The sequence below is a fragment of the Mercurialis annua genome, linkage group LG6 (assembly GCF_937616625.2).
Source record: "Mercurialis annua linkage group LG6, ddMerAnnu1.2, whole genome shotgun sequence".
Taxonomy (NCBI): domain Eukaryota; kingdom Viridiplantae; phylum Streptophyta; class Magnoliopsida; order Malpighiales; family Euphorbiaceae; genus Mercurialis; species Mercurialis annua.
This window is the reverse complement of record NC_065575.1, coordinates 39,394,240-39,530,343: the sequence shown is the minus strand read 5'-3', so window position 1 is coordinate 39,530,343 and position 136,104 is coordinate 39,394,240. Positions and strand designations below refer to the sequence as shown.

The window sequence follows — 136,104 nt, the reverse complement described above, 5'->3', positions numbered from 1 at the left end:
CTAATTTATTTTATAGAAAGATAAAATAACTATAAAAAGCACTTGAAACATAAGCATAATGTATTTTGCTTTTCTTTCTTCTACTAATTTTTGTTATACATTAATTTCATAATAACTAAGTTATAATATAATAATGACAAGTTTCACTAAGTTAATTACTTAATTAATGTTGTTGCTTAGCTTTTATTATAAAGGCAGTTAAGTTGTATCTTTCACTCTAAATGAGAATAATCTTTTCTTGCTTAAAATTCTAAGGAAATACATAGAATAGAACTAATAAATAAAAAGGTGATCGAAAAAGAAAATGTCCGGTAAAAAAACAAAAAACAGAACTAATAGAAATAGACAGCAGGGAAAATAATTAATATCTGGTGATAAAGAGACCAATTACTCTCCGCGTCCTTCTAATTTTATTCATATAGAATATGTTATAAAATTATGTTGAATTTAATTAATACTAAAAAATTTAACAAATTCACGAAAAATCTGTATCTAATACTGAAAAATTAAAAATGAGATTCTGTGTTTAGTTTGAGATACTAAGCCAGATGTGCATATAATTTTCCTGGTTTAAAAATGAGATATAAGTATAGAATAGCATATTTGGATTGGCTGTATCATTTAAAAATAGATATAAATATTATTTCGTTGACAGAACGACCGTATTTTTAGGTGTATATATATATATATCATTTATATAATAAATACTTTTGGACATCTAAAGAGAAATTGACTAAACAAGGAACGTGAAGAATAATGAACCGCCAATTGAGGTTTTGGTGTTTAGGCAAGAAATATGATCTCTATTCTCTGTTCTTTTACTAGGTTGCACAATCCTCAAGGTAGAGGTGGCCACGGTTCATAACCCGCCGGATCCGGTTCGGAACCGCCGGGTCACGGTTCAAGAAAAAGTGGAACCGGCCCGGAACCGCCTAAGAGACGGTTCCATGACAGTTCGGAACCGGACGGTTCCGGTTCCGGTTTAGGACGGTTTAAAAAAAATTAAAAATAAAAATAAAATTTAATTACTAAAAAATGTAATTTAACAATAAAATAACTCACGGAAATAATATTACAAGAAAATAAATTCTTTTTTCTTTTAAATTAAAATATTAATCAAAAATTTAACTAAAACAAATATAACATATATTTTATTGCAAAAGTAAATATATTATATGATAAAGATATAATATATATATTAAAAATATACAATATATATTTTTTATTAACGGGTTCGACCCTTGAACCGCCAGTTCCGATCCGGAACCGCCGGTGCACGGTTCAACAAATATGGAACCGGCCCGGAACCGCCTTTATATGGTTCCGGGCCGGTTTTAGTCCGGTTCCGGGTTTGACCGGTTCCAGGCCGGGTTTGACCGGGCCGATTCCGGGCCGGTTCACGGGCTGACCCGGCCCATGGCCACCTCTACCTCAAGGTTCACACCTAGAACTGAGATGGAGCATATTAATAGGCTAGTGGATTTTTTTGGTTATTTCCATTTATTATAATGAATAATTATTGGGCTACATGTTTATGGAATAAATTAAATTTTATTGATTTGTTGTATGAATAACGCGGTACAACAAATATAGCATAAATAAAATTTTACTATAATACAATGAGTTTCGGATTACTAGTTACATGTAAAAGTTCAAATTGTTATTCGACACATCAAAAATAGAACTATTGATTTTGGTACATTGTGCATACAAATGTTCATTAATTTTAAAGTAGGAGCAAACTGATAGATGAAGCTCCATTAATTCCAACAATTATATCATCTCTAACATATATGTTCATGCATGCAAAATGTTTATTGATCTTGAAGCATGAATAAATAAAAGTTTGATGATCAAATAATTTTTTAATCATTAGGTAAAAATCTTTCTCCCATAAACGCTCTCTCTTCCAAATTGTCAAAAAAGAAAAGAAAATTGATCATAATTTTTTTAATACCACATTAATAATTAATATAAAAAATTAAATCATTACGCGAGACTCCAATAATATTATTATTTACAGTACTAACTGCTATACAAAATACTATACTATCAAAAATCTATGGGCTCCCGAATGAAATACATCAATCAATTAGCAAAACAAATGAACTAATACTGATTTCAACATTGTTAATTTGATTCTTAAGTTAAAATCTGAGTTTTATATATATCTATCTTATGTATATTCTTTCTTCAATAAACTTTATAATCCATTGTATATATATTCTTAAATATATATAAAAAAAATTAAACATTATTTAAGCTATACCCAATTGTAATTATAATATATTTTTTCTTTTTTTAATTATAAAAAAAATTGTTTTTTTTTTCAAATATTTGAGACAGAAAAAGTGAGAATTTGATGCCCCTTCTATATTTTGTTCCCGAACTAAAATAGAAGGTTATAAGTAGAAGAAATGTGTTGATAAATTTGGTTTCATTCAAGTTCAACTATCTAACCTTTTGCTTAAAAGGGTTTGGCAGGATTCAGAAATTGGCACATGCATAAGAAAATAAATCTCAAGATTATAGTAGTGTTGATGACTATATATTTACATATATTTATATATGCTTTTATTAATTTCTAGAACTCCGTAATTAAATTAATAGTAAAATTTATAACAATGAAGTGGTATAATTAGCTCAATTTTAATGAAAGCAAACACCAGAAAATGGTTGATTTCAAATGGTAAGTGGCAATGCTTTCCAATATACGCAATTGTTTATTGTGGATATTAAGAAAATGATGGTTTGATGGGTTTTATTATTCTCCATTAATGGAAGAAATATTAATTGTCATTATTCTGTTAATGATATTGATAGAATTTGGAGCACATAATGGTTTTTATATAAATTGTTAACACTTATGAATTAAGATATTTAATTATCAAATAACTAAAACAGAGCATTTGATTGGTTGATATGATATTAATATTATTAACATATTAAATTATTTTATTTTAAGTATTAATATAACTAAAGTTTGATCTTTTTTTTAAAGTACTCTCTTCTGTCTTACAATAATAAACATATTCTTTTTGTTTATTTTAAAATATTAATTTGTCTCCAAATGCATAACCTAATAATAGTGATATTCTGTGATAGAACCAAGATTTTAATCAGGGGTCAAAATCTCAAATAAAAATATAAATACGTTAAATAAAAATCTATATTAAATAAAAGTGTTACATATTGAGTTGATATTTTATATATCTATATTCTAAAACTGAAGTGTAAATTTTACGGCTGAAAAGGTTCACATTTTAAATTATTGCTCACGAGACCCATTGTACAGTTCCCATGAGACATGACTTATACAACGATAAAATTGTCACGACCCAATTTCATGAATCGTGACCGGCGCTAGGGTATGGGTATGGTCGTACCAAAACCCGTAGCAAGCCTCGCGGATAATAATTAAACATACAACTTAGTTAACACAACTTAATTATATAAATAAAATGTTCGGCTAAAACCCGAGACTCAACGGCATGTCTTAAATATAATAATAATCCCAAAGTAAACATGCCAATAATAAATAATCGAATGTATCGACAATCCCAAGTGCAATATCGAATATAATATATAAACTAGTTCTACCGCGGTCTAAGAGTTCGAAAAAACAGTAACTAGTTTAAATAACATAAAAACCTCCGAGGAATCAAAAGAATCGGAGTGGACCAGCTTTCAAATCATAAACCTGGAAAATTTGGGAAAACAACGGGGTCAGATTTACTGAGATGAGTTCGCAATACTATTTACATTTATTAAGTTTAAAACCCTTAAATCAAAACATTTTTATACTAATATAATATGATTATGGAAAACAATATTGAAATGATCCCAGCGTAAGTATGTCATAGCATACCGATAAACCCAGAGTTGACGGGAACAAATCCTCGTCATATATATATATATACTAGCGTAAGCAAGACATTAGTCTGCCGTTTCCCAGAGTACTTACCGGTGCACACAGTCTCGATACAAGCCTATCGAGTAGCTCGTTTCAATTCAGTTCCATAATCCGTAAAAACAATTCACAAACATTTATAATATTAAAATACGATGCGGTACTAAATAAAGCGGTAAATAGCACTACAAACTCACTGCTTGCTTATCCACGTGAATCTTGACAAACAGCTAACACTGCGTAGACTCCGAAGCACGAGCAGTCGACGGGTCTAAAACAATATATAAGTTAAAAATCCAACCCTAACTCTAAGAATACTAGACACCACATAGGACTAGCACAATACCAAGTCTCACACAAGCATAGCCAAAACAGAATGGACAATTAATCACGTAATGACCCGAGTCAAAAACGAACCACATCGAGTAATGCATTAGTTAAAAAATAAATAAGCCAAGTCTATTGGGTTTCCGCTTTAAAATCCACTCCAGAAAATATTACTTAAATAATATTTAAATAATAACTTAAATCTTTATTTCCTCAAATATTGGGTTAGCCGAGTTACCAATAACTACCAAGCTATCTCTCATGTCGGGTGACCCAAGTCTAACCCGACCCAAAATATTTTATCAAAATATAAACCAGAGTTTATAATACTTAAATAATACTTTTTGATAAAATAATAATTACTACTTAAAATCGAAACTCAATAACTTGAAATAGAAGTAACCAATAGTTACCGGCAATTACTTAACTAAACTAAGTTAAGAAAATAAATTAAAAGATAATCTATAAATTAATTAATTTGGCACACTTAGCCAAAATTTCCAAAATAATAATTATCACCCGAGTAATTATAAAATTATAGGTTAAATAGTAAATATTTACTTTTCATTCATAATAATTAAAATAATTTAAATTATAAATAAAATTAACATTATTTTTAGATTTAAAATAATACTATCAAATTGCCAAATTATAAATCGAAACGAAATCCGAAAGTTAAGTCAAAAACAAATAGCGGTAGATAAAATGTGATTAATTGGTGATTAACTTAGAGAATTCAATTGATTAAAACAAAATAAATCAGTGACTAATTAACCCTTTAGCCATCACTTCCATTTCAAACAACCACTGCCACCAACATACAAATGAAAAATTGACAGGTTATCAAACTTATAACCAAAACAAATTTCCATGCTATAACATATAGAAATAGTTCATCACCATGCCAACCTCACTTTTGAAAATATTAATCCCGCCAACTATTTATCATGAAAACTAAAAATCATGAAATCACCTTAACGTTTTATTTCTCTAATAATGAACAAAACACATGCAGTCGCTACTCTTGAATAAAAAACAATGGCCAACATTTGAAAGAAGCTATATCGATAGAACAGTAAGCAAACAACCCATTAATGAATTAAATACAAAACCCGCCAAGAAGCCATAGACATAATCAAAAAAACATGAACAGCTATAACTCCAAAGCCATACCGCAATATGTTCGAACCCAATCACATGGATCATAAACAAAAGAAGGAACCCCATAAAAGTGATCATAACACTCCTTATTCTTAAGAAATGAATATCAGATGGTCGCTTCTTCAAAACCAAAAAAACGACATTAAGAAATAACACTAAAGCAATTTACTAAACAACAATCTTAATCAGTTTATAGCTTAAGAACATCATAATCAGCCCAAATAGAGAAAGAAAACAATCAGCAGAAAGGAACAAGTAACATCAACCAAAAGTAACAAAAGCGGTGAAACGACGGCGACTAGAACGGACAGAATAACGTACCAAATTCGATTCCGAAGCTTTGGGATTGTAGAGGATTGTGTCTACTACTGCTAAGACGAGACAGATCTCAATTTGATGCTAAAACGAAGAAGAACGAGTCAAGAACCAAAGTATCGATTAAAGAACAAAAACTGAGAATGATCAAATATCTTACCGAGATTTTCCAGAAAAAAATGGGTGAAGGATGAATGATTTTGGAGGGCTTTGATGATGTATGTGACGGCTAGGTTAAAAAAATGATAAGAATCAATTAGGGTTTAAAACACATGTAAAGTCTTATATAATTAAGGAAGGAAAAGGAATGTTGCAGCACGCAACAACTGAAGTAACCGGGTCACGATGACCAAACAATTCAGCTAGTTGAATCAAGTTTGGTTCAACCGCAACATGGTTGAATCAAAGTTTAGTTCAACCACAACTTGGTTGAACCACAACCCAAAAATCGATCCAAACCCAAGATCAAAAACAACCGGAATCGCAAATCCGCAAACGACCCCAAAAATTACCGGAAACTGGTTTTTAAAAAAACGGGATATTACATTCTCCCCAACTTATTTAAATTTCGTCCTCGAAATTACTACAAAACCACAAAAAAAAAACAAAAAAAAATTGGCAACAACGCGCACCAAACACCACTCCTAACACGCAAATTAAAAATTAACGAATCCCAAGAAGATAGAAAGAACACACAATCGCACTCTCGACAGATTTCTCGCGAATGATAACTTTCACAGCACTGCTCACATACTTCAAGTACTAACCAAACTTGAAAAAAAAAAACTAACTTTTGCTTAACACTACCGATAAAACCCACATTAGGAAAATTCCTAAGGAAAACAAAATCTCGCCAAACGAAAAACTTACCACAACGAAATCTGGGGAAATTCCAAACGAAACAAAACATAAATCAACCGAAAAAAATACGCCGAAACTATATAGGGTGTAACATTCTTCCCAACTTAGAGAAATTTGACCTCGAATCTAAAACTGAATTGAAATTCAAATAATCACCACACGCATACGCGAAAAATTCTAAATTCAACAATTTGGTACCTCAAACGTCTCTCCAAACACCACGTGTGAATGAATAAGAATTTATTCCCAACCGGAAATATAACCAACACGCTAACTAGGAAAATATTTTAAAATAACATGCTCAAGTTTCAAAGACTACCAAAGTAACACTACAATGTAGGAATAAATCTCAAAATTCACATCGTGATCTTACTAAGCGAAACTCCAATGCTACAAACCGAAACATACAGACACTCTCACTGGAAATAATCTTACATTCCTTAACGCCTACGCACTATATCACTTATTGTGGTCACAACACCAAACACCGCATATCAGAAAATACTTAACAACTATTCAAAATGTCATCGTGATCAAATACGCTCTCACAAAATAACGGTTGTAAACTAACACCATTAGAATCGTTTCGGTTCCACCAACTAAGATCAACTCGATAGTACCATCAACTTTTCGAACCCAGTCGTAAGAAGCACACCAATTTGTAAGGAATACATAATTTAAACTCCTGACAACAAAATTTTTCATTCTCAATTTTTTTATCGATCATTATAATCTCGAATCCTACAGAAGATCATATAAATCAAATCGCAATTTAATCAGATTATTGGTTATGCTCAAAACAATTTTCCTTAGAAAAACGCTTCTCGTAAAAATAATATATAATAACACCGCCCCCCTTTATTTTGAAATCACTAGTTTCTCAAGTTTAATTTCATTTTCAACCAAAGATAATTGACCTGTTGAAAAATCTTCTAGTTTTGTAAACGCATCAACATAATAATACACTTTCAATTTGAAATCACAACCGAACCTTACTTTCAAAATAAATTCACGATTTCATAAAATCGTTCATTTAAAAAAATCTTTAAAATCCACTTTTAGTCAAAACTAACAAAATTTCACTTCTTTCTCAAAAAATAAAATTTTGCAAATAAGAATCCCTTAGTTTACAGAATATTCCCTTACTGGTACCAAAACTTATTAAACAGAATTTGAATTTGTAAAAGTAAAATTCCTTTTAAATCTTTCAGTGTAAATGAACACGTAGAGCATAACCAATTTTCTTAAAGCTAAAATCCTCAAATTATATACTCTAAGCTGACACAATTCTTTAATCCGAAAATTTTTCCGCACTTACAACAACTAAACCTCGAGTGTAACTTTATAAGCATAGCTTCTATTTACAAAACACAGATACTCCAACAATATAAAACAATTCCTTACGATGCAATTCCTCCTAAATCACCACCGTCGTCACAGAGTATTTGTCTAGATACTAACCGGATAAAAATTTCAAAACCGTTTGAAATTTAACAACCTTTTAAACACTATTTTCAAAATATAACTCGCGAGTTTATAACAAAATATTTTTCTTGAAAAGTCTCACTGATAAAATTTATTTTACATAATTGTGCGCCAGGGTGATGACAGCTCTCATCCCCAAAGAGTTGCATTCAACCCTAATAATTTAATGTCGTGATGAATGTTCTAAATGCATGTATCAATTATTTATTTCTCTTTTAATTAGTGCTCATGCTCAATGCTCAATGCAGTTTTCTATTCGTGACATTTCAAAATGCATGCTCATGACATGTCTGGGCACAATTACGTGATAAAAACATTTCAATTACTTTAACAAGTTAACATTTGAAATCAATTTTCCCTCGAAAGATTTTCTAAACATTACACTCTGTGAGACGTGAAATCGACCATCTTGACATATTTGCCCATTTCCTTTATCCTAGTCCACCAATTTGAATGTCAAAAAAACGAAATAACCCAAAATCAACAACGAAACTAAAAATTTACCTAACAACAAGTTCCCCCTCAAAATTTTCCAAAGGCAACAAATAACACGACCGCCTTCACAGCTCCACTATCAGTTTCGGTGTTTCACCGATCTACCTAAAGAAAACACCAGTGTATTACTGCACTGATCTACCTCGATTCACAAATTCCATATCTAATTCTAGAATGCTAACAATCATAAATTTCGATACAGCAAATCGTCACAAACGAGCCCGACCTAGAAACGCATAACGTTCAAAATTCCACGCACGAGACAAACACTCACGAGAAGAATTATTCCACGGTACTGAGTAATATAACTCAAATCGCCTTTTTCTGACAAGGACAGATTTTGAAATCGAATGTGAAAACAAATCTTGAGAATCGCTCCTCAAATTTCCTGATAACAAAATTAATCACTTCGATTTCCAGGGTCAAACGCTAGATCCGGCTAATACAATTATAACATCAAAACTAATCGCAGGGTAAAAGAAAACGAAGGTTCAAATCGCACATCGATACCAATACCAAAATTAAGCCAAAGAAAACTAGCGAGAAGTATCCTCACGTGATACTTCACAAAATGAGGCAAACGAGCACAAAACTACCATGGCATAACTTAATGAGAGACACAAATATCGACTTAGTAATATAGGTCAATACTTGTTCACCCATCCGAAAAGCACTTAAGTATCTTGTAGTAAAATATTTACTCATTAGGGTAGCTAACCAATATAATTCCAAAAGATTAAGCATGCAACATTTTATATGGTCAACAAATTCTTACCGACATGGTGACAACTCAAAACAACCCGTAATTGATGAAAATTTAAATCATACAATAACATTTTCAACACATCAACTTCAATCAAAATAATAAAGATATTGGTTAAAAAGTACTTATCAAAATAAAATTTACAAAATAGTTTTCAAGTTCATGTCGAACCCCACAGTTTTAAAAATCATTTTCCGGAAAACCCTTTTTTTTTTATAAAACAATAGATATAATTGTTCCCAAACACCTCAATTTAAAATCATCGAGTTAGCCGAGTGATTACCACTTCCAAACTCAACTCCAAATTTGGGTGACCCAAGTCAAACCCATAATATCCATTTATAAAACGTATGCAACACATTTTCAAATCTGAAAAAAAAAAACGCCTTTTGAAAATAAATCTCAATATTTTCAAAATAGGTAGCTCGACGTTACCCAAAGTAATAACATCAACTCATCGCTCAAGTGGAAAAACAATTATTATTATTTTTTAACAATCTTTTCAAAAATACTGGCTTCAATCAAAATTAGTAAATCAAGCATAAGACCAACAACACTAAAGTGTTGACAAATCGAAATATGGTAAAATTACAAAATTATGTTAAATTATCAAATCGGTATCGCCTTTAAAAATTATTTCAAAACAATCATTTTGAAAACACCAAGCTAGACGTAACATTTTAATTTTTAAAATACAAGAATTTCATTTTATTTCAAAATAACAACCCTTTTTCAATCCTTAGTCAAATGTAAGACTTTAAAATAAACAGATTTCATTTTACTGACAAGATATTGAAAATAATATTTTAGGGTGTCGTGTCCAGACTAACCATTTGACCTTTTTGAGTCAAACACCAGTTAGGCAAAAATAATATCCTTAAGGTAATTTAAAACCAATAAGTGGCCAACAACGTAATTCACAAAATGTGAAAAAGATTTTTTTTTTTCCGGTCAAAAATCATTTAACCCAAAACAATGTCAAAGCCTAACAAATATAAATTTTTGAAATCGAAGTTCACGGCAATAACCAGAAGTACCGACAAAATATTTTAACATCAACAACATCCTTAAAGTATAACAGCCAAAATGTATTATCCAAATGAAAAGCAACATCACAAAGATAAGGCAATTTACATCATACCCAAGTATGACATAAAGAAAAATTACCAACATAAGATTTCCCGAGAAATCAAAAGAAATTAATTCATCCAAGTGAATTAACATCAATATAGTAAAATAGAAACATCAAATCAAAGCATAATTAATGACAGACTTGACGCAATCCTATCGGTATAGGCAGAAAGTTTTAAAATCAAAAGATGACGTTTCAATGACAAGACGTGAACCTAATTCCGCAGTAGTTCCTATGACTCTATAACAACTTAACAGAGTACACACATAGCAAGCAATGGCCTTGGTTTGAACCAAAGCTCTGATACCAACTTTGTCACGACCCAATTTCATGAATCGTGACCGGCGCTAGGGTATGGGTATGGTCGTACCAAAACCCGTAGCAAGCCTCGCGGATAATAATTAAACATACAACTTAGTTAACACAACTTAATTATATAAATAAAATGTTCGGCTAAAACCCGAGACTCAACGGCATGTCTTAAATATAATAATAATCCCAAAGTAAACATGCCAATAATAAATAATCGAATGTATCGACAATCCCAAGTGCAATATCGAATATAATATATAAACTAGTTCTACCGCGGTCTAAGAGTTCGAAAAAACAGTAACTAGTTTAAATAACATAAAAACCTCCGAGGAATCAAAAGAATCGGAGTGGACCAGCTTTCAAATCATAAACCTGGAAAATTTGGGAAAACAACGGGGTCAGATTTACTGAGATGAGTTCGCAATACTATTTACATTTATTAAGTTTAAAACCCTTAAATCAAAACATTTTTATACTAATATAATATGATTATGGAAAACAATATTGAAATGATCCCAGCGTAAGTATGTCATAGCATACCGATAAACCCAGAGTTGACGGGAACAAATCCTCGTCATATATATATATATATACTAGCGTAAGCAAGACATTAGTCTGCCGTTTCCCAGAGTACTTACCGGTGCACACAGTCTCGATACAAGCCTATCGAGTAGCTCGTTTCAATTCAGTTCCATAATCCGTAAAAACAATTCACAAACATTTATAATATTAAAATACGATGCGGTACTAAATAAAGCGGTAAATAGCACTACAAACTCACTGCTTGCTTATCCACGTGAATCTTGACAAACAGCTAACACTGCGTAGACTCCGAAGCACGAGCAGTCGACGGGTCTAAAACAATATATAAGTTAAAAATCCAACCCTAACTCTAAGAATACTAGACACCACATAGGACTAGCACAATACCAAGTCTCACACAAGCATAGCCAAAACAGAATGGACAATTAATCACGTAATGACCCGAGTCAAAAACGAACCACATCGAGTAATGCATTAGTTAAAAAATAAATAAGCCAAGTCTATTGGGTTTCCGCTTTAAAATCCACTCCAGAAAATATTACTTAAATAATATTTAAATAATAACTTAAATCTTTATTTCCTCAAATATTGGGTTAGCCGAGTTACCAATAACTACCAAGCTATCTCTCATGTCGGGTGACCCAAGTCTAACCCGACCCAAAATATTTTATCAAAATATAAACCAGAGTTTATAATACTTAAATAATACTTTTTGATAAAATAATAATTACTACTTAAAATCGAAACTCAATAACTTGAAATAGAAGTAACCAATAGTTACCGGCAATTACTTAACTAAACTAAGTTAAGAAAATAAATTAAAAGATAATCTATAAATTAATCAATTTGGCACACTTAGCCAAAATTTCCAAAATAATAATTATCACCCGAGTAATTATAAAATTATAGGTTAAATAGTAAATATTTACTTTTCATTCATAATAATTAAAATAATTTAAATTATAAATAAAATTAACATTATTTTTAGATTTAAAATAATACTATCAAATTGCCAAATTATAAATCGAAACGAAATCCGAAAGTTAAGTCAAAAACAAATAGCGGTAGATAAAATGTGATTAATTGGTGATTAACTTAGAGAATTCAATTGATTAAAACAAAATAAATCAGTGACTAATTAACCCTTTAGCCATCACTTCCATTTCAAACAACCACTGCCACCAACATACAAATGAAAAATTGACAGGTTATCAAACTTATAACCAAAACAAATTTCCATGCTATAACATATAGAAATAGTTCATCACCATGCCAACCTCACTTTTGAAAATATTAATCCCGCCAACTATTTATCATGAAAACTAAAAATCATGAAATCACCTTAACGTTTTATTTCTCTAATAATGAACAAAACACATGCAGTCGCTACTCTTGAATAAAAAACAATGGCCAACATTTGAAAGAAGCTATATCGATAGAACAGTAAGCAAACAACCCATTAATGAATTAAATACAAAACCCGCCAAGAAGCCATAGACATAATCAAAAAAACATGAACAGCTATAACTCCAAAGCCATACCGCAATATGTTCGAACCCAATCACATGGATCATAAACAAAAGAAGGAACCCCATAAAAGTGATCATAACACTCCTTATTCTTAAGAAATGAATATCAGATGGTCGCTTCTTCAAAACCAAAAAAACGACATTAAGAAATAACACTAAAGCAATTTACTAAACAACAATCTTAATCAGTTTATAGCTTAAGAACATCATAATCAGCCCAAATAGAGAAAGAAAACAATCAGCAGAAAGGAACAAGTAACATCAACCAAAAGTAACAAAAGCGGTGAAACGACGGCGACTAGAACGGACAGAATAACGTACCAAATTCGATTCCGAAGCTTTGGGATTGTAGAGGATTGTGTCTACTACTGCTAAGACGAGACAGATCTCAATTTGATGCTAAAACGAAGAAGAACGAGTCAAGAACCAAAGTATCGATTAAAGAACAAAAACTGAGAATGATCAAATATCTTACCGAGATTTTCCAGAAAAAAATGGGTGAAGGATGAATGATTTTGGAGGGCTTTGATGATGTATGTGACGGCTAGGTTAAAAAAATGATAAGAATCAATTAGGGTTTAAAACACATGTAAAGTCTTATATAATTAAGGAAGGAAAAGGAATGTTGCAGCACGCAACAACTGAAGTAACCGGGTCACGATGACCAAACAATTCAGCTAGTTGAATCAAGTTTGGTTCAACCGCAACATGGTTGAATCAAAGTTTAGTTCAACCACAACTTGGTTGAACCACAACCCAAAAATCGATCCAAACCCAAGATCAAAAACAACCGGAATCGCAAATCCGCAAACGACCCCAAAAATTACCGGAAACTGGTTTTTAAAAAAACGGGATATTACATTCTCCCCAACTTATTTAAATTTCGTCCTCGAAATTACTACAAAACCACAAAAAAAAAACAAAAAAAAATTGGCAACAACGCGCACCAAACACCACTCCTAACACGCAAATTAAAAATTAACGAATCCCAAGAAGATAGAAAGAACACACAATCGCACTCTCGACAGATTTCTCGCGAATGATAACTTTCACAGCACTGCTCACATACTTCAAGTACTAACCAAACTTGAAAAAAAAAAACTAACTTTTGCTTAACACTACCGATAAAACCCACATTAGGAAAATTCCTAAGGAAAACAAAATCTCGCCAAACGAAAAACTTACCACAACGAAATCTGGGGAAATTCCAAACGAAACAAAACATAAATCAACCGAAAAAAATACGCCGAAACTATATAGGGTGTAACATTCTTCCCAACTTAGAGAAATTTGACCTCGAATCTAAAACTGAATTGAAATTCAAATAATCACCACACGCATACGCGAAAAATTCTAAATTCAACAATTTGGTACCTCAAACGTCTCTCCAAACACCACGTGTGAATGAATAAGAATTTATTCCCAACCGGAAATATAACCAACACGCTAACTAGGAAAATATTTTAAAATAACATGCTCAAGTTTCAAAGACTACCAAAGTAACACTACAATGTAGGAATAAATCTCAAAATTCACATCGTGATCTTACTAAGCGAAACTCCAATGCTACAAACCGAAACATACAGACACTCTCACTGGAAATAATCTTACATTCCTTAACGCCTACGCACTATATCACTTATTGTGGTCACAACACCAAACACCGCATATCAGAAAATACTTAACAACTATTCAAAATGTCATCGTGATCAAATACGCTCTCACAAAATAACGGTTGTAAACTAACACCATTAGAATCGTTTCGGTTCCACCAACTAAGATCAACTCGATAGTACCATCAACTTTTCGAACCCAGTCGTAAGAAGCACACCAATTTGTAAGGAATACATAATTTAAACTCCTGACAACAAAATTTTTCATTCTCAATTTTTTTATCGATCATTATAATCTCGAATCCTACAGAAGATCATATAAATCAAATCGCAATTTAATCAGATTATTGGTTATGCTCAAAACAATTTTCCTTAGAAAAACGCTTCTCGTAAAAATAATATATAATAACACCGCCCCCCTTTATTTTGAAATCACTAGTTTCTCAAGTTTAATTTCATTTTCAACCAAAGATAATTGACCTGTTGAAAAATCTTCTAGTTTTGTAAACGCATCAACATAATAATACACTTTCAATTTGAAATCACAACCGAACCTTACTTTCAAAATAAATTCACGATTTCATAAAATCGTTCATTTAAAAAAATCTTTAAAATCCACTTTTAGTCAAAACTAACAAAATTTCACTTCTTTCTCAAAAAATAAAATTTTGCAAATAAGAATCCCTTAGTTTACAGAATATTCCCTTACTGGTACCAAAACTTATTAAACAGAATTTGAATTTGTAAAAGTAAAATTCCTTTTAAATCTTTCAGTGTAAATGAACACGTAGAGCATAACCAATTTTCTTAAAACTAAAATCCTCAAATTATATACTCTAAGCTGACACAATTCTTTAATCCGAAAATTTTTCCGCACTTACAACAACTAAACCTCGAGTGTAACTTTATAAGCATAGCTTCTATTTACAAAACACAGATACTCCAACAATATAAAACAATTCCTTACGATGCAATTCCTCCTAAATCACCACCGTCGTCACAGAGTATTTGTCTAGATACTAACCGGATAAAAATTTCAAAACCGTTTGAAATTTAACAACCTTTTAAACACTATTTTCAAAATATAACTCGCGAGTTTATAACAAAATATTTTTCTTGAAAAGTCTCACTGATAAAATTTATTTTACATAATTGTGCGCCAGGGTGATGACAGCTCTCATCCCCAAAGAGTTGCATTCAACCCTAATAATTTAATGTCGTGATGAATGTTCTAAATGCATGTATCAATTATTTATTTCTCTTTTAATTAGTGCTCATGCTCAATGCTCAATGCAGTTTTCTATTCGTGACATTTCAAAATGCATGCTCATGACATGTCTGGGCACAATTACGTGATAAAAACATTTCAATTACTTTAACAAGTTAACATTTGAAATCAATTTTCCCTCGAAAGATTTTCTAAACATTACACTCTGTGAGACGTGAAATCGACCATCTTGACATATTTGCCCATTTCCTTTATCCTAGTCCACCAATTTGAATGTCAAAAAAACGAAATAACCCAAAATCAACAACGAAACTAAAAATTTACCTAACAACAAGTTCCCCCTCAAAATTTTCCAAAGGCAACAAATAACACGACCGCCTTCACAGCTCCACTATCAGTTTCGGTGTTTCACCGATCTACCTAAAGAAAACACCAGTGTATTACTGCACTGATCTACCTCGATTCACAAATTCCATATCTAATTCTAGAATGCTAACAATCATAAATTTCGATACAGCAAATCGTCACAAACGAGCCCGACCTAGAAACGCATAACGTTCAAAATTCCACGCACGAGACAAACACTCACGAGAAGAATTATTCCACGGTACTGAGTAATATAACTCAAATCGCCTTTTTCTGACAAGGACAGATTTTGAAATCGAATGTGAAAACAAATCTTGAGAATCGCTCCTCAAATTTCCTGATAACAAAATTAATCACTTCGATTTCCAGGGTCAAACGCTAGATCCGGCTAATACAATTATAACATCAAAACTAATCGCAGGGTAAAAGAAAACGAAGGTTCAAATCGCACATCGATACCAATACCAAAATTAAGCCAAAGAAAACTAGCGAGAAGTATCCTCACGTGATACTTCACAAAATGAGGCAAACGAGCACAAAACTACCATGGCATAACTTAATGAGAGACACAAATATCGACTTAGTAATATAGGTCAATACTTGTTCACCCATCCGAAAAGCACTTAAGTATCTTGTAGTAAAATATTTACTCATTAGGGTAGCTAACCAATATAATTCCAAAAGATTAAGCATGCAACATTTTATATGGTCAACAAATTCTTACCGACATGGTGACAACTCAAAACAACCCGTAATTGATGAAAATTTAAATCATACAATAACATTTTCAACACATCAACTTCAATCAAAATAATAAAGATATTGGTTAAAAAGTACTTATCAAAATAAAATTTACAAAATAGTTTTCAAGTTCATGTCGAACCCCACAGTTTTAAAAATCATTTTCCGGAAAACCCTTTTTTTTTTTATAAAACAATAGATATAATTGTTCCCAAACACCTCAATTTAAAATCATCGAGTTAGCCGAGTGATTACCACTTCCAAACTCAACTCCAAATTTGGGTGACCCAAGTCAAACCCATAATATCCATTTATAAAACGTATGCAACACATTTTCAAATCTGAAAAAAAAAACGCCTTTTGAAAATAAATCTCAATATTTTCAAAATAGGTAGCTCGACGTTACCCAAAGTAATAACATCAACTCATCGCTCAAGTGGAAAAACAATTATTATTATTTTTTAACAATCTTTTCAAAAATACTGGCTTCAATCAAAATTAGTAAATCAAGCATAAGACCAACAACACTAAAGTGTTGACAAATCGAAATATGGTAAAATTACAAAATTATGTTAAATTATCAAATCGGTATCGCCTTTAAAAATTATTTCAAAACAATCATTTTGAAAACACCAAGCTAGACGTAACATTTTAATTTTTAAAATACAAGAATTTCATTTTATTTCAAAATAACAACCCTTTTTCAATCCTTAGTCAAATGTAAGACTTTAAAATAAACAGATTTCATTTTACTGACAAGATATTGAAAATAATATTTTAGGGTGTCGTGTCCAGACTAACCATTTGACCTTTTTGAGTCAAACACCAGTTAGGCAAAAATAATATCCTTAAGGTAATTTAAAACCAATAAGTGGCCAACAACGTAATTCACAAAATGTGAAAAAGATTTTTTTTTTTCCGGTCAAAAATCATTTAACCCAAAACAATGTCAAAGCCTAACAAATATAAATTTTTGAAATCGAAGTTCACGGCAATAACCAGAAGTACCGACAAAATATTTTAACATCAACAACATCCTTAAAGTATAACAGCCAAAATGTATTATCCAAATGAAAAGCAACATCACAAAGATAAGGCAATTTACATCATACCCAAGTATGACATAAAGAAAAATTACCAACATAAGATTTCCCGAGAAATCAAAAGAAATTAATTCATCCAAGTGAATTAACATCAATATAGTAAAATAGAAACATCAAATCAAAGCATAATTAATGACAGACTTGACGCAATCCTATCGGTATAGGCAGAAAGTTTTAAAATCAAAAGATGACGTTTCAATGACAAGACGTGAACCTAATTCCGCAGTAGTTCCTATGACTCTATAACAACTTAACAGAGTACACACATAGCAAGCAATGGCCTTGGTTTGAACCAAAGCTCTGATACCAACTTTGTCACGACCCAATTTCATGAATCGTGACCGGCGCTAGGGTATGGGTATGGTCGTACCAAAACCCGTAGCAAGCCTCGCGGATAATAATTAAACATACAACTTAGTTAACACAACTTAATTATATAAATAAAATGTTCGGCTAAAACCCGAGACTCAACGGCATGTCTTAAATATAATAATAATCCCAAAGTAAACATGCCAATAATAAATAATCGAATGTATCGACAATCCCAAGTGCAATATCGAATATAATATATAAACTAGTTCTACCGCGGTCTAAGAGTTCGAAAAAACAGTAACTAGTTTAAATAACATAAAAACCTCCGAGGAATCAAAAGAATCGGAGTGGACCAGCTTTCAAATCATAAACCTGGAAAATTTGGGAAAACAACGGGGTCAGATTTACTGAGATGAGTTCGCAATACTATTTACATTTATTAAGTTTAAAACCCTTAAATCAAAACATTTTTATACTAATATAATATGATTATGGAAAACAATATTGAAATGATCCCAGCGTAAGTATGTCATAGCATACCGATAAACCCAGAGTTGACGGGAACAAATCCTCGTCATATATATATATATACTAGCGTAAGCAAGACATTAGTCTGCCGTTTCCCAGAGTACTTACCGGTGCACACAGTCTCGATACAAGCCTATCGAGTAGCTCGTTTCAATTCAGTTCCATAATCCGTAAAAACAATTCACAAACATTTATAATATTAAAATACGATGCGGTACTAAATAAAGCGGTAAATAGCACTACAAACTCACTGCTTGCTTATCCACGTGAATCTTGACAAACAGCTAACACTGCGTAGACTCCGAAGCACGAGCAGTCGACGGGTCTAAAACAATATATAAGTTAAAAATCCAACCCTAACTCTAAGAATACTAGACACCACATAGGACTAGCACAATACCAAGTCTCACACAAGCATAGCCAAAACAGAATGGACAATTAATCACGTAATGACCCGAGTCAAAAACGAACCACATCGAGTAATGCATTAGTTAAAAAATAAATAAGCCAAGTCTATTGGGTTTCCGCTTTAAAATCCACTCCAGAAAATATTACTTAAATAATATTTAAATAATAACTTAAATCTTTATTTCCTCAAATATTGGGTTAGCCGAGTTACCAATAACTACCAAGCTATCTCTCATGTCGGGTGACCCAAGTCTAACCCGACCCAAAATATTTTATCAAAATATAAACCAGAGTTTATAATACTTAAATAATACTTTTTGATAAAATAATAATTACTACTTAAAATCGAAACTCAATAACTTGAAATAGAAGTAACCAATAGTTACCGGCAATTACTTAACTAAACTAAGTTAAGAAAATAAATTAAAAGATAATCTATAAATTAATCAATTTGGCACACTTAGCCAAAATTTCCAAAATAATAATTATCACCCGAGTAATTATAAAATTATAGGTTAAATAGTAAATATTTACTTTTCATTCATAATAATTAAAATAATTTAAATTATAAATAAAATTAACATTATTTTTAGATTTAAAATAATACTATCAAATTGCCAAATTATAAATCGAAACGAAATCCGAAAGTTAAGTCAAAAACAAATAGCGGTAGATAAAATGTGATTAATTGGTGATTAACTTAGAGAATTCAATTGATTAAAACAAAATAAATCAGTGACTAATTAACCCTTTAGCCATCACTTCCATTTCAAACAACCACTGCCACCAACATACAAATGAAAAATTGACAGGTTATCAAACTTATAACCAAAACAAATTTCCATGCTATAACATATAGAAATAGTTCATCACCATGCCAACCTCACTTTTGAAAATATTAATCCCGCCAACTATTTATCATGAAAACTAAAAATCATGAAATCACCTTAACGTTTTATTTCTCTAATAATGAACAAAACACATGCAGTCGCTACTCTTGAATAAAAAACAATGGCCAACATTTGAAAGAAGCTATATCGATAGAACAGTAAGCAAACAACCCATTAATGAATTAAATACAAAACCCGCCAAGAAGCCATAGACATAATCAAAAAAACATGAACAGCTATAACTCCAAAGCCATACCGCAATATGTTCGAACCCAATCACATGGATCATAAACAAAAGAAGGAACCCCATAAAAGTGATCATAACACTCCTTATTCTTAAGAAATGAATATCAGATGGTCGCTTCTTCAAAACCAAAAAAACGACATTAAGAAATAACACTAAAGCAATTTACTAAACAACAATCTTAATCAGTTTATAGCTTAAGAACATCATAATCAGCCCAAATAGAGAAAGAAAACAATCAGCAGAAAGGAACAAGTAACATCAACCAAAAGTAACAAAAGCGGTGAAACGACGGCGACTAGAACGGACAGAATAACGTACCAAATTCGATTCCGAAGCTTTGGGATTGTAGAGGATTGTGTCTACTACTGCTAAGACGAGACAGATCTCAATTTGATGCTAAAACGAAGAAGAACGAGTCAAGAACCAAAATATCGATTAAAGAACAAAAACTGAGAATGATCAAATATCTTACCGAGATTTTCCAGAAAAAAATGGGTGAAGGATGAATGATTTTGGAGGGCTTTGATGATGTATGTGACGGCTAGGTTAAAAAAATGATAAGAATCAATTAGGGTTTAAAACACATGTAAAGTCTTATATAATTAAGGAAGGAAAAGGAATGTTGCAGCACGCAACAACTGAAGTAACCGGGTCACGATGACCAAACAATTCAGCTAGTTGAATCAAGTTTGGTTCAACCGCAACATGGTTGAATCAAAGTTTAGTTCAACCACAACTTGGTTGAACCACAACCCAAAAATCGATCCAAACCCAAGATCAAAAACAACCGGAATCGCAAATCCGCAAACGACCCCAAAAATTACCGGAAACTGGTTGGATTTTTTTTTAAAAAAAAACGGGATATTACAAAAATTTTCTTTTTTTTGGGCGCAGCACAAGTACCAAGAGTGCATATATTTTTTTACACATTATTTACGATTATTTTCAAGTGGGGGGCTTTATTGTGTGCAATTTTTTTTTTCAATGTCTCATCAGAGACATATCTCTTCAGTGCTTACACCACAAGACCCCTCATCTATATATCTATATTCTAAAACTGAAGTGTAATGTCCTGTACATTGTACCGGACTTCACACTTCTTGTGGCTCGAAAGTTTCGCATTTTAGTTAATAGCTCATGAGATCCATTGTGCAGCCCCATGAGACATGGCTTATACAAAAATAAAATTTTCTTTTTTTGGGCGCAACACAAGCGCCAAGAGTGCATATATATTTCTTTACACATTATTTGCAATTCTTTTCAGGTGGAGGGCCTTATTGTGTGCAATTAATCTTTTTTAACTCTCATGTCTCATCAGCGACATATCTCTTCAATGCTTACACCACAAGACCCCTCATCTATATATCTATATTCTAAAATTAAAGTGCACGTCACACAACTTTGCGAACTGAGGTTGGTTTCTTTTGGCTATTTCATTATCTTCCCGCGCTGTTTCCATATTTAATAAACATATAAAGGAGAAATGAAACTGTACATTGTACTTTAACTTCACTTCTCCTTTATGTTCTTATATTTTTTCTTATTACTATATGATTTTTTTCTTGGCCTTTTGGTAATTTCCAACTAAAACCTATATAAATGTCTCTCTTTTTCGTACTTAATTATAGAAAAACTAATGCAAATTTACCATTTTTTACCATTTTATCTTTATATGACCATTGCCTTTATTATTTTATTTACGAAAAAGCCACAACTTTAATTTTTTTTGAAGGGTTCAATACTTGACATTTTTAAACGTTTTTCATATCTCCAACCATAACTTTTACTATAGTCAAATTTCTTATATACTCTTCGCATATCTTTCTTTATACATTTTTTATTCTCTATGTACGAAAGTTTTGGTGGCCTTTTTGAATAAAAATTAGAACACATCGACCTGCCTTTGCTAACGCTATTACAATGCAATCCATGCAAACAAAACTAAATTATACAATTTGAACGTTATAACTCTGCTAGAAGAAATGCAAACTTATTTTTTATAGTTTCAATAAAATTTTATATTATTTTAGTACTTAATGTTAATATTAATATACAAACCAATGTCAGTTATAATATTTTTAAGGGGTAATAATAAAATAAAATTCAAACTTTTACGGATCACTGCAAATTTCTTCAAAACTTTTAATTTTGTTATTATAGCTCAATATCGAAATTTTGTTGATTGTAACCAAACATTTTTTATTTAATTGTTCTAAATTTTACTTTATTTATAAATTAATTCTGTAATTAGCAAAATTAATCTTGCAAAATTTAACTTCTTATATTAAAAGAATAAAAAAGAATATTAAAATTTAATTATAAATTTTCTAAGTTTTTTGATGAATGAAGAAAAAAACGAATTTGAAGCAAAAATGATTAGAGGTATTGTATTGAGAAAATTAAATTAGAAAAAAAAGAATAAAATTGTCGACGAAATGTTGAGTTTTGGGTATTATTACAAAAAATAAAAGTTTTAGATAAAATTACAATAAAGTGCAAAGGTTTGAATTTAATTTATCATTAAACCTATTTTTGATTTATATTCAGTTTAGAATTAATATATTTGACAATTTCTTTATGTTGAGAAACCATTTATATTAAATTAAATTATTGGACATTTAATTAATTGATATAAAATTATATACCATACATGTAGCAATCAGAATATTTTTAAAATTAATTTTATTTAAAATTATTTTTTATAATTGTTTGATTATATTAAAAACTCATTTATATAAAACTACATTATAAAATTTACTGAAATAAAATTATATTGTCACCAGATTATTATAATTTTTAGTTTGACTTTAATAAAATTAACTTCATTGTTTTTTTATCTAACAAATTGACAAAATTTAAAATAATTAACGGCTATATATATAACGGTCATAAAACGGCTATATTTTTTTACTTTATATACTCACTTTGCTATATGTTTTTATTACATAATTTATTTAATTTCTTCTACAAAATTTTTATAGTCTTTTAAAAATAATTCAAAATAAAATCGGTTTTATTTTTAATTATTATAATTTTAATTTTATTTCTCATTAGTATGTTTAATTTGTTATCAAAAGAATTTTTTTTAGATTTTTTCGTATTTTGGGTTCTACCTTTATTAGCTTTCAATATTTTTAAATTACAGATTATAAATATGAAAATTAATAATACATTTTTATTTTTACTATATAATTAGCCCATTTATTACTTTATTTTCTTATTAAAGATTTCATTGCATTTGTCTAAACCACTTTCTGAGTTACAGTTGATTAGGATAAAATCAGTACTTTTTAAAAATTCATAAACAAAAAGGAACGATAATCGAGCTTGACTTCCATGATGGCGCAATTTCATCTATTTATAAATTTCAGAATTAGCAAGAAAGACACTTCAAGTCCAATTCCTTTGGAACTGTGATAGTTTTTCAACTGTAGTCGGCTTCTTCCAACAATATTTTAGAGAGTCTACCGATCTCTTCAACTTACTGGTGATGAATCTTCTTTGAATGTAGCATTTAGTTTGAAATACTTTTTAATATTGTAATGAAAATAATGTGAGTCAAACATTTGTGTTAGCAGAATGTGACAAATCTTTAATTGTAATTGTAATAATTTTATTAAAAAAATTGTGTTTTGAATATTTGAAAATTATGTAAATAATTATTATAGTGTTTGAGTTGTATGTAAATTAAAAAATAAATTCGCCCGAAGCAACGCGAAGACTTCGTACTAGTAATAAATATACATAAAAAGTAAAACATACAACGAGGATGGAAAAAGTCGCGAGATGAAAGTTGAATTTGTCGGGTTTTTTCTTTATTTAAAAAATATTGTAAAATCCCTTCATTATCGATCGAAGCAAATATCTCCTTCTCAATGTAGCATATCATCAAATAATCCAGTCACCCATCTCCATGTTGCTGCGTAAATATGATTTGGTAATGTTCATTGAGAAAAAGAAACTCACTCAATAGATAGTTGTAGCCACATGTAATATTAAAGTCGGCTCAATCAAACGATAACCAATAAAACCGCTAAATTTTATCAGTTTAAATCATTTTATAGTGTTTATTTAAAATGGGCTAAAGTATACTCATTTTACAGACTGAGGTTAAGTATTATGAATCTTTAACTATAAGGGTTATCAATACTTATTAGGTCTAATACCTTAAAAAAAACCGACCTTTTAACCCCTTTTCGATGCTATCCCGACGTTGAAGACTTGTCAATTTTACCCTGTTTCGCATTTTATCGTTTCAATTGTACCTTGAAATATTAAATTGGCGTCTTTTTCATTTGAAAAAAAAATTCCAAAACGTTCTCCATGTATAGCATATATATATATATTAATTGTACATGTTTAAAATTTATTTAAATTTAATTAAATTAATTAAGAATTGAAATTAGTTTTAATTTGATTATGGTTTTTAGTTAATTTTTTAAAATAAAGAATTTATTTGTACTTTTTTGAATGGAGATGAATTTAATTTTATCTTTAAAGATGGTTAATTGAATGGTTCATCATTTAAGTAAAAAAAATTGACAAAATTAAAAAATTGGAGTACAATTGAAACGATAAATTGTGAAATAGGGTAAAATTAACAAGTTTTAAACGCCAGATAAGATTGAAAAGGGAATATAAAGTTGGAGTTTTTTTTAAAGCATTAGGCTTACTTATTATTTTAGATAAATAGAATTTTTTAACAGAATTAATGGTCATGTTTTTTTTTTTTTTTTTTTATGACCTTATGAGCTCAAGTGAGACGGCAAATACCATTAAAAGCTAAATATTCTTTTTTTTTTGTCAAAGCTAAAAGAAAAAGTTAATATTTTTGAAGTCTAACCACAAGGACTAATTAATACCCTTTGCCAGTATTATATGTGTACATGATAATATTCTGAAACTTGATCATACATACCTAGTGTGTATTTAACTTTATATCTGTGAAACTCATTTTTCATGAATAAAAAAATTTAAAAACTACTCCTACTTGAGAATTTTATTTCCAAACTTTCTTTAAAAAAAACTTATCCCAAAATTAAAAATACCTCACGAGATCTCATCTTTTCATACAATAAATTACTTAGGTAAAGAAATGTTCATTTAATCAATTTATAAATATCTTTTTCTAAGATCTGAATTTATTAGGACACTAACCGACCCGCATCCACAAACACAGCTGATTATTAAAAGTGAAAAAAGTGAGACCAATTTGACATTAGCACCGGCAATTCAATGAAATCCAGCATTTGCATCTCATCTGCTTCCTACATAGTTTTTTTTTTTTTTGCCAGAGATAACAATATATAAATATGTATATAGAAGAATGGTCATCCCATGAAGGAAATGAGTCATTCTTTAAATAAATAAGAATAAGTGGACTTTGTAGCTACTATATGAGCCATCCAAATACACATCCATTTAACAAATTAACATAAACCAAAGTTTAAATAATTTGTTAAACAAACGGTAGAACGATAAAATAAACTGAAAATATTAAAAAAAACAAGAAAACATATCGTTAATATAAATGATATGACAATAGTAGTACCTTGTGAGTTTATTGCAATGTGTAGCGTAAATTGAACAACTATCCAGAAAATTTTTTCCAATATAGCATACCTGTTCATTTATTTTTAAAATTAAAAAAAAAAAGTTTAGTGTAATCATACCTGATGCTGGAGGAGTCTTCCCGAGTTATCTACTGAAAATAGGAGTTAGAGGGGCCGATTGGGAGGCCCCTCACATAGAATTGGTTTTTTAATTAATAATTAAGTAGTTATTTTAATTAATTTATTACATTTGTAAATTAAATAGTTATTCTACAAGTCTATTGTGAAAGATAGTGAGAAATATGGAAATAATAATCGTTTTTTGATTTTGGTATTTTATTTTTTATTCATCATCATTGTAATACTGCATTTCTTATTTTACTATAAATGAAAAATCTAAAGATAATACGACCAATTAATGTACAAATACACAAGTTCTACATGTTTTCTTTTAAAAAATTACATGTCTTACATTTGATTTTTTTTTTGTCAAACTTACCATTATATTGATTTGAGAAAATAGAAGTACATAATGTTTCTCAACAGTAGTTGCCGCATTTTACAAAATTTACTGAATAACTCCTAAAAAAGAGGATATAAGGACTTGTTAACCACTTTATGAGCCATCAAATTATACATTCACTTAATATGTGAAAATTTGCAAGAGATAAAAAACAATGATAAGTGAACGATATTATATCTGATCACATTTAAGCAATCACCTTCAATAATTATGTTAGTAAACCAAACGATATTATATCTGAAAACCAATAAATACTGCAATAAATAATAAATACAAATCTATAAATAATACTAACCACATAAACGGTCATTAAGACTGAATGTTGCTTTGAAATTGATCTTTATCTTCATTGATATACGTATAGCTTCACCTCACAAGGAGTACAATAACCTCAGAAAGAGTACTTTAACCTCACAAGGAGTACAATAACCTCACAAGGAGTACTTTAACCTCATAAAGAGTACAATAACATCATAAGGAATATTTTAACCTCAGAAGGAGTACAATAATCCCATAAGAAGTACATGAACCTCACGTCAAATCTATCTTTTTATTAATGCAAAATTTGCATATATTAACAATAAAATGAAGTTTTCATTAACAATCTACACCATTCAAAAATTCACTCATTTAAATAGATTGACCAAAAAGTCACCACCAATTAAAAATAAAAAAATGAAAAATAAAAACTTTTCAAGAAAAAAAGGTTGTTTATGTAGGTCGTTCTGAAAATATGTATCATTTTATGTCTTTTAATCCAAAATTGATTTCATTAGAAAATAATTGTTATACCTCTCTTTTTATTATTTGATCTAAGTTAAATTACATTTTCAGAAAAAATGCTTATAAAATATAACATGTAGTAATCAAAATCTTACTGAATTTATAAATTAAAATAAAAACTTAAACTTGGAGTAAAGATTGGTCAACCCATTTAAGCAAATTGATAAAATGTTTGAGTTGCAGACAAAAATCATGAAATTTTTCAGAAACCAAACAACTGTAATACCAACATATATAGAACACAGATCAACTAAAAATTAGGATTAGAGATTTTGAATGTTGTCTTTTCATTTAAATAAGTTTCATAAATATATAAGAGAGTAAGAAATCACCATTTAATGCAAATCAAGAAATTAACATATAATAACGTAAAAGAGAAAAGACAGATATTCAACAAAAAATTTGAATGAGAAATGACGTTGATGAAATGGAGTTAAAAATACTCATGTCTATTTGAAAACATTGCTGAAAAGAGGGAAGATAATAAATTGAAAAAGACATAGCAGTGTGCATGTTGACATTAAGGAGTGGAATTTGAAGGATGGCCATGCAATCCAAATATAATTTCATAAGTAAAATAGAAGAATCAGGTTTCCTTTTTGATTTAACATAGGTGTTAAAATTATTTATTTTGCAAACAATGATTTGTTTTAGGCCAAATTTTCACATCACAAATATAAGAACAGAGCAATAAAAGATGTATTATTAGAAATGCTTACTTGGAAACCATATATGATGGCCGATTGAGAAGGTTTCATGGATTGAAAAACAAAAATAGCCACTATCAACTCTATTCATATTTACCACCCCATGTCCATCTTCTTCTTCTCCATTTTGCCACACCCAACAAACACAATTGCAAATACTTAATAAAAATATCTTACGGCAAACGACTTCCAGGGGGCACCGATTCTGGCCGCCGTTCATTATCCATTGCCGCTCGCCAACAGTTTCATGCCATGACCAATCTTCTCCGGAACCAACTCCCCCGATACCAAATATCAAGTAAAATGAGAAATGAGAGAACGGTTTTTGACGGTTTCAAAAATTCAATGGCAGTAGGATATATGTTACTCCACTACCATTTTGAGTACTTACTCGGTGGGAATCTTCACCACCAACAAATTCAAAGCCTTGCTCAGAAAAGGCGAAAGAGGAGTGGGGCAATGCCGAAGCGGCTCGCCAAAAAAGAAATTAAGTATTTCAAAAACCCAAACATCTAATCGCATGCATGTCCCCGAAGATTACAGTTATATTTCCATAAAAGGTCCAAATCAAACCATTACCAAAGCGTGTTGAATTGTTAACGTGACTTATGTGGCATTGAAAAAGCCAATTTAATTAATCTATGTGGCACTTAAACTTACCATATATCTTCACTAAAACCATTTAACTCTTCTTCATTGCTTCCTACATGTTTATTAGGGTATATTTGACCACAAACATCAATTTTAGGCACAGTGTGAATAGTATCTAAGTATTGGGTTACTTTGTAAATCGTATATTTTTAGTTTTTTTTGTCAAAGGCTAGTCTTTAAATTGTTTGAAGGTTAAATGTGTGAATCTTAGCTTATTTCCAATTACACTGTAACATTATAAAATCGCCAATTTTATTTAAAAATACACTTTTCATTTTCAATTGTACCCAAAATTTGTAAATTAGACTCTTTCACTCGGAAAAAAAAATTCAAAAAAATCTTTTATGAATGACTTATTTAAACTCGTTTTTACTCAAAAAATATAAAATGAATGACTTATTTGAACTTTTTTAAATAAAAAAGAGGTCGATTTAATATTTATGGGTATAATTGAAAATAAAAGATGCAGGTTTGAACAAAATTGACGATTTTATAAAATCAGATATGATTAAAAAAGAGCTAAAAGATATATGTTTTTTCAAGACATTTTACCTTGTTTAACAAAAAGTGGGGGAAATTCTTACCTAGATCCGGTTCATGATTTTTTATGCGCGTATCTAATGAAGTGTTAGAGAAATGAAAAAAATAATAATGAGAAAAGAGAGATATTTGTGTTAGATTTTTCTAACACCTCGTTAGATAGGTGTATGAAAAATTCATATACTAGGTTTAGGTAAGAATTTCTCCAAAATATAATAGTTCAGTTGCTATAAAGTAGTTTATAGACGAGAACTCTAAAACTTGTTCGAGCAAAGGATCATTTTAGTGTATAAAGTTGTGCAAAAGTGTCGATTAATTCATATCTAGATATTTTAATCAATTAAAGATGATAGTCTCTTTTTAGATATATGGTGAAAAAATTATACAAATTGAATAAATTCACAAACCGAAATAATTTAATTTCATCTTTAATTGACTTAAAAATATAAAATATCTTAATTGACCTAAAATTAAAAAATATTGTCTGTAATTGGTTAAAGTTGCAATGACCCACATTGTTCAAACTCGGTCTCTATTTATTAAAAATATCATTTTATAGCTAAATATACGAATATACAATCCTCTCTATTTTTATTTTATATCTCTATTTTTATATTTATGAAATTCAAAAGTAAAATTTTATTTAAAGAAAATGAATGATGTGGACTAAAATGCATATGCACAAAGTGTATAGATGTAGTAATTCAGTGTATCTAATTTCTTTGCTTATTCTATGAAAATTCAATGCATAATTTAACATAGTTGCTTTAATTGAAAACCTCAACAATATTTCACAAGAAATTTCGACTCTTGAGGAAAGAAAATGCGAACGATAGAATATTTGTGGTCGTCATACAGGGATGGCAATGGGGCGGGGTGGGGGTGGGGAAGCTATCCCCATCCCCGTCCCCACTTCTATGGGGAATCCCCATCCCCGTCCCCATTTATTTGATGGGGTTTAATTCATCCCCATCCCCATATCCGTGGATTCTCCATCCCCATGGGGATCCCCACATCCCCGTCTAATTTTAATATAAATATTTAAATATTTTTATTATTTTCATGAAACATTTAAGAAAAAAATGAGCTGTTCAATATTAATAATAATAAAAAATTATAAATTAAATTATCCAAAAATTAATTAATCGTCTAAAATATTCAGCAATTTTAAATGTAAAAATAATATAATTAAAATAAAATAAAAAATCATTAAAAATCATTACTTAATATTCTGATAATTAAATAAAATTATTAAAAATTATGGCTAATATATTAAAAAGTGTAATAAATTATATAAAACAAAATCGGGTCCCTATGGGGACGGGGATGGGGATCCCCATGGAGTGGGGACTACACTCCCCGTCCCCTCCCCGTCCTCGTGGATGGGGAATAATCTTCACCCATCCCCGTACCCATGGGGATAATTGGTGGGGATTCCCCTTCCCATTAGGGGCGGGTCCCCATGGGGATCGGGGAATTCCCTCCCCATTGCCATCCCTATCGTCATATACATGTTAATTTTCCTTGCAAGTATGTTGAAATTGATGGACTTGCAAGTCTCTCACATTCTCCTTGTCCAATAGGAGCTGAATTATTAGTTGCTTCAGAATTTTGTATTTAAATTCCATAAAATCATTCAAAAATATTTAATTTTGTCAATTTTTTATTTATGATCGAATTTTTTAAAATTATTGATACCGGCCTAATTTTAATAAATATATTTTAATTGTAGCCAATTATTCCTTTTTTAAAAGTGAATTTTTTCAGTTTTTTTTATTTATGACCACATTTTTTAATTTTAAAAAATTGTAGTTTCATTTTAATAATTATATTTCAATTGAAAAATTATATGTTGGTTTGGTTACGATCGATAGAAATAGGGGTTAATTATATATAAATTCGCCATCTTTATATTCTTTTGTAATTTTATTACAACCTCTAAAGGTTGTCATTTTGGTCACAACCTTTAAATTGTTTTGCAATCATATCGCCATTTAAAAATTCAATAAGAGAACGATGTAGTGTGACAAATTATATGCAACAAATATTAATCATAATTTTTTCACCGATAATTTGGAGTATAATTTTTTGTTGCATTTTCCCCCACAACGGCAATGTAGTCCCAAGATTTTGAACTGAATAATTAAACTTAGCAACATGATCAATTATTTGTGGCATTTTACTTCTCACACTATATCATTCTCCAATTGTCACATCAGCTATAAGATGATAATATTATAAAAATTTAAAAGGCGATGCATGAAACTGACAATTTTTGATAGAATTGAACAATAATATAAAAAAGATGATTTTATATATAATTTATCCAAAAAATATATATATTGAAGTGTTAGCTTCTTTATTGATACTAGTCTCGCTTTACGTGTTTCACACGTGGCTCGTAGTGTGACTCGTCAAATAATGATTATAATTATATTTATTATAGATTACGGTAAATTATATTTATGTTTAAATAGTAATTCATTATTTATATAATTATTAATTATATTTAAGTATAAAATGTCAATTAATAATTAAAATAGTAATAATTAATAATTAATTATAATTATATGATTGTATTTTGTTTATAATCAATATTAAATTAGTTAGCGTTTTTATATTCTTTAATTTCATGTAAATAGAATTCTCTTTGTAAATTACCTTTTATTTAGTGTTCATCAACCGATCCTAATAAAATTGTAGGTGTTTTATATTTTATAGAATTTGTTTTCGTTGCAGTCAAATCTTATAATGTTGTAAATTTTTAGTTCTTAATTAATTTTTATATTAAATATAATTTTATAAATAAGTATTCAATTATAAGTAATTATTATAATGCTAATTACTTGTTGTGTAACAATTTGCATAAAAAGAAGTTATTTTTTTTAACTCCCACTTATATATTACACGGAAACTGCTACTTCAAAATATACTAATATTATAGACTTATAGTAGGACATTTGTTATAGACTTATAGTGGGACACCAAGTCATGAATTAATAGAGAGTTTACTTGTATTGTAGCTTTAACTATTAAGTTATGTTATAATCAAATGCAATTTTTTGATGAGAAAATTACATCAAATCACCAAAAATTCAAATTTTTATGTTAATGACCCAGTTTTTAATTTTTTTGCAAAAATCCCTCTTTTTTCCAATAAGTTTCTATCTCTACCTTTTAATAAGTGATTTTCCTATTTTATCCATGTAGTGTATTTTAACTATTGTACTTCTATTACACAGAGTTACTTACTTCTTTATTTGTTTAGGCGTGCCACCTACTCATGCATTAATAATGTGTCCCCACACTCTTATATAATCACCACTGCTTATTCAACTTCATTCCATATCCATCCAAATTTTTTTATTCAGACAAGCTTACTAACCTAATTAATCACCAATTTATAATATCAGGTCTATTATTTTTCACTTTTATGAAACATTTTCATAATAGATAAAATATATAACAATTATGTGTAATTAAATTTAGAGAAAACAACAAAAATGCCAAAAAATTGGGCTCCAATTACACTAATTGCCATTTAACTAATTTATTTTCTATTCATGCCACAAAACATCAAAATTTTACATCCATGCCATCCCAATAGGAAAAAGACACATAGTCCCTCTTTCTCTTTCCCACGTGATCCATTTTTCTTTCTCATGTGTTTCTCTTTCTCTCTTTCTCTCTTTCTCTCTCACTCCCTTGCCACGTGGTCCCCCTTTCTCATACACACACACACACCATATGTCTAAATAATTCATTTATATAATATAAATTTTAAAAACAATATTACTTTTAATTTTAAAAACTTAAATTTATTAAATTAAAAAAAAATACATAAATACACAAATAATACAATTTTTATAAATTATTTAATTTTTATGCCATGTGTAATTATATATTATGATGTATCTATTATGTATAAATATATATCATGATGTATCTATAAAGCACATTTTAAAAATGTATCTATCATGTATAAAATATGTGTCGAAAAATGTATAAATATAAAAATGAATCTATCGAATTAGTCGTTTGATTCAATTAAATCGATAAAAATTAAAGATAAAAATTAAAAAATTTAATTAATTCGGTTAATTAAACTCCAATTTAGTACATGTAATTCACTTTCTCGATCAAAAGATTTTGAAAAAGATAAATTAATCCACCTACGTGTCTTTTAATAATTTTTTTTGAATAATAAATTAATAATTATCTGATATACCTGAGATGTATCGAAAATGAATCAAATATGTATCGAAAATGATCAAATATGTATCGGAAATGTATCAAATATATATCGGAAATGTATCAAATATATATATATATATATATATATTAACAAGAAAAAATATTTTGAACGATCAAATATATATCAAATATGTATCGGAGATGCATCAAATATGTAACGGAAATGTATCGAGGATGTATCAAATATGTATCGGAAATATATGTTTCGGAAATGTATCAAATATGTATCAGAGTTGTATCAAATATATCTCCATCATTTTTGTAATTTTTTTTTTCTAATATCTTGAATATTTTTTAATTTTTTGACAGTATTTGTATAAATATTTTTCCGAATAGTTATAAAAAGCTTCTATTCAATAATAAATGGAAAAAAATATAATAAAAACATATAAAAAGTATAATTTTAAAGTTTTTTAATTTTTAAATTAATTGACATGTCTTCTCCAACCTCCAGCTACCTCCACCACAACCACCACCCAATATCATAACTAAATAGTTAAATTATACTCTATAATTGAAAATTTTAGCTCATTAAAATGAACAATTAACTTTATACACAAAAGCTAACATTAAGAAAAAATAATAATTTCAGAATACTTCACCATCTTCTCATTCTTCTCTTTTAACTCTTATACATCCTGTCAAATATTTTTTCTTCAACAATTAAAAGCAAAAACATTTCTGGTACAATACACCTACCAAAAACAATTGGTTGAGGCTTGAAAAGACTCCACTATTTCTTTCATGCCAATGGCTTGAGAGGACTCCACTATTTCTTTACAGTAGAAATTTTGTAGCTACTGATATGGACACTTTTTATTTCTTAATAGATTTTTTTGGTAGTGGGTGGTTTGGAGGGAATGGTGGGTTCATCAGATAATAATAAAAGTAGCACTACTAGTTTAGGTGCATATTATGGCAATTAGTGTTCTTAATCAGTTGCAATTTTATAATAAATATGTATAATGGTTATTAGCAGTAGCAAAGTGTGGTATCGTATAAGAGGAGAAGGAAAAGGGAACGGGGAAGCAAATCAGTTAATGTAGGTGGAGATTTGGACACATGTAAGTTTAAGGAAGATGGCAGTAAATGAAAACTTAATGGGTTTTGTGCTATTAATTGAAATAATAATGCTAACAAAGAAATAACTCTAACTAAAATGGCAATTGGTGAAAAACAATTGTGGTTTATGATTTTTCTTGTTATTTTCTCTTAAATTTATATTAAATATAAATAGATTTGTCATAAGAAATTGGTAATTAATTTACAGTAATTAATTTTAATAGTAACTAGTCTCTCATGCACAATCTACTCATTCATTAATTGTAATATTTTTATTCTTTTTTTTAATATTGTTTTTTGTTTTTTAAAATGGTATAAATTATAAGTATGAGTCATATGCATATTATTTTCCATTTAATTTTTTTCTATTAATATTTTTCAATTAAAATAAATTTATTTTTATATTATATATGATTATAATAATACTTATTTTTATATATAATAGTAATTTCATAAATTTTGTATTGAATAAATTTATACACTATTTAAATTAAAACTATTTATGACTATATATGTGGTGGTCTGATTCGCTATGGTCAGTGTAAATTCAGTATAAACTTGATATCAACTTAAAATAAATAATTTAAATTAATTTCTTTATTAAATTAATTATAAATTTAAATTTGATTTAGTGTAATAAAATTAATGTTAATATAAATTAAATAAAAAACTCAATATAAACGAAACATCAACTTAAAGTAAATGAAAGTAAATTTTATTAATTTTATTATAATATTAATAGTAACTTAATATAGTTAAACTAATTTATTACAAATTTATATTATTGAGAATCAATATATAAAATGATATATGAAATATTAAGAAATTAAAAATAAACTATCTAAATTTTCTTGTGGTGGTCTCTTTAAACTTAATGTATTGAAAACACATCAACTTAATATCAACTCAATGTAAACTCAAAATAAACTATATGAGATAATTATTAATAAAGTAATTATAATTTTGAAATTAACTTACTATAATTCAATTAATTTATTAATTGTTACAAAAGTGAAAAATAAACTACTAGAAAATTGAAAGTAAATTTTTTAAAGTTTTTTATAGTGGTCGGTGTAAATTTAATATAACCTCAATATGAACCTAATGTAAACATAATATCAACTCAATATGAATATAATATCAACTCAATGTAAACTTAATATCAACTCAATATAAATTAATCTAAAATAAATTTTTAGTAAACTGATAATAAATCTAAAATTAAATGAATATAATCAAATTAATTTATTAAAAGATTATACTATTAAAAATAAATTTATAAATGACGAATAAACGAATAGCAAATTGAAAGTAATTTTTTTAAAAATATTCTACGGCGGTCGGTATAAACGTAATGTAAACCCAATGTCAACTCAATATGTTTTTAATAATTTGTTATAAATTTAAAATTAATTTATTCTACTTGAATTAATTTATTAATAATTTAAAAATATATTTCTAAAATGACAAATAAACTAATTGTAAATTGAAAATAAACTTTTAAAGTTTTTTACAGTGGTCTGTGTAAATTTAATATAAACTCAATATGAACCTAATGTAAACTTAATATCAACTCAATATGAACTTAATGTCAACTCAATGTAAACTTATTATCAACTCAATATAAATTAATCTAAAATAAAATTTTAGTAAACTGATAATAAATCTAAAATTAACTGACTATAATCAAATTACTTTATTAAAAAATTATACTATTAAAAATAAATTTATAAAATATAAACTAATAGCAAATTGAAAGTAATTTTATTTTTAAAAATCTACCGTGATCAGTATGGACATATTGTAAACCTAATGTCAACTCAATTTATTTTTATAAATTGTTATAAATTTAAAATTAATTTATTTTAATCAAATTAATTTATTAATAATTCAAAAATAAATTTCTAAAATGACAAATAAACTAATTATAAATAGAAAGTAAACTTTTAAATTTTTTTCCCACTGATTAGTGTAAATTTAATATAAACTCAATATGAACCTAATGTAAACTCAATGTGAACTTGATATCAACTTAATGTGAACTCAATAGCAACTCAGTGTAACCTAATTGAAAATAGTTTATTAGTAAAGTAATTATAAAATTAAAATTAACTTACTCTAATTAAATTAATTCATAAAAAAATTACACTATTAAAAATAAATTCATAAGGTGATAAATAAACTAATAGTAAATTGAGTAACATATATTTAAAAAAATCTACGGTGGTCGGTATGAACTTTATGTAAACTCAATGTAAACTTAATAAACTAATATAAAATAATTTTTTTATAAAAACTAAATAATATTTTAACTTAATATTTTAAATTAAAATAGCAAATTTCTCTATATATTAGAACATCAAAATTAATGTCTCCATTTAATTATTATTTTTTTTAATGTAAATTTTGTATAAATTCAGCATGATTTCAATGTCTAAAAGAGTCACTCTTTTTAAATTAAAAAGTGCGATAAGAAAATGCAAATTCAATGGACTAGCTATTATGTATATTTAGAAAAAAGATTGAGTTTGGCTCTTACATGTGAAGAGCCAATTTTCACTCTTTATTTTATATTTACATATATTTTGCTAATCTAATACTCCCTCCGTCTCAAATTGATAGGCACTATTTCAATTTTTTTGTCCCAAATTATATGCACTAGATATTTATCTTATTAAGTAATTGTCCAACATACCCTCATTAATTATAGAGAATATCTCGAAAAGATAACAAAAATCACTAAAAAACAAAAATTGCTACTATATTAAATAAGGGCATGTATGGTATTTTTTTTATATATTAACTCATTTTATCTAGAGAATCTAAATTTCTTAATAGCCGTATTTGTCCTAAACTGTCTATCAATTTGGGGAGGAGGGAGTATAAAAATAAAAAATTATTTTAATTAATATTTATTGAAAAAAGTAAAACAAAGAGTTGAAAATTAGAGAGTCTATTGGAGTAAAATTAAAAAAATTAATTTTTAAATTTGAAATGCTCTTTATTTAAGAGAAGATGATATTTATTATAAAAAAAATTGCTGGGAATGCTCTAACTCAATATAAAAAATTTACGTTTAGTGGCTGCTACGTAAATAAAAGGGCAATCTATAGAATTTTTTTTTACTCTTTAGATTTAATTTGAACAATTAAAGAGTGAAACATTTGAATAACTAAAGAATAAAGAGTAAAAAATATTTGATTTGCATGCAATTAAAATTGAAACAGATGAAGTTTCCTTTAAAAATAGGTCTAAGAAAGCAATAAAATCATGATCAGATCATATAATAAAAGGGAAATTGGGTGATGTGGCGTGTAATAAGACGTGGTGATGAGAGTATATGTGAGCTTTATAATTTTGATGGTCATATGGCGTGTAATAAGATCCGGTGATGAAGGGATAAAGTTGTCTTAATATATTATAAAGATGGCTTATTTTGGGTTATGAGGGAATTTTGAAAACTTTTCAATTTTATTGAGAGATTACTGCAAAATAAAAAAAGCTGAGGTAAAAATATAAGATAGGAGCACTTTTAAGGGATTTGTGTAAATTACTCTTTTTTGATTCCAAACCTCCGGTTTCAATATTTATATATACACTTTAATATAAATAATTAATAAATTACCATAAAACCTTTAATTAATGCATCAAGAAAAAGGGTTGTTCAGTAAATTTGCCTGTCCCCCCCTATCCGTGCTTTTATATATATATATATATATATATATATATATATATATATATATATATATATATATATATACACACACAAAGAAGTTGGCTACATTTGAAATACCATTATCAAAATATGTGAAAACTAACATTTTTGAAAAGTTGTTATAAATAAAAAAATTTGAAAAGATTTAGAAATTATTCAATGCAACTCTCGCGCTATGTCTTTCGTGTATAAACAAACCAATTGTACACTAATCATGTGAAATTTTTAATGACTTAAAAAAATAAATAGCAATTAAAAAATTTCCTATTACAAATATTTTTTGTTTGTTATAACTATGACACGGCATAAACATTGCATGGGATAAACGCTCTTTCACGAGATCAGATTATACAAATTCGGACCAACCAAATAAAATTAATTTGCAGTGAATATCTTGGCTTTTTCTTTCAAAATTTCTAAGTTTGAGTAGCAAGTTCAGACTAAATAGAAGACTTTTTGGTGCTAAATAAAGACATTACAAGTAGTATGCAAGTCTAACATAGTTGCGGCTCTCTTCACGAAAAAGACTTGAAAATCTACTATTGACTCATAAACCTCTAATCAATCTCTTTCACTCCTAACTAAATTCTCCGCCATTTCACTTTCACATTCCTTTTATTTGGTCCCAAATGGATGGCCAAAGTTCCATTTATAACCAACTTTAAATTTCATCAATAAATTTAAACTACTAGAATTTAAATTTAATGAAAAACAAACCGATCTTCCAATAAAATCCTAATAAAACATTACATTAATATAGTATTAACCACAAATTTCAATTAAAATCCAAAACAAACCACCCTAATTAATTCTTCAATAATAAAACTAATCAATTAAAATCCAGCACATCACTTCTTATTAACCTTAGCCTTGGAATTCTGCTTCTTCTTGAGCACATCTGGTGTCTTCACTTGACTCAGTCTCTTCATCTTTGCGCTTTTCCCATCCTTTTTATTCTTAGACTTCTTCAAAACATCAGGTGTTTTAACCTGGCTAAGCCTCTTCATTTTCTCTTTAGGCGACACGGATGCGGATTTCTTTGATTTTTCCTTTTCTTTGACGGCCAATTTAAGCTTCTCGGCCGAGGCAATCTTGTAGGAATTTTTAACCTTATCGAGTCGATCGGATTTCACGAACTTTTTCAACTGAACAGAGAGTAGTTTCTTGAAATTTTGGGGCAGCCCGTCTTTGTAATTTTCCTCCATGAACTTTGCGATTGCTGGCTGGCTCGATCCGGTTCTTTCCTTCAATGTTAATATTGCTTCACTTATCATCTGCAAATTACAAAAACAAAATTGAAAAAATCATTATCTGAAAGGGAATTAATAGAAGAAAATTGAATTATAGAGGAATTAATTTGACCTCAAAGTAAGGAGGGTGGTCAATTGGGGAAGGAGGTGACATTTTGGTGGGCTTGTTTTTAGCAGAAACTGTTCCTTTTGCCATTTTTTTTTGGTTCTGTGTTGTGATTTGGAAGATGGGGTGAAGGGAAGTTATAATGTTGTATTTTCAAAATGTAATTTGGGCGCCAAGTTGGTTAATTTTGGTGGGATTTGTAATTGGGCGTGAAATTAGGGAAGTGGACAGTTTCTTAGTTTTTCATTGGGCTTTTGATCCAACTGCAAATGGGAGTGGGGTATTTTCTCTTCCAAGAAGATGATTTAACATTTCAAATTAAATTGAAATTGTCATTTTCGAATAAAAATATTACTACTATTATTTGTTATTTTCCAAAATTAAGAAGATACCAACAAGTTTTAACTCAAATGGTATAAACGCTCAGTAGCAAACTGTCAAGATCGTGTTACCAATATGTTCTTTTGTTTTAAATAGTTTTAATTAAATTTTTTGACTCAGTTAAATAACCACAAAAAATGAACGGAGGGACCAGATCATTAACGAAAATAAAAGTGGAGGATCGTATTGTTAGATTTTCAAATATGAAGAACAAAAGTGTAAATTATGATATCTTTTCGTGCAAAATGTAATTTATTTTTGTTTTTAAGTACTGCTGTGATAATGTAGGTTGTTTCAGATTTTCAAAAAATATTTAAACATAAAAATATTAATCGAGAAGTAAAGTGATTTTGCATTGGTATGATATATAGTGAATTTTGTCATGATCATTATCTTTATACCATGTTTTAAAAATCGAACATCGCTGGCCGATTCAACTGGAAATCGGTGGCCACTCCAGTTCGATTGTGCTTAAAAGTGCAAAAAACCCGATTAAACAAAAAAAACCTTGAATCGACAAACGGTTGAGCTGGATAAACCGTAAAAATTGGCTGATTTTTTAAAATTTTGCTAAGAATTATTATTTTATATATTAAATATTGATAGGTTTTCGCTTTCCTTCCTTCTAAATTAGAATGATACCTCCTTCGAAAGAGAATCGGGATTGAGTAAGCACCATCTTTTCAATCAAGTATCTTTCAGATAACACATATCCAAGAAGTTTTCTATTACTAAAAAACTAAAAATTTGTATATCGGATCTAATTATATATTTTTTATTATAAGATTATATATGCATAATATATTTATTTTAATTTAAACATGATTGAACAAGTCTCGGACCAAAAAAAATGTAAGATGAATAAGACTATTGAGAGTTTATATAATAGACAAAATTGGTAAAATATAAATTCTAAGATGATAAAAGTTAAAACTATACTATTTAATTTGATACTAATATTTTTTTAAAATGATTCAAAATTATAAAATGGCACATTGCCACCATAGTTCTTCCTAGATCCGCCTTCGGGTTAATTAAACCGGTGGCCACGCCGGTTTGGAATGTAAAACACTGCTATATACTATCATTTGTAAAAACGCAACCGCAAAATTGATCAAATATGGGTGACAATTTCTATTTAACTGTTACAATACTGAACAACAACTTAATCTCTACTTTTGAAGAACGATGGCTGGCATTCTAACTTGAGGGATATGGTAAGCAGGAAGAAAAATCTCCCTTTTATTCTAATTTACATACAATACAGCACATCATCATTCTTCGTATTTTTAGTATTATTATTTTCAAGTTCTAATTCTGTGTATAGCCGAACAAAATCCTCCATTCAAGTGCAATTCATTTTCCACTGCAAGTGCCTTTCCACACAGTCCAGTCCACAAAGCTCTTTTACAACAGGCATGGTGGCAGGGACATCCAACTCGAATGTTGACGGGCGCTGATTTATGCAACCCCACGAGTAAAGCTGCTCTCTGGCGTCTTTAATTGCCGCTCTTGTAGCACAGTGAACTGAGGCTGCAAGAAGCAACGGCGGCTCACCAGAAGCTGCACACACAAACCACATCCCACTTAACTTAATATTGATTAAACCATATGAATCTTCTCCAACAACTGGTATCTAAGGACTTGCAAAAGCATAGCCTTATCTATCATAATTGCCTGAAGAAAAATAAATTTTTTTGTGCATATTTATAATTACCTTTGGAAGAGAGAACACGCTTTTGGTGATGTCCACTGTTTAGTATCTCGACATTGAACTGTTTCGGTATGGTGTCTATCGTGGGGATCTTGTACGTCCATGTGCCATCCTCCATCACTAATCCATCCGGGTTTGTTGTGTATTCTTCAAGCATGAAAAAACCAATTCCTTGGACGAAAGCTCCTTCAATCTGCAAAAACCATTTATAAGAATAACAACGCAGAGTAAATATAGCTCAAATGGCATAACTTATAAGCGCTGGGCGACAACATTCTGCCAAGGTCGTGAGTTCCTCCCACAAGGGCTCTCCTCCCCAATGATCAAAAAAAGAAAAATCAAGGTAGAGTGTAAATTGATCAAAGAGACTACATAAAATACGAAAAATGATAAAAATAAACAAAAAATAAAATAAATTGGAAAAAGTGCTGCAACTAGTTGTTACACTTACAGATATTCTAGTCAATAAAATAAAATATCTTCCACTTTTTGAAATTCCTTTACAAATTCTATCGATTTTATTAGAATTTAAAGTAAGTATAAACAAACAGAATAAAAGTTCCAAATGAATTTCATTAACAAACCAAACACAATTTTATGTGATTTCGAACGAATTCTATGAAAATTACGCAGCTCATTTTAACCAAACACACATATTCACTTTCAGCTCCCTCTTTCGCCATCGCTAAAGATCTCCCCGCTAAATCCTTTGAAACTAAATCAATTTGAGTTCTAAAAACTAGATGGAAGTCTTATGACATTTGAAGAGGCTGTAATTTAAGAATAGCAAATAAGAAAAGATTTCAAGAATGAGAATCCGATAGCTGACCTGTCCCAAATCTACAGCAGGGTTGAGACTTTGTCCACAATCGTATAAAATATCTGATCTCACAATTGTTGTCTGCCCTGTCAGAAGGTCTACCTCCACCTGTGCAACCATAGTTCTATTATAAGTACAATTTTGAAAACTATTGAAGTACTGAAACTATCAAGATTATCACCAATGCTTGATGCAAGAAGGAGAAGAAGGAAAAGAAAAATTAGAAGCTACAAACTTGCCTCACTCACTGCAGCACCATAATTTAAGTATTGCATGGAAGCAAAGTCAGGTTTGAAGAAAGAACTGGCTGACAAGTTCACAGATTCCATATATGCCTGCAAGTTGTTCATGATAACAATTAGTATGGCAAAGATCTTTTGGATCGAATGAACACACATAAAGAGCAAATTTAATACTCTCTCCTTCAGTTCATAAGAGTCCTTCTCTCAAAAGAATCCACGGAAATAATAAAAATAACCCATCTAAACAATGCAGGACCCAAGGGGAAGGAAATATATGGTTATGTGAGAAAATGAGAAGAAAACAAAAATATAAAAGCACCGCGGTTCTAGTTATCCAGAATTTGAATCAAATAACAAAGGTAAGTAGCAGAATACCTGTTGAATAAGCATTTCCCATCTTACAGAACCCATCTGCTCTTCGAGCCGATGTCTTAAAGGTGTCAGTCTGCCAACCAAATCTACACAGCAAAGTCTCACTACTTCACAGCTGGACTCAGATGTAGTGCTCCCAGCAGTAAAACCCCCTTGGATCATACTCAAGGTGTCAGTTTGAATGACTCTTACTTTATCAAAGAGGTCTCCTACTCCATCGCATCTGATTGAACTAAGAGCAAATGCTGCCATCTGTTTTACCTTTGTCCAGAGCCCCTGCCCGAGCTCTATTCCCCCAACTTCAACAGCAACAGATCCATCACTTAAAATGCTTACTTTTCCTGGAGTTGGCCTCAGCGTCACTTCATGTACGATTGGGATCCGAGAAATACCTCTTTTCTTCCATAAATTACAGCTGTTGAACTTTTTTATCATTTTACTCCTCTGGAGAAAACTTGAAGATGTCGCTAACTTATCCCATATGGAAGATAGAGTGTATTCTGAAGGTGCACTGATAATATTTTCATAGAATAAGTTAACACTCTCACAAGTGTGGAGATTTATGTCTCTCACTAAATCTACATCCATTGAAAGAGAAGATGCCACATTCTCAATTACAGCTTCTGCAATATACGATCCTTGCACTTCTCCAGGAGCCCGCATAGCTGATCTACTTGGATGATTTGTTTTGCAGACCTTTATATCAAAAGATAAAGCTCCCCAGTTATATTTTTTCAGTGCGCCCATAATATTATACGGCATCATTGGACTTATATCTGGAAATATCCCAGCATTGATCTTTATATCAAGCTGTAAGGCTGTAATTTTCCCATTAGATTTGAATCCTACACTATATTTTATTTTCATGGGATGCCTTCCTCCCGCCATCATCATATCTGCCTTGCGATTGAGATACAATCTAACAGGACGCTGCAACTTATATGCAGCTAGAGCACATGCTGTAGCGACCTGAAAAGTACAAGTTAATGTAAGTAGGACGAGAAATGAAAAGATTAAAGAAAGTAGCAATTTACTAGCTAAATAATGCTCCAATAATGTCTCTATATCAAGAACAACATCAATTATTGACATACATGACTAATTATTACTTAAAACAAAGATGCTCTAGAGTCAATTTGAAATAGGAGATTTTACTATGATCATAATAAGTAACAACTAAGTCCGAAATAGCTTGCTTATATTTTATCATTTCAAGTTATACTAAAATTTTGGCCAGAAAATTACAGTAATAAAATAAACAGCAGCATTTGTGACTCATAAGTTCCCAATTTGTTTAGCGAAAATCAATCGTAGGATGACTTTAATCTTCAACTCAGCATATCATGCCTTCCGTTTGTGTAATTATTCTTCACAGTGATAGGTATATTCCAACAAAGAGAACAAAATAAGGAAAGTTTCAAAGGATATTATGCATTTGGGATCACAATCTACCATGTATAAATAATTATCATTATCCTTGTTCATATTTTCCATTTCTTTGATGAGAAAGGAAAGCGGGAAGGGGAAGGTAAGGATTTTGCCTAATGTATTAACATCAACTGAGGAATTTATGCTGATCTTTTTAATGTCACCAAGAAATTTAAACCACGTCAAAATATTTTTAGCGAAAATTTTCCTCTATTTGCTCAAAACTTGACAGCAGTATCCAGTATCTGCCAGGCACCAGTTTGGGATTAAATATACCAGAAGACTTGAACTAGATTTGGTGTTTAGAGAAAATCAGTTAATCTACCTATTGAAAACCACAGTAACTGCAAAATTTATAGGCGTTTAACAAAGGTGGTATGTTTCGTAAAAAAAAATAAAAAAAATTCTAACATACAGGACAATACTCACAGGCATGGCTTTTATAGCCTTTCCACCAAAGCCACCTCCAACTCTTCTTGTAATCACACGTACGTTATGTTCTGGAACACCAAGGCATCTTGCAATAACAGCATGTGCAAACTCAGGGCACTGAATTGAACTATAAATTACTATGCAATTGTCTTCATCAGGCACAGCAAGGGCGGTTTGATTTTCCATATAGAAATAGTATTGTGACCCAAGCTTTATCTAGATACCATAATTGAACAAAAAGTTGGCATTGGTTAGCAATGACATCGAAAAGCTGAAAGATGATAGTATGAAGAAATTTACTCTTCTTTGGCCTTTTATATGTGCCATTAGTAGAAGAAAATGATATTTCTTTCTGAACAAAGGAGGAAAAGGGGAGAAAGAAGTAGTGAAAAATACCTCAGCTGAGAGAATCTTTTGATCAGCTTGAGCCATTCCCTTTGAAATATCACCTATTTGTTTGGGGAACATGAAAGGAGGGATGTCAAAAAGGCTAGATCTCTCAATAGCATCTTCTACAGTTAAAATGGGAGGATCTAGATTTTCCAGGCCATAATCAACCATTGCAAGGTTTGACACCATATCTGCATGCTTCTGTGTATTTGCAACCTAAAAAATCAGTTCATAAGAGTAGATTAGTCAAAGTAGCTGCGACAACCCAATCAAACATATAATTCTTGAACCCCAACACACAAACAAAGATAAGGCAGATGCTGCAAAAGAAGAATGATAGATAAGGTGATCACCACAAGAGCTAGACGCTCTCCACAAGTTCGAGTAAGCTCATCAGCAAACAGAGGTTCAGAACCAAAAACAGTTTTAGAACCTATGTTTTCCCCACCTTTCGGAATATCTCTAAAAGAAATAAGTGCAGTGACTTCATCTGCGAGAACTTTTGAGTCGAGTGTTATACCCTTTACCCTTGCAAAAGGTTTCTTGCTATAAATAAATGCTCCATATAGACAATTTCTAGGAGAGGGAATGTCATCCACATAAACAGCTTCACCTGCATACCTTGTAAGATTAAACAAGTAAGATAGCTGTTTGCTTATTGCCAGTTCTCAGTTATCAATGAATGGAGATGTTTCAAATTGAGGTAGATTGAAACAACACAAAGTCTTAGGATGGGACAGAGAAGTGTTAGTTAGTGACTATAACAATTTAGGAAACTTGAGGATTATCCAATTTGTTCATTTCTATTGTTTACTTGTAAGGGGGAAAATGGATCTTCAGCAGGATAACATTTATGAAAGAAATTATACTGTCATTAACATATATAGTCATACAACAACCATGGCAAAAACAAAAAAGAGGTGTCCACGAACCTGAAGCCTGAAGAGAAGCTCCAGATTTTACAACCGGTTCACCAACTGGATGGTAATCATTGCTAATTTGAATCACCTGCTTTGATGAAGATAGCAAAGAGGGGACTTTGAGGAGGTCCAGCGATTCCTGATTCTGTTTTAGTTTTCCACCATTAACTGAACCTTTTAAATGCCCATCCAACCAACCATACCCATTATCACCTAATAATGGTCTAAGAAAGTCAAAAAGAAAACCAACAGCTAAGCTTGACCTATATGCAGGATTTTGAGTCCCATCTTCAGGTACAACAGTACCTTTAAGCAGTCTAATTGCTTCATAAATAACACCGATGGTTAACAATTTTCCAGCTAAAAATTCCTCAACTTTCCTTGCCCTAATTGCATGTTTGGTTCCAAAAGCACCAAAAGCCAACCGACAGCTATTTAACACAATTTCACCAGATGGCTTAGACAAGGCAATATCAGCCATGAATGCAGAATTCAAATAGGGCAAAGCATTTCCAAGGGGCCTCGCTGCAGCTCGATAGGTTTCAAATAATAATTTACTACCGCTTTCAGGAGATGTACTCTTAAAAAATTCACAATTAGGGATTTTAACACTTAAAAGTACACTTTTCGAATCCAAGGGAGACCTTTCCAAAAACTCATCCAGTGTAAGCTTTTCATGCTTGGTGTCAGATATGATATCAACTGATGAACCAGCTGCTAGAAATATTGTAGCAATATCTGAAGGAAAATGTTTACTCTGTGCCATCACTAAATTTCCTCCAATACTCGCTGTATTTCGAACAAATTCAGCAGCAATTTTCTCCATATGGACTGCAATTTTTTTATATACCATTTTACAGTCTGAGGGGAACTCACCTTTCCTTTCTTCCTTCAAAGCGTCAATAGCTTTAGATATAGTCACAGCAGCACCAATTTCAATTCCAGACTTCTCCCTTTTGATGATTGAGAGCTCGGGAATATTTCTGAGATCTATGAATTTGTCATGGTGTTCTATTTCCTTATAATAACTTACACCTGTATTGCCGACCACTAGTTTTGCCCGAACTCCATCAGCATCGCTGGTTTTTATCAAGTTCTGAAGCTCCTTAAACGTAGCAGGTTTGTGCCAACAGTATCCTTTTGTTTTAAAATGCAAGGAAGAATTCACTTCCCTTTTCAAAAACTCCGGAAAAGTGCAATTACTATGATTATACACAGGTAATCTACTTATCGTTGCCTCCTGACTGTCCTCCTTTTTCCAGAAAGTATTAAATCCCAAGTCCTCCAAATCGACATCTGCTGCAAAACTTTTGCATGCATCAGCAATGGGTCGATATCCAGTACATCGACAAAGATTTCCTGCAACAGCTTTTTCTGCTTCAACTACTGTCAGCTTGGAGAATCCTGGAGGGGGATCTAGTCGGTCAGTATTTTCAGCCTTAACAAGGGCCCCAAAGAGTGAAATGCACATTCCAGGCGTACAAAAGCCGCATTGAGAACCATGGAACCCTGTGAGCCTCTGTTGTACTGAGTGAAAGCCATCTTTGCTATTGCCAAGGCCTTCAGTTGTTGTAACTGAACATCCATGTATACTGCAAAGCAATGTTAGACATGAATTTATGGTAAAATCCTCAACTTCATCACGGATGGGATCATACTTGGAGAGCAGCACAACGCAAGCACCACAACCACCTAAAACCATAGATTAGAATTTATATTGAGCAACTGCTAAAACATCTACAGCTTTTGCTTGTTCAATAATCTTTGTTCAAATATAAACCATATAAAAGCCTACTTGATTATAGTGGCTGCACAACGAAAACTCATTGAAGACATAACTGGAAAAAGGATACATTGAAATTCTTAGCTATCAGGGTTTGTAATCAATCCCCAAAGATCATCACATTTCTTTCTTTTCTTCCTTATTTTCCTTTTCTACTCATAAACATGAAAACGTCGTAATAGGAAAGGGGAAATGAATAATCAAATACAATACTGAAGTCTAACAGCTGCAGCATGAAACAAGAATATGAATTTTTTTTAGAAAACATAGCATATGCCTCATTTTTCGTTCTACTTCTGCCTGTTCTTTCGTCAGTCCTTATTTCGTTACAAATCTGATTGATTGCATTTATAAAAAATTTACAGCAACAGTAGTCATGTGGTGTGCGTAAATGGCTGTATTTATTGGTATATAAACAAAATTCAGCAACCTAAAACATCAACAACTATCCAAACATCTCATAGTTTATGTAAAAAGTCCAATCAACCCAATTCCAAAATCATGAAACACTAGAAATGCAAAACATTAAAATTAGTTAAGCAGAGTCAAAACTACAAAATTAAACATTAAAACAAACAAGGATACCAGTCAACAAACCTAAGAAGAAGACATCTCCGACCAAACCAAGAATCACTTAAACCAATAAAACAATATGAAGAGAATAAATATATATTACAAGAGAGCCGGAGAGAGTACCTTCACCACAGCTGAGCTTAACACTCTTGAAACGAGTCTCGGTTCGCAAGAATTCAAGCAAAGTAGTCGAAGGGTCGACCGATGAGAGCTCAAACCTCTCGTTGTTAACAGCAAAAACAAGATTCTTCTCTTCCATGTCTTTACACAGACTAACTAGAAGAAGTTGATAAGTTGATGTAGTACCCAATGATGAACTATTTTAAATTTGACCAAAAATAAACAACTATTTTAAATATAATATTATTGATAATAAATTAATAATACATCTGACATATTAGGGAATTATGATTAGGAATTTAACTTATTAATTGGGTTGCTAATTTTAGTTGCTATTCTCCCTCCCCTTATATAGAATCACCAACCCTTTTTTCTATAAAGCTAATTATTTTGCCAATTTTGAATAGAAATGGTAGTTAATTTTTTTTTTGAGAGGAAATGGTAGTTAATCTTGAATGTTACAAAACTAATTACTCCTCATTTATACTAGTTTAAAATTTCAATAATATATATATATATATATATATATATATATATATCCTATGTTCTCTTTTATTTGTCCATTTTTAACAAAACACACATATTAAAAAAGTAATTAATATTTTATATAAATGACTAAATAACCTTATATTGATATATTAAAAATTCACATATTAATAAATAATATCTCTACTCCACTAACTAAACTAAAGGGTAACAATGACAAAAATTAAAATTTGTCATTAAAATTTATAATTGACAAATATTTTGGAACAATTTTTTTTCTTCAAAAAAGGACAAATAAAAAAGAACAGAGGGAGTATTCAATTTATATTTAGTGAATTTTTTGTGAAATAAAGTGCGATTAGAAGGTCGAATAGTTAATCAATTTTTTTTACGGATTAGATTGGTCTCCATCTTATTTAGAAAAAAAACTATATTTAAAGAAAGCTTGAAAAAATTGAGACATGATTTTATAGTTTCGGTATAAACTCTCACCTACATCCATTATTTTTCAATAATAAAGCGTTTTCACAAGTTCATTCTTAATTTTGATTTTTCTAAATACAACTTTAACTAATACATAGGGGTGTTTGGTTCGTCAAAAAAGAAAGGAGAATGGGAATGGCTCATTTCCATTATTTGTGTTTGTTTTATCTAAAATCACTAGGTAATGAGAATGAATCACCCCTTCAATAGAAATCACCCATTCTCTTCTACCTCCATGAGAATGGATTCTCATTCCGATGGAATCAAAATTTAACTAATGTTTTAATAATAAATAATAATATAAAAATATTTTTAAATATTTATTTAATTTTTTTATAAAATAAAAATATTTTAAAAATATATAAATTGAGATTTTTTGAAAAAAAAATTAAAAAAAATATTTTTTCAACAAGATAAGAATTTTTTTTTTAGAAAAATAGATTTTTTTTTAAATTAAAAAATATTTTTTATTTACAAATAATAAAAATTCATTAGAATAAATAATATTTTTTTTTAAAATACACACTATTACCTAATCCCAAACCTATATTAATTTATTGAAACAAACAAGATATAAAAAACAATCATTTCCATTCTTTCTCATTTCCATTCCGATTCCAAACGTTGAACCAAACGGCCTTTTTAGTTAATTTTTCATAATAGAACCAACAACTTTACTTTTCACTAACGCAAAATCATAAGCCAACCTACAACTATGAGTTTCAAGTGATCGCTCACAACCATCATTTAAAAGGTTTTTACACAAGAATTGGAGTTTGTTAAAGATTGTAATTTTAAGTTGTTAATCTTAACACATACATAATGTTATATATATATAGCCTTGAAACATGATACCGATAATAATATCCGAACTCCAAGCATCGCCTAACGAATGCTATGCTCGCCCAACGGGTCTCCAACGAGTATCGCCCATGTCTGTCTCGGGCGGACTTATCCAGGTCTGCCATTTAGACAACCTCATCCACTCCGTTCCCTGACACCCACTACCCGGGATAATCGGGAACGTGCCTTCACCACTATCAATAATCGTGGGATAAACCCACGATTTCCCTGATAACAACCGCCTCAAACTCATTATAAAAGGAAGTCACCGAATGCTGAGAAGGGTAAGCGAAAATCAGACTTAAATACTCTTACATTCATTTACCTACCAAAAAACCCTCTCTGACTTAAGGATTCTGAGTGGCTTTCAGGCTGAGCAAGCCTGAGGTCCTTTGAGCTTATATTTGTTACTTGTGCAGGAAAAACAGTACGGGCGACCCTTTAAAGATCGACCTGTATCAAAACAGATCTTCACGTTGCTTCTTTGTGTGAACCAACAAAAAACAGTCTTCTAATCTGAAAAAAGGCTGTAAGAGTTCGTTCATGTAAACTACAATGGGGCAAACTCCAATGGTCCTCTGCTAATCATGTATCAACTCCTCGTTAATAAATGTTTATTATGCTTGTCTCCGTGCCTTTCAATTTTTGCGCCCGTGAACTACTTAGTATCCATCTTGTATGAGGTTGGCACTCGCAAGGTCTTCATATGTACTCTACTCTAGGATGGTTAGCACCCGCGAACTCCTACTATTTCTAATTGAATTTCGAACTCCTACTATTTCTAATTGAATTTCGAGTTTCGACTTTTTGTCAAAATAGAGCTAATTGTCCATAATTATTGATGGATCCGGCCTTCGTGATGGGTTATGAATCTCCTTTGACAGCCTTTGATCTGCAAAACAGGGACGGTGGTTATCTGATGGACACTCTGATGCTTAAGTCAGTATTGAGTTTAAGAGTATATTGTAACTGTAATATGATGTGTGTTTAGGCATATCTCAACCCTCTTTATATAATAGTAGTGTTTGTCACGACCCAATCTCAGGGCCGAGACCGGCGCTAGGGAATGGGAGTGGTTGCTCCGAAACCCGTAGCAAGCCTAAAAACGTAAAATAATTTTTCGCGAAATACAAACGTCATGCATGACATAAGCAAACACGTGTCATGCAGAAGCACACATGCCAGGTACACATATCCTCTGGCAGTCACAGTATAAATAACGCAGCAAGCGTAAACGTTTAAAACTTTAAAACGTTAAAGTAATATTTACAGAAATCTATACATACAAGCTGACTGGCAAAATACTTATCTACTGCAGCTCTAAGAGTAAAGTACTGTTTCTTTACATACTCAAAAATACAGACTTCTGGAAGTAGGATAGAAGTCCGTTACTTCAAAGCGTCTTTATCCTGAAAGGAAATCTGTGAGGGGTCAGTATATTGGGATATACTGAGTGAGTTCATACATTTACTAATAAGTATTCAAATAAAACATAAAATCGTAATTAATCATATACAGCCAAGTACAGGATCCGATTGAAACCTTAATCCTCGAACATACTAATAATCAATCGATCAACCCAATCATAAATATCAATTGCGAGTCCAACTCGCTGGTGGCCCAGCCACTAGATACGGGGACTTCCAGGCTACACCGTAGCCGAGTTCACTCTCGTATCGAAATCATAACCCAATCGTATATTTCATATTCATCATCAGCTCCCAGCTGAGTTATATCAAAACTGGTGATCACACAGTCCTATTGTCGCCCAATAGGTAGCACGTTCCATCGGATCAATACTAGTTTCAAATCAAGCATATGCAATTCGTATAAAAGTTTCGCATATAAAACATGCAGTTCAAATAATAAGCAATATAAAATAATTGCTTAAGTAAATACTTTAAAAGCAAATTATATAAACTCACAGAAAATGCTTATCCAAAAATACGTCGGGGCTTTAAAACGTCAAGCTTCCCGAGCTCCTGGTCCAGCTCCTTCTTGCCTCGCTGGATCTAAAACAATTTTAAAACATTTGACTCACATCAGAATCCTATTCTAAGATTGACTCTAGACTCGAGACTCGACACGTTTTACTTTCATTAATCGTCGTGCTTCTCAAGCATATCCCATTAAACGATATCAAACTCGTTTACGGATCGTAAATTACTTCCAATTCAATCTTCTTATAACCTCATTAGGTTAACTACTATTCGATTTCCGATTCAATACGTAAATTCCATTAATTCAATCGAGGTACGAAGATTCGGGGTGGTGCACGTTCGCGCAGGGAGGTACACGTTCGTGTACCTTGGTACACGTTCGTGTACCATATGATGGTACACGTTCGTGTACCTTAGTACACGTTCGTGTACCATTGATGGTGCACGTTCGTGTACCACAAGTACACGTTCGTGTACCACAAGTACACGATCGTGTACTGTCGTGCACGATCCCCCGGAATCGATTTCCGGGGTTTCCGACCTGCTATATACGTAAAAACGCTCCAAACTCAACCAAAACGCGTATTCTAAGCTCAAAACACTATATATCAATCTTAAACTTGATAAAACGACAAAATCGTTTCGTGGCCTAAAACTTTGAATCGATATAACTCAAAATATAATCAACGAAACGGTAAAACGTCAAGCTTACCGTGATTACCCGTCGAAATACGATCGTTTGGAGTTATAAAACGTCGGAAACGGAATCGAGCGACGGAACCGTAAGCCTTCGTCGAAGAAAATAAGAAAGAATAAGAAGTTGGAGAGTGAAGGATCTGGATCCTTCAACTGAAGGAAATCTTATGTATATAATGGCTAATTTGCCATTTGGTCCTTGAAACTTTTCAAAGCTTGCAATTTAGTCCAAAACTTATTCAATTAATCTTTCTATTAATTCAAATACGTATTATTTATCTCCGAATAAATAATACTAACTTAAAATATAGATTTTCATCGAAAATCCTCCAATTTCTATTTTCGGGCTTAATTGGCTAATTTGCACTGTAGCCCCTAAACTTTTCAAAATTAATTCCTTTAATCCCGCTAATTGACTCATTAAATTTTATTCTTGAATTTCCGATATAATTAAATTAAATTCTCCTTAATTTAATTTATCGGAAATCACGACACGTGACACGACGTAATTATCTTAAAATATTTTGGGGTATTATAGTGAATACTTTATAGAGTCCAAATAGAAAATGAATTCCTATTTGGCATGCGAATCCAAATAGTCATGAAGTTTATTTAGGATTGAATCTTCTAAATAAGGTTATCTTTCTTGAATAGGAGTATGATTCCGAATAGAAATGTATTTCTTAATTCTTCTAAAATATCTAGGTCTTCCAGAATTTTCCATTATTATTGATATCCAGATTCCTGAATCCTTGAATATCCATATCTGGATCTGATTACCGAATCCCATAATATTCGGTCTTTTATTTATTATGGCGAATCCGTATAGATTCTTCTTAATCTTGATTGTCTAATATATCATCCTTCGGCCAGTTTCGAGGTCCGCCTCGGTGGATGAATCACACAAGACTCGGTTCATAATATTTCGATATCCATCAATTATCAAGTTAATGTACTGATTTGACCAAAAAATTAATTAATGTGTTAATTGCCCATTAGTTACAAGTTGAGGGGGTAAATTGCTACTTAAGTCTTAAGCTATGTATCACCAAAATATAAACACTAAAATAATAAACACCCCCCAAAAAATTTGAAAATACCATCATGCATTTAAAGTTTTAAAATTAAAAAATATTTTTTTTTTTGATAATTGGGAAGGGGGAGTGTTTGTGGGAGGATTTGAATCCACAACCTTAACAGTTTGCTGTCCAACGCTTATACCATTTGAGTTACAGCTCGTTGGTTAAAAAATATTTTGTTTTCTAAAAACTTAGTGCAAAATTGTATTTGAACTTTATTTCATGTTATTCGGTGGTAAATTGCAACAATATATTATATTTTAGTACTAAAAAAAAACTATTATCATGTATATTATTCTGGATAGCTAATAATAAGATGTATATATTTACGAGAAAAGGATATAAATTAAATTTTTGATTTTCTAATTTAATTTGATTTCTTATATAATATAAAATAATTAATTGTTAACAATGTCTTTTTAATATTTATTAAAGTGTTGGATAATATAATTTCTGAATGTCAATAAAATTTCTTATTTTTTTTATAAAATGTATTGTACATTTCAAAATTCTTTGTCACTAATTTATTTTCTTGCGTTGGTTACAAATACAATACACAACATATTTGTCTTTATTATATATATATATATATATATATATATATATATATATATATATATATATATATATATATTAATCAAAAAATTAGATATCGATCTCTCTAACAAATTTAATTGAACTATTCTATAAGAAACGATGAGAACTAAAAAAGATAACTGTCAATTAAAGTTTATTTAGCTATCAAATGGGTCAACTAATCAATTTATAGTTCAAATATTAAAAGTTCGATTTTGAAACCGCTCTATACTTAAAACATCAAACTATTCAGTCTCATTTTTAATATAAATCCAAAAGTTAGATCTAATAAAAAACAAATATAAACATCAAAAAACATATTAAAAAAGCCGCAATTTTTTTTAAAGACCTTTACTTTTTAAGTTGAGAATCTAGATCCGATTAAAAGATCCTTCAACTTTCTTAATCGGACTAAAGATTCTTCAAACAGGCTCAAAAAAAATTCATTAATAGATTTTTGAAGGAAACCATAGTTAAAACTAGAACAAAGGGTCAATGCCCCTGAACTTGTGACACGGGTCATCTAACCCAATTTATACTTTTTTGAGAAACTAACTCTAAAATTCTTTATTTTTGCATCAAATAACCCATAATTTATATTTTTATTTCAAAAAATGGATTTAGGATAATTATATCGCAACTATTAGGGAAGAATTTTTATTTTCTTGCATCTCTCATCTCCGATTTGTATTTCATGCGTTTTAAAAATATAATTATGAGGTTATTTGACCCAAAAATGAAGAGTTTTGGAGTTAATTGTTCAAAAAAGTATAAATTAGGTTAGATGATCCCGTGTCAGAAGTTTAGGGGGCGCGTTGACCCTTTGTTCGTTAAAACTATAAGGTGATTTTCTAGCCACCAAAATCACTTCCTCAAAATTAGGGTCCTTCAGCCATCTAAAACAAGAGGGCTATCCAAATTTATTGAACAAATTTATGTTAGATAGGATTTTTTTTTTGATAATTGGGGGAGGGAGAGCGCTTGTGGGAGAAATTGAACCCACGACCTTGACAGTTTACTGTCCGACGCTTATACCATTTGAGTTACAGCTCGTTGGTAGATAGAATTTATTAAAAGAATGGAGTAAAGACTAAAGGATGGAATGAAAACTATAGTTTTTGATTGGTGGTTTCAAACAGTCAAAGAAACTTTTTCAAAAGTGATGTTCGTAAAAAAGATAGACGATTGTTAGCTTTGTTTTAACGATGTTGTCTGATCGTTGGTCTACTCGTCCATCTTTCATCCAAATTGTGGCAATTTGCATCGGTGTCTGACGATTATTTGTTTGGGGCTGACGATCGTGAGCCACCAATTAACAATCATTGGAACTGATCGTTGAGATGCTTATTAGGTGTTATGTTGATTTTGTGCTTCGTCAGTCACTCACGATCATTAGAAGTCGAGTGTTTATTCCACACTACAGATTGGCCACATTATTTTTACAACAAACTTATAAGACTTTGTGATAGGAAATTTTTATTTATTGCTTATTTTTTTATAATTAAACATTTGCACATGACTAACGCCTTATTGATTTATTGCATAAATGACGTGGCACAACCGTTGTGTTGTATAATTATTTTTAGAAGTGACCGCTGAGAGGCCTATGAGGCATTATGTTGACCTTGGACTTCTAAATGGATTTTGAGCAAAATTGACAATCGTTGAAAATTTCTAACAATTTTCAACTATCCAACTTTTAGGAAAATACTCATTAATCTACATAAATAACTTAAAACGTTAACACATAACAATAAATGATATATCACAGTTAGAAGTTGAAAAGATACATGGTCCAACATATTATCTATTTTTGCTTCCGTCAACAATTTAGTTTCTCCATTTATTTTTGGTGTTATTCAGCTAAATCAAAAGACTTCACTGGAAAAAAAATTCAATTTCAATTTAGTATTTAAACTTAATTTTACACAAAGATAAACAAAAATTATAAATTTATAAAATTTAATGGTTTAATAAATTTAATTTATTGAATTTTTACTTCTCTTAGCTTTTAAATATTTCAAATTTTGTTTTAAATTTTGTTAACTTTATGTAATTTTTAAAACTAAAATATCTAAAATTAAAAAAAATGTTGTCCACAAAAAAATAAAATTTTAAAAATTAAAGCTGTTAACACGCTATATGTCGTAATTATATGATTTTTATTTAAACATATTAAAAATATAAATTTAATTATTTCTTTGCATTTTATTTATTTTTTAATTTATTTCTATTAGCTAACACCAAAACGAACAAAAGAACTAAACTGTTGAAGAAAATTTAAATAAAAAATAATACCGTTTGATTTTCAAATAAGATGAACATAAGTGTGAATTATGATATTAGTATTAGAGTAATTTGTTCAAATTGTTAATATCAGTATTTTTATTCTATTTTTATGTTAAATATAGTACAATATATAACATTTGCATAATGGAGTGCTAATGCTCTAACACTCTCTTAGTTAGAGTTAATATTCTAGCTTCAATATTGAATTATAGCATTAGTTTTCTATTTTAACCCTCTATTGGGATGTTCAGTGGCGGAATTAGATTAAGATGAGCTGCCCTCTAAAAATCAAAGGTGGGCCTGTTGAGGCGTGGTAGAGTTGGATCGGCGGAGCTGTTGTTCAGTCATGGTAGCCAGGGCTGCACAATTCCAACAAAGAAAATAACACTTTTTAGATTTAAATTTTAAAAGATAAAAATTACAGATACTCTTAAGAAGAAAGTTATTTTTTAAAGGCCAAATTGTAGGGGAAATTATAAAAAAAATCCAAAAAACAAGCAAAAATTATAAAAATACGTACTCCCCAAAACAATTTATATTTAATGCCTAAAAAGTTTATAAAACTATGAAATAATTTTTCACTTTTTACGTATTGTATTAGAGATATATCAATAATGTATCACATATGTATCAAACATGTATTAAAATGTGCTTTTTATAGTAAAAAAGTGTATATAAATTATATAAGTTTTTAATTTTTTAGGTAAAATTGAATTTTTTTTAACTAAATATATATTTTTATAAATTAAATGATATTTAGGGTAGTTTTGTACTTGTCCCCAAATTGTGGTCCTTATACGGCCCAACAAATGGGGCCAAACAGGAACTGTATCTTTTTAATGAGCACCAGTCCCATTTATTAATATATAGGAGTATTTTTTTTTAAAAAAAAATTATTCATTTTCAAATTGATATATTAGATACATTTTATCAAAAAAAATTCAATTTAAGAATTTATTTTAGATTTTTTCTTTTATTTTTCAAATTTCTTAATTTAAATACTTTTAATTTTTTTATCTTTCAAAAATAAGTTAAAATCTTCTATCAAAAAAATTAATTTCAATAATTCCCTAATTTTTCTTTAAAAACCAGCCATGTTCGATTATGAGTAATTACTTTTATTTTTAATTATACATATTAACTTAACTTATACATTTATACAATAATTATATTAAATTGATATTTTTTTATAATTTAATTTGATTTAGTTACGTAAAATTATTTTTTGGATTAGTTGAAATGACATTTTCATGAATTAGCATTATCAAAACTGATTTACGTAACAAACTAGATAATGAATATTTTGGGATTGTTATATTATAGCTAAATGCAATTGTTTCGTAGTGACCGAAGTTAACACAAAAAGCAGTGACGGAGGGACATGAGAGACAAGGGGGACATTGGACCCCCCCCTCAAAAAGTCTCTATAGACCCTTGAAAAAAATTTAAAAACAAAAATAATCCCTATTTAATTTGTCCTTATCTATATGAAGTGGGACCCAAGCAAAATTGCTTTTCAATATCAAATATGAAATTTTAAAACTCATTTTCCTATTTTATAGCTTATTTGTTTTAAGTGGGGTCCAAGCAATCACTCTTTTACTTTTTTTCAAACAATAAAAAATCCTTCTCCTATTTATATTATCAAGCCGATTTATTTTATTCAGTGATTGACACACAATTGCATGAGTTGAACAATCGTTTTGATGAAGTGAATACAGATTTATTTTTGTCGATGGCATGTTTAGATCCAAAAGGAAGATTTTCTTCGTTTGATAAAAATAAGCTGATATGCCTAGCAAGATTCTATCTACAAGACTTTTCTCTAATTTCTCTAATTGAGCTTGAATGTCAGTTGGATACCTTCATTATTGATATGCGCTTGGATGAAAATTTCTCTGAGGTGGTGGAAATTGCTAATCTTGCTCAAAAGATGGTCGCGACAAGAAAAGATGATATCTTTCCATTGGTGTATTTATTAATAAAATTGTCTTTGACTTTACCAGTTGCTACTGCTACAGTGGAAAGGGCTTTTTCTGCCATGAATATTATCAAGAGTCCCCTACGCAATCAAATGGGTGATAAGTTATTAAATGATTGTTTGGTAACTTATATTGAGAAAGATATATTTACAGGAATCACCAATGAGACGATAATGCAACGATTCCAAAAAATGAAAAATAGGAGAGGAATATTATGATACATTTTATAGATTAATTTTTTTTTTATGTAATTTTTTTATTATTTATTTTCATATAATTTAATATTTAAAAATGGACTTCCCTCTTCAATATTTCTGTATCCGTCACTGACAAAAAGTTATTATAATTTGACTATTATTTATATATTTATTATAGAGGAAATGACCCCCTCTACGCTTTTTTGTTCAATTTTGGCAAAAATGTCCTCTCAAAACTTCTATTTCCAAGCGTACCAAATTTATAAGTTTTGTTTTTCAAAAGTACGCCTTCTCTGCATGTTAGCTTCTTCGCTGTTCCATTTACTTCGTCTCAACAAAACTGATTATTTTCCTTTCATCTGTTAATCATCTTTTCTTTATTCTAAATCAAAAATTATAAATTAGGTTAAGAACTGGATGGAGTCGCATACTCACTTTTCCACATCCAAAGCTTCATGTCAAAAAAATACCATCTCTCTGCCCACAACTCATCAAAAATTCCTGAATTTCTGTATGCTCCTTTTCATTATATTTTTTATATTGTGTTCTAAATCTGCAGAGAGATAGGTGCCAAAATAGTCCAAGGCATAACATGTACAGAAGGTGTCAAAATGAATATAAAAATAAAGATTGAGTTATGACTTGGTATGGAAATATTAATGAGTGAAAACGTCATGCAATGAGAAGTGTAGTAGTGGTGATAAGAAAGAAAACTAGATACATTACACGAAGCATACTTAGAAGTTAGAATATAATATGAAAAAGTAGTTTTAGTTTTAATAATCCCTTTATTTTTTGAAACAAATTATGATTTAATCTTATTTAGACATTTGTTATCCATCTCTATACACTTGTCCATTTAAGATAAACACATGGCATTCAATCTTTCACATTTAGCTTTTATTATGAGACACTTGTTATTTAAAAAAAAATTATAATTTTATTTTTAATTATAAGAAATTTATATTATACAACTCAATACATAGTCATTTATCTTTAAGATATTTATAATTTATATGTGTAATCTCTTTTATCTTCTATGTTTATAAAATCTAATTATAATATTTTTTATAATACAAATGATATAAATACAAACAATTAGATCAATTATAAAATAAATTTATAATATATTTCAACAGCGACAATTTATAGGATGTAAACAAAAATAATAATAAGAGATGTATTGACATTAAAATTAATTTGTTTTAGATTTGGTTGTTTGTTGGTTGCTTTTTATGACTTGTTGGTTGCTCTTTTATTTCTTTTCAGTTGCTTATAATTGGTTGATTTTTAATTGTTCGATGGTTGCTTTTTAATTGCTCGTCGGTTGCTCTTTATATGAGACATAATTTTGTCTTATTTTGTTCGTTGCTATTCATAACTAATATTAGAAATTCATTTGAATGATCAAATAATTATTGTAGCTTTTGTACACCTGATAAAGTATATCACAAATATATCTATAGCATCAAAATAATCTAATAGTTTCTTAGGTATTTTATCAAACATGTTCCATGCATTTTAAAAAATTAATTATATATATATATTTGAATCGCCAATTTTTTTTATTGCAATGATAACACCGCCAAAAAAAATTAAATTTTAAAAACAAAATTGTCAATGGTTATAATTTCTTTACACTATTATTTGTCATATTAAATTCTTATTTTCTAAATTTTAAAATAAATTTTTAGTTTGAAAAAGATAGTAGATAACTTGTAGTAAATAGAGCTTAAGGAGGAGAAAGTAAGATAACTTCAATGAAATTTAATCAATAAAAAGAATTTCAGGTCACTTTGAAGATGTATAGACATTGGTGTAAATCCATGCCATTGAATCACAGGAAATTTCATGTCGCCTTCTTTAATTTTGAACCATCCAATAAAAGCGTATAACTGGAAGAGAAACTTATAAAAAAGCGCCTTTTTGCCGCAACTTATATCAGAGCGTGTAAATGCAAACAGGCTTATGAAAAGAGACATTTGTGTAAGAAGCCCTTTATTATATGTTATTTTTTTGAGCCCATCTGGTTTCCAGGGCTTCGCTGTGACTAATCCATATACGACCCGCGTCGCGCACCTGACATGGTGGGTGAGTCTGTCAATAGGAATTTTCTGCATTCACAAGATTCGAACCCAAAACCTTACTTAAACGATGTCAAACTGCTTACCATTTGGACCAATCCACTTTAGTAAATCAATCATTTATATGTTATTTTAGTTCGGGCTGAAAAATTTTCTAGTTCCGCTACGGGATGCTCCAATATGTATGTTGCTTTAGCTGTACAAAATTGCACATGGCCATGACTTTGTAGCTGCAGAATCCATCCCCCCACATTTCCGTATCTGAACTTTTACAAAACTCTCTTTACTTTTCCTCTTCAAGCAAAGCTGGAAAATGGCTGTCACCCAATCTTCTTTCATTCTCTTTTCTTTTCATAAACGAAAGTTCTATTCTTTTTTATTCATTAAAGTCCTAATGAACCTCTCTGAGCTACATACACAACAGTTTTTATTTTATTTTATTATAAATATGAAAAATTCTCACTTAAATACATAAAGATCATTGTGTGTGTATATATATATATATGAATTCGAGAATGACATACATTCTCAAAAAGAACAAATAAATTAGATAAAATAATTTTGCATATCTTTTATTTTAACTATTTTATCAATATGATAACAAAAAAATAATTTAAACATTATGACATGTCAATTTTACAAATTAAGACAATTATATCTATACAGTAAACTACATGCATTTTGAGATTTATTTTTATAAATTTCTTATTCTATAAATGATTGGTTTAGTCATTCAAAAATATATCGTCTTTTCAATCTCATTTCATAATCCTCAATTTAAACTCATTTCTCAATTTGCAGTTTCAAGTGCAGTTATTTGTTCAAATTGGAATGGAAAAAAAATACAAATTTGTTTTTTATATTGCTATATCTTTTTTTCCAATTTGCATTTTTATTATAAATGAATTTCAAATATAAAGCAATATAAAGGGTATCTTTGTATATTTTTTCACTCCAATTTATATAAAAAAATTAAAACTGAAAAATTGAAAAATAGACTAAAATTGAGGATTTTAAAAGATGAGGCCACAAATAAAAAAAATAAAAAAAACAAAGTATTTTTGAATAATTAATCTTAAATGATTATTTTAAATAATAATTTTTTAATTTTAGTTTAGGAAGCAACGTGTGGATTTAAAATGAGAATTATTTACATGAAAACAGATTTAAATTAGGTTTATATATATTTGTCCCACTTCGCAAACTTGATGGACATGAATATTTAAATTATTAGGAATATTTTTGATAAAATAATTAAAATTATAGATATAAAAATTATTTTGCCAATAAATTAAACCTAATTGCTAAATGAAAATTCTATTTTCAACCACATTTAATTTGTTGTTCAAGATTTAATCATTATAATAGTTTCCTAGTATCTTTCAAATACTTAATAATTTAATGAAAATCGTTAACCAAGATACATAATGAAAATATACCATTAAGACACAACAATATTAAAGATTTTGCATATATTTTAAGAATACAAAAGAGAAAGATTACATGCATTTGACCTTGAAGAGGTATTAGTATTTCTCTAATTGTTAATTGAAATATTAAATTCATAAAATAATAGAGAAAACAAAAAGAATACTAAAAAATAAATCAGAACGAATTTCCAAATATGAACTCAAAGAAGACGGCGGCGGGTTGTGATAATAGAAAGGAAAGTAAGGTAGTATTGGGTTCGGCGGCGGAGGCGCTTGATAATTTCCGTAGTTTGGCGGCGGGTAAAATTCACCTGCACCGTTTGCAGGCGGAGGTGGCGGGTAAACATTAGTAGACTCTGATGGAGGTGGCGGGGAATAGTAATACGTATCTGGACTTTGTGATTCTGGGGACGGCGGGCAATCCGAGACAACAGCTGGCGACGGTGGAGGAGGCGGAGGAGGAATGTAAACTGGAGGCGGAGGAGAGGGCAAAGGTTGACATGGATTGTCACATGAGGAGCACATTGTGCATGATATTTGATCTTTGGAAATAGCCGTTGTTCTTGATGACGTTGTTAATGAAGTGAAATTGATTAGAAAAATCAAGAACGATGAAAATAAGAATATTTTCATTTTAAAACCTAACAGAGGATTTTTGATTGATCAAATAGTATTTGGTAATGGAGTGTGTGTAGGGAAGAAGAAAAATAAACCGTGAGTTTAGTAGACAAAAAAAAAGAAGAGTTTCTGTGTGTATAGACTATAGTATTTAGGAAAATACCACCGTCCAATTATTTATTTTATACGCGACCGTTATTAAAAGAAGGAAAAAAAATTCTTGACCTTGAAGTAATATGTGCTAGTTTCTATATTCAATATTTCAATGTATAGCCACTTGAATTTTTGTTTACTATTTAGTTATTACTTAATTTGTGGGGAAAGGAAACATACCAAATAAGTAATTGTAAACTAGACCAGTAATTACATAACATTGTATAGTTTTAATATAAAGTTTCAATTTTAATGATTTAAAATTTAAAATATCCATTTTTAATATTAAAATATTTTAAAAGACATCAATGAGTTATCATTTAAATGGTATAGGTGATGATCAACAAACTGCTAAGTTGTGATTTTGATTCTTTCACAAACGCTTTTCCTTTCCAATTATATAAAAAAATATTTGAAAAGATATTGAAATAACCCTGGTCACATGTCGGTTTCAAACCAGAATGAGCTCGACTAAAATTGCAGCCCGGACAAAATATGGCTTGAAACTGGTTTTGGTTTAAAAATTTGGAATTTTAAGAGACATATAAATAATATATGTCCCATGCACCAATCCATCCTTGCCGGATTTTTCTAAGAAAAATATTGCGATTTTGAGCAAATCTTGTGAAACCTTATGAAGAAATTAGGAAGAAACAGAGATACAAAAGTAGTGTTTGGACTGCATTGATAATGAACAGTTGAACACTAAGAATAATTTACGAGAGTTTTTTAAAAGATTAATTTCTATATAGAGTAGTAAACAAATCTAACCTTGAAAAAGGAAATTTGAACTATAAAGAGTTGAGTGAAGACCTTAGTATTAATAAAATTTTCCTAGGGTTTCCTATGGAGCGCACCTATGCCTAAATTAGGGTTTTCCTAGTCTAGGTCATTCTTTTCTTCCTTTAGTGGAATTTTTTCGTGTTTTCGATTCTTTTCTCAGTAGTAGAACGTAGCGTAGTGTTTGAGGTGAAGGTGTGGTGGGGTTAGGCAGTTGGTGAGTCGGGGTTTTTTTTCTGGAAGATGGAAAACGAGTTAGAGAATCTGTGGCGGAAATTCTCCTTGACTGAGGAGGAACAAGACGTTGTGGAACTGGGGGATCATGAGAGAGGGAGCGCCCATGCAGAGAAGTTCAAACGCTGTATCGTTGGAAGGCTGCTCCCTGGTAAACCTATTAATGTCAAAGCCCTCCATAGTGCTATGACAGGCGCATGGAAAATTAACGGAAGCTTTGATATATCTGATATTGGGAAGGGCGTTTTTGTTTGTGAATTCAAAAACCCTAGGGATAAAACAAAAGTGCTGCGTGAAGCTCCATGGCACTACGATAGAAAACTAATCATCTTGTCGGAGGTACAAGGGGCTGAGCAGTTATCAGACGTGAAGCTGGATTTTTCTCCTTTCTGGATTAGGTTATGTAACGTACCCTTGAATTGCAGAGATAAGGAGAGTGTTTGTAAGATTGGTGAACGAGCTGGAAAGGTTATGGAGATTCGAGAGGAGGATATTGCTGTATGGGGTAAACATATCCGAGTTCGAGTGCAAATAAATGTCAACCTCCCTCTGAAAAGAGGAACTTTCATTCGAAACAGCAAAGGGGAAAAGGTGTGGGTATATTTTCGTTTCGAAAGGCTACCTAATTTTTGCTACTGGTGTGGATTGTTGGGACATGTTCATGATGATTGTGAGTCACTTCCAGAATGTGTTGAGGAAATAAACTGGCCATACAGCCCGGCATTACGTGCCTCACCGTTTCGCCGAGTTGTAGGGGTTAGGGCTGCTGAAAGTAAGGGTGATGCTACTCCTTCTGAAAGTGGAAGTGGTGGGGATTATGCTACTGTACAAGCGCGGCGTAGAATATTGGTTGAAGATGAAGGGATCATTAACGCTCTGACCCGTGGAGTGTCCAATTTACCAGTGTCTAACAAAGATACTGTTACATCTAATCATGGGAAGGAACCGAATAAAGTGCAGACTCCTTTGAGTAGGCAGGTTGGGGAAGGGAGCGGAGGTGGTGTTCTGACTGAGAATTTAGTATTCTCGCCAGGAATCAGTGATGGTAAAGGCCAGGGCTCACAGATACCAGGTGCGAAGAAGAAGGGAGGAAGGAACTTGAAAACTGCTGCACGAGAAATTCATTTAGAGGGTAGTAAACAGCCCGATAAAACAAGTTCGCAAATCAGAACCTCAAAAAGGAAACCCCAATATCAGCTTCAGTTACGAGACGAGTTATCGGAGGATGTCGAGATGCAGGATATTTGCTCAAAGAGGTCGAAAGCCTCTAATGCTGAACTGGATCAGATTTCTTCTTTATTGGCGGAGACTGCGGGTCAGTCTCGCCAGACGCAATGAAAACATTCAGTTGGAACCTCCAAGGGTTGGGGAACCCTTGGACGGTTAGAGCTTTAAAGAAATATATTACTGATCAAAACCCCGATATTGTTTTTCTTATGGAGTCTCGTTTATGTTAGTATGAAGTTAATTTTTTTAAGTTTTCTTTTTCTAATTTTAATTACTTTGTGGTTGATGCTCGGGGTCGTAGTGGCGGTCTCATTTTGATGTGGAAAAAAGAGTATGGTGTTCGTATTTCAAGCTACTCAAAAAACCATATTGATTTTGAGTGTGAGCTGGCTGATAACACAGGGAAATGGCGAGGGACTGGTATTTATGGATGGCCGGATTCGGGAGCGAGGTATAAAACTTGGGAGCTATTACATAGGTTATGTGGAGAATCTCATCTCCCATGGCTTGTGTTTGGAGATTTCAATGAGATCCTCAGAAAGGAAGAAAAAGTGGGTGGCAGACTTAAGCCTTCTCATGCCATGGAAGCTTTTCGTCGTGTCCTTGATGACTGTGGCCTTATCGATTTGGGATGGTCGGGAAATAATTTTACTTGGGATAATGGTCGGGTTGGAGTGGATAACATAAAACAGCGTTTAGACCGTTTTCTTGCTACTTCGGAGTGGATTGCCTTGTTCCCTGATTACTCATCTCAACATTTAGTTCGAATTTCTTTAGATCACTGTCCCATTTGCCTTCATCTTACTGGTGTTGAAAGGTACGAGATTAAGAAAAGAGTATTCAGATTTGAAGCGATGTGGTTGTCTCACCCGGACTGTGAGGAGATTGTGAAGGGAGGGTGGAACTTGGCGCAGGGAGCTGATGTGGTTAACAAAATTTCGAATTGTGCTTCTAGTTTGGCTACATGGAATGAAGAGGCTTTTGGGAACATTTACAAGCAAAAACGAGCTCTCTCAAGGCAGTTAGAGAGTCTTCAAGACCTCCCAAATACTGGTCGTATAGCTGTTAGACGGAGGGCTGTCCATGACAAATTAAGTGAGGTGCTTAAAAAAGAAGAAATTATGTGGAGACAGAGGTCTGGGCAGTTTGGCTTGCTGAGGGGGACCGTAATACTAAGTTTTTTCATACAAAAGCTTCAAATAGAAGAAAACGAAATACTATTGCGAAGCTTCAAGATGAGGTTGGTCAATGGCAATCGAAAGCCGATGACATAGAACAAATAATTTGCAGGTATTATAAAGAGCTTTTTCGTACCACAGATCCTCCTATCTGCTCTCGGACTCTTGAGGCTATTGACAGTGTTATAAGCTCTGATGAGGTCGAAATGTTGTCAGCCCCTTTTGACGCTGATGAAGTGAAATACGCGCTGAAACAAATGCACCGAAATAAGGCCCCTGGACCCGATGGAATGTCAGCCATGTTTTTCATTAATTTCTGGCATGTTGTAGGGAAGGATGTCACTACTCTTGTTCTCAATTTTCTAGAAACAGGTATTATGCCGCCGCACCTGAATCACACACTAATCACTCTGATTCCGAAAACTCAAGTGCCTGAATCTATGAAGGATCTTAGACCCATTAGCCTGTGCAATGTTGTGTATAAGTTGATCTCTAAGGTTTTGGCTAATCGTTTGAAAAAAGTCCTCCCTAGCGTTATTCATGAATCTCAGAGTGCCTTTGTTCCAGGCAGGTTGATTACAGATAATGCTATTATTGCTTTCGAAATGTTTCACTCTATGAAGCATAGGATTAAAAGCAAAAGAGGTGTTGCGGCGCTCAAACTTGACATGAGTAAAGCGTATGACCGAGTCGAGTGGAGGTATATCCGACAGGTAATGCACAAAATGGGTTTTCCTGAGCACTTCATCACACTCATTATGTGTTGCATCTCGTCTGTTTCTTTTTCCTTTCTTATCAATGGCCAGGTGAAGGGTTTCATTAAACCATCGAGAGGCATCCGCCAGGGAGATCCTATCTCGCCTTATTTATTCCTCCTCTGTGCAGAAGGGTTGTCTGCCTTAATCCGGCGAGCAATTCAGCGAAATGTTATTCATGGGGCTAAAGTTAGTAAGGGAAGTCCTAGTGTATCTCATCTCCTATTTGCGGATGATTGCATCATTTTCACTCGTGCTACCACTCAAGAGTGCCGGGTCCTTAGCGATATTTTGAAAGTATATGAGATGGAGTCTGGGCAACAAGTGAATGTGGGCAAATCTGAAATCTCCTTTAGCTCGAGAGTTCCAGTTGAGAGAAGGAATGAAATAAAAGAGTTGCTTCGGGTCCAGGAGGTTGGGCATCTACCTAAATATCTCGGTTTGCCTACGGTGATTGGAAAGTCAAAAAAGCTCATTTTTGGGTCATTAAAGGAGCGGGCGTGGAAAAAGCTCAAAGGCTGGAAGGAGAAGATGTTATCCAGGGCCGGAAAGGAGGTGCTCATTAAAGCAGTAGCCCAAGCTATACCCAATTACATTATGAGCTGTTTTCTACTTCCGAAGACTTTTTGTGAGGAAATCCAAGGGATGGTTAGTCGGTTTTGGTGGGGAAACAGCGACAGTAAGAGCTCAGTTCATTGGATGAGCTGGGATAGGATGTGCATTCCTAAAGGTGACGGCGGTTTGGGTTTTCGCAATTTTCATTCCTTTAATATTGCGCTGCTAGCTAAGCAAACGTGGCGAATGATGACATCGCCGGACTCGTTATGTGCTCGAATCATAAAAGCAAAGTACCATCCTCGTTGCGATATTCTGAAAGCAAGCGCAAGTTATGCACCGAGCTACTTCTGGCGGAGTATTCAGGCTTCCTTTGCTTTGATTGAGTTTGGGAAGTGCTGGAGGGTTGGTCGTGGTGATAGTATTCAGATTTGGAAAGAAAAATGGATATGCGGGGACTCGATGGTGAAACCTTTGTTTTGTAAAAATCTGCCCTTGGATTGTACAGTGGATGTTCTTATTGACTCTGAGACACATAGCTGGAAAAGAGATGTTGTGGAAGCTTCTTTCTTACCTTTTGAAGCTGAAGCTATTTTTAAAATGACCCTTAGTCAGAGGATGCCGGCTGACAAACTGTTTTGGCATCACAGTAAAAATGGACACTATTCGGTGAAATCTGGATATCACGCCTACCAATCTATGGTGTTTCATGACCAGGAATGTGGAGTGTCCTCCTATACAAAATCTGATTTTTGGAAAGCTATATGGAAAGTTAAAGTCATGCCCAAGATCAAGCATTTCATATGGAGAGCTTTGAAGGATATTCTCCCTTGTTTTCAGGTCTTGAAGGATCGAGGTATTCATGTAGATGACATCTGCCCTAGATGTGGTGCGGAGGGAGAGTCTATCATTCATGTGTTGAAGGATTGTAGCTGGGCGAAGGGTGTATGGTTGAGTTCTCAGATTGGGTTGAGGGTTGATGAGATGCCTGTACCAAATTTTACATATTGGGTCGAGAGTCTGATGAAAAATCTATCGTCGAATAACTTTGCTATGGCTGTAGTGATCTTATGGCAATTATGGTCATCACGAAATATTTTGATTCATGAAGGCAGGGCAGACTCGCTGGAGGTGCTGTTAAACCGATGCAGGGATTGTTATGTCCAGCAGAACTCAATGAAAGTCAGCAGCAATGGGCAGGGTGAACGGCCAGGGTGGAAGCCTCCAAAGGCAGGTGTAGTAAAACTCAATACTGACTTAGCGGTGTGCACAGAAGATGGTACAACAGGTTTAGGGGTCATTATCCGTAATGAGAAGGGTGAGGTGATGGTATCTGCTGGTAGGAAAATGGCTAATGTTCGGTCTATAGCCATAGGAGAAAGCTTAGCAATTCTTTATGGTCTTCATATAGCACTGGTTTGTGAATTTCAGATGGTGGAAGTTGAAAGTGATGCCTTATCTGTTATCCAGGCTATTCAGAAGGGAAAAGCAGATCCTACTCATCAGGGTCTTGTTATAGACGATATCCTTGATTTTATTCCGAGCTTTACTAGTATAAGTTTTGTTTATATCCCACGGGTTAATAACAAAACAGCGCATTCTTTAGCTAAGTGGGCGTTATCTATCTCTGAGGATGTTGTGATTATGGAGGATGTTCCTAATCACATTCATGCTTGTATGCTCGAAGATGTTTCTTCGGTTTTTGAGATTTTAATATAATTCTCTCTTTGGCGATAAAAAAAAAACTATAAAGAGTTGTTTGTTTGTCTGACCATGATTTTTTTATTGAAATTTATATGCTAATTTTAGGGATCGGTATGGACCGGTTAACTGGTTCACGAGGGTAATTTGTAAACCGGTGCAAAATAGTATGATTTTTAAAATTAAAAACTTAAACCTAAAATTTTAAACGATTAACCATTAAATAGATTAACCATTTAAAACGATTTGTTTTTCGGTTTTGCGGTTTTTAACCATATAAGCATTATAAAAAATTTAATACAAAAAAGATAAAAGTTATAAATAAAATTTTAAAAATAGTCTAATAATTAAATTTTAACTTCCATTCAATTTAATTATTAAAATATAATCTTATGTATTCCTACTTTAATTAGGAAAATATTTTATTTAGAAAAATAAAGTTCTTTCAATATATATATATATATATATATATATATATATACTCCTAAAATAAAATAAAAAATCTAAATAAAATATTTTTAATATATTTTTGTGTTTAATTTTTTTTATGTGTAGATTATAAAATATATTTTATTTGAATCATTATAAATGTGTGTGTGTATATATAATTTATAAAAAAAATATATTATTTACAAACCGGTTTACCACGATTTTTAAAACTCCAAAACCTAAACCATTAACCATACAAATTAAAAATCAAAACCTAAATTTAAACTCTTGAACCGATTAACCACATTTTTCGATTTGATTTTGCGGTTTTGGTTCGATTAATCGGTTTGACCGGTTTTTTTTATACATACTTTATCTTTCATATTTGTAAAAACTTACTTTTTACATAGCCATTATCTTTCTTACAGTAAAATGCGTTCTTGAGCAATAAAACAAAAAAAAGTGTAATAGATCGCCAGTGCAATGTTCACCGTATATTGATTGGTTTATCATGAGGACGACGTGGTACGTATGACTACCATAAAGGCAGAGCTACGAAAGGTCTTATAATTTTTATCTGAAATTATATTAACCAATCGTACCGAAACCAATGTTAAAGTTTGGTTAACTGCACCGAAATTTTGAATAAATATTTAATGCGGTTTGATTTTTATTTTTTTCTTATAATATGATTTTAATTTTACTAAATCAAGCCGAACCAAACTGAACCACACACTCTTAAATATTAGTCTAGTTAAAAATGAATAGCGTTATTGTATTTTTAGTCTAAAAATTATATATTTTAATTGCGTATAAATCAGGAACCTTTTATGTTTAGGTTACCCAATAGGATTTGATTTAAGAGAAAAAAGGCCAATTGTATTAGGATTAGGAAGTAGGTTTTTGAGAGAAATTAGGATCTCCTGTTTGTATATAAATAGAGGACAAAAACACAATATTTTTGTCAGTAACATTATGAATTCCTATCCCAGAAACACAAATTCGACTTCGGATGAGCCATTGTTATTTCTGGATATGGATTGGATTTGGGAAAATGAGGGAGGCGCCTGTGAGTTAACCTATTTCGGTACTTTCAATTCAAACCAGGAATACGAGGACGACGACGACAGTTTTCACGAGGAGGATGACTGGGGGCTTCTCGCTTCTTCGGGTCCGTACGACGATGAAGATAAGGAGGCGGATGCTACTTGGAAGCGTGTTGATGAAGCAATGGAATCCAGGAGAAAGCACAAGAAATTGAAACAGAATGATAATAATAATCCGCCAACTGGTGAGCAATTTTCTGATCTGAAACAAAATTTGGCTTCAGTGAGTGAAACAGAATGGGGAAATATACCGGAGGCGGAGAGGGGCGGATCTCCTTGTTTGAATGAGAGACAGAAGAGGACGATCAAGAGCTGTGATCCTGGTGATGAAGACCTTCTCATAAGTGTAGCGTCACGGAAAAAACTCAACTATAAGGTGACTGCACTTTAATTATTTTTATCTTTTTGTGTGTGATTTTTATTGGAGTGCCTAATATTCACTTAATTGATATTTAGTTAGAAATATTTGGTGATTATCATTGGACGCGACTTTAGGGTTGAACTTGAAGATAAATTTTTTTAGATCCGAGCATCATTCTGTTTGGCTCGATTCCAAATTAATGATTTGGTACCGTTGGTTCCGTTCTTTATGAAATATCAATTATTTTTGAAATTTCCTCGGTCAGTTTGGTTCGGTTTTTATTTGAACTCATTTAATAAGCCAGTAACTTTTATTTCCAAAACAAAGAAAATTAGAATGTAAAGAAAAAACAAATGTTGACTTAAGTAATGAAGTAAATTTTATATTCTACATGTTGCCACTAGAATCTTTGTTGATTTAGTTATTACTTACTTTGTGGGGAACGCAAATATAAAAATTTGTTGTGAAGTAAACCATGAATAATAATGTATTTATAATTTTAATATAAATTTTTAACTTTAGCAATTAGTGTCAATTTTGTAATTTATTAAAATATTTTATAGACACTGACAACTTTGATCACATGTTGGTTTTAAAGATTGGATTTTCTCAAATTTATTTTAAATTTGAAAGGGCATGTTCATGATCTACATCGTTCATTACAAAATAAACGGTGTGTATTAATTTAATTAAAATTATATTTTTTTGATCAACACCGTTCATTTTGTAATGAACGGTATAAATCGTGAACATGACCCCCTCAATTTCATATAAACTTAAGAGAATCTCATTCCTGGTTTCAAACCTAAACAAGTTCGATTAAAACCAGCTCGAGATCAATCAAAAATGGAATCGGGCCAAAACTCGGTTAAATGAATAAATTATATTTACTATTTAGTCTTTTCAGCTATTTTTATATTTCAATTAAGTTAAATGACTAAATTTTTTAAATAATTTTGTTCTTAAATTTATATTTTTGATATGTTTGAATAAAAATTTATGTTATTGTGAGTATTTGTGAACTGAATTGTTCTTCCTTCGAAGAGCAGATCGAAGATGATGGCCGAAAAATAATTTTTGATAATGGCTGCGGCGATGAGTAGGTGGGTGGTAGGCCGAGAAAAGGTAGCTGTGGGTGGGTGGTAGTGGCCGAAAAAAGGTAGCGACAGTGGATGGCGGTTAGTGGTGAGTGGTTTGGTTTAATTTGATGGATGGGTGGGTGGTTGAAACTTAATTTGATCGGGTAGGTGGTTTATATTTGATTTGGTTGGATGAGTGACTTCCGGTTTGGTTAGATTGTGTCGGTTTAATTATTTTTAAAAGTATAGATTTTTGGATATTTTGATCATATTTAGGGTTTAGAGATTTAGCGAGCGCTGACATTAAATTTAAAGGGTTTAGTGATCGTTTTTTTGTTGTTGAGGAAATTAGACCAGCCACGACCAAATCCCTATTTAATCTCAGTAATACGAACACGCTTGCCCTCTTGCCAAAATACATCAGTCTTCTTCCTCCTTTCTTTTTTTACGATTTTTCTTAATTTTTTTACGCTCAAAATATTGAAAAATACAGAATCCTCATCACCGACAATAACAGAGGTATTTTGTATCCTAACGCTGCCGCTAAAACATCGATGGGTTGCGGATCTATGGGTTTGCTGGCGATGGCAGCGGCGCTGGATTGTCGATTTATGAGTTTGATGACGGCGGCAATGGGTTGTCGATTAATTGGTTTGACGGCGACGGCGATAGATTATCAATTGCTGGGCCGGCAATGGGTTGTCGATTGTTGGATTTTCTGACGGAGGTGCTGACAGCGGTGGGATTTCTGGTAACAAGAGCAGCGACAACCACAATAATGGGGCTGGATTCGGCTGAGATTATGATTAATGCGAGCTGGAACAGATTTGTGAATTAAAAATGTGAGTTGTACCAAAACTTTGTCTACATTTCAATTTGAAATCCCAAATGTTTTTCATATTAAAGAGGTACCAAACTTTTGCCTATATTTTCAATTTGGTTTCAAATTTTGCTATTAAAGTACTGGACAAAAACACTTTTTGGTTTATCATATACTTAATTTTTTACATTATTTTGTATTTATGAATTTTAGGAGTCTGGTTTATTTTTTAGTAAAACGTTAGTAAACTGTTAGTAAACTGTTAGTAAACGGTTAGTAAACGGTTAGTAAATTAACTTATCCTTTAGTAAACGGTTAGTAAACTGTTAGTGAAAACAAATATTTAGTAAACCGTTAGTAAACTGTTAGACACTGAAATCGTATTATTGCAAATAAAAAAAGTATTTTTATAAAAAAAATTGGTCAAACTGTAAATTTCAACTATTTTTTGTCAAAAGGTATTTTTGAGAATAAGTATGTGTTTGATAGGTATTTGTCTAAAAATTCCTTTTTTTAAAGATTTAGTGATAAAAAGTTTTAAATTATTGTTTACACCGGCCCAAAAAGAGCTCACATAATTCGGGTTTTTGAACCCAAAAACCTTTTATCTACTCTTTTAATTATTATTTATTAAGTAGTAATTATCTTATTTATTAGGTAGTCATTATTTTTTTTCAGCTCGGTATTTGTCTGAGTAAGAGATTGTATCTCATTATAGTAGGTTTTCTATTTTAAGATTTGTCTCCTATTAATAGTTAGTTTTAGGTTTTGTATTTTCTACAACTCAAATCAATCAACGAATACAACTTCAAAATCCTGCGCTTTTCTATCCTCAACCCCCACGATTGGTTAAATTAGAAGGGGAAAAGGTGCAAAAATGACCCTCATGTATACCTCATGTATCTTATTGGCACTTCATGTATTTCGGATCTCAAATATGACCCTAACGTTGCGAAAAAGTATCAAAAAAACACAAAACATGGACGACGTTAAACATAAATGTGTACGGCCTTAAACGGAAATGTTAACGGAAGGGTCATTTTTGACACTTTTTCAAGACGTTAGGGTCCTTTTTGAGATCCGAAATACATTAGGTGCCAACATGAGACACGGACTATACATTAGGGTCATTTTTGCACCTTTTCCCAATTAGAAGTAGTAATAGTTTGAATATTAATCACGCATGGATTTTTTAACCTCCAGATTAGTATTTTAGTTTAGTTTAATCAAACTCTGTTAAACTTTTCGAACCGAACAAGTTAAAGTATTGATCTGTACAAAATTTGGCTTCAGTGAGTGAAAAATATACCAAAGAGGGGCGGATCTCCTTGTTTGAATGAGAGACAGAAGAGGAAGATCAAGAGCTGTGATCCTAGTGATGACGACCTTCTCATAAGTGTAGCATCACGGAAAAAACTCAACGACGTTGCACTTTGAGTTTACTGTGATTTCAAATAATTTAGGGGTTATGTGTTTGTTTGTATCTGCTAGTATTTAATTTGGGTGAGCTTCATCATCGCTTCTTGTAAATTCATAAGAGCAAAAACGACTCATTTAATTTTAAAGATATATTTTCTTAATTTTAGAAACTAATACAGTAATACTCTCTATAGTATTATTCATCATTAATTATGTTCAACTTGTTAACCTGTTCTTTTTGGATTAGAATTCCTTTACGGTCTATACCGTTCATTGTAAAATGAACGGTATAAATTAATTTGATTAAAATTATATTTTTTTAATGAATGAAATAGATAGTGAACATCAACCCCATAAGTTTTTGAACTTGAGAGAATCTCAATCAGTTCTTTTTAATGTTTCTTTTATTGAACTTAGAAATTTTAATATTTCTTTTAAAAAAATTATTTTAATTATTTTAAAAAAACTGGCCACTTCCATATAATTTGGAATCATAGATTGGATGAATTGCCGGTTCACAAGCCGTATTCTCAAAAAGGAAATAAAAAGTTAAGAAGTTACATAAATGTTAAGTCATACCGGCTTGGATCGAGCTTTTACGAACCTACATAAATGTTAAGTTAGACAATTATTTGTTTATTTTTTCGGAGACATAATCTAATTTAAGTTAGTTGGTAGTAATATTTAATCCGTTTAAACTAACTTTGATAAGACTAAAAACATCTCAAGAGTGCATTTGAACAGCCTAACAATTCGAACTAGGCCTCACTATCCAAATTATGAAAGTCAAAATACAGTATTTATAGACAGCATACATGCAAATACGACCAGTTGCAGGCTTCATTTTCATCAAGAACATCTACGCAACTCTGCTAACTCACAATTCTCTCTAATGCTCAAGCTTTGGATAAATAAAAAATGATAAATGAAAAAACAGCCATTTGAAATTTGAAATTAACAAAGTTAAAGGCACAAGAACTCATTGGTTGATTATAATTGGGAAAATAAGGATTTGGATTGTTGCCATAACCTGGACCAGGAGGCGCATAAAACTGACCGCTAGCTGGGGGCCCTTGCCCATACGGTACAATAGGTGCATGTGGAATTGGATCTAATAAAGGAGGCGGCGGAGCATATTGAGCAACAGGAATTTCGCATGCAGGGCATTCTCCCGCTGGAGGCGGTGGCGAGCTATCAGGAAGAGATGGAAGAGGAGGTGGTGGTGGTGGAGGACATTCAGGGATTGGTGGTGGTGGTGGTGGTGATGGAGTTAAGGGTTGGGGTTGGCACGTTAAACATTCAGTTTGGTCCTTCAAGACTACAGATGTGATGGTTGAAGTGGTTAATGGAAACACAATTGGTAAGAGATAAGCTAGCAGAAACTTCATGGCAATAGCCATCTCTTGGTATGGAATGATGCGGATGACTTGGAAATGAAGATAGCAAGCACCAAAATGCAGGCCTCAGTGTGCATTGGTGACCGCATTATATTTTATACTATTATCACAATAGATAAATAAAATTATGGGTTTTTTGTGTTCTTTCAAGAATGAATGAATGAGATGAATTTCAGATCGATTAGCCATCAACATCTTGTCCATCATTTTTACAGAAAATAAAAATTACAAACTAATATTCACCCATTCGTAAGTATCAAACTAATTTCACAATTTTACCATCGAGAGAGCCAAATCCATTACATAAAGTTTCAAAACCATTCTCCCCGAAGAGTTCGGAGAACCCGGCCATGTGGAGAATCAGGATCACCACGCATAGCATTTTCTCTCCATATCCTACTAGCTCTAAGGAGTGCCTCTTCAGCCGTATCAAGCTGCTCCGGTAGCCACCCAACTACCTCTCTGCCCATTCCAGAATCTCCAGCGCCGCCATCAGTTGCTCTTGTTATAGGCTTCCTAGTATCTGCAATCTCGATCTCCGACAACGGAGAGGCTTTATGATGCTTATAATACTCTTTTTCATCGTCTTCCTGCTCGTTCTCTTTCGGCCAGGGCGTTCCGTCAAGCCCTGCGCAGCTAGTTTCTTCTAATATTAAACTCGAGGTTGAGTTTTCGCGCTTTTGTTGAATTTGAGGTTCGAAAAGATTATTTACTCCAGTACTTTCAAGTCTATAAGATGAAGAATACGGCGGTTTGGGTGGTGTTAGTGGCTCCGATCCTTTAGTACTTGAAACTCTTCTGAAATCTGCTTCTGTTTCAGAATTTGATTCTGTTTTTCTAGTTGCTGTTTCAGGCTCGTACTTTTCTTTCATTTCCTGCAAAATCAAACAAGAACGGGAATTTAAAACTTAATTTCAAAGCAGTAAGATCAAGAAATTGATCAAGAACGTGAAGAAGGTTTTAAATACTTCAGGTTTTCCAGTAGGAACTGCAGGTTGAACTTCACGGTCTCGTTCCTCGGAGAAAACAGCCGGATCAGCCGGCCGGCCTGAAGAAACCGCAGCGAAACGACGTCGTGAGTTAGCTTGGTTCTGACGGGCTAAAGAGAGAGCCCTGTAAAATCTGGTTGCGGTGGCAGCTAATCTTGATTGTTCCATTTTTCTCAGCTTTGAAGTTCTTGTGTCTGAATCCTGAAGTTAGGTTAATATTTTAGATTATGAAAACATATAAAGAAAATCAGAAATGATCAGAATTGGTACGGATGAATCGGTGTAGAAGACAATGGAAGAATTATCGGAGATTCTAGAGAAGAGAAGATGTTTCACGAGGACACTTGTCGGAAGAAAATCGACGTGGCAGCAGCATCTTCTGATTCGTTATACACTACGTGTCGTTTTATTCTAGCTCTTTCTAGCACTATTCGTGTCGTTTGATTATAGTCAAATTACTAATTATTTATCAATTCTGACCTACACATTTTAAATCACTTTCACTAGACATTCTCAGAATCTAATTACAATTAAACATCAATCAATTCACACAATCTATACAACGTTGATGACTTTAATTGAAAAATTATACTTCTGCTCCTCTGATTATCTTACTAACTCTATATTTCTTGTACCTCTGTAAAATTAATATGTTCTTGAATCAAAGCTAAATTCACAGGTTTATCAGCAGATGATGATTCTTGATTCTGGTTAAAAAAAACAAGAAATTATGCAGATAATATAAAAAAATAAATCACTCTGTATTAACTGAAATTCCTTAATAATTTCCTTTTACAACTTTCTAACTCACAAAATTTTCTTTTGAATCCTCAAACTTTTTTTTGATCTAAGCAGATACACAGCCATAAGATAAAGCCATTAAAAGAAAGGCAGCTTGTTCTTCCTCTCCCAGCTTCCTCTTCCACATATTCTGAACCAATAAATTATTATTATTATTATTTGTCGCTCTGTTTTTACCAATTTTCTTTTTATTCTTCTGATCTCTCTTCTCTAATCCACCACCACTCCTACTCTTTTTTCTGTATCTGATCCCACACGCATTACACAGAGTCTGCAATCAACAAAATAATTATTCATCAGAAACAAATTAAACAAACAAATTTAAAAAGTAAAAATAATTTAAAATTCGAATAAAATTACTTTAGGACCATCCGGACCGCTTCTCCAGCACGGCGTTCTTGTCGTTTGACAATCTACACAGATTTTCTTCAACTCGTTACAGTGACTACTGCTCGTACCACTGCTATTATTCATTTCCTGTACCTGATTCAAAACAAACAAGAAAATAAATAAATAAATAAATCAAGCAATAATAATCACATGATTATATAAGAGAGATGATTATAATCATTACTTACATTTGTATTCAAATCAAATATCATCATTGCTGATGAAATTAAAATTAAGTTATATTCAGTGAACCAAAGACATGGACAGAGGCTTTTTTTTTAATGAGTGATATTTGAAAAGGTGATAATAAATGAGTGTAGCGGAGACGCTTTAATGGCGGAAACGGAGAAGAACAGAGAAGAGGAACGAGAGGTTCACTAAAGGGATGATAATAATAAAAGTAGTAATAAAAATAGGGCTCATTTCAAAATATGTATAGATACAATTCCCAGGCAATTTTTGATTTTTTTGATTTTGAGTGTGGCGGCGTTAAAAAGAAACCCTAAAATTCGAATTGCTTTTTTAATTGACCAAATTGCCCCCTCTTTTTTGGCACCAACCCAACAATTTTTACATTTTCCAAGTATAATAATTGTCCAATTAGAAAAAAGTTTATGGGCAACATATAATAAAATGATTTTTTTTTATAAATTTGCATAATTGATTATGTGAATATATGCTGTAATAATAAACAATGCATTATAAAATTAAAGCTGTCATGACTTTGTATTATTTTTTGTTTCCTTATATATAGTTTGTGCCATTGAAAATCTAGTATTAAATTATAAATAGGTTCATTATAAAATTTCCATAAATTAAAGTTTACATTTAAAATCAATATAAGAAGTTTATTCTTAATTAGGGTAAAAAAATAAAGTATTATGGATGCCATACATGAAAAGGCATATAAATTCATGTATTTAATTTAATAATTAATGCCAGCTTTGTATTGGAAAAGGTTAATTAACTTTGGAAAGTGATGCTAATTTTAGAGTGCATTGATTAATTAATTAATTAATGTTGAGAATTGTAAATAAGTAGAAAAGGAAAGGGCAGAAGAAGGAGATGAAAAGTTGGTGAATAAAAAAGAGATAAGGATACAAGAAGAGACAAAACCCGGCCCATAGATTCTGGTCCACAAACACAAACATAGACAGCTATGTGTCATCACTGTCTTTATTAATTTTGTTAATTTCCTTTTTGTTTTCTTCTAATCAAATACCATTGCCATAACATAATCCCCACTTCAAGAAACATTAATATTAATTCTTGGTAACATGAAATCATGTTTAATTTTATTTTTTACTACCAGTTGCTTCTATTTGTATTATTAAATTGTGTGGTGTTGCTTTTATTATATTATGTTATTTTTTTTCACTGTATGTTTATTAAATAATTTCTATTTTTTTTAACTGAAGATAGATATATATTGCAAAGAAGAGCATACAAAAGATGAAAAGTCTAAGCTTTTCATAAAACCGAAAAAAAAAACAGAAAAAAATACAAAAAGCTTAAACGGAATGCTTAACAGTTTGAGCCCAATCATGAGCATCCCGATTCTGTAGTCTAGGAATATAGCGGAAAGTCAAAGTTCTGAAAGCCTGACGAAGATGCCATATATCTTCACAAATGTTCTGCCAACCAACATTTAAACAGATGCCTGAGTTGACTGTTGCAGAAACTTGGAGAGCATCTCCTTCAAAACCCACATCTTTCCAGCATTTACTATTAGCCCAATTCATTGCTTCTCTAAGAGCCAGCAGTTCTAGTATTCTCGGATCCCAAATATGACGAAAAACAGCCGAGAAGCGACCCACAACAGTATGCTGATAATCATAAGCAATAACAGCAATTATCCCAAATTTGTGAAGTTTGTCCACATCAGCATCATAACGAAGAATAACTGTAGACTGGGCATAAGAAGGGAACACAGATGAGGAATTCTGATCAAAAAGTATATGCTGAGTCAAACCATCCTTAGGACCTATAGGAGTCATCTGCAACTGAACTTCCTGATATTCCAAACGAGCAGAGATGCTGAGAGAGATAACCTCCGAGACTGTTGTAGAATAATTTCTATTCACACTTATTTGATAAATTACATTTAGAATAATATAATATATTTTTAAAAAATACAAAATATCTTCTAAAATCCAACTGATAAAATATTTTCATTAGAAAAATATCTAGTTTATATTTTGCGGATGCATTTAAATCGAACCAAATTAGATTAGAATGAATAATAAATTTTTAAATTGAATTAATTCAATTCGGTTGATCTTTTGGTGTGTTTTATACAAAAATATAACTGAATTTTTAAGTTTTAAGTTTTAAATTAAAAAGCTAAAAAAATTATAAAATTAAATCAAATCTAACTGAATTTCTCGGTCCGCTACTTTTATTCAATCTGAACTGGTTTTTAAACGCCCTGCTTATAGTGCTGCAGATTTTTCAGATTGTCATGTCAACGTGTTTATGGCTCTTGCTGTCGAAAAAACTTTGACTGTTTATTTTGTTCAACTTGAATAATAATAGAATAGAATATATATTTCACATTACAGTAAATGACAAACTTAGTTTGAATTCAAATTCATTTTCTATGTTCTTCCACAGACACTATTTCTCATTTAGAATTAAGAAACTTAAAATTATAATGAACTGACTACATTGGATAAAACAAAACAAACACATGTTTCTTCAACCTTAACACGTACATTTGAGTTAACCTAACTTACTTGGACTTACTATCTATAAGTAGTATTTATTTAATTTTTCTTTCAATTTTTAACCATCTATATTTAATTAAATTACAATATCATAGACTTTTCAGCCCAATGGTTATTCAAAAATACTTCTAAAACTTCGAAACTTTACATATATAATCTATTCTCGTACAAATTATTATTTCGTATTTCAACATTTTTCGTATCGGCTTTTCCATGCAATAGATTACTAGTACTTGAATTTATTCCTGTGTTGTCCAAGCGCAGTGCAAATTTGAGCCAGAAAAGCGAAAAGAATACCCAAAAACGAAACTAGCCTTGATAATATGAAAATTGCCCAGTCTTCAAGATTGTGGTTTGGAAAATGGGCTCTGTCTGAGATTAATAATGCTCTGTAAACTGCTTCACCTACTGCATATGCACTCACTGGGTCTGTCTCTTCTGCTAGAAATCCATATTCTGTTAAGCATGCAATATCATATACTCCATTACTCTCTGATATGCCTAAGTGCTCGCACAATTTGATCCTGCTTTCTATTCTTTCTTCATCTGTTAACAAGTCGCCGTGGGTCAATATCAGCATTGGATTCTCATCTGCAATTATCAAATGTGTTAGTAAGGGTGTAAACGGCCAAGCCGGGTCCGAGCTACGCCAAGCTCGAGCTCGAATTCGAATGTGTTATAAAAGTTTGAGCTTGGATGGACTTAAATTATCAACTCGACTCCAATGACATCCGAGCTATTCGAGCTCGAGTTCGGAATGCGTTATGCATTGCTTGTAGTCGAGTGTGTTATACAAGCTCAAACTCGAATGGCCTTAAATTATCAAGCTCGAGCTCGGATGGCCTTAAATTATAAAGCTCGAACGAGATATGAGCCACTCGAGCTCGAACAACATCTAAACCACGCGAGCTCGACTCGAGCTCGAATGGATCTAAACTACTCGAGTTTGACTCGAGCTCATTAAAAAATAAAAATATTATTATATTTGTGCATTTAATTTTTTTTTCACTATAATGTATGAAATTTTATCAATTAATTTTATATACACCCCAGAAGTATAAATAATCAATATAGTAAGAAGTTAATTATTATTTTAAGTATCTAAATGTTTCGTTTAAATTCGCGAGTCCTTCTTGCCTCTTTAATTGAGACTGGAGCTTGGTTCATGATTAAACTCGACTAGCTCAAACTTGACTCAAATTTTTTAAATCGATTTTAAATTTTCAGTCGAGATAACTCATGAGTAGTCTAATTCATTGACATCCCTATGTGTTAGAAAGTATGAAAATGATCACTTTAAATATAATGTACGGATACACAAAAACTTTACAGAATATTATATTTCACCCTTTCGTTTTTTATTTTAAAAACACTTCTAGGACTATGAAATTTTACATTTATAACTTACTTTTTATAAAAAAATATTATTCAATCATTTTTCTTTTCAGCGTTTTTTGTATCAGTGATTCCGTTTCCGTGCAATATAGATAATAAAACTTGAGCAAAGTATAAGAGAGCTTACTGCATTTTCTTAAAGCAGGGGAGCAAAAGAGCTGTTTTGTAGCTTGTAATTTCTCGGAATCACCTGCTCTTAAAGCTGTATAAACTTCAAAAATATTAACTACAACCATAGCAAAATTTACTCTCCTCGTTACAAACTTTGAACAGCTTCTTAAAGCTGCAAATTCTTCATCATTTTTCAACAAATTTCCATCTCCTGACCTCGAGCAAATTTGATTGTGGTGGACTCCATCACTCATCCAACTTGACAATTCTTCAAGTGCTTCTCCAATTTTATCATAATCAAACCCTCTTGAATCATACACACAAAACCCACTCTGCATTGATCTCATTATGTTGTGCTCTTCCATGTACATGGTTGTGAAGTTTTTAGTACTCCCTTCAAAAAAAAACCAAAGTTTCAATTCTAATCCACGGATAAATGATTCTCGGAGTTTCTACACTATTTCGTTATTTCATTTTGGTAAATAAATTTTAATTTCATTTCCAACGGAAAGTTCTCATATCAAAAATACATATGTGACAATCAAATTATGTTTATTTTTATCACGTGACAATAAATTCTTGCTTATTTTTATTGATTTTGTTTATTATGCATACACGACAAAATTTCATATAAAAATCAACAAAATCGATTTCCACATTGCATTTTTAAACAAAAATTGATCAACTCGTATGCAATTTTTTGCATGAAATTTTCCCTTAAAAATAAAATTACAATTTAATAATCATAATAGAACAAATTAGAATTGGCCGCTATTTAATATAAGTTGATAGATTTAGTGATTCTGACAATTAGTTACCCACTCATTAACACAATGCAATATTGAAAAAATAAAAAGTTGAACTAAGAACACACTCACCAGAAGAAGTTTGAGCAAAAGGAACAAGTCCAGTACGGCCAAGAACACTGTACATTAGATTAACAAGAGAACTTTTGCCAGAAGAAGAAAACCCCACCAAAAGAATTGTGATTACTGGAGGAATATCCATATCTTCCTTTTTAATTCCTCCAGTTGGTACCCAAAAATCACCTGATTTATACATTTGCAACTTATAACGAAGTTCATTGATCCCTTCATCAGAAAGGAGAGCCAGTCTTTCCAACTCTCGGAGAACTCTAAGCCTCGGAGTTAGGCTTGAAATGTCCGGCAAGCCGAGCTTGAGCCTACAATAGTCTTCGAATTTCGAAGCGGATCGCCACCAGCAATGCACCATATTTGAAGATGGATAGTCATCTTCGTCACTTGAAGAAAGTTGGTTCTTCATGTCTTGATGTGATCTTCCTTTTAATTTGGTTCACTCTTTTTTTCAATTTATCAACAGAATGGTTGTATGTATAGAATTCATTGGATTCCATGTTAACGGCTATTTCCAGGGTATTTCCTTCTGGCCAGTGGTAGTTTCTACGGGTACTTTTTCCTTTTAATTTGTATTGTCGTTTCAGTAAATACCCATGTTATGGAAACTTGGTATTTCGTTTGATTTAACCGTATTTTTTTGTCACTATAAATTACCCTGTTCAAGGCGTGTAACTATTTGATCTACTGGCTGTAGATAATTAGAAATAAGCAAAATGGAAAATCAAAACAACATAGACATCATATTTTATACTCCAAACTGAAATTTGATGCGCCTTTCTATCTAATCAAAAAAAATAAAATCTCAATTTAGCATTTGTAAACTTTTTTTTTCCTATAATAATTTGAGCATGTAGGTTGCGATGGGCAGCCTCACATGTGCATGCATTGAATCATAAACTAGAATAAGAAAAGAAAATTTGAAAAACTGATAGAATAGAATTTTAAAAGGGACTATATTGTCTCTGTAGACTCCACCAGAAAGCCAATGATCGGCGACCAGTTTTAACTGTTCGATGAATTCTTGACGGCTTCAAAAACCTTCTTTATAAGAGAAACAGTAAAAGCCTTCACCATTCACCTGAATTACGAACCTGGACTCTCAGCTTCATTCCACTAGTGATTTAATATGCTGCAAAAAATTTAAACATTTAGCATCAATAAATGAGTACAAAACTAATTTTAATGCTTAATCATGTTGAACACAAACTAACCCATTAATAAATCATGAGGAATGAGTTCGTACCTCAACCAAATTTAAATCCACCGGAAGGAACAGGAACTTCATTGCCTCCAAAGTGAAATCCTGATTCGGGAGCATCTCCTGAAGCCAGTTCTTCATTGTCGTCGTCCTCCAACCAATATGTCTCGAGAATCTTCACTGCTTTCTCATATATGTCATTGTTGTCGTGACTTTGAAGGTTTTCAATCTTATCTATTCCCTCGGCATCATCAATCATTTGGGTATACAAATTTACATCTCCAGTTTTGCCCAAACTCTTTTCAGCTTCCCCAACCTTAAGAATGTTCTCAAGCCCCTCCAAGCAAACTGTCACAATCCTAGGGTCAGGGCAGATCAAGAGATCACACAATGGCTTAATGCACCCCTGGCTCACCATGTACCTATAATTCATAAATAACATAAGTTTTTAAAGGAGCACAATTATAAAACTTGCTAAGAAAAAGAAAAGCAGTGACCATTATGTAAAAAAAATATACTTGATTTGTTCATGAGAGCCACCAGAAGTAGCATTTGAAATTGCCCAAGCAGCCTCTTTCTTGATCTCAAATTCAGCAGACTGAAGTAGTTGAACAAGAGGACCGATGAGACCAGCTTCAATTATGGCCTGCATAGTTTCAAAGCACCAGCTTAATCACAATGTCCACTTCAATAGGTGGGGAATGGACATCAATGTAGAACTTGAATATGTAATGGGATTAAATACATAATTATGAAAAATCAAGAAGAGAGACATATATAACATATCATGATTGAATGTTAAGTCTACTCAGCCATTTGAAGCAATTAAATCAAGAGGCCGACGATACTGTGACACAATGAAGAGACTAACTCACCTGTATTTGATTTATATTCCCTGCTGTAATATTTGAAATTGTCCAGCAGGCTTCTTTCTTGATGCTCTTCTTATGATTATGAGTCAAGAGATTCAGAAGGCACGGAAGTGCTTGATGTTCTATCATACACTGAGGTCAAAAAAAAGAATAGGAAAAAAAAAAGAACAAAGGGTCAACGCACCCCCTGAACTTGTGACACGGGGTCATTTAACCCAATTTATACTTTTTTGAGCAACAAACCCCAAAACTCTTCATTTTTGGGTCAAATAACCCATAATTGTATTTTTAAAATGTGTAAAATACAAATCGGAGGTGAGAGATACAAAAATATAATTAGATACTTCCCTAATTGTTGTGATATAATTATTCTAAATTCATTTTTTTGAAATAAAAATATAAATTATTGGGTTATTTGACCCAAAAATGAAGAGTTTTGGGGTTAGTTGCTCAAAAAAGTATAAATTGGGTTAGATGACCCCATGTCACAAGTTCAGGGGGCGCGTTGACCCTTTGTTCAAAAAAAAAGGCAAGTTATTTAGTCAGAACTCAGAAGACACCAACATAGACATTGAAGCCATTCAGACATTAAAGATGTTCAGTAATTGCAAACATGATAAACATTGATAAAATGTTATTAACAAAATAGCTCATATTTCCTTAAGATCTATGTTAAAGGAAAATTAATTTGAACTAATAAATATTTATGAACCACAATGCAAAATACATCAGATGACCAATTTGGAAGGACTATCCAAAAAAAGATGCACTTCAACAAAACACTTCTAAAATACATCTCCCCTGTGGCCTATCCTTGGATGTTATGGTCACTTGACATCACAGTTAGCTTTCACAAACTAGACTAAGTGCACCTTCCCTATTCAGTCAAAGGTTAGCTATCAGCTCTACAACTTGTGGATTGCCAGAAAAAATTTCATTTTGTCTTTAACCTTCATCAGCAACATTATAAGCATAACTGTTATCCTTCTAGTTTATCTAAGTTCACAGATCTAAAGAAACATATCTGCATTGTCAAGGAAGAAAATAAATATGACTGTAAATTTGGAAAGCTTCACCAAACCCTAAATTGCTCAAAAGTTTGCCTCACTTTGTATGTGGTATCCAATGGTCACTGTTACATGTAGGGAACTTCAAATAATATCAATTCTACCTCCAAACTTACCAACCAGTGTCTTTTATGAAGTAGTAAATTCCCAATAGACAGTTTTAAGACCAAGAAAACATGATCATCATCTCAGATATCTTTACCAAAAGCTGTACATGACTAACACAAATCTGATTAATACCGATTTCAAGTAAAGCATGCTAGAACGAACATTCATCTCATTGTTACATTGTATCATTAACAGAACAACATACCAAATCATATTAGTAAGACATCACTCCTTCCTCCCTCATACCCAACCATAAAAAATGTATAATATGAAAACGCTGTGATTCATCATTCAAATCTCAATATATATTGATCTCTAATTATATTATAGCTACAGCGTAAAAGTCCTTTCATGTTGGTCATGCAAGTGTTGTAAAACAGTTATCGATATATAATAACATATTAACATGGTTAAAAAAATTTAAAACATAATAGAATAATGGTGTCCCACCAACGAAACTAGAGGGAGAGAAATGACTTAAATAAAGTAGCATGAAAAGGTACATGCATTATGATTTAATTTAGTATCATCATTATTACTAATACTATCACACGTTTTTTGAATGGGAGGGTATGTAACTAAATGGGTGAAGACTTCATACCTGAGTCTGCATATCATCGCCAGTAACAATATTTCCAACTGTACGTAGAGCAGGAATCAGCACTGTTGGAGACGGATGGCTAACAAAAGAACATCAACAAAGCATATTGCTTTTCATATATCCAAATAGAGAGGAAGATTTCAAGTTAAATATATATATACAAATAGCAAGAAAGCAGATCATCACTCACAGTAAAAGTTCAACGAGCCGAGGGCAGACACCTGCCTCAATAACAGCTTGGATTTTGTCATTCGCTCCATCTGAAAGATATGATAATGCCCAGCACGCATCTGTCAGGACCTCCTCGTCATTTGAATGTATAAGACGCTCAAGAGCAGGGAGGGCAGGCTTTGTCTGCTCATCGAATATCACCAGGACATAATATTAATTCCAGTTATAATATACATAGGATTAGGAACCAGAAAATCGAGTTATAAATCTTAATGAATTGTGAAACTTGAGAGCTAAACCTGCTCAAATGATGGTTGCGGCTTGCCCCTGCAGAAGTTAGACAACGTCCAAGTTGCATTTCTCAACATAGAAAGTTTTGCATGTTCATTGAACTGCGCAAGCAATGGCATCAAGGCACCATGTCCAAGGACTAGATCACGACACTTGGGTGAATCACCAGCAATATTTCCTAATGCCCAAACAGCCTACAAGTATATTCAGAAAGAGTGAGTACTAATCAGTAAGAAATCAAGAATTAACATATAAATTTGAATATAGTTTGATCAAATAAAGTCATCTACCTGTTCCCTAACATCATCAGTTGGAGAACTTAAAAGCTTAATAAATATAGGAACAGCCCCATGATCAATTACAATCCTAGTGTTTTCTGATGTACCAGAAGCAATATTTGTGAGAGCCCATGCTGCCTCAAACTACCAACACAAACAACAGAAAATTAACATTTAAGAAACAATAATTATTATATCAACCATAATTGCCAATAAAAAGAATTACAAAAAAATCGCATGAGGAAATATTTAAACCTGCAGCTGTGGAAAATCATCCTTGGCAAGGAATTCAACAAAGCGAGGAACAACACCAGATTGAATTACTTCATTGATTGGAGGATTGCGTTCTAGAAAGCAAAAATAAACTCACAACGTAAGAGATACAATCAAGAAAATCAATGCACTGCGACACATAGAGAAGTCAATAAATCAACCTATTGAGAGCAGCTTTCGGAAATGAGTGGTTGCCTCGAGCTGCACATTCTTGTCTTCAGACCAAACGCCAGCAACCATAGCCGGAATACTTTCCAACTGCAATACAATCACAATAATAATAGAAAAACACCAACTCTATCATTACTAACATTTCTTCACAGTACAGAATAAACGACATACAAATAAAATACAAATTAGATTCAAATCACAGAAAACCACAGCACATTAGTTGTTCTAGAGCTACAGTAGTTCACTATTAGCTACTCAAAACGGCACCGCGTCAAACATAATAAAAATATTAAAACAAAAATAATAATATTACCTTGTTATCGGCAGCGGTGGAATTAGAGAGTGGTTGAGCAGCAGCAGATTGAAAACCTTCACGGCGCTTCTTCATTAAGCTCTCTTCTCTCTTATTCTTACGGATCTCCACCATATTATCTTCTCTCCTCCGCCTCCCTTCCTCCGCATCCACCGCCACTTTGTACTTGTTCCGCCTCACCTCCGTCCTCGCGCTCGGCCTCAACGACATCGTTTCGATATTTTCTTACTGGCTATCTACTTGATTGATTGGATTGGAGAAAAAATGTGGAGAAGAGAAACGGAGGTTGAGAGGAGGGAAACGATAGGGTTTTTGGAATTTTGATTTAGTGAGAGAGTAAAGGGAGCAGAGAGGGTTTTTTGGGTTTGTTTTCAATTTTCAAGTTCAATTCAACCACTTGGAGTTTTGAATCTAGGGTTGGATTCGGTTTTATTAACGGAAATGCCACTGTGATCTTTTAGAAATTTGAATTTGAAACTTTGAGGGGGGCCTGGCTCTATCTAACGTATCTACGCCGTAAAGTATGGGTCGGCTTTTCAGAGATCATATATTTTATTGGAAAAAGGTAGAATTTTACCCTCATATTTATTCTATTTTTCACCTAGTCTTTTTTTATTTTTAAAATCTTAATTATGATCCTCATGTAGGATCCATTAAATACATAACACGTGGCGTTATTAAATGTTGTATCCAATCAATAAATATCACATTAATTAATGATATTTTAATTAAAATTAAATGCACCTTGTTGATTGGATACAACATTTGATAATGCCACGTGTCATGTATTTAATGGATAGTTCATAATCCTACGTGGCGAACTAGGTTCACACAAGTATTTCTCCTCATGTAGGGGTGTAAACGAGTTGGGCTACTCGTGAGTTACTCGAGATCGACTCAGAAAAAGCTTGAGATCGGCTCAAAAATTCGACCCAAGCTCGAGTAGCTTCATCTCTATCTAACATGTTAATTAGGGGTATTTTAGTTATTTTTTAACTAAAAGAACATTTGTGAATTTTAAATCAAAGTTCAGGGAGTTTTGTGATCAAATATGGAACTTAGGGACTTTAGTGATAAGAGGCCCTAAAATTAGGGGTGGTGGATGATTTTAAGCCTTTGAATTGGTAACATGGCTTTTTTTTACAGTAACATGGATGTATAATCACAAACTAACTGACATACCTCCAAAACTTGTTAAAGTGGGAAATATTCCCTTTATAGTTTGTAACCTATTCTAGCGCCATATCTGGCAATCACAAGCTCTGACTTTAACTACCTGGAACCAGCTTCTGCTGCTAGTTTTCTAAGCAAGTGTACAGATTCTAACCAAACCTATTTTACAAATGAGCAAATTCCTCTGGGTTCTTGATAGGTGCATTTTACACCTATGTTTAGGAGTTATTTTCGCATACTTTTAGTATACTTTGATACGCTTTTTCCCCGTGATTGTGTGCTTATTGTGTGTATTAGCGTTTCAGGTAAAACGGAGCAATGTGAAGTGTTTTGGGCTAAAAGAGGAAGAATTCAATATCGGAAAAAGGAGCGAGTCGAAAAGCGGAAAAACGAGCGAGGTTTGGGAAATAATAAGAAGGGCTCGATCGAGCCCTTCACTTATGAAGAGAGGCTCGATCGAGCCCTATGAACAAACCTGTCCAGAAAACTCTTCAAGACACAAGGCTCGATCGAGCCCTCACTCTTAAGTGGATGGCTCGATCGAGCCCTTTAAAAAAAAGCTCAGAATTTGAATTTCGAGACAAGACAAGACTCAAGGCTCAATTTCATTTTAGGCCCAACACTCCTCTAGTGGGTGTCCTTTGTTTACCTCTTTTGTAACCCATATAAATAGCACTTTATCTTATTTTAGGGGATAGACGAGTTTTAGAAGTTTTTGATTATTCTCCTAGTTTACCTCTTTTAGCTGTAGCAATCATCTTGGGATTTTTGGAGGTTCCTCCATTGTTGGATATTTTGAAGCTTTTTAATATTACTTGAAGTTTTATTGTTGAAGATTTTTATTACCCATTTCATGTTCTTGCTTTCTAGATCTACAAAGGTAATTAATTCCTACTTAGTAATGTTTGTTATTCATTTAATTGGTATTGCTGTTATTTTTATTATGAGTAGCTAAATCCCCCATATTTGGGGGTTGAAATGAAACTTATAAATGCATGATTTGGGATTTAGGGTTTTGGGCTTGTTGTTGATTGGTCTAATTGATATTCTTAATGCTTGTTTTAGTTTAGCTACCTAAACCATGATTCTAGGTTGTTTAACACTTTGAGAGAAGGTTAATTAATTGGATAGATTGGTTAGGATCCTAATTGATAACACTATAAGAGTGGGTTAGAGATTAGGAAACCTTAGAGTGGATTGTTAATCACTAATTGACTTGTTAAACGTGTTTAGTGCCACGAGAGTGGATTAGGCTTGGTTGGTTGGCTTGTTTATGGGTTTGTAGCTCTTTGAGGCTCGAGAGAGCGGGAGTTATGCTTTAGGAACGCTCGGTTCACGTTTTGAAGCCCTAGACCCGAAACCATTGATTGCATGACCTAAGCGGAGTTTCGACCTCCAAACCTCTTACAACATTTGAATTCTCGTTTATCATAAATCGTTTCTAGTCTTCTACAATTGTTAAATTAGTCGTTAAAATTAGTAGTAGTTGCAAGTTTGATGTTAGTTGAATTGTTAGTGTTAAATTGATACTTTAATCGAAATCCAATTGCTTGTTGCTATTCGAATTGAAAATTAAAATCCGCGTTCGTTCACTTTAAACCTCTTATCTCCGTGGGATCGATACTCGACTTGTCGAGCTACTACAAGTTAGCGGGTAAAATTGCTAACAGTTCTCCATAGATTGTTTTAAAATTTCCCCAGCTCTCCTCTTCTTGTCATCATTATCAGTATCCTTTCCAGACCATGGGCTTATCTTTTCATCACCCTTCTGTGATCTCCATTCTACTGCTTTACTCAAAGACTTCTTTCTAGTACCGATCTTAAATTGTACAGCAGATCGTTGATTTGAAAGAACCTTCTCTTGGCCCTCTAAAGAATCAGATAGCCTGTTTTTCATTGCTTCAATTACTGGAGCAAATGTATCCAGCACAGACACCTGGTTCCCCAAAGATGATCTCGCTCGATAGGATTCCTCACAATAGTTTCATTTGATAGTTTAGCTGGAGGAGCAACATGAGAAACTTTTTTCTCTCCAAACTGTAAAAGATCAGCAAGAAATGGATTACCTTCAACTATAATTTTCCGTCTAAACCACCAGCCATTGCACCAACATGAGGCGCTTGTGAACCGTTAGAAGCATATGGCTGTTGCAAGTTCAATGAAGATCTATCTGTACTTAGGTATGGCCTTGTTTGCTCACTCTTCAGCAAGTTAGAATCAGTAGTCCCTTCGTTCAGTGTGGGTAGCTGATAAGTCTGAGAATCAGGAAATGCATGCAGCCAATCTAGAATGTGATCACTGGGAGGTTCCTGACCACTTTACAGAAAACTTGGAAATGGCTTCCTTTCTCTAAAAACAGGAAATGAAGGAAGAGAATAGGTAAAGGCTACGTCCTCTGAAGTACCAACATACTGAGTAAGTTCCCTCGTTGTACCTGAACTGGCAATACAATGGTCAACATCAGATGCACCACCAAATCCCAGGGTAAACCCCAGCTCTTCCAATGCTTGAATAATATCAAATGCATTACCCTTAGATCTACCCGCTAAATTAGCATTACCATGCGCAAGCTTTTCGAGATTATGTATATACCGAACAGTATTAATGTCAGATAGCGTGTCAAGAGTAGATTGTTGAAAGGCCTGAAACCCAGTACTTTCACATATTTGTGCTACAACAATCTTTGCAATTGATTGCGCAAACTCATCACCACTTGAACCCGATTTTCTCTTTACAAGTTGTGAATTATCACGTACTCTTCTACTCTCCCTGCCTCCATGGCTCATATTCAACACTTCATATCACTTCACCCAGTCGTAAAACATCCGACAACACCATTGTTTCTCACCCATGAATCGCCATTCTATCACACCCACATTGTCCCATTACGTTAGCATTTCTAGATGACCCCATAAAAAGAAAGAAAAATGTAGTAATCGATCAAGAAAATGAAAACCCTAGCAAGGTGAATGAGAATTGAATAGATGTAGTAAAACACATGTAATACGAGCTACGTGTTTTCGGTCATTAACTCACAGCGGACTGATTTTTCGTACCAAAATTCAACAATATACTGAATCAAGATTTATTGGTAAAAATATTATAAAAAAGGGCTTGGATATAAATTATATTTCGCCATTTTATTGAGAAAAGGTGGATTAAATCCTTATGTGGAAAATATAATTTATTCTTATTTAAAAACATGTTCTATGTAGCCATTTAGTTTATTGGTTAAATTGTGATTCGTTTATTAGTTTTACAATTCATATTCTATCAGTTAAATATTTAAATACATAGACTTATTTAAAAAAAATCATATGGTAATTGGATATGTTTATTTTGTTTTAAATGGTTGAAATGGTGATTAAATCGTAAACTAAACGACGTACTAGCTAATCCGATTCGACCACTAGATTAATTTTTAAAACATTCACCACATATCAACCTATTTAATTGAACATGACATTTATAATAGATTGAGATTATACTCCATTTTCTTATTTTTTTAAGTTCAATTCGCAACTCGATTATATATCCATCCGGTAAATTAATTTATACACGTTTGACATGTAATTAAATATACAATAGGGTTTATGCATCTGGTAAATTTATACACATCTAACGCATATAATTATTCATTTTTAAAAATATTTAATTAAGTATTTTATTTAATTGGACCAGATTACATTGGTTGTCAAAAAATTATATTCCAATGATAAACTGCATAAAAGAAATGTGAGTAACGGTAGAAATGAAGTTTGGTCAGCAACAAATCATCAAGTTAAGACGCTAGGTGATCGGAGATCAAAATATTATGTATAAGGTTAAATCGGATAATCGATATTCATATGGTTTAGGTAGTCATAATGTCTTACTAGAAATGACTTACGACTTGTGGGCCGAAATAGAGATTTTAGGCCTACTGCCGACGCAATATGAACTGACAAGATCGCACACTAAGAACATGCCTAAAACACTTATGGGTTGTACAATTAAACCCAATATAATAAAGTGATTAATATATATATATTAATTGAGATTCGAATTTAAAGGATCAGTGTTATCCTTAAGATATTATATTTTGAAGAGAATATTAATAATTATTATATATGAGTGTAATTATCAAAAAGGAATTTTTGATATACATAAACTCAAAATGAGTTATCATAAATATAGTGTTTGAATTTGAAACACATTTTTGGATAAAATCCTAGATATGTTATTTTCTTATAAATACACTCTTATGCCTAAGGTTATATGTATGTGTTTTTCGAAATAAAACACAAGACAAAATCATGAAATATTATTCATAAATTCGTAATTGATTTGCAAAGAAATAGTGCTAGCACACAAGCACTTGTTTTAACAAAGGTCTGTTCGTGTGGATACTCGTATAGAGTACACATCCTTTTGGAGGCATTTCTGATCCGAAACAAGGTATCACCAAAGTGAACCACCTCTTTCCTTCCTACATTGATATTTGAATTCGACATTCGAGTAAGTTTTATTTACACAACTGTGTCTATCTCTTCGAATTATATGGATCTTGTTTGGGGTTTTTGATAAATTTTTGAAATTCTGCTGCATTATAAACCTAGAAAATACAAAACTACGGGGGTGAAGGGACTATCATTGGGCGTTTCCTGAATGTCCTAGTTGAGCGGGCCTTTTTATTTGGTTATGGGATTCGATGAGTTTTTCTTGGTTTTCGTCATCCTGGGATTCAATCACTAAATTTTTATAGGAAACAGATGTTCCCACAGACCGCGCCAAATGATAGATCATGCGATACCATCGAATCTATTTGAGGTTTATGGCCGTGCCAAATTTCCTGTATAAGATGAACGAAGGAAACGACAAGAGGTGAACTTAGGGCTCCGAATTCAATCTGATGCTTAAGTCGGATTGGTATGAGTTGAGAGTAATAAATGTGTGTCAAATGTAAAGGAATGAGACTATTACCCTTTTATAGATTTTCTGTGTGGTCTCCTTCTTTTACACGATGTGGGACTAATGGGGTTTGTGGTATTCCATCAGGAATGTTAGGCCGTTATCAAAGTAAACCTTATTTAGGTTATTGAAAAGCGGCAAATATTTAGATATTTACAAGGCATCAAGGATCACATGCTCACATTTAGGGGATCAAATCACTTAAAAGTGATTGGATATTCGAATTCAGATTATGCTTGTTATGTAAACACCAAAAGTCTACATTTGGATATTTGTTCCAATTAGAAGGATAAACAATTTTATGAAAAAGTGGAAAACAACATGTCATTGCTACGTTCACTATGGCAAAATTTGTGGAATGTTTTGAGACTGTAGTTGTGGTTGCATAACTTTATCTCAAGGTTAGGTATTGTCTACAGTATAGAAAGATGACTGAGAATGTCTTGTGATAATTCACAGTTGTCTTCTTTGCAAGGAGCGATAAATATTTTAATGGTGCTAAGCATATAATATACTCCCTCCGTCCACAATTGATAGGCTGATTTGGTTTTCACACATATTAAGAAATTTGGTTAATTTAGTTGAAAATATACTGATTGTCCATAATGTCCTTACTAAATTGGTGGTTTGAAATTAATAGCATTGTTTTATTCCAATTGAAAGTCAATTTTGAAAAAACGAAAATAAACAACTCCACTAATATGAGTCTTAATTGGTCCTAGAATTCTTAATTAATGCTTTTACTGATGACAGCTCTATTTTTCATGATAAAAATCCGTTGAATTGCCTAAACCATTGATGACAATGTTATCTTCAAGATTATTATTTGCTGCTATAATTAATATGTGTACCAGTTTTAATCAAAATGACTAAATGATAAAGGATATTTTAGACAATTATTTAGATAATCAATTTCTATAAAAGAAAATCAGCCTATAATTTGGGACAACTAAAAAAAGAAATCAGCCTATCAATTGCGGACGGAGGGAGTATCAGTTAAAAAAGAGTTGCGAAAATATAGAGTGTCATTTGAGCATAAATGTACTTACCTAATCATAGCGGATATGTTAACCAGAGGCCAAATAGGCGTTCAACGACCATTCACTTCATGTCATTTATCCTTTTATTATTGGTTGTTCTGATGGTGGCTTTACACTAGCTTCATTTCAATTATCCTTTTATCATAGAGTGCTTTTGGGAAACTTTTATTTTTACTTTGCCAGTTGCACTGTATCCACAATAACGAAGAAAGTTGACCACTTTACCTCTACAACAAAAGGTTATAAATCAAAATATTGGCCGAGGAGAATTTAGAGTTACAACTAGTTTGCATGTTGTTCAGTAAAAAATTCTTTTCTATGCATATTTGTTTTATATGCACACAACTATCATTTACTTTTTAAGTTGGCCTACTCTTTCTCTTTTAATATTATGCAGAAAGTACAACCACCCTTAAAAAGTGATCTTATTTAAGGTTAAATTATTTCTTCAGCATCTTTCCTTTTTATTGTCTTTACATCTTAGTCTTTACTCATGTATTTAACTTTCCTACACGTTTAACTTGTGGTAGTCTAAGCCTACACTTAATAAAAGACGTCTCGGCAAAAACTATTAGAAGTTTCTTTTTATATCTGCCTTTTCATTTGTTTCAACTTTTAAGTTGTGTTTTTTTTCATTGCTTTCTCTTCCAATGTTCAATGGTCTTCTATTTTCTCATTTTTTTCTAGATGAATGCCATTATAATTCCAAAAAATGTCATCCTCGCACAAATTCTAAATCAGTTAGGATAACCTTGAAAACAAAAGAAACTAATGTCTACCAAAAGCAGTTTTAATGTTCGAGTATAATACTGGAAGTGATGGTAGATTAACCTGGGAACTAATGGGACATAGCTCTAGAAGCGTTGAGCACGCTAAAGACTTAAATGCACATCTTGTTGATATGCATAGCTGAAAGTTAAGTACAAAAGAAATAAAAAAAAGGAGTTCAAAAGCATAGCAAAGCCCAATTAACAATTATGAATGTCGCAGAACACACAATTATAAGAAGAAAAATGTTTGACGACATGTACCCGAAGAGTGGGATTTTTTGTACGACTCATAGAATTTCAACTTTACTTAAAATATATTTAGTTGACCTCCTGTTAGTTATGATAGTTTTTTCTCATTTTATATAAATATAAATTCTTAGGAAAGTATTTGGTAGTATTTTCATTGGTGTTGATGTGTTCTCTCAACTTGCTTTCTATTGCTGATTGCATGGCTTCAACTATTAATTATTACACTTCTACCAGTGCAACCCCCATTGTTGCTATCTTCGATTGTCTTCTTCTTGTAAACCCTAGTAGGGTTTCTACCGATTCCTTTTCTTTGTTTCGGTGGTTGACCGCTTCTTCATCTGTTCCTTGTTTGCTCGCATCCTTGTCTTATCCTGTAGGTCTCGTGCCTTCGTCACCGGTGATTCCTCCCTCTCTCACCTCCTCTTCTTGGGTTCCTTCTATTTTTTTACTGGTGTTCCGGATCTTAGCGTGCTGGTGGCTTCCTCGATTATCGTAGTTATGTCTGATTGAAATTGCCTTAACACACCACTTCTTGCGGAGTTGAGCAAGAGCTACCTTCTTAGTAGGGTTTAGGTGTTCCAAATTCTTGGAAGTGGATAGGTGATGACCTTTCCGTTGATGGCAGGGCCATCAGAGTGAAGGGCTGTCGTTGGATGTTTCCTGGACATCCCGGTTCAGCGGACCTTTCTCTTTGGTTATGAGGTTTGATGGGTTTTTTGATTTCCGTTCTCTTGGGATGCAATCACTAGATTTTATCGAAAATAGAGTTTCCACAGACGGCGCCAAATGATGGATGCAGAGAGACAAAAGAAATATGGTTCTTGACGGATCCATACACGGGTTATGGACAAGCTGAATCTTCAAGAAAACGACAAGAGGGGAACTTTGAGTTTTGGATCCCAAGTTCACTCCGTTATTTAAGCTAGTAGGATATTGAATGAAGGTAGTAAATGTATGTGAAAACGCAAATGAGTGAAACATTTACCTTTTCATAGTTTTCCACATGGCCTTCCTTTCTTTTGTGATGTGAGACTTTTAGGTTTTGTAGTGTCCCATCAATAAATAAATGGTTCATAATTCTACATGCCGAGATAGGTTCACATAAGTATTTCTCAAATTGAACCGGTGCTCTACTAACATTGTCTCTTAATTAATTTAAATATTAATTTGACTGTCAAAACTAAAAAAATTAAAATCCATCAAATGTCAGGTAAAAAAATGCGGGTTAAAAATTATTAATTTGCACGAATGATATGACGCAACCGTTGCATTGTATAATTATTCATCTTAAATAAATTCCACATGAGAAAATCAATTAATTGTCACTAACGTAAAACTAATTGCAACTCAGAACATGTAATTAATCTAACAACAATTCAAAAAGTATATCCCTACTCCGTTAACTCACAATTTTTCTTTGGTTCAAATGAAAATAAATTTAGAAGCAGCTCATGGTTTCCACGGCGGCGGAGGTGATTGGTCAAATGCATACAACGGCGGAATTGCAGAAAACATGGTGTTTTTATCAATTTTAGAACTCTTTCCACCTGTCAAAGCTACAAGTGCAGTAATAACACCTGCATTTCCAACGATGGTAGGCTCTGTGTAATTATAATTATAACGAATATCCTGAAACTCATCCTCTCTACCCGGACCAGCAACCATGGCGCCGATTATAATATTCGGGTCGGACCTTCCACTGCCCTGCCATTTCCATCCCTCTTTACACCCATACCTGACCTTATTGTTCGGAATTGAAGCACCCCGATGATGAACTCGCCGGGGAAAATTCTTTCCATATCCAACAATGTAGCTCATATTAAGAGGATTTTTACCTAGAATATAATCAATTTGGCTCACTGCAAAATCGCGTAAAGCTTGATTCGGGTAAAATTTGGGTCCGCATCGCCAACCTGGTACCAAATTAGCTTCAAGATAGTCACTGTAAAGAATAGCCATGAAAGCTGCATTAGCCGCATACTGAAGTGGCCGCGGCCGCGCGTGGTTTAGTTGGATTAATCCGCCTTTAGTTCTATTGAAATTGGAAAAATCCGGCAGGTAAGAGCACATTATACCGTCGACTTGGTTTTGAAATGCATGTAAAGTTTCTTCAAACGGGTAACCATAGCCCAAGAAAATTCTCATACGGGTTAGAAGCAACTCCGCACCGGAATGTTTATTGTTCCAACTGAGTACACCGCGATTCGGACCACCTGAGAAACCGTGGTCTTTTCCGGCAAGGTTAGTGGAGGTGGCGAGTTGAAGATAAGTTAAATTTCCGGTTGCGATATACAGCCACGCGCCACCCCAAACAAATTCATCCCAGAAGCCACTGGAATTATAGTTTTTGGATGAAGGGTCTGGATTTCCTGAATATTTCTCATTTTGACCTTTAGTAGCGAACATGAATAATTTCTCAGCACTATAAACGAGTTTTCCTGAATAATCTTGGCTATCTTTAAATACAATGGACGCAGCGGCTAATGCAGCCGCTGTTTCAGCTGCCACGGCGGGGCAGTTATCACACCAAGTAGCGCGGCGGGGGTAGTTAACATCGGCGTCGATATCCTCCGGTCTCATCCAGCAATATTGATCATGGTCTCCGCCAACTTGTGTAGCGATACTGTGGATTGTTTTATTAGTGGATTTGAAGGTTTTGAGAAGATAATCAGTTCCCCATTTGATGATGTCTTTGACATGATCGAGCTCTCCAATGGCTTCGTATTTTGAACTGTACTCGATTACACTCCAACTTAAAAGTGTCATGGCGAAGGATGTAGGGAGGGTGTACTTGATAGCGTTACCGGCGTCGTAGTAGCCGCCGGGAATTTCATCTTTCAGGCAGGAGTCTCCTCTCCATGAAATGTTATTTTGCTTGGGAAGTTTTCCTGCTGCATGCATGAATTTAGCACTCAATTAGTTGAAGTTAGGAAGAACGATTGACATGTGGAGATTCTTAATACTATACTACTACTACTACTACTACTATTAATCAGTATTTCAATTAAGAACAAAAGGTCAACGCGCCCCCTGAACTTGTAACTCGGGATCATTTAACCCAATTTAGACTTGTTTGAGCAACTAACCCCAAAACTCTTCATTTTTGGGTCAAATTACCCCATAATTTACGTTTTTATTGCAAAAAATATTTTTACGATAATTTTATCGTAACAATTAGTGAACTTTCTAATTCTTTTTTCGCATCCCACACCTTCAATTTGTATTTTACGCGTTTTAAAAATATATTTTGGGGCAATTTGACCCAGAAATGAAAAGTTTTGGGGTTAGTTGCTCAAACAAGTTAAAATTGGGTTAAATGACCCCGTGTTACAAGTTCAGGGGGCGCATTGACCCTTTTTTCTTTCAATTAATATTAATTACAGAAATAAATACTAGAACAACATTCATGAATCGTAAATCTCTCACAAATTAGTCTATGTACAGTCTTTGCTTTGACCTCTTTCGTTGATTACTGATGGATACGAAGGAAATGGTAGACTTACATAGCATTATCCAATTGGTTATTCCTTAATTATTTTCAAGGAAAACGAAGGAAATGGTAGACTTACATAGATCATTGAATTAATTCAAAGTAGATGGTAGATATACATTCATTGAATTGATAAATTATCTAAAAAATTCATACCTAAGGCTAAATTCTATCTATTCATTATTCATAAACTCGATCAAATTAAAATACTAATAAAATATTTACTAATTTTTTATTTTCTGACAGTCTATAATTACATATAAATCAAATTTAGATAAAAACTTTCAGAATTATACATTGTCATATTTTTAATTTTCAGTAAATCCGCACTTTACTAGAATAAGAGAAATATTGGAGTAATTAATTCCAAAAGTAATGGAATCCACGGAATTTGTAGTAATTACTTGGTTCATGAATTTTTTTATCAACATACTCACTAATTTATCTAATTAAACTGATATTATAAAGCAATCTTAGATAAATTAGGAGTAATAAATTAAATTCATGAAAGTTTATTTCGACCATGCAGAATGCAGAAGAGAAATAAAATAAATTAGAAAGCGTACATCTCTGAGCATTGAAGAACAAAAGCACTTGGTGAAGTGCAATAGTGTAGTTGTCAGGGCCAGGAGCCAGATGCTTTCGGCGACCATTTTTGGTAGCGACGACGACAATAAGCGCAACAAATCCAGAGACTACCACCCCAACCAAGAGAGTCCTAACCATCATGCAATTCACATAACTCACCCTCTTTTTTCTCCTCTCAGTTTCTCTGTCAGGTCTCAACAGCCAACTCTGCTTTACCTGCTCCTCCGATTGCCCCCGATACGCTGCCCTGTCATACTCTATCTCGCGCTCGTCGTCGTCCGATGGAGTTTTCGGGTTAACTTCAAAAGTACCGCCCCATATGTTTCTGTCTAACATTTTTGTTTTCAAAGAGTCTGTGTGATTTGGTGCTTAATTATATGTAAACCTCTCTGTATGTGCAATGAATGGTAGATTTTGTGTTAATGGAATGAACAAAGAAAGTGATATATATTCTGAGAATTATATACCTTGTATAGAGGATTGTTATTAATAATGACCCGCTAATTAATTAATGATTATCTTTGTATGATATGTATCAGTCAAGTTTTTATAGAAAAAATGATGACTCGTGACACAGCTATCCACGCAGGGTGACCAGTTGGCTTCCCTAATAAGTAAAACTAAGATTGTAAATTTTTTCCAGTCTGATTAAAGATTGAAGAGCGGGTGAACAAAATGCACCATGTAATTAATATACATACACTAAGATCAAATGTATCAATTGTTTGTACAATTTTTTTAAAAACTTCGTCGAGAAATACATAGTTTTTTATATGGAATATCAATTATTATATTCAACTCTAATTTCTTTCCTATTGTTCACTTTCTATTTTGAGGTAACTAATTCTATATACTTTCATGAATTTACAAACACAAAGTTGTATTTGTCGATGTTCTTGTTAATTTTAAAATGGAGGAATAATAAATTTGAAATTTTAGTTTATATATTCTTAAGCTCTGTTAATAATTAGTAACTAAATCCAGTATCATGTATTTAATCAATCGGATTGTTTTTTTTTTTTTTAAACATAGGTAAAATTTCGACTAATAGAATATCAATTGTTAAATATTAGTTGCAGGCAGAATTTATATCCATAACTTCATAATACATTTAGAAACATCTTAAGTTAACCATCAACACTATTTGCATTATATTGAATTTTTTTGGCAATTGAATTTTCTAATGTACAAAAATAAATCACATCACATTAAATTAAAAAGTATACAACTGAGTTGACAAGACCAAGATACTGAAAAGAAACAGTGATAACCGCCTGCTTTCTGTTTTGAATTTTGATCAACCTACAAAACAAAACGATGACTTCTCAGATCACAGTCACAAAAGACGATGAAGAGCAACGGCTACACCTGCTCCACCACCAACAAGAAGAAATCGTACCTTCATCCGACGAACCGCCTCCACCACCACCTAATCAACGGCTCATATCTCTCGACGTCTTCCGTGGACTCACCGTCGCGGTACTCTTCAAACCGCTTTTTCCATTTGTATTATATTCTTTATGTTTAGTGTGATATGCTTTCATTGACTTCTTTTTACAGCTGATGATTTTAGTTGATGATGCCGGAGGAGCTTTCCCGTCTATTAATCATTCTCCGTGGTTCGGTGTGACTCTAGCAGATTTTGTTATGCCATTTTTTCTCTTTAGTGTTGGTGTTTCTATCGGTTTAGTCTTCAAGGTAATAATAGAGATTAATTCAATTTTAATTCAGTGCACAAGCACTACTTTTATGTTTGCTTGTATTTAACTCATAAATTTATTTGTAAGAATGAAGAGTCTCAATTGCCATTTTTTAGGGCTTCATTTGGTAATCTAGAAATTTTAAGTAGTTAGTAAAAATTATGATGAAATCTGTTAATTGTCATTGATCATGAAATGTGTCATTGTGCAGAAAATATCTAGCAAATCAGTTGCGACAAAGAAAGTCCTGCAGCGGACAGCTAAGTTATTTCTTCTGGGCGTGTTATTGCAAGGTAGAGTGCTTTTTTCTATATGGTATGGAATGATTTACTACCGTTGCAAGTTAGTTTTTTAGTCTTCTTTTAAAGAAAAAAGAATACAGCATTGATAATTAATTTATCAGGTTGTAAGATTGAAATGCAAGTATTTAACAAGTAGTTACATTATTTTGTGTGCTTTTTGCATGCCTGCTTCTTTTAATTAGGATTAGGAGAATTAATATTTATTCTCGCAGTTTATTGACATTGTGCTGATAAAGTACACTCGTTTTTATTCTTGGAATTTACTTAGGTGGGTATTTCCATGGGCGTGGCCACTTAACCTATGGGGTTGATGTGACCAAGATACGTTGGCTAGGCGTACTGCAGGTGAAGTTCTTAAACAGTCATATTAAGTCTGGAATTCTTATTTATAGTTATTCTTGTGTAACCATTGGTCTGATATGAAATACCCTGGTTCGGATTCTGTTGCGCTGAATTTCTTATGCTATTAGACTCTTAATTCTTGGACAAGTGAAGTCATTAGTACATGGTCAAAAAATTCTGAAAGTGAAATTATATGTATGATCCTTTATGTTAGCTAAGCTAATTAGTTGAATAATCTATAATTTGCAGAGGATATCAATTGGGTATCTGCTTGCTTCATTGTCGGAGATCTGGCTTGTGAATCATATGACAGTTGACTCACTTTTGACTTTTGTGAAGAAATACTATGTTCAGTGGTTAGTTCTGTTACTAAGAATTTAAACCATCGGTTAGACTCTTACCGTCTTGCTATTCATATGCAAAGCAGACTCTGGCATCAGATTGAGACCAGAATTTTGAATGTCTTTTATGTTCAAGGTGTTCTTTTCTGTAAAACATGCTGTTTGCATCAGATTTATTATGTATTTATTGCTCTAAAGAAGAGTATAAAGCCATTGCTTTTTACGAAGGAACCAGATCACAGTGCCTTTCTTTTAATTTTATTCAGTAAGTTTGTTTATGATCGCATAAATTCTATGATAGGTAACTCAAGTCTATGTTTATCTTAATCATTCATTCATATCAATAACAAAACAGAAAATAGCTAACTTTTTGTGTGAATTGTTATTGACATCCTTGTTTGAATTGTAATCAACACTCTAAAGTTGAGCATTTGCTTTATTGTAGGATACTTTCTTTGATGTTATGTTCCTTATACATGGGCTTGTTGTATTTCCTTTTTGTTCCAAGCTGGGAATTTGAAGCTGCGAGCATGAATTTGTTTGCTTATGGATCTGCTACTCAAACTGTGAGTTGAACCATATAATCTTGCATTTAAGAAAAAAAATTCCATCGAATCTTACATCCACATTATTCGTCATGAAAAGTTGGACAGCCGTTAGTACTAGTAGAACGGATGAAAATTGTTTTTTTGAAATCTGCTTTACTTTTTCACTTCAAAATACTTTTTGCTGTTGTAAAGATTTTTTTCCATATCATCTCTCTGTATCTATGCACTTTCGTGCTCTTTCTTCTGGAATTAATTTGGACTGACGTACCTGTTTTCTAGGTCACTTGTGGGGTCAGAGGAAGTCTTGAACCTCCTTGTAATGCAGTCAGCTTGATTGATAGATTTTTTCTTGGCGAACATCATCTATATCAACGTCCTGTGTATAGAAGAACAAAGGTGATTCCCTGATTCTCTGGCTTCACTTTAAATCCTGTAACAAGATTTTTAACTTGAATTGATCTCCAGCAATGTAGTGTTAATTCTCCGGATTATGGACCTCTGCCGCCAAATTCACCTCCATGGTGCCTTGCTCCATTTGATCCTGAGGGTGTCTTAAGGTTAGTTTTTCCTTTCTCCTCCTTCTTGATCACTGTTATTTATTACTGTCAGACTTAATTTTCAAGTTTATAAGTTGAGAAGGAATCTGGAAATGAATTTTCTGAATAATAAACATTTGTTTTTTTAAGCTCATGGATTAATTCCCTAATAATAGTTGCACAAATGTAAAAGGTTTATCTTTATAACTTCAAAATGTGTGATTAGGCAATGTTGGAGAATCAAAAAATATCTGATCAATCTTTGCATAAGATTATTTGCTCAAATGCCAAGTCGTTAACATTCTTTTTATCAGATAACGAACTTTTACTATCAGTTAATTTTTGTGTACTCTCGGTATTTGTAAATGATAACTGAATTTTTTCGCCGAACAAAAATTTTCAGTTCCTTGATGGCTGCTGTAACATGTTTTTTGGGGTTGCATTTTGGGCATATACTTGTTCATTTTAAGGTATGAAATCTGTGTTGTGAACAGACGTGCTTTTGCGAAGTAACTTGTACTGTTTAATCTTGTGGAAGCTAATTGATCCAATGGATTTAGTTGATAATAAGTTCTGTATTTGTTTACCACAGGACCAAATGCAGAGGGTGCTTTTGTGGTCGATTTCTTCTTTCACTTTGCTGCTTACTGGATATCTGATAGAACTGCTAGGTATTTACATATTAGATTAATCTATTGCAAATTGGCTAATCCTTGAGAAGATCGGTTTGCATTCGTGAATGACGTCTGTGAAAATTGCAGGAATTCCTTTTTCCAAACCACTGTATACATTGAGCTATATGTGCGTCACGGCGGGAGTATCAGGATTGCTTTTAACCATTATGCTTTATGCAGTGAGTTTTTTTATTATACCTGCCATGTGTATAGTCAAATTTTAGAAAATAATGAGAACCGGATATTGTAAACCAATTTTCTGGTGTTGCCGTTATGTCTTATGTCAGAATTTGTATAATGTCCATGCAATCTGCTGTACAGGTTTCTCCAAAGTGAGTTATATAATTTTGCACCAAATTATGTAGCCAGACTCATAATAGCCATTCTTACGCTTATCAATATATATGAATGCTTGCGATTTATGGTAGTGGTTATGACATTTTGAGGCTATAGAGGAAATTCTTGCTCCATGTTTAAAATAAATTTTGAAAGTCACCTTGTGTTATGGACTGCTAGTATTAATTGGAGAAATTGCATTCAACCATATTTGGTGCAGGTTGATGTGAAGCATATTAGAAAGCCAATGGTGATATTCCAGTGGATGGGAATGAATGCACTTATTATATATGCTTTGGCAGCCTGTGACATTTTCCCCGCGGCCCTGCAAGGTTTCTATTGGCGTTCACCTGATAACAACCTGGTAAATTCTTTATCACCTCTGTTTACCACCATTTCAACTTTAAAGCGTCTTAACTAAGTGATTTATGGTGGAAAACATCTTCGACATAGTTTGCACCAATCAACCGTAGCTGCAACATACCAAAAAAATTATACAATGCGTTTTACAGTTTCATATTATATTAGGCTGACTTGACCAAAAATGACTTCCAGGTTGATCGAACAGAATCTTTGTTGCGGGTCATACTCCACTCCGAAAAATGGGGCACTCTAGCCTTCGTGATTCTGCAAATCGTATTTTGGGGCGCTGTTGCTGGTTTCTTACACATGAAAGGCATATATGTAAGACTGTAAAAGCCATTTACATTGTGTTTATAGTGAATAGCAAGCTTTTGGCATAGCAATGTTTTAGGTCATTGTGTACAAATTTTACACCTCACCACCTGCTAATATTCATTTTTTTTACATATATATAAAAGAACTACCGCCTTCAAAAAAAAAAATGAACTGCCATATTGCAGCATTGAAATTATACCGTGTCCCTCAACCACCAGTCTGAAATGGACTAGGGGGATTGTTCCTCTGGAAAACCGCCATGTTAAGTTATTAGCTAGTTTAGAAATTGTGTGATTGGCTGTGGTCAAAACTCTCTTTAATACTATGAGTTTATATTAATCTCCTGATTTATGGCCCTCTTCCTGATAATTACTGCTATCAAAAGTAGGTTGGAGTTCACAAGCATAAGGCTATTATCAACATAGTTTTCTACTCAGCCTATAGGAGCATCCCACAGTACTACTGTATGTAAATGGTTACTTTTTAATTAAATTTCACAGGTTCATTAATTACTCCGGGGGATAAAAAGGTGAATGAATCATCATATTACTACTAAACAGATAAAAAGCAAAAGAAAAAGATATAAGCATCCAAAGCCTCAGCATTAGCCACTAAACTGAGCCTCGTTGGCTAGTTCTTGTCTTTGATAAAAGCTAAACACAGAAAATGACTAAAGGGTATGTAAATTAAAGGTTTTTGCTTTAGTATATTTGGTTTCTTCCATTTAACTTCATGTTTGATTAAAGATTTTAGCAGGGAATTAGTTCCCTTTTGGTTAAAAACACTATAACCTTAGCTTCAGATTCTTCCTCTTATGTGAACATGAAAAAGATGACCGTGTCTTTTACAAGGCTTACTTAAGGGGTCATGCTGTGTGTGCCCTCTTCTAAAAGAAGTTGCTACATTCTAGAGAAATGGCAAGTGAGAAAGGTGATGTTGAGTTGTCAGAACCCCGCAACAATAGCAAGCGAGAAACATGTACGGAATCGTCAATGTCTAACTGCAAGGGATGGATCGCTCCCCGTTTTGGAAGAGCAGTTGCATACAGGGCTCTGTATCGTTCATGCAGCAGCCATGCTGGAAGTAGAAAGGTAAGAAACGACACAATGAGAACATCACCGAGTAGGCTAAGCAAGGTTACTTTGGCTGTTGATGAGCAAAATTAGTGAAAGATTGCTCCAAATCCAATCTACTTTGTTATTAATTAAGATCTGTTTAGTGTTAAACATTGTATAATTCATATGATATTTTGTTATACATGTATCATCTTAGGTGCTTTTGGTTCAAAGTGGAAATGAGACATTCTATTCTCACATGTTTAATGAGAATCTAATAAACTCTAAATGGGCTAGCTTAAGTGGTAAGAACGCCCACCTAAGACCAGGAGGTCCTGGGTTTGAGTCGCCTCAGGAATAGGGGTGAAATCCTTAATCCTCATAGAATAGGGAAAAATAAAATAGACACTGGAATTAGACACCTATGCATTGTGGGATGTCTAATAAATTAAACCGTCTAGTACATACTAGACAGTTTATTGTGGCCATTCTTTTATAGTATATATTTTTTAATGTTAAACCATGTTCTACATTGTGATCACAACTATACAATCCAGCAAATTGTACTGCATTGTTTATCCACCACACGGCAATAAGAGATGTGAAGGGATTTAATTTCTTATTTCTACTACACATTTTTAGAAGGAAATTTGGCAAACGAAAAAAAATTGATACATAAGGAGAAAAAAAATGAGAGGTCCTATAATTTGGTAGGTTGTAAAGTATTTTCTATTAGAAACTGATTTTCAAATTTTAAGTGCAGCAGTCACTTGACTGCTGTATAACATTCGATATTTTTACTTTTTCTTAATTTAAAATATAAACATTTAGAATTAGATGAGGCCACGTGTTAGATAAATTACTGATATAACTTATAAAGATTTTTCCTTAGATAAAATGATTCAAATGACACATCAGTTCAATTTGTTGAAAAGATGATTGGAATTACTAAAATACCTTGCAAAAAGAACTACATGATACACTTAAAATAAAGTTAAACTACAAGATGATATAAGATACAATTGTTAAAATTCAGGAATATTTGGATAATTAAGGCAAATAGGTGATTCCAAGAGAAGGAAGAGAATTCCAACTTGGAGAAACATTATATGGTGATGGTGGGAAGTGCAATAATTTGGCAGTGTTTTTTCTTGGGAGCTATAGGAGTTGTGTTTTGCGCCTCCTTGTTATCGGGTATAATAATTGCTGTTCTCCTTCTGGTAACGGAGATTCTGGCCGTCATTTTCTACCAGGAGAAATTTTCAGCAAAAAAAGGCGTTGCACTTGCGCTTTCTGCTTAGGGTTTTGTTTCTTATGTCTACGGTGAGATCAAAGGCAAAAAAAAAAACAATCTTGCTTCACAAACTGAAATGGCTCTATCTCCTAAGCTGAAAACAGCAAATGTCTGAAGACATACAGATTCCTAATTTCTCTGTTGAAAAGTTGGAATTTGGACAAAATTAAAATTAATAGCTATGTAAAATTTATAGTTCCAATCTTTGATTTATGTGATCAAATAATAGTTTATATCTGGGCAATTTACGTCCAAATAAACATTGTTTATGAGCTTGTATGCACCAACCTGCTGCCGACGAAGGGAATAGGTTAGTAAGCACCGATGTATATGATTCTGGTATGTACACTACAAAGAGCCTGACAGTCTGCCTTATGGTTGTGGTGATCCGACTTCGGATAATTATTGTATTTCCTCCTTAGAAACGATTTGTATGAACTGTCAAATCTCTTTCGCAGTTATATTGCATGCCTGTCCATACCAATATGAAAATTATTTTACTATCTGACACATTTCATTGCTATAATTATGCATCCAACTTGAAATGAATGGACGCAATAAATAGATAAAATCTGCGGTCCATACATTTAATATGAAAATTAGTTCAACTCTCAAGTTTCAACTAGAAGACTTCAGCACAAGGAAAAGAAGACAAAGTTGATACCTTTTAACTGTAACTGTAGTATGTAAAGGATGAAATCCAGTTTGAATGAAGATGGCACCCCACATAGTTCCACAAAATGACCTCTGGAGTCAGCATTCATCCCATGATTTTGTGAAGAAACAGCAGAGTTATGATAACTACAGAAAATTCAACCATAAACGCAGGGCCCGTCACATGTTCAATAAGACGCTGCCACCTGTAAGTTCAACCAGTAGATAGCTGCTGATAAAGCCTGTTATCCATTTCAGGATCTTCATTATCGTCAGAAGAAAAAATTACGTAGGAGCCAATGATACATGCAGTCGATATTTGAACATGCATCATGTTTAATTTTAAAGTCTCCCATGAAATTTGATATAGCGCCTGTAAAACCTTCATTGGAAAGGTCACAAATATGCCAACTAAATACTACTGTCAAATAACCAGTTGGCCCAAAAGCTCAAGCAATAGTTTTATCATCCTAATAACTACAAAGCATTTAAAAGTGTTCACATTAATAAAGACCATTTAAAGATGCAAACCAAAAATTAATTTATTGGTTTAACAACTAATGGTTAATGTACTCAGATCTCATACAGACTTCGAGTAACTTGTACTTTTTCACAAATGGCACAGCACTCAGCATATGTACCTATCTTAAGCAATTTTAAGATATCTATAGATGGCTCATCAAAGAAAATGACATTATGGCTGACAGTTTATGGAATTCAAACCTAAGGCTATCCACGGAATCCTAAAAATGAGCAAACAAGAAGCATCATGCAATAAACAAAACAATTTAAGGATATCCAAATGGCACATCACTCAGCATATGTACAATCTATCTAGGCAATTTAAAAATATCCATGGATAGTTCATTAACAAAACAACACTATTGCTAGAAGTTTTGGAATTAAAACCAAGGGAAAAGCTCAGAATCCTGAAAAAAAGCAAACAAGAAGCATCAGGCAATAACGAAACACTGACCAGTTCTCTTCAGTGGAGGTACCATTTTCATTGTTTATCTCCTCCTGGGCAAATTCTTCTAAAATGGCACGTTGCCGTTCATTTAATGCACTAAAATAAGTATAGAACACAATGAAATCAGAACATAAGCCAACACATTACAATGCATATTCAAGTTATTTGTAAAATAAATAAAAAAAATCATGAAAATATCAGAAGCAACAAGATACTCTAGATTCCAAATTCCAACACCAATTTATTTGTGATGCTGCCCCATGCCCTAAGCTAAACATTCTGTGTTACTCTTGCTAAGCACTACTTTGTGTCAGAATTAGTGCCGTGGCTACTTTGTATAAATCATAGAGCATATCTCATATTTTAGAACAGCTGAAATTGGAAACTAACTTTAGCATAACCGTACCATTTGGATATCAAAATACAGATCATATTTTCACATGAAAGAGACAACGATATAACATATCCCCATAGAGAACAAAGAAGTGAAAATAAGAGCTTACATGGGGAAATTAATGCGAAATCGCACAAATTGGTCACCATGGTCTACAAGAAAACCAGGCTTTGGTATCCCTACAGAAGCTTAAAAATGTAAGACTATTTTCGAGAGATATTAAAGTAGATTCCAAAGTCTAGAGAGGAATTTACCTTTGCCTCTTAGTACCAGAAGTTGTCCAGGCTGAACCCCCTTCGGTATCTAAAAGCGCATATACAATAATACATAATGTCAAGTTGGCTGTCGAAAGAACAAAAAAGTGCTGGAATTGTAGAAACAACTAGACCACATGTTAAAATTATAGGGAAGGGATCAATTAAGGGGTTAACATATTTGATGCGGCAACCATGTTTTAAACTTTTCAAGCTCGTCGTCAATTAATATTACTCTGTCTACATCCTTGCCTTTTGAGATTTTGCCACAAAAGCAGGCAAATCATGTTATTTTCAGCAAAATGCCTATTCTCAAGCAATACTTTTGGCATTATTCGCAAAAAGCTCAAAACCTTCATTTTGCCCATCTAAATTTGATCCACAAACAACAAAAAATCACGTCGAAGCCATACATATTAACCCCCCTAACCTTTCATATTTAGTTTTATATCTAACAAGCATCCTTGCAATACTAGCAATAATAGTTACCAAATTTTAGTCGGAGCAGACACCTCAAGGAACACACAGGCAAAATATTTTCCTTCAATAATCATTGAGGGAAACAAATAAAGCATTTGCAGGAGAATAGTTATCACCTTTACTGGGAACATTCCGGACAAAGTTGGAACATCAACCTTACCACCAAGGATGGCCTGTAAGAGAAAACGGAAAGACCTCTAATTATTTACAAAAATAGTTAAAATCTGAAGAGAAAATTTCCTAACTATGTCATGGAATTCTGTATTAGTAATAAGAATGTCCTTAAATGAAAAATGTAGCATGTCAATTGGTCAAGAGGCATTGAATAGGCAAGCAACTATCATACAATTCTTCTAGTCCCCTTACTTCACCCACATGTTAAATACTAGTCATTGACTCATTAATCACCGTTAAGATAATAAACCTATTGTTGAAGCCTCACCCAAAAGCTTGAGCTTTTGGGTGAATTGGTTATTTGACATGGTATCAGAGCCTCTATGACCAAAAGGTCTAGAGTTTGATCCTTAGCAACCTCGTTTGATTAATTAATAAAGAAATTAATTTGAGCACAAGAACCAGTGTGCTTGTTTGTTCACTCTTCAAGCCCAGTAAGCATGAAGCGTGTGGGGTGTGTGTTAAGATAATAAAACTATTGTTGAAGCCTCGCCCAAGCTTTTGGGTGAATTGGTTATTTGACAACCATGAAAACCAGTTAAGCTTAGACAGGATAAAAATATACCATATGCGGATTATTTTAGATTTCAGATTCATATGCCTCATTTTAATGCCTTGTGGACACATACGCTCTATGAAGAAACGAAAAAATTCCGATAGAAAGATTCGCTAAACCAGCGAGGCAAAAGGGAATTGTGTAAACAAGGATGATGCACTTTCATGTTAATTGCAGCTGGATATACCTTATCAATTGAATTCATTTTGACATATAATTTCTATTCGCACCTGCGTAAAACTAATATTTGCATCCACATAGACATCTGCCCCATCCCTAGAAAAGATTGGATCATCAGCAACCTGCAGTATTAAAAAATGATAAAAATAAAAGAGTTCAATTGAAGTTTGAGAATGGAAAACACTGAAAACATAACTAACACTCTAAGTGGCTTCTTTAGAGTGCATAACACAAAGAATATATAAAAGTTCCATATGCCTTAAGAATGCAAGAGCATTACAAGGAAAATCAGGAAGCATACCGCTGTACTTTGCATTAAAATTATGCAGATTTTAATATTAAAATGCAGTTTCAAAAACATTTCCTACTCGGCCAAACCCATCTTAAGGCCATATACTTTCAAATTTTATTTATTTGGTCATTTTTCAAACTTTTGTCTTTATCTATTCCATGTACTTAATTTATTTTGAATAGGTCATGTTTTGGACTGAGAAGGAGTGTGCATTAGACTCACCGCGGAACACACGTGAGACCAAATTTAAATGTTCACCTAACTCGACATGTTAGCAAAATGAACCCCATCATCAAATTTGGAGAGCGACCAGATAAATAAAAATCTAAAAATACAGCGACCTATTGAATAAAATGACCTTGAAGAAGGGAACAAATTTTTTTTTTAAAGTATAGGGTTAATTTGTTATTTCCATTGAAATTGTTAACCACTTAACTACGACTGAGTAACATGCTCACGACTTCCGTCCATAAAAGGACTCATTAGATAGAAAAAGAATAGGATAGGCCTATAGGGATCTGTTATATAATAAACTTTGGAGAGGGATAATATAAACAAAATTTTGTAAGTACATGGGCCTTTTGATGGTTTAAACCATCCTATCAAAGAGATCACAGGCAAACAAAACTTTCTCAAGTCAAATAGCTCATGACAGACATACAGATAATCCGAAAGAAGGAAACTCGAGGGCTGTAAAACTATGGTAAACCCTCTTTTATACAAAGGAGAAAATATTATATGATGCCAAGTACCTTAAGATTGATGAATAAGTTTCCAGGTTGACGTCCTCGGCCACCAAAGTTACCACCTCCTGGCACACGGATTGTATCTCCAGAATTGACACCTGACCCATTAATTAAAAAACAATGATAAGAAATGAAATTTATATGAGGCTCAATAACAGCAACATGCACAGTACATTTTAATCATAAAAGATAAAGACATCTAACATGCAAAAAATAAAAATAAAAAGTACGAACCATCCATGTCTCTTCTTAGTCACACTATACAGCACTTTGAAGGTGAATTAAACTTTCAATTGGACTGCATGTCGAAATGTGTCTTCCATTTTAAATGTCTAGGACGCTCAACAGATAGAAACTTTCTGTTATTTCCGATATAGAAACCAAAGTCTATCCTAGTCAGGATGTTATGTCTGATAAAAGAATAAAAAAATTGTAGTGTATTTAAAAACAGAGCATTCTCTGTAGGATCATATAAGGAAAATATCATTTCCCATAATTAATTATTAGGGCATCCCGAGCATAACCTTCCAAAATAATTCTAAAAAATCCAGGCAGTTGTTTCATTATGCCTCGTGCGTTCTCCACAGAATTCTATTTGGCCAACTATTATGATAAGAATTCTATAATTTTCATGAGTAAGTCCATGAAGTTATTTAAATTGACTTCCTTTACATTGGAAAAGTGCCAAATTTGAACCCAAAATTTGGTTTAGCACACCTCTGTTTCATCCAAAAAACTATAAAAACCAACCTGCTGGTACAGCAACTTTAACTTCTTTAACACCATCAACCACTCCTGATCCTCTACATGACATGCAGCTTTCCTGTACGAAATGTTTCTAACCATGAATAGTGTTTTTATGGCAGAATTAAAACTTTTCTCCAGAGTTCACATCTAACCTCAATGATTCGGCCAGACCCTTTACAAGTGCTACATGTTGATGTAAATGGAGGAATTGTGACCTGTACAAAGATTTAGTATGTTAACATAAAGAACAAAATCAGAAAGAAGAAACTATCCTTTAAAACAAAGTGAACCGTCCATGATGATTATAATACAAAATCAGAATTTCAAGAAACTTACTTTTCCTATGCCTCTGCAAGTTGAGCATACTCTTGTTTTGGCACCGCTAGGAAAACCACGGCCATCTGCATTCAGTGATATGCCAGGGACTTAAGAAAAATAATAAATTACTAAAGATAACTAAGAGCAAAGCATCGTTCCACTTAAATGTGGCTGTTTCCATTTCTTTGTATTTTGGTAGTCTACCAAGAGAAGCTTTTCTAGTGATCTTTTCAAGAAAAAATACCAAACCCAATCTTTCAGATCACAAGTTGGTCTAATATTAATCACATGGCATTCACAACCATCCAAAATTTACCTAATGTTAGATTCTAAACTACTAAGATCTAATTGTTTTCAATAGCTATAACTGATCAAAAATTTCTTATACAAATTGGAAAAGAAATACATGGGCGTCATAAAAGAATTATTCAGGGCAAGAGTGTTTTCTATAATGCAATATATGCTAACCAAATATCATATAGTCCCACTTACAACATTCAAGTCTAGACAAATAGTAAACAGCATTGCGCAGAAAATAGACACGGATTCATTAACTGCACTTTTGGTAAGAGAACTTTTGAGAAGCAAGCAAGAAAATGCAAGAAATTTACTCACCACACGAGTAACACGGAATAAATGAATTGACAGACAAGTGTTTAGTGCACCCTGTTGCAGCTTCAATAAAAGAGAGCACCAGCTCCACCTATATATCAATGCTTAATAAATAGGTGTCAGTATGTTATAAGCATTGGGGATGAAAAGACAACCAAGTCACCTGTATGTCAGGTGCCCCCTGATCGGCATCTTCAAAGATCTGCAAAGAAAGAAATGACTTGTAGTTTTAGGATCCAACATGTCAGAAAAAAAAAATGTGACAAGATGACGGATATAAATATGTCACATATATTACCTCTGAGAAAATTTTATGGAATGAATCAGAGAAATTAGTTTGGTAGGAATATGAAAACCCCCTTCCATTACCAGCACCATGTCTAAACCTTGCAGCATTTTCAAAACCATGTCCAAACCAATCGGCATAGTCTGCAGAATCCGCACCATGTCCTTCTTTCTCTGAGCTGCTGGAATGCCTCTTAATTACAGATAAGGATATAAAGAGAAAATAAAATTAGTTTAAAAGCATTTTTCACAAACATGTTCATTAAGAACCTAAATGCTCAGTTTTGCAATCATGGAAAACAAACACGATAGAAACATTAGAAACTATACATAGAGCAGAAGGCAAAAACAAAGAAAGTTCTCACCACCATGTCGTATTGTGTCCTCTTCTCAGAATCATTCAGCGTCTGAGTTACGGGGGAAATAATGAACGTCAGTATCATATACAGCTAAAAATAAGAATTTAGGCATATATCATAAGAAGTACACTATAGAATTGCACAAAAGCACCAAATAAACAAAAAGAGCATGTACAACGTAGAAATGAGATGACATCGACCTCATAGGCTTCTCTTATCTCTTGAAATTTCCTTTTCGCAGAAGGATTATTCTTATTTGTATCAGGGTGGTATTTCTTAGCAAGCTGCATCACATATACAAAAAGAGGCAGGATCAGCATCGCATTTGTTTTCAGAAAAACGATCATAACACAGCTAAATACCGCAAATGAAACATATTTTCTTGTCAATGCAATTAATCGAATGTAAAAAGAGAAGAACTCACAGAGTGAAAAGCCTTTTTAATATCATCCTGGCTAGCATTTTCGGAAACTCCGAGTATTTCGTAGTAACTCGGTTCCTTCGCATTACAATTTCCTACAAATATTTTTGAAAAATAATTAAACAACAAAATATCAGTCAATATAAATCCTAATATAGGTATTATAGAAATACCTGTGGCATGAATATATCTGCACTTCAACAGCTGCTCTTTAGCTGTCTCTAAACCATTATTTTGACCAATAGCAACACGTGTACGCTGTAATGTAGATATTTCCCGGCGGAAATCTGTGCCGTTGATCGCCGATGATAGAAACTGCCGCCGGCACTGCGCAGGACATATGGCCAAATGAATTATTAGTATCTAAATTAAAATTTAGTAAAGACTATGATATTTAAAGCTTTAACTCAAAATTGAGGTGAGCGGCTTACTAATGTTGCTAGCCATTCGTATTTTTTCATTCTAAAATCAAATTGATAAAAGTAATAATCGTTATGTAAGAATTTCAAGATTTTTCCGCGCACATTCTCTGTCGCGCATTTCTACAAACGCATTGCGTGCGAAGGGTTTAGTTACACTTGATATTTGACTAAATACGTAGGGGTGTAAATAAACCGAGCCGAGCCGAGTTTCGGAGTGTTCATGTTCGGCTCGTTAAATGAACTAGGTGTTCATGTTCGGTTCATGTTCAGTCGAGCTTTGAACTGATTGTTCATGTTCGGTTCGTTTACATTTTATAGTGTTCATGTTCGGTTCATGTTCAGCTCGTGTTCGTTCGTTTAGCCGCTAAACGAACAAGTTCGCGAACGAGCTCACGAACAAGCTCGATAAGTACTAAACGAGCTCGTTCACGAACAAGCTCGCGAGCGAGCTCGATAAGTACTAAACGAGCTAGTTCACGAGCCCGCTCGTTTAGCGGATAAACAAACGAACACGAGCTGTTAAACGAACAAACACGAATATGAGCTGAATAAATTTAAATCAATCTAATCGAGCTCGTTCAAGAATATGAGCTGAATAAATTAGAAATATAATTATATAAATTTATTTAAATATGAATTAGTTCGCGAACACCTAATCGAGATTCTAAACGAGCTTGTTCGTGAACTATATATGAGCTCGTTCATGAACTTGTTCACGAACTCTTAATTGAGCTCGTTCACGAACTCTTATTCGAGCTGTTCGTGAACGCAAACGAGCCGAACACCAATATGTTCATGTTCGGCTCGTTTATATTAACGAACATAAAATTAAGCTCGAGTTCGGTTCGTTTAAAATACGAACGAACATGAACCGAGCTCTTATCGAGCCGAACACCGAGCTGCTCGCGAACGGCTCGGTTCGTTTACACCCCTATAAATACGTAGGCGTTTAATGTAGTACTAGTACGAAGCCCTCGCGCTGCTTCGGGCGGAACTTTATTTTTAATTTACATACAACTCAAACACTATAGTAATTATTTACGTAATTTTCGAATATTGAAAACACAAATTTTTTTAGTAAAATTATTACAATTACAATTAAAGGTTTGTCGCATTCTGCTAACACAAATGTTTAACTCACATTATTTTCATTACAATATTAAAAAATATTACAAACTAAATACTACATTTAAAGAAGATCCATCACCACTAAGTTGAAGAGATCGACGGACTCCCTAAAATGTTGCTGGAAAAAGCCGACTACGGTTGAAAAACTATCAGAGTTGCAAAAGAATTGGACTTGAAGTGTCTTTCTTGCTAATTCTGAAATTTGTAAATAGATGAAATTACGCCATTATGGAAACCAAGCTCGATTATCGTTCCTTTTTGTTTTTAATTTCTAAAAAAATACTGATTTTATCCTAATCTATTGTAACTCAGAAAGTGGTTTAGACAAATGTAATCGAATATTTAATAAGAAAATAAAGTAATAAATGTGCTAATTATATAGTAAAAATAAAAATACATTATTAATTTTTATATTTATAATCCGTAATTTAAAAATATTGCAAGAGCTAATAAAGGTAGAACCCAAAATACAAAAAAACCAAAAAAAAAGTAAAATTCTTTTGATGACAAATTAAACATACTAATGAGAAATAAAATTATAATTATAATAACTAAAACTAAAACCGATTTCATTTTGAATTGTTTTTAAAAGATTATAAAAAAATTGTATAAGAAATGAAATAAATTATGCAGTGGAAACATATAGTAAAGTGAGTATATAAAGTAAAAAATATAGCCGTTTTATGACCGTTATATATATAGCCGTTAATTTATTTAAATTTTGTCAATTTGTTTGATAAAAAAACAATGAAGTTAATTATATTAAAGTCAAAATATAGATATAATTATTATGTTATTTATGTTATTTTTATAAAAATTATTAAAAATGGCTTAAATTAATAAATAAAATAATTAGTAATCTACTATTATGAAAAAATACAAATTTTATTTTTAAATTTTTTAATTAATATTATTATTTGCCATGAATGATTTTATAAAATTATACTATTTTTTATATTAATTTATTATAAAAGTTTTGATTAGTAAACATAGTTAGATATTTTAGTTTTAAATGAATAAGATAACCAACAATATAATTTAAACTTAGCAGGAAGATATTTTTAGCAAAAAAATAACTGTATTTTATAACACTTATATGAAAAAATAATTATACAAAAATTGAAATTTAATAACTAAAAAATAGAAAAATTAGTGGGATTTTTGAAAGAAAAAATATAGAGGCCAATTTTATACAAATTCAAACCTAATAACCAGTATTATTTTATAAACATTACATTAAAAGGATATTTTTATATTAAAAAATAAAGTTAGGTTCTACATTTATTTAAAAATAAAAACAATATTTCCTATTATAAGAATTAACCATATAATGTTCAATATTCAAAAGGCATACTCGACATAATTTTAAATTTTGATTTTTAAATATATTTCATTTTAATCTTTTTTAGTAATTTATTATTTAATATGTCTAATTTAATACAATATATATATTTCTCATGTAATCAACGGAGCCAACAGAGTTAAAGGACTTGAGTGTAAATTAAATTTCAAATATGAAGGACGAAATCGTTGATAAAAATAAAAGTGAGCAGCAAAATCTTTGAGAGAAATAAAAATAAGGGACCATATAGTTTCGCTAACTAACACCAAAAATAAATAGAAGGATTAATCGTCGGCAGAAACAAAAGTAATGATAGATTGTTCATGTAATTATAAAATAATTTATATTTATATATTAAAATTATTTTTATGATATTTTTAATCTGGTCATAAGAAAGAAAATAGTGAAAATAGTAAAGGGTTAGAAGGGAAGATATAGATTTAGTGACTTTTCCGTAAATAGAAGACACAATTATAGGAAATCGTTTTCGTATTGGTTCTTTTGAAAATAAATATGAAAAGGGGGGCATTTGTATGATGGTCAGTTGGAAATTACGAAAAGGACAACATAAAATATTATGGAAGAAGTAAAATTATAGGAGTATAATGTTAATACATTACCAGTGGCTATTTCGTAAATAGAAAGACAAAGTCAATGATTATATAAAGACAAAATGGTCAAAAATGGTAAATTTACATTGGTTTTGTCGTAATTAAATATGAAAGAGGGTGGCATTTATGTAGGAAATAGCTGGAAATGACCAAAAAGCCAACCAAAATATAAAATAATAAAAAGAAAGAAAGGGGCTTAATGGAGAAGTGAAGTTACTGTACAATGTACAGTGTTTTTCACTTCAACTTTATATGTTTTATATAGATGTCATTTGAACTTGAAGCGGCAAAACAGTGTCGTTTGAACTTGAAGCGGTTAAAATTGCACAAGCGGTTAAAATTGCACAAGCGGTCACTATTGTCGTTATAGGTTTTTTTTTTTAATTCATCAAACTTCATTAATCGAATATGAAACAGTTATATTTATAAGAAATTCGGACATATTCGAAAATTAAAGTCAATGACATGACATAGGACAAGCAACATGTTATCTGATTCGCAAATTTACTTACGAAAATAAAAAATAAATTATCCAACTGTTTCGCCAATAAAATGTCGTCTTCACTCAATCTTCACCATCACCCGCAAACTGATTTATGAAATCAGAAATTACAGCTGTGACATCAGATATAACCAACACATGAAAACTCTTCATAAAAAGGCACAACAACCTTTCATATAGAAAAAACAATAGATCTTTCATATAGAAAGGACAAAACAAACAAACAAAACAAACAAACAAACAAAATTATTATAGCTCATGAACGATACCATCTTTGTTGTTGAAAAGATCTTCTATCTTCGATTCTTGATTTATAAAATTTGAATTGGATTTTTACTTCGTCGATAAATGTTAATCAATAAAGAAAAAAATAAAAAAATTTGGCTACTTATCATACTATATATATGAAATTAAAATAATATAAAAAAAGATGATTACCGTCAACGGCATATACCTAAACCATTGACGGCAACAGAAGAAGAATTGAAAAAAGAACTATGGACGGCTAGGGTTTTTTTAGAGAAAAAAAAGAGGGGATGATTGTCGTTATAGTTAATATCAGATCATACAATGAATTTAGAATGGCTTAATAGATCATTTGACCCCTAAACTATACCATTTTATTCTCTGCGACCTCTAAACTAATTTCATATTCTTCTGGACCTCTTAACTCTTTTTTTTGTTCTATTTAACCCCTCATCCGGAATGTGCACACCACGCGCGATGACGTGGATAAAACTGATGATATGGTTTTGCTGACATGGGGTTAAATAGAATAAAAAAAATAGTTAAGAGGTCCAATGGAACACTAAAATAGTTTAAAGGTCATAGGAAATAAAAGGATAAGATTTAGGGATTAAAAAATATATTAAGCCTAAATATTTTTGTAATTTAAAATAAAAAGTGATGTACTTTACATATTATTTGAAAAAAATCATTTAAGGCTTTAAAAATCATAAAATTTAGCGTGTTTTCCAATTTTAACACGAATTTTAAAAATTCAAAATTGATTTGAAAAGTTTGACATTGCAAAAAATTAAAAGATGGTGTATTAAAAATTTTAAAACTGAAAATTCGTGAAACACACTAAAAATTAAATTTTTTTAAAAATGTAGTCTTTTTTTAATATTATCACAGTATAGTAAATTTATAATATTTTATAATATCGCTAAAAACAGACAAACTTCATTTATCATTATTGAAATGTAAACAAATATTTACATGTACAAGAAGTTATATTATGTAATTACTTGACTAAATTTCAATATTTTTTTATTTTTCTAGAAGATTAAATGGATAAAAATTAAATAATTGTATTTTCGAGAAGGTTAAATGGGTAAAAATTAAAAGTTTGAAGGTGCAATAGAAAAATAAAATAAGTTTAGGGGTCAAATAGAACAAAATAGTGTAGTTCGGGGGTTCAATAGAACACTTTATGCATTTTAATTATCCTTCACGCGCTTCAAAGCGTTTGAAAACACGCGCTTTTATCACGTTGGATGAAAAAGGTCAGATCGGCAAAAAAGTTGCAGTTGACGGGTTAAATAGAACAAAAAATAAAGTTAAGAGGTCCAATAGAATATCAAATTAGTTTAAGAGTCTCTAAGAATAAAAGTGTATAGTTTAAGGGTCAAATGATGCATTAAGCCAATTTAGAATCATATCATCCTTATCATATCATATCATAGCATACTATTATATAAAGTTGACCCAACTACAGATCGACAAGGGCACATTTCTTCTTTCACTATGTGTTTTCTTATACTATTATATAAAGCTGAGCTATGAAAGTTAACTCAACTATAAATCGACAAGTGGCACATTTTTTTTTTCCACCAAATGTCTTGTTTAAATTAAATATTTTAAATTTAATTAGTTCAATACTTTAATTTAAAGAGTGGCGATAATAGATGCCATTAATTAATATAGGAAAAACTCATACGGAGACCCTTGTACATTACCAATTTTGTTCGAGAGGCCCCTACCTTAAAGTTATTCTCATTCAGGTCCCTGTACTTAACAAAATTCAATTTTCATACTCCTACGTGGACGAAAATTAGTAAGTGTATCACATTCTCCATTAATTAATAGAAATATGTCACATGACGTCCTTTTCTATATGTTGAGGTCTATGTGGCATCACAACTTAGGGGCCGTTTGGTTCAAGGTTGGGAATGGGAATCAGAATGGGAATGGGAATGAGAAGGAATGGGAATGGGAATGATTGTTTTCATTTTTTGTTTGGTTCAAAATTAGTGTAGGAATGGAAATGGATAAAGTTTAATAAAAAAATTATTTATTATTTATTAAAAAAAAATTATTTTTTTTAAATATTTTTATATAAAAAAATAAAAAATATTTTAAAAAAATTTAAAAAAATATTTTAAAAAAATAAAAAAATATTTTCGAAAAAATAAAAAAAATTATTTTCGAATTAAAAAAATAAAATTTATTTTTATAAAATAAAAGTTATTTTAAAAAAAATAAAAAAATATTTTAAAAAAAAAATTAAAAATTATTATTTTTTAAATAAAAATTATTTAAAAAATATTAAAAAAATAATTTTAAAAAAAAAATATTAAAAACGTTTTTTTTATTATTTTAAGTACATTTTTTTAAAATAAATATTTTAAAATAGTTTTTTTTAATAATTATATATTTATTATTTATTATTAAAATATTTGTAAAATTTTGATTCTCATTCCCAAAAGTTCATTCTCATGGGGTAAGGGGGGAATGGGTGATTCCCATTGAGCGGGTAATCACATTCCCATTCCCTAGTACAATTTGACAAAACAAACATAAACAATGGGAATCATTCCCATACCCATTCCCATTCCCCCCTTTTTATGGCGAACCAAACGGCCCCTTAAAGAGTTATTTATACAAAATTACTATTTAATAAAACATAAGAATTTTAATGGCAAAATGATACTTTTGCCATCATCTTCCTCTTTAACAATTTCAGCTTCATTTTTCTTCCTCACTCCCTCATTAATGGCGGCTCGTTTTTTCAGTTTGTTCTTACTGAGAAACGAAGTAGAAGTGAGAAAAATTCCTCTCCATGGCGCCAAATTGTCGTCGTCGTTGCTAGAGAAGCTGAGGTCTCCTCTTGAATCGAGAAGCATGAAATTAAAAAAAGAAGAAGAGAAACATATAACAAAATTGAAAACCCAGAAAAAAAAGTGACTAATCTTATTTTTATGGTTTTGGTATAAAAATGGTGATACTGATTCAGAACAAACAAAGGTTAGTGTGTGCATTTTCAACCTTTTTCTTTTGTCCTTCGTCCTATAAGTTTTGGTTGGTGTGTGAATTTGGGGTTTCAACGAGACTTGTAGCTTCCAGTGAAAATGGAAGCAGCTGTGAGAGAGAGATTTTAATTATCGCATGGATCGCCAGTTATGTCTAATAACATGAGCATAACAATCCCTGCAAGTTCATACCTTCCCTCACAAACCCAAAGCAATTCATGATTTCCAGCCACTCGGACATCCGTCGCCCCTCTATGACATTATAATTAATTAGAATTGTTGAAGAGAAAGTTCTTATTTGTGTCAGTATTGGTGAAATATCAAAAAAAAGTTTTATAGTTTAATCCATGAAATTCTAATTATTTAAAATTGTTAAAGTTGTGTTGTTAATTTTTTATTAGTTGTAATGTGTAACTGATTTTCCAGAAAAAATTTAATGGGAAGAAGATTGTGGCAAAATATAGATGGAGGTTTAGAGTTAGAAGATGACGGCAAAATATAATTATAGGTGCTTATACTTTATATATATTTTATATATTATTTATGAGAGTAAAAAATTTAAAAAGTTAGAATAATTTTTTTCGCACACTCTAACTTTACGAGAGTGAGGTACTTGCCAATATCCGTCTATGTAAGGATGTGAAAAGTGGATTTTGTCAAGTACACGGACTTGAATGTGAACAACTTTGAAGTAGGGAGTTTCGAACAAAACCAGTAAAATACAGGGGCCTTCGTATGGTTTTGCTATTAGTATATTATTTTAAACTAATCGTTTTCAATTGGTAAATAGGAATACCAATATACGGTCATGGCGACAATAGATGCCATTAATTCAGCATTTGGTTGGTATTCCATTACTTGTAACTCGTGCAATATAAAGATAATAATCGGAGATGGAACTCAAGTATGTACTCATTGCAAAAAAGCATATGCTTATCCGATCGCCATGTACTTAATTTTTACATATTCTATTTAATTATTAAATATTTGATAATTAATTATTTACAATAACTAAATAATTATACTGAATTTTTTCAATACAGTTTGTAGATATAAAGTACATATTCAGATATCGGACAATGACAGGAACTATAAATTTTGTAATTTTTGATAAAAAAAGCAGAGAACTTATTGAGTGTTAGTGCGACATTCCTCCTTCAAAAACAGCACATGCAAAAATTTGAACTACCAAATTCAATTAGCAATTTATGCGAAAGACAATTCATCTTCAAAATCAAAGTTAACGAGTACAACCTCAGAGAAGGATTAGAAAATTATTCTATTTCAAAAATCTTTGATCGTAATTACAAATTATTAGAAATAAAATCTGAATGCATTGACACGAAGGTGATATTTAAATTTATATTAAAAAACATACTCCCTCCGTCCCGTTTAATAATGAACATATCTCATTTTTAATTGTCCCATCTAAGAAGGCCATATCGTGTTTTCTGTGCCAATTTATATTGAAGTTACACTTTTATTCCTTTAGTTATTTCAATATGCATTAAATGCAACTCAATTTACAATACATTTATTTTATTATTAGGAGAAACTATACTAATTAATAAGGGTAGACATGACAAAATATAATATTGTCTTATTTTATTAATTTTTGTGCAAAACTCATTTGTCCCTTCTTAAACGGGACGGAGGGAGTATTTATTATTCGATCATTTCATTTATTCAAAGTAACACACTTCCACTTTTCAAATGCAGGACACAGAAAAGAGTAAAATTAAGGGTCTTATTGTGTTTGAAGAATTAGACAAAGAAATAACTTTTGCTAAAATAATGGACATCCAAGAAGCTAAGATGATAAACAAAAGACTAAAACCAGCTCAAAAAGAAAAAAGTTGATCAAACACCAACTACAAATATCACATGTACTTTTTTAAAATTACAAACGCACAAACCATTAATTATATTTTAGTTAGAATTACATAACAATTTTTTTGTAAATGTAGGATGGTATCATACAAGACGAATTCAGAAGATGATCAAACAATACAAAAGAGTAGGGAGAACTCAAAATAATAACGGATGAGACTGAAGATGAGTAAAAACAATTCAAAATTTAAATTTAATTTAGTTATTTCTCTAGATTCAAAATTCAAAATTTAACTGACTTTTTTATTGTTAGATTTTCTTTTTACAATTCTATTTTTTTAATATGACTATCATATAGTCCTCCATTCGTGCCTTAATTTTATGTTAATTATACAATAGAATCAAATAAATATTAATAATAACACAAAATAAAAATTAAAAATATAAGCTCTTTAATTTGCCATCATATTAAAAAAATAAATTCTAAAACTATCTCATCACTATCATCATCTAATAAAAATATGACAGTTTTAACGTAACAGAAAAAAGCTCCAGATAGATAAAACTATAAACTAGTATAATCCTCTCACTTCTCTTTACAAAATCACATCTAAAAAACCAGTATCTTGAGGAGATGTGGTTTTGGCCTTTTGGCCGGAAAATGACCTCCTTCAACCTTTTTGCTTTCCTTTTTATAATCAATAAAACTTAGTTATTTTATTTTCTCAAATAAAAACTTTTTTCTTGAGGTCTCTCTTCTTAGAAGATTGAAGAAATAAATTTTTGAAGAAGGTGGTTTTTTTGTACTGTGGAAAACCACCTTCTAATTCTTCAAGTGGTTTTCTTCAATTCTTTAAAGTTAGATCTACCTCATAAGTCTTAGTTAATTTGTCTTCTCAAATAAAAATCCTTTCTTAAATGTCTTTTTTTAGAGATTGAAGAAATAAAATTTAAAGAAGGTGTTTTTTTTAGATGAAAAACCACCTCCTAATTTTTTTTCAAGTGGTTTTTTTCAACTCTTTAAAATTGAGATTTTAGGAATTTTATAGTTTCAATTTTTGAGTTGTTGCTTATTAGTGTGTTCTAGATCTATCTCGTTGGATTCAAATCGAAGATGCGAATGAAGATCAAGGAGCGAGCGGGTTTAAGGCATAATCGAACGAGTCTAATAGATTTAGCCCCGCTTCTCTTGAACAAGAGCGCCGCGTTTGGCAAATTTAAGCGGAAATCCGGCTAAAGTTACTCGTTTTCGATTAATTTTTGCTTGTATTCTATATCTCTATATTTATTTTTAATTGTTTCTTGGTTGATTTGCAATTGAAAGATCATATATTTAATCATTGTCATATGACTTTCATCAATTTGTAACCTTCTATCTTAAAAAAAACAACTATATGTGTGCTAAACCATAATAGATAGATAATGCATCATATAAAACATATTCACTATATCATTATTTTCAATCTAACCAACATCAATTATGTTGTTTCAATCGTCATGTGCAGTTCCAAAAAAAACATCATGTGTACTTTTTAATATTGATATTTATACGTTATAAAATTTGAAAAGTCTAAAAATATGCATTTAACTAATTAAATTTAGGCTTAATTAATCACCAAAAAACCCCCACCTTTTAGCCCCTTTTCAAATGCACCATGAAGTTGCAATTTTGTCGGTTGCATCCTAATTTGCACCTTTGATTTTCAATTACACCCTCAAATACTAAATTGATCTCTTTTTCATTTGAAAAAAGTTAAAATAAGTCATCAATTTTTAACTTTTTATGTGGAAAAGAGTTCAAATATGAATTTTTCCCGAGTAAAAAAAGTCCAATTTAATTTTGAGGGTGGAATTGAAACCCAAAGGTGTGAATTAGGGTGCAACTGACAAAATTGCAACGTTAGGGTGCAACTGAAAAGGGGTTAAAAGGCGAGGTTTTTTTTGGTGAGTAAGCCTTAAATTTATACATAGTTAAATTTAATCCGTAAAACTTACTCAAACTTAAAAATTTATGGTTGTATAATTCAAAAAGTTTATAATAGATTATAAAATTAAATTAATTTTCTTTAATTGTTTATGCTTTTTCATTATGACTTAGATAAACATGTGAAAAAATAATTTATTATGAAAATTTTATTAATAAATATATGTTACCGAATACAAAACGTTTATAGTTATGTGTTTTACCGTCATATTGCATTATTTTAGTTGTTAAAGAAGATAAATGTCATTTCTCCATTAATTAAATAATTTTATGTTATAAAATAATGCATTTTCTTATTATAGTTGTCCTATTTAATGATAATGCTAGTGGAACAAGTGATTATAAAATTATATGTGGCCATTTTTCCATCCAAAACACTGCCATTAACATCAATTTATCCCATAAATATTAGAACTAGATCACATGCTTTTAATTATAGAAAACCGTAAAATATAGATAGACATAAGACATCACCAATTCAATTTATTTTATGTTTTTTATAAAGAAAATCAAAAGATAATAAGAAACAATCATGCCATGAATAGTCCTAAAACTAATAACACACATAATTTCTATTTATGGCTAATTAATACTTCCTCCGTCCCATTTTATTTGTCCACTATACTATATTTAGATGTCCCAAAATGATTGTCACAATTGTATTATATACACATATTTTCCTCTTTTACCTAATATTTATGGATATTATTCTTGCATTTGTGTTGACATTTAATGTTATTATTATTGTATTGACTATTTTTATTTTCAATATAGTAATTTTCAAGAACCGAAAATGGGTACAAAAGAAAGAATTGTTAGTATTGAATGTTTTCTTAATATGTGTGAAAATAGAAAGTGGACAAATAAAATAGAACAGAGGGAGTAATGTAGAATTCTCATATACAAAATTATAATGTATAAATCATGATATCACATCACAAAAATCTCTCTTATAAAAATCACAATAATCAAACTTGCAAAATACAAACATGAAAAATTCCAAACAAACAATTTCACAACTACCAAATGACATAACAACTATTATTCTGATTATGTTAGCGAAAATAGATCTATACACCTACATAATAATGATTATCAAGATTTTTTATTTTACTTAATTAATTGGTACGCTATAACTTTTTGTTATTTATTAACAGTTCGCAATTATGTTACAGTTCTAAGAATTTCAACACATTGAGCAACATAAATTATGTGTTAAAAGAAATTCAGCTTACCAATATCTATCACAAATTTTTAAAGTGAACTGATACATCAATAAATTTTCTCTATCATCTTTTAGCATCAAAGAATACGTGTGCAGAATTGTCCTGGGAGAAAAAAATGCTTTTTACTGTTAAAGCATATTAGGAATGTGGATATATTAGAATCAATTAGTCTATTAATTAGTAGCTAAATTATAGGCTAATTGATTATGATTGATTGTGATTGATTATTTCCTAGAGTAGGATTTCCTTCCTAGAATAGAGATTCTATACTTGTATAAATAGCCTTGTAATTGTTGAACATAATACACAACAACTTATTTTCTATCTCTGTTTATAACATGGTATCAGAGCATTATTCTAAAGAATAGGATTTTTTTTTCTTCTGCCTAAAGAAGCAGTGTAGTAGTATTTGCAGCAGTGTTGTGTTACCGCCTAACGAAGCAGTTAGTTGCAACTTTGTCGGTCATCAACTTTGGTGGAAATTATGACGGAAAATAAAATTGTGATTTGTCACTACTGTCATAGAGCGGGTCATATGAAGCGAGATTGCAAGAAGTTGCAGGCTAAGAGATCTCAGTTAATTTGTATTGCATCTACGGTTAAAACCTCTGTAAAAACGGTTACTATTTCTGCAGATGAGTATGCCAGGCTCATTCAATCTAGTTCAGTAAATGACGTTGCTGAATCAGGTAAATCTAGTACATGTCTTGTTTCTTCATCTTCAAAATGGATCATTGATTCAGGTGCTACAGATCATATGACAGGTAATCCTAGTTTGTTCTCTAAATTTCAGTCAAATCAGTCTAGCTCTTCTGTTACTTTAGCCGATGGGTCGCAATCTTGTGTTGTTGGTTCTGGAACTATTAAACCCACGTCATCATTACCTTTGTCATCTGTTCTTAGTTTACCTCAATTATCTTTCAATTTGATGTCTGTTAGTAAACTTACTCGTACTTTGAATTGTTCTGTCACTTTCTTTCCCGATTATTGTTTGTTTCAGGATCTTATGACGAAGAAGATTATTGGTAAGGGACATGAATCCGGAGGCCTCTACATACTTGATCCAGAAATACCAAAATCTATAGCTTGCACTGGAATTGTAACTCCTTTTGAAGCACATTGTCGGTTTGGTCACCCTTCTCTCCCTTTATTAAAGAAACTTTTTCCTCAATTTTCGAGCATGTCATCTCTAGATTGTGAGTCTTGTCAGTTTGCAAAACATCATCGTCTTAGTTCTAGTCCAAGAATCAATAAACGAGCTAGTGCACCTTTTGAGTTAGTACACTCTGATGTTTGGGGTCCTTGTCCAGTTACAGCTAAAACTGGATTCAGATACTTTGTTACTTTTGTGGATGATTACTCTAGAACGACATGGTTATACTTGATGAAAAATCGTTCAGAATTATTTTCTCATTTTACTAATTTCTGTGCTGAAATCCAAACTCAATTTAGTAAGCCTGTGCAAATTTTAAGAAGTGATAATGCTAAAGAGTATTTGTCAAACACCTTTCAAAATTATATGGTGAATCATGGTATTCTTCACCAAACTTCTTGTGTGGACACACCATCCCAAAATGGTGTTGCTGAAAGAAAAAATAGACATCTTCTTGAAACTGCTAGAGCTTTGTTATTTCAAATGCAGGTTCCTAAATATTTTTGGTCTGATGCCGTTTCTACAGCTTGTTTTCTAATCAATAGAATGCCTTCTACGGTACTATCTGGTGAGACTCCGTATCAAGTTCTCTTTCCTAATAAAACTTTGTTTCCTATTGAACCTAGGATATTTGGCTGTACTTGTTTTGTTAGAGATGTCCGTCCTCAGATAACGAAACTTGATCCAAAATCTTTAAAGTGTATTTTCCTTGGATATTCTCGTGTTCAAAAAGGATATAGGTGCTATAGTCCTACTCTTAGCAGGTACCTTGTATCAGCTGATGTCACCTTCTTGGAAAATGTTCCATTTTCTTTATCTTCAGGTCCTACTAGTCAGGGGGAGGATGATGATCTGCTAATATATACTGTTACATCACGCTCTATACCTCCTCCTCGTGCTCCGGCTAAGCCTCCAATAATTCAAACATATTCTCGTCGAACACAACCGTCTAATCATGTAATTACACCTACTTCAGATCCTCTAGTTCCATGTCCTGAACCAGCATCTTCGTCATCGGATCCGCCTCCGAGCGATGATCTTCCCATTGCTCTTCGTAAAGGTAAGCGTACTTGTACTTATCCTGTGTCTTCTTTTGTTTCGTATGACCATTTGTCGTCATCATCTTGTTCTTTTATTGCGTCTCTTGATTCTGTTTCTGTTCCTAAGTCTGTAAAAGAGGCTTTATCCCATGCTGGATGGCGTAAAGCTATGATTGAGGAGATGAATGCTTTGGATACTAATGGTACCTGGACCTTAGTTGATTTACCTGCAGGGAAACGAACTATTGGATGTAAATGGGTGTTTGCTGTTAAAGTTAATCCTGATGGCTCTGTTGCTAGGTTAAAAGCTCGCCTTGTTGCTAAAGGTTATGCTCAGACATATGGAGTGGATTACTTTGAAACCTTTTCTCCTGTTGCTAAGCTTACTTCTGTGAGGCTATTCATTTCAATGGCGGCTACTCATCATTGGCCTTTACATCAATTAGATATCAAGAATGCGTTTCTTCACGGAGATCTTCAGGAGGAAGTCTATATGGAGCAACCACCTGGTTTTGTTGCTCAGGGGGAGTATGGGAAAGTATGTCATCTTCGCAAATCCTTATATGGCTTGAAACAGAGTCCTCGTGCTTGGTTTGGCAAGTTCAGTGATGCTATTGAGAAGTTTGTGTAATACCCCGTAAGTTCAGGTGCCGTTTAGTGCAACGTGTCCGGTAGAGAAGGACCGGAGTTACAGAAATAAATATATTGGATATTAAAGAAAAGGATAATATGGAGTAAGACGTATATGTTTGAGGATTAGAATAAGAAAATAAGGAAAAATATTAAGGAAAGTCACAAACATTAGATCAGGGACTAAAGTGGTAATTTAACCAGTTTAGTCCGAAAATAGAATTATTTCGCCAAGGTCCGCGAAATGTTTTATAGTATTGGTGGTAAAAGTTTCAGGTCAATCGGAGACCTTTTAAAATTTGGACGCGGATTCATTTTGGGCTAAATTGTCAATTTTGAAGAATTCAAGGATCAAAGTGCAAATTAGCCAATTTAGCCTCGAGAATAGCAATCGGAAGATTATCGACGAGAATAGTTGTATTTGGAGTAGTATTATTTATTTGGATATAAATAATACGTAGATATTCGAGTTTAAGTGAATAATTAATCGTTCGGTTAAAATTGAAAGTTTAAAAGAGAAATGGTTTGAGTTAAAGAAATGAAGGACTAAAGTGGCTAATTAGCCAATCTATATAAAGAAAAGGAAAGAGATCAGAGGGAAGAAGAAGAAGAAGCGTACAGAAGGTTTAAGGCGATCGATTCGTTCCGCCGCCGTTTCGCCGTTTCTCGTCCGAATCGAGTGATTCTCGCACCGTTGGATTAAGAATTCAATTCTCTATCTACCACGAGCATCAAATCGAGGTAATTTGGTGATTTTTGAGATTGAAATGATTGAATTAGGGTTATATCGTTTTAACGAATTAAACGAATTGTAATCGCGTTTCTATTGTCGTATTTGGTGAGATTCGAATTGGATTATATGTTAAAATGAAGCGTAAGCATGTCGGGAGTGTCGGAAAGCGGCGCAGCGCCCGGAAAATGACTTTTCCGGGGGCTGTCAAGGGTGTGCGTTCGCACACATTGAGTGTGCGATCGCACACTCCTTGAATTTTGGGGTGTGCGTTCGCACACTCATTGTGTGCGTTCGCACACTACCTAAATGTTGCCAGATTGAGAAATCCTACGGTCAGTTTATAGATTTGCCCCTTAGGAACGCGTCTGTCAAATTTCAGCTCGATCCAACGGTTCAATTGGGAGAGATCGTTGTTTTACTAAACAGTGTCAGTGCGCAGGCAGCACCTGCGCATTGTCCTGAAAACTACGATTATATTAACCTAAGTTTATAACTTAGAGTTTTGATATTAAGCCTACGTTTATGAATTAAACGTACGTATGATTTGAATAGGAAGTGGATACATCGACGAGGTACGAGATCGACGAGCTCGAATAGTTAAAAGAGTGAATGACGTGTGGAGCTTACGTTTGGATATAAGGAATAGCGATCGTAGTGAGTTAAACTTTACTTTGAGTATTATTACGCAATAGATAGTTTTTATATTATAAGTATAATATTAAACTACATCGCATGCTATAGTATTTTATCGATAGAAATGAATTTGTGCATCGTATTATCGAATATATATAGATTGTGAAAACTAGTATATGATCCGGGGGAAACAAGCTACCTATTGGGTGTCAATAGGCTGTGTGATCACCAGCGTCCGGGTAAGTCATAGATAGAGATTTCATGGGTCGTCTATCATACTTGTTTGTGCATGCGATACAGAGCCTATCTGGTTGAACTATCCCGGGGCCTGTATCTGCGAGTCGGCTGGTTGAACTATCCCGGACTCATATCGATCGATCGTTAGATGTTGTGATAATGTTCATTATGCATACTAAGATATTAGGGTTTCGATCGGATCAAATGCTCGAAGTATAATATGTTTGTATATATGTGTTTTGTTTTAAATGCGATGTTATTTTCTATAATACCTTAGTAATGTGTTATCTCACTCAGTATTTCCCCAAATACTGACCCCTCACATTGATGTTTTTCAGGTGTATAGAGTCGGATCAGACAGACCATTTTTGGTGTGCTGGGTACAAGTCCCCTTGGTGCTGCAGTAGTATACGTGTGACGAGTCTTAGCCTAGTATAGTTAGGTCTTATAGGTTGTGTACGTATTTAATGTTTGTTTGATGTGATGTCTTTTGGTTGTTGATAGGAGTGAAATACTCCTATCTTTAGGATGTCTTTTCGTATGCTTTTATGTGTTTTCACCCCGCTTTTATATGGAATTGATTAGCTTATAGAGGGTGTTTATGTTTCAGGGAATCAAGAGCATTACGAAGAGTTTTGAGGCCGAAATAGTGGAAAATGAGCGGAAGCGGAAGTCGAGCGCAAAAGAAGTTAAAGCCGGAAGCGAAAGAAGTCGACTCCCCCTTTTGGAGAGGTGTCTCGAATCGAGACATCCCACTTAAATGGGTGTCTCGAATCGAGACACAAAAATTTGAGAAGCAGAATTATCTGCTTAGTGTGTCTCGAATCGAGACACACTCATAAGTTGAGTGTCTCGATTCGAGACAAGAGGAAAGGAAGGATGTCAGCTTTTCTCAGAACATTTCCTAATTGGGCCAAACATTCTAGATGGGTTGTATTTTGTTCCCTATTTTGGGCTGTACTATATAAGGGTACCTTATTTTCCCTTTTTAGGGTTATGCACTAGATTTAGACTTGTAGCCCCCATTTCCTATTACTATTCTCAGATTTTTAGATACAATTGTTCTTAGTTTTAATTCCAGATTCTTGTTCTTAACTTTGGTGATTAATGCAAGATTATTATTATTCAAGCTTCATTATTATAGTTATTGTTGAATGTTTTTCTTCTACTTATTAAAGGTAATCTTTCTACATCTTAATAGTATGTTTAATTCTTGTTTAATCATTGCTTTAGTTTTGATAATGGCTAGCTAAACTCCTTGTTTGGGGGTTGTTGATGATTGCCATGATTAGTTGAATAGTTGATTAGGGTAGATTTGTGTTGGGAGTTTGTTGTGATTATTGGGGCTTAATGCTTAGATTAACTTGATCTATTAATCTATGTTTAGAGACTAGTTAATTAGGCGAGAGTCAATTAATTAGACGGACTTAGTTGATCACAAACCTAAAATCTAATCACGCTAGGGCGGTTTAGGGATTAGGTGGTTAGAAGTTAGCTTCGCGATTGGATTAGATTGACATTGTTGACTTCTAATTACGCGAGAGCGATTTAGACGTCAACTTGATAATCTAATCTCAATTAGACCTAATTGCGGACTCGAGAGAGCGGATTAGGCAATCTAGGAAAACTTGACCCGAGCCGATAACACTATTATACCCAATTTTCTAGGATTCGTTAGTGGCATGATTTAACAACCTCTAGACGTTTTTTCCTATTGTTATTCCCGTTTATTAATTAATTGCTTTAGTTCTTAATTGCTTAAAGTGTTGATTTCACTAGTTTTAAATTCCGTAGTCATTACTATAATTCCAATTAATCTTTGCTTTCCGAATTGAATTTCCCATTACATATTCGCTCACTTTAAACCTCTTGTCTTCGTGGGATCGATTCCGTATTTCCGGATTACTACAAGTTAGTATTTTTGCTAACAAGTTTTTGGCGCCGTTGCCGGGGACAAGGTTGCGTTTAATTGATTGAAAGTATTGTGAAATTCGGTCGAGTTAGCGTTATTTTCTGTTTTTGGTTTATTGTTATTAATTATCTTTCGTGGTTTACACTCGGTTTTCTTGTTTGTGTTTGTGTAGGGAATTTGATTTTTGTGTATGCACAATACGCGACGAGCAAATCTACCACTAGAACCGTTCCAAGATAACCTCGGTAACTACGAAAGAGGTGTAAGAAGAAGAGCCCGTATACCCGAAGTTATGAATAACGAGGGAAACAATTATGATGAAGAGGGGAGGTTCAATCCTCTAATGGATGGAGGGGAACAACAATATCCACCCGCTCCTCCATTAGGGAATGTGAACCGACCAAGGCAACAAGACCACCCAAGGGATGATCGACCCCAAGCGCACGCGCAAGTACCAAACCAACAAAGACAAACTTTGGGTGAGTTTTTCTTGCCGGATGTGGACAATGCAACTTTTGGATGCTTCACAATGCCGGTTCAAGCGGCAACTTTTGAGATCAAGCCGAGTACCATTCAACTTTTGGAAAATCGTTGTGCCTTCTTTGGGTTGAGTCATGAGGATCCTAATGAGCATATCGCCAAGTTTTTGGGTGTTCTAAACACATTCAAGCTTCATGGGATAACGGCGGACCAAATTAAACTTCGGATGTTTCCTTTTTCCTTGAGGGACAAGGCTAGCATTTGGTTGCATTCTCTACCTAATGAGTCCATTCACAATTGGAGGGAGTTGGCTCAAGCCTTCCTTAACAAATATTTCCCTCATGGCAAGACTACAAAGTTGA

The 136,104-nt window shown here is 32.2% G+C and overlaps 13 protein-coding genes and 1 pseudogene across 20 annotated transcripts in view; 4 read left to right on the top strand and 10 right to left on the bottom strand.

Annotated features, from left to right (window-relative positions):
- Nucleotides 1-38,778: 38,778 nt before the first annotated feature.
- Nucleotides 38,779-39,597, bottom strand: LOC126688066 (histone H1-like). Its single transcript, XM_050382632.2, has 2 exons — nucleotides 39,419-39,597; nucleotides 38,779-39,330 (listed from the first exon to the last, which is right to left on the bottom strand). The coding sequence occupies exons 1-2, from the start codon at nucleotides 39,500-39,502 to the stop codon at nucleotides 38,905-38,907; spliced, it is 510 nt and encodes a 169-aa protein (XP_050238589.1). The 5' UTR covers nucleotides 39,503-39,597; the 3' UTR covers nucleotides 38,779-38,904.
- Nucleotides 39,598-40,903: 1,306 nt separating this feature from the next.
- On the bottom strand, nucleotides 40,904-48,808 carry LOC126686723 (abscisic-aldehyde oxidase-like). 2 transcript variants are annotated; one of them, XM_050380928.2, is made up of 10 exons: nucleotides 48,591-48,808; nucleotides 46,124-47,803; nucleotides 45,545-45,804; nucleotides 45,198-45,407; nucleotides 44,799-45,017; nucleotides 42,945-43,910; nucleotides 42,567-42,662; nucleotides 42,337-42,435; nucleotides 41,511-41,700; nucleotides 40,904-41,356 (listed from the first exon to the last, which is right to left on the bottom strand). In XM_050380928.2, the coding sequence occupies exons 1-10, from the start codon at nucleotides 48,724-48,726 to the stop codon at nucleotides 41,139-41,141; spliced, it is 4,074 nt and encodes a 1,357-aa protein (XP_050236885.1). In that variant the 5' UTR covers nucleotides 48,727-48,808; the 3' UTR covers nucleotides 40,904-41,138. The 2 variants fall into 2 exon arrangements, with proteins under 2 accessions (XP_050236885.1, XP_050236886.1); XM_050380929.2 differs by having other exon boundaries at nucleotides 46,124-47,703; nucleotides 48,591-48,682.
- A 13,947-nt stretch (nucleotides 48,809-62,755) lies between these two features.
- Nucleotides 62,756-63,379, bottom strand: LOC126654011 (leucine-rich repeat extensin-like protein 3). Its single transcript, XM_050348041.1, has one exon. The coding sequence runs from the start codon at nucleotides 63,303-63,305 to the stop codon at nucleotides 62,805-62,807; it is 501 nt and encodes a 166-aa protein (XP_050203998.1). The 5' UTR covers nucleotides 63,306-63,379; the 3' UTR covers nucleotides 62,756-62,804.
- Nucleotides 63,380-65,791: 2,412 nt separating this feature from the next.
- LOC126687864 (uncharacterized) lies at nucleotides 65,792-69,891 on the top strand. Its single transcript, XM_050382418.1, has 3 exons — nucleotides 65,792-65,839; nucleotides 65,936-66,819; nucleotides 66,888-69,891. Exons 1-3 carry the CDS (start codon nucleotides 65,792-65,794, stop codon nucleotides 69,889-69,891), a joined length of 3,936 nt encoding a protein of 1,311 aa, XP_050238375.1.
- A 1,252-nt stretch (nucleotides 69,892-71,143) lies between these two features.
- LOC126686326 (protein STABILIZED1-like) lies at nucleotides 71,144-73,809 on the top strand. 2 transcript variants are annotated; one of them, XM_050380365.2, is made up of 2 exons: nucleotides 71,144-71,784; nucleotides 73,342-73,809. In XM_050380365.2, the coding sequence occupies exons 1-2, from the start codon at nucleotides 71,278-71,280 to the stop codon at nucleotides 73,360-73,362; spliced, it is 528 nt and encodes a 175-aa protein (XP_050236322.1). In that variant the 5' UTR covers nucleotides 71,144-71,277; the 3' UTR covers nucleotides 73,363-73,809. The 2 variants fall into 2 exon arrangements, with proteins under 2 accessions (XP_050236322.1, XP_050236319.1); XM_050380362.2 differs by lacking the exon at nucleotides 73,342-73,809 and adding an exon at nucleotides 72,819-73,335.
- A 2,013-nt stretch (nucleotides 73,810-75,822) lies between these two features.
- On the bottom strand, nucleotides 75,823-78,090 carry LOC126653651 (uncharacterized). The gene is made up of 2 exons (XM_050347587.2): nucleotides 77,453-78,090; nucleotides 75,823-77,359 (listed from the first exon to the last, which is right to left on the bottom strand). The coding sequence occupies exons 1-2, from the start codon at nucleotides 77,639-77,641 to the stop codon at nucleotides 76,796-76,798; spliced, it is 753 nt and encodes a 250-aa protein (XP_050203544.1). The 5' UTR covers nucleotides 77,642-78,090; the 3' UTR covers nucleotides 75,823-76,795.
- Nucleotides 78,091-78,215: 125 nt separating this feature from the next.
- LOC126653652 (GATA transcription factor 16-like) lies at nucleotides 78,216-79,128 on the bottom strand. The gene is made up of 3 exons (XM_050347588.2): nucleotides 78,853-79,128; nucleotides 78,635-78,757; nucleotides 78,216-78,545 (listed from the first exon to the last, which is right to left on the bottom strand). The coding sequence occupies exons 1-3, from the start codon at nucleotides 78,877-78,879 to the stop codon at nucleotides 78,321-78,323; spliced, it is 375 nt and encodes a 124-aa protein (XP_050203545.1). The 5' UTR covers nucleotides 78,880-79,128; the 3' UTR covers nucleotides 78,216-78,320.
- Nucleotides 79,129-81,513: 2,385 nt separating this feature from the next.
- LOC126686639 (uncharacterized) lies at nucleotides 81,514-84,399 on the bottom strand. The gene is made up of 3 exons (XM_050380777.2): nucleotides 83,775-84,399; nucleotides 82,913-83,290; nucleotides 81,514-81,981 (listed from the first exon to the last, which is right to left on the bottom strand). Exons 1-3 carry the CDS (start codon nucleotides 84,178-84,180, stop codon nucleotides 81,617-81,619), a joined length of 1,149 nt encoding a protein of 382 aa, XP_050236734.1. The 5' UTR covers nucleotides 84,181-84,399; the 3' UTR covers nucleotides 81,514-81,616.
- A 98-nt stretch (nucleotides 84,400-84,497) lies between these two features.
- LOC126686637 (importin subunit alpha-1a-like) lies at nucleotides 84,498-89,504 on the bottom strand. The gene is made up of 11 exons (XM_050380776.2): nucleotides 89,118-89,504; nucleotides 88,795-88,891; nucleotides 88,616-88,707; nucleotides 88,373-88,504; nucleotides 88,091-88,276; nucleotides 87,811-87,974; nucleotides 87,626-87,699; nucleotides 85,848-85,981; nucleotides 85,491-85,618; nucleotides 85,018-85,394; nucleotides 84,498-84,903 (listed from the first exon to the last, which is right to left on the bottom strand). Exons 1-10 carry the CDS (start codon nucleotides 89,325-89,327, stop codon nucleotides 85,019-85,021), a joined length of 1,593 nt encoding a protein of 530 aa, XP_050236733.1. The 5' UTR covers nucleotides 89,328-89,504; the 3' UTR covers nucleotides 84,498-84,903; nucleotide 85,018.
- A 2,449-nt stretch (nucleotides 89,505-91,953) lies between these two features.
- Nucleotides 91,954-93,269, bottom strand: LOC126687862 (transcription initiation factor TFIID subunit 8-like; annotated as a pseudogene).
- Nucleotides 93,270-98,748: 5,479 nt separating this feature from the next.
- Nucleotides 98,749-101,713, bottom strand: LOC126654129 (endoglucanase 9-like). Its single transcript, XM_050348194.1, has 2 exons — nucleotides 101,356-101,713; nucleotides 98,749-100,190 (listed from the first exon to the last, which is right to left on the bottom strand). The coding sequence occupies exons 1-2, from the start codon at nucleotides 101,711-101,713 to the stop codon at nucleotides 98,749-98,751; spliced, it is 1,800 nt and encodes a 599-aa protein (XP_050204151.1).
- Nucleotides 101,714-102,566: 853 nt separating this feature from the next.
- Nucleotides 102,567-108,149, top strand: LOC126653968 (uncharacterized). 4 transcript variants are annotated; one of them, XR_007632379.1, is made up of 16 exons: nucleotides 102,567-102,856; nucleotides 102,938-103,075; nucleotides 103,289-103,370; nucleotides 103,648-103,724; nucleotides 103,971-104,077; nucleotides 104,508-104,628; nucleotides 104,890-105,006; nucleotides 105,076-105,167; nucleotides 105,550-105,616; nucleotides 105,739-105,817; nucleotides 105,908-105,999; nucleotides 106,377-106,520; nucleotides 106,712-106,840; nucleotides 107,223-107,298; nucleotides 107,395-107,511; nucleotides 107,666-108,149. XR_007632379.1 is itself a non-coding variant. In XM_050347975.1 (15 exons), exons 1-15 carry the CDS (start codon nucleotides 102,695-102,697, stop codon nucleotides 107,418-107,420), a joined length of 1,509 nt encoding a protein of 502 aa, XP_050203932.1. In that variant the 5' UTR covers nucleotides 102,567-102,694; the 3' UTR covers nucleotides 107,421-108,149. The 4 variants fall into 4 exon arrangements, 3 of the variants coding, with proteins under 3 accessions (XP_050203932.1, XP_050203934.1, XP_050203935.1); XM_050347975.1 differs by having other exon boundaries at nucleotides 107,395-108,149; XM_050347977.2 differs by lacking the exon at nucleotides 107,223-107,298 and having other exon boundaries at nucleotides 102,569-102,856; nucleotides 107,335-108,149.
- Nucleotides 108,150-109,246: 1,097 nt separating this feature from the next.
- Nucleotides 109,247-117,239, bottom strand: LOC126686601 (chaperone protein dnaJ 1, mitochondrial-like). Of its 3 annotated transcripts, none has more exons than XM_050380732.2 (19): nucleotides 117,057-117,239; nucleotides 116,799-116,952; nucleotides 116,629-116,720; nucleotides 116,405-116,488; nucleotides 116,214-116,252; nucleotides 115,859-116,038; nucleotides 115,724-115,762; nucleotides 115,564-115,651; nucleotides 114,967-115,031; nucleotides 114,783-114,845; nucleotides 114,634-114,706; nucleotides 113,890-113,981; nucleotides 112,896-112,967; nucleotides 112,052-112,108; nucleotides 111,456-111,504; nucleotides 111,311-111,380; nucleotides 110,814-110,903; nucleotides 109,848-110,043; nucleotides 109,247-109,654 (listed from the first exon to the last, which is right to left on the bottom strand). In XM_050380732.2, exons 1-18 carry the CDS (start codon nucleotides 117,084-117,086, stop codon nucleotides 109,944-109,946), a joined length of 1,437 nt encoding a protein of 478 aa, XP_050236689.1. In that variant the 5' UTR covers nucleotides 117,087-117,239; the 3' UTR covers nucleotides 109,247-109,654; nucleotides 109,848-109,943. The 3 variants fall into 3 exon arrangements, with proteins under 3 accessions (XP_050236689.1, XP_050236688.1, XP_050236691.1); XM_050380731.2 differs by having other exon boundaries at nucleotides 116,211-116,252; nucleotides 117,057-117,238; XM_050380734.2 differs by lacking the exon at nucleotides 109,247-109,654 and having other exon boundaries at nucleotides 109,903-110,079; nucleotides 116,211-116,252; nucleotides 117,057-117,238.
- Nucleotides 117,240-135,687: 18,448 nt separating this feature from the next.
- Nucleotides 135,688-136,104, top strand: part of LOC126687861 (uncharacterized) — a 5,534-nt gene continuing 5,117 nt past the window's right edge. Inside the window, exons 1-2 of the mRNA XM_050382414.1 lie at nucleotides 135,688-135,741; nucleotides 135,933-136,104. The exon at nucleotides 135,933-136,104 is cut by the window's right edge and continues 526 nt beyond it. Of these exons, the coding sequence (XP_050238371.1) occupies nucleotides 135,688-135,741; nucleotides 135,933-136,104 (226 nt within the window). The remainder of the gene's footprint in view (nucleotides 135,742-135,932) is intronic.

Bases quoted from the DNA above. Each gene is read 5' to 3' on its own strand.
- LOC126688066 (XM_050382632.2), bottom strand. From the start codon at position 39,502: ATGGCAAAAGGAACAGTTTCTGCTAAAAACAAGCCCACCAAAATGTCA. The intron at 39,331-39,418 runs GTCAAATTAATT...TGTAATTTGCAG, and splicing joins ACCACCCTCCTTACTTTGAG to ATGATAAGTGAAGCAATATT.
- LOC126686723 (XM_050380928.2), bottom strand. From the start codon at position 48,726: ATGGAAGAGAAGAATCTTGTTTTTGCTGTTAACAACGAGAGGTTTGAG. The intron at 45,408-45,544 runs GTGATCACCTTA...CTGATTTTTTAG, and splicing joins GAGAGCGTCTAGCTCTTGTG to GTTGCAAATACACAGAAGCA. The intron at 43,911-44,798 runs GTGAGTATTGTC...TGTACTTTTCAG, and splicing joins AGGCTATAAAAGCCATGCCT to GTCGCTACAGCATGTGCTCT.
- LOC126654011 (XM_050348041.1), bottom strand. From the start codon at position 63,305: ATGAAAATATTCTTATTTTCATCGTTCTTGATTTTTCTAATCAATTTC.
- LOC126687864 (XM_050382418.1), top strand. From the start codon at position 65,792: ATGAAAACATTCAGTTGGAACCTCCAAGGGTTGGGGAACCCTTGGACG. The intron at 65,840-65,935 runs GTTAGAGCTTTA...AATTTTTTTAAG, and splicing joins GGTTGGGGAACCCTTGGACG to TTTTCTTTTTCTAATTTTAA. The intron at 66,820-66,887 runs GTCTGGGCAGTT...AGCTTCAAATAG, and splicing joins GAAATTATGTGGAGACAGAG to AAGAAAACGAAATACTATTG.
- LOC126686326 (XM_050380362.2), top strand. From the start codon at position 71,278: ATGAATTCCTATCCCAGAAACACAAATTCGACTTCGGATGAGCCATTG. The intron at 71,785-72,818 runs GTGACTGCACTT...TTCGAAGAGCAG, and splicing joins GGAAAAAACTCAACTATAAG to ATCGAAGATGATGGCCGAAA.
- LOC126653651 (XM_050347587.2), bottom strand. From the start codon at position 77,641: ATGGAACAATCAAGATTAGCTGCCACCGCAACCAGATTTTACAGGGCT. The intron at 77,360-77,452 runs GTATTTAAAACC...TTGATTTTGCAG, and splicing joins TTCCTACTGGAAAACCTGAA to GAAATGAAAGAAAAGTACGA.
- LOC126653652 (XM_050347588.2), bottom strand. From the start codon at position 78,879: ATGATGATATTTGATTTGAATACAAAT. The intron at 78,758-78,852 runs GTAAGTAATGAT...GTTTTGAATCAG, and splicing joins TATTTGATTTGAATACAAAT to GTACAGGAAATGAATAATAG. The intron at 78,546-78,634 runs GTAATTTTATTC...TGTTGATTGCAG, and splicing joins GCGGTCCGGATGGTCCTAAA to ACTCTGTGTAATGCGTGTGG.
- LOC126686639 (XM_050380777.2), bottom strand. From the start codon at position 84,180: ATGAAGAACCAACTTTCTTCAAGTGACGAAGATGACTATCCATCTTCA. The intron at 83,291-83,774 runs GTGAGTGTGTTC...TTTTTTTTGAAG, and splicing joins TTTTGCTCAAACTTCTTCTG to GGAGTACTAAAAACTTCACA. The intron at 81,982-82,912 runs GTAAGCTCTCTT...TGATAATTGCAG, and splicing joins CCCTGCTTTAAGAAAATGCA to ATGAGAATCCAATGCTGATA.
- LOC126686637 (XM_050380776.2), bottom strand. From the start codon at position 89,327: ATGTCGTTGAGGCCGAGCGCGAGGACGGAGGTGAGGCGGAACAAGTAC. The intron at 88,892-89,117 runs GTAATATTATTA...ATTGTATTGCAG, and splicing joins CCACCGCTGCCGATAACAAG to TTGGAAAGTATTCCGGCTAT. The intron at 87,975-88,090 runs GTTTAGCTCTCA...TTCGATGAGCAG, and splicing joins CGCAACCATCATTTGAGCAG to ACAAAGCCTGCCCTCCCTGC.
- LOC126654129 (XM_050348194.1), bottom strand. From the start codon at position 101,713: ATGTTAGACAGAAACATATGGGGCGGTACTTTTGAAGTTAACCCGAAA. The intron at 100,191-101,355 runs GTACGCTTTCTA...TCATGCATGCAG, and splicing joins GTTCTTCAATGCTCAGAGAT to CAGGAAAACTTCCCAAGCAA.
- LOC126653968 (XM_050347975.1), top strand. From the start codon at position 102,695: ATGACTTCTCAGATCACAGTCACAAAAGACGATGAAGAGCAACGGCTA. The intron at 103,076-103,288 runs GTAATAATAGAG...GTCATTGTGCAG, and splicing joins CTATCGGTTTAGTCTTCAAG to AAAATATCTAGCAAATCAGT. The intron at 104,078-104,507 runs GTTAGTTCTGTT...GCTTTATTGTAG, and splicing joins AAGAAATACTATGTTCAGTG to GATACTTTCTTTGATGTTAT.
- LOC126686601 (XM_050380731.2), bottom strand. From the start codon at position 117,086: ATGAAAAAATACGAATGGCTAGCAACATTA. The intron at 111,505-112,051 runs GTGATAACTATT...ATGCGCTTTTAG, and splicing joins CCGGAATGTTCCCAGTAAAG to ATACCGAAGGGGGTTCAGCC. The intron at 110,044-110,813 runs GTCAGTGTTTCG...TTGAACTTACAG, and splicing joins ACCTCCACTGAAGAGAACTG to GTGGCAGCGTCTTATTGAAC.